Below are 144179 nucleotides of genomic sequence, written 5' to 3'. Positions count from 1 at the left end.
TCTCCAAACTATCCTCCACACTAAAGTCAGAGTTAAAAAATTTTTTTTCTAACAGTTAATTTTTTCAACTCTGTAATATATGCATAAAGTTTAAAACCAAAATGTTACAAAAGAGTACATAGGGAAAAGTCTGCACTTTGCACCTCTCAGTCACCCAGTTTGCCTTCCCAAAGGCACCATAGCTATCAATTCCCTTGGTAAAGATTGTATTTCTATTTAGTTATTTATTTATTTATTTTTGGCTGTGTTGGGTCTTCGCTTCTGTGCGAGGGCTTTCTCTAGTTGTGGCAAGCGGGGGCCACTCTTCATCACGGTGTGCGGGCCTTTCACTATCGCGGCCTCTCTTGTTGCGGAGCACAGGCTCCAGACGCGCAGGCTCAGTAATTGTGGCTCACGGGCCTAGTTGCTCTGCGGCATGTGGGATCTTCCCAGACCAGGGCTTGAACCCGTGTCCCCTGCATTGCCAGGCAGATTCTCAACCACTGCGCCACCAGGGAAGCCCAAGATTGCATTTCTAAAAGGCATCTACTTCACATCTTCCCATGGCTCACCACTGTCTGTAAGAAAATGGTGAAATTGAGAAGCACATATGAGGCTTCTCAGGGTTTTGTCCTGTTTCTCTCTCATTTCTTCTAGTCAGTCCCTCTATCCGTCCAGATTTTGTCTGCTGTAAGCATTTTGCTTTTCCCTAAAAAGTCTAAGGCTTCCTTCCCTCTGTGATTTTGTATATGCTGTTTCTCTCACCTGGGATGCCTTCCCCAAGTTCCTTCATCCCCCATGCCACCCTTTTCTTTGAGTACAAAGTACTCTTAATACTCCTCTAAATATGTTCACTTTTAAAAGACTTTGTGGACCTCTGCAGATAAAGGTTATGCCCTTGTCTCATGAAGCCCTTTTAGGACCATATGTATATATATTTTTATTATAGCACCTACCACATTGCTTGGCCATGTCAAAGGCAGTAGTATGTTCCTTTGTTTTTTGAGTCCTCAGAGTTTAGCAATCTGCCTAATACCTAGTTGTTGTTGAATAAATATTGAATATTAGTTGCAATGTAACTACTACTAAGGATATATTAGGCTGCATTAATAGCAACACAGTACTTAAAATTTTTAGTTCTGGCCACCACATATACAGATAGATGTTGAGGAAGTATAGCATCTCCCTGACAATGTATGGTTTACTAACACTGTGATGGCCTTAACAAGAAAAGACTAAGAGAGTGCACAGCTCCCTTAGAATCTCTGAAGGGCTAAAGAGGAAGCAGCTGACAACAAACTAGTGAGTTTCCCCACGAGACCAGAGGTTCTCCACCACAGTGTTGGGTCATCTTGGTTTGTCTTCATCAGTGCTGAGATGTATTGTAACTTATTTGCGCTAATAAAAGTTAAAGTACTGAAATTTGAAAACAATTTACTTTTCCCCCCTCCTAAACTAGACTGGATTCAAGGTTACTTCTACAAAGTCACTCCTGCCCACTTCTATTCCGATATACTTTGTTGAGATAGGGGTACAACTGATGGGTCCGGAAACTGGGTATAAGTCACAGTTTACCTTATCTTTACTTCCCCCCCGGAAGAATGCTGAACATGTGAATGTTATCTATTGTGGGGTTGGGGGGATACAGAGAACTGCCCTCCTAGATTATGATTTCCTCCAGGGTAGGGACCATGACTTTTCATTTTGTGTCTACCCATAGTGTCTGGGTGGAAGAAAATGTGACAAAAACTTTTAAAAAGGACTGAAGGAAAGAGAAAAAGCAAAGGAATAAAGGAGGTTTATCATTTACTTTCTTAGAAATTGTTAATTGAATTCCATTTTTAACTCAACATAAGAAACAAAAAAAAAAAAACCCCAGCAATAAAAGCTGCTTAGGGACTTCCCTGGTGGTGCAGTGGTTAAGAATCTGCCTGCCAATGCAGGGCACACGGGTTCGAGCCCTGGTCCAGGAAGATCCCACATGCTGCAAAGCAACTAAGCCCATCCGCCACAGCTACTGAGCCTGCGCTCTAGAGCCCGCGAGCCACAACTACTGAGCCCTCCTGCCACGACTGCTGAAGCCCGTGCTCCACAGCAGGAGAAGCCACCGCAATGAGAAGCACGTGCGCCGCGGCGGGGAGTGGCCCCCAGCTCGCCGCAGCTGGAGAGAGCCTGCGCGCAGCAAGGAAGACCCAACACAGCCCCAAAATAAATAAAGAAAAAAAACTGCAGAAACTCACATGACAAACAGTAAAGGTGAAGAAACAACAGAGCAAAAATTACAACAGTAACCACTGCCTGCCCCCCAAATATCTCAGTAATCAAATATTTCTTAACTTTTTGGCTCTTCAAAATATGTGCAGTCCATAATACAGTAGGAACTGATTATCTATCCAAGGCTAGTTGTAAATGTCCTCTGATTATCTGATGTAATTCTAAGCTCAAAGGCTTTTGCCTCTCCTGCAGTACCTTGCTTGGAACAAAGCTGTGCTTAATGCATATTACTTTTATTTCATAAATATAAAGTATATAAAAACCAGAAGAGTTGAGTAACTTTCACTGGGAAGGAAAAAGATAACATTTTTAGTCTTTTTCTCTTTTATATTATTTTCATGAAGAGTCTAACTCTTTGCCCATTGACACCTGTCCAAATGCTATGACACTGCAAAACTGAGATCACATAAACTTTTTTTGGACACTTGATTTTGCCCATGTTAAAAGAATATAATTGAGTAACACACTCACTTAAAATTCTATTACAAATAAGCATACTTTCTTTACTCCCCCTGTGATATGCCATGATCCCATCTGTATAGACTTTTACTCACTGAAAGTACAATAAATATTTGTCGATTGATTTGGTTGATGCAACTGTAAGCCTTGTTTTCAGTTCAAAGTCTACATTTTACTGATAATCTAAAAATATTAATTCCTATACATCCAAATGTCTGGGTAGCATCCTGCTTCCCGAACACACACACATTCACCCTTAACCCCAACCTGCTCCTTCCAACAGAGCTTGTCGTGGGGAGGACATTTCAGGAGGGCATCCAGCAGGAGGAAAGACCAACATCTCTCGCTTCTTGAGCTGTCGAGGTGCCCAATAGCAACTTAGTGGCTCAAAGTAAAAAAGAGCAGCGCGGGTGGCGGGTGGGGTGGAGGAAAAGGAAACTTCATCAAAGATGCAAGGGACAACTCCCAGGGGCTTATAGATTCCATCCGAACAGGAAAAACGAAAAGGTTAGAAAACAGTGGCAGGGTGGTGTCTCCAGCCATGTTTCAATTCACGCTGCACTGATAACAAGCCACATATCTGCCTTACCCAAGCAACTTCCCCAGTGCCCATCTCCCCACCTTGGAACAGGAAGGGCAGCGGTCCCCACGACTCCGGAGTAATAATCAGGGGAGACCGCTGCCTGCAGAGACTCCGCCAGAGGAAAGGAACCGAGGGGCTGCGGCCCTTCTCTGCAATCCAGGAAGCCCCCTCCCGCGCGCAGGTGGGCGGGCGTCCCATGCCGCAAGGATGCAGGGCATGGAGCGGGGTACCGGGGCCCCTCCCAGAGACCCCCGCCAGCCCCGCCAGGGGGAGCGTCTGCGCCCGACGGCCGGCTGCGGGGACACGGCGGACGGCGCAGGGCGGCGGCTCGGCGGCGCGGCTCCCCTCCCGCGTCCCCACCCTCTCCCCGCCCGCCCCCGGCGCGGCCCTGCCCGCCCCCTCCGCCCCCTCCCGCGGCGCCATGCGCAGACTCAGTTCCTGGAGAAAGATGGCGACAGCCGAGAAGCAGAAACACGACGGGCGGGTGAAGATCGGCCACTACATCCTGGGAGACACGCTGGGGGTCGGGACGTTCGGCAAAGTGAAGGGTGAGGACCTCCGGGGCAAGGCTCGGCCCCAGCCCGGGATCCGGGTGACTTCCGCCTTTCGCATCTCTTCATCCTCCCTCGCCCCTTGCGTTCCTCGTCCCCCGGGCTCGGCAGTCCCTGTCCTGGCTCCTGCCGGAGTAGAGCCGGAGGCCACGGCGGGACTGCGGAGCGGCGCCCCCAGGGCGGGCGGGGGTGGGGTGGGGACTGGTCGCCATGGCGACGGCGCGACGGCCAGAGGGGCTCGTCCGTGCGAGGGGCGGGGATGCAGAGGTGCGAACTTTCCCAGGCCGGACGGTCGGGGGCTGCACTACCCGCTCCCTTAGCCGGGTGGGGGCGCCGGGGTCTTGGCCGGGAACCCCGGCGAGGCGGCCCGCCGTTCGTCCTAGCTGTGATCCCTCGGCTCAGGGCCAGCCCATCGGTTCCCTGGCCGTCCTCGGCATTGTCCATATTTCCGTCCTCTTCAGAAGGCTGTTGACTTACCTGCCCTGGCTGATTCTCAAGTGTGAAATGTGCTCCCCCAAAGTAAGGTTGCTTTGGGGAGTAGTTTACAGAGTTTAAAAAAAAAAAAAAAAAAAGGCCATCTCGTCGGAAAGGATCACTAATTTTTTTCGGAGCAGTTAATGAATGTAACTGTTCCTCCATGTATTTGCGATCCTTGGTTTATGGTCTGAATGCAGACGCCGTGCCTTCAGTGTTTCTGAATTACCAAACCTGGTAGGCAGTGCAGATTTTGCTTCCAGATAGTGTTTATTAATTCATTGATGCAGTTAGTTTCCATTTATTTTCACAGGATATATATATTTTAATAAAGAGTTTTATGTACATTACTTGAAAAAAAAAATTTTTTTAAAGAAAAGTGGAATCGCTTACCCTTGTTTCAATACAGTATTCTGGAAATAACAAACTTGCTCTCCAGTCCACCAATGCTGGCACAAAAAGTTTAATTGCAAATTTTGTGAGGCATAAATATTTTTTCTTCAAAATATTTGACGTTGTTATTAGGGATGTAGAGGAAGGAAGTATGGAACTGATAGAAATAATTCATGCATTGGCTTTGGATAAATAGCCTGTGACTTGAATATACTAAGCTCTTGGTAAATATTTGACTTGAAAGGGAAAAAAGTTTGTGAAAGTCTGTACAGTGAATTAACTAACTGAGCCTTGCTCTATCGGAGCTAAATAAACATTTTCTGATTTTATCTAGGGATGGAAGAGGAGAGCCCTTCCTTCTCTTGCTCTTTCTGAGTCATAGAACTGGAAAATTGCTGTATAGCCCACAGGGAAGCAACTGCCTAAACCTTCTTAAGAAAATCAGCAAGGCCAACAATGTAAGAAAGTAAGAAGCAAATGCCAGAATAGGGTAATAACAGCCATTAGGGTGGGTCTGTATTAGGCCAGTAAGATGTTTCTGTGCTTTTGAAGTTATTTATTTTTGGCAATGTTGTCTCTTTACTTGTTAGCGATTACAAACTTCCAGTTTATAAGTATTTGTAAGAAATACTCATTAACGCCACCCAAATAGTAATGACAGTTTTGATGCCTTCACCCCTCCCAGAGTTCTGTTTGGATTAGGATACTCATTGTTTTCCCAATATAGACCTGAGCAGAGTCAGGTCTCACTTTCTTATTGGCTAGGTGGCTTTTGGCCTGGCAGATAGGAAAGCAAGAGGATATTTCTCATTTCCTGGGTTTGATCTGTGATGTGGCTGTGCCTTGAATCCCTCCAGCGACTGCTATTCCTTAACCTTCACTCCTCCACATGTGCTTCTCTTGAAATACCACACACTGTCAAAGTCAACAATCTCTCCAAATATAGAAAGGCCAGTATTAGTCAAAGGATCATAGGTTTTACAGATATGGTTCATTTGTTCATAAATACATTAATTGATGGTGGTCAAAATCTTCAACCAGTGTATTTTTTAAAGTTGTTAAACAGTTGGGATGCTTTCTGCCCCGAATAAGAAAATGCAACTCAGCCTAGCCAAGAACATCTCTTTCTGTGGTTCTCTGTCCAGAGCAAGGAAGCCCCAGCATAGCCCTCATGAGTCTAATTGGCTCAGTCAGTCCCTCTGGCCAGGGATACCATGTGCTAACTGGCTTAGGTTTGTGTTCCTATAAGTAGGCACTAGCAGGGGAGATGGTATTACTCTTAGAGGAATATGGCCCACTCTTGGACGTGTGTTGTGTGTGGGGGACATCTTCTTCTGAAGTACTTGAATAGTATGGGGGGACAGAGTAGATACCTACACAGAAATGGTTTTTTTTTAGAAGAGAGGAAGGGGGACATAGCTGCCCAGTGAGCAAGCAAAAATAGCCACTGTAGTGGTGACGATGGTAACTTACAGTAGCCAAGAATTTGACAAGAATTCTTATAAATTATATGATTAGCTACATATTTCAATGGAGACAATTTGGATTAGATAGAGGTTTTAAAATTAGTCATACACATTGCTAAATTTAACATAGAAAAGGAGTCTAATGGAGGATGTGATACAGATATGCAGAAAAATTCCCGATATGGTATTCCATCTTATAGGAAACTTATTGCGGGGGCAGAGAGGACTTTAAATTCATATGAATTATTTTGTTTCTTGTTACAGGTTTAAAAAAAATCCTTTGGTAATTTAATGGTAACATTTTGAGGGGAAACTTTAAATAGACAACTAGGGTTAGTTTGGGATTATGCTTGAATTATCTTATTATTTCCAAGATACTTCCCCGCCCCCCAGCTCCGGTTGTCAGGGTGTTAGTCTCCACTCCCTTGTGGTGTCTACTCCCCTTTCCTCCCAGGTAGAACAATTATAAAAGCGTGGATGAACAGAGTCATGTTACTATTGCAGTAAATTTAAATGACAGTTTTTGTTAGTTTTCCAAAAGAAGATGCCTCTTTAGTAGGGTGGGTAGCCTTTGGCAAATGAGTTGTTTATACATACAATGGATTTATTAATTTGGTGAGTATTTCTATATAAAACTGCAATTTCAGATAAATAGGTGACTCTTCTAATGAATCAAATAAGTTACTTAAAAGCTTCTTTAAGTAAAAAATCGATATGTGAATTAGAGCTATATATATCAGCATGGGTGAATTTCAAGTGTATAAGGTCAGGCCACAAAAACAAGAAGTTGAAGAATATATACAGTCATGTTATTCATATAAAATTTAAAAACATGCAAAAACACTCATGCATTACTGTTAGAAAAAATAAGGGGATAGTAGAACAAAGTATATAGTATTCCTACCATTTGTGTATAAAGAGCAGGGACAAATTAAAGTAAGTGTAACTACTTGCATATGTATAGAGTGTCTCTTTAAAGATACACACGAAACTTACATTAGTTGTTCAGGGGAGGGGAACTAGGTAGCAGGGGGACATGTCACTGTATATCTTTTTATAGTTTTGAATTGTGTAGTGCAGGTATTATGTATTCAAAAGAATATATAAAATTAAATTTGTAAAATAACCGTATGAAAAACATTGTTACTGTATCATTTATGGCTTCATACCTGTGGGAAAGACAAACACCACATTCAAGGTAGTGGTAACCTCTAGGGAGAGAGAAAGGAGAAAGGAATCTGGGAGGAGTCAGACTGGGCTTCAGTTGCATCTGTAATGTTTTACTGCTTAAGCTGCTGTTGGGTGGAACATGGGTATTTGGTTTGCCTTTTGGGATGCCTGAAATGTTTGGTTAAGAAAAGGTACCTTTCTCACATTTCCACCTATAGCTTTTAAAATTCATCCCTCTCTAGGATTAAGTTGTTTCCCTGATACTTTTAGCAGTGAGATTTTTATTTTTTTCAATTTTAGAGTGAGAATGAAATGGTTGGGTGATTAGAATATCTTTAGTGAATATTTCCATCTTTGTGGCATCTCTTTATCAGTATTTAAAATTCTCTCTTTCAAAGTATGATCTTGTTTTACTTCAGGATTACATATCTGATTAGAAGAGCATCTGTTACACTGTTCTACAGTTAGACAAAGTTCCTTTAGAAAGCGATAACGGGTTGTTAGCTAATATTTAGTTGACTCATCTGCTGCTGTTGTTGTGCGGGAGACATTGTAAGTTCTGGTAACCTTTGCTGTGAATGACTCAAGTCTTCCATGGCAGAAATACCTGTCTTCCATTTCACTCAAAAGCAACATCTTAACATTACTGTAAAACAGTGACAGCTGAAGAGTAACGTTTTGAGCTTTGGAGAAGGGGAGAAATATCTTAGTAACGCATACTCCTGACAAAGTCCATTTACTGCACTGATTGACTTACGGAGCAGCAGTTAATTTGGCTGCAACTGAGTTAAGTCACTGGAGGATCTTTAGCCTAGTTTTGAGAAAACAGTTCAGGTTTTGATATTGTGCCAAGGCTTTTTTTCCCTTCCCACTGCACTTTGATGGTGGGGTAGAGTGGAGAGGTGCAAGACTTGGAATATTCCTAATTAGAAGACCTGTTCCAACTTGATCAGTTAATAGCTTTACTTCAACAAATTAATCTCCCAGAGCCTCATATTACCTGCATCATAGGTTTATTGTGAGGATGGAATGTGATAATGTGTTTCCTAAGCTATAATAAGGTAACTATATTTTCAAAAATATTATGCTACTGAAATTCTAATGCTGAAGTATATTGGCAGTTGGGTTCAAGGCAGATATCTGTGTTCCTACAAGTAAGGAAAACATAACATATTATCTTATGGCCTTAAATTAGTAAGATTTTGCTGGGAAGAAAAAGGGAGAAAAATAATAACAGATACTGCCTACTCTGAAAGAGAAAATACTTAGAGTCATCAGTGTTGGGACATATTTTAAAACTTTGGAGGGAAAAACCTGTATCCAATTAAGACTGGGAAATACCAGGTTAAACGTTTGATAGGTTTCTTTACGGCAGGGCTCTTTAGAGCCATTACTGTGTTAATATGTATAATGAGTTTCCAAAAGGGAGAGCAGACATCCTTTCCCAGACTCCTTGATTATGAACTCTTTTTCTGTGGAGAGTCTCCAGTCCTAGTGTTTTGTAGAGCATACTTTAGAAAGTCGATTCTAATAATTTTAGTTTTATGATTTTTTTCTAGCCCATAGAAACTTAGAATCCTGAAATTAGAACATTGGAGAGGAGGCTGTGAGTTGACTCCTGATAGGCTGTGAAGGATGAGACACAGCTTCAAAAAGCAGAAAACCCTAGGAGCTGGAACATAATAGCCTGGGAGCAAGAAGTAACTCCCATGGATGTCACTGTGTGAGGGCATAGGGAGTAACTGATGCTCATACAAGGTGAACATTTGCTTGGTTCTCCGTCATCACTGTGTTCCATTTAAGAATTCTTGGATGGGACTTCCCTGGTGGCACAGTGGTTAAGAATCCGCCTGCCGAGCAACTAAGCCCATGCTCCACAACTACTGAGCCTGTGCTCTAGAGCCCGTGAGCCACAACTACTGAGCCTGTGTGCTGCAACTACTGAAGCCCATGCGCCTAGAGCCCGTGCTCCGCAACACGTGCACCGCAATGAGAAGCTCGCTCACTGCAATGAAGAGTAGCGCCTGCTCGCCGCAACTAGAGAAAGCCCATGTGCAGCAACAAAGACCCAACACAGCCAAAAATAAATAAATAAAATAAATAAATTTATTAAAAAAAAAAAAAAAGAATCCGCCTGCCAATGCAGGGGACATGGGTTCAATCCCTGGTCCGGGAAGATCCCACATGCCGCGGAGCAACTAAGCCCGTGCGCCACAACTACTGAGCCTGCGCTCTAGAGCCTGTGAGCCACAACTACTGAGCCTGTGAGCCACAACTACTGAAGCCCACGCGCCTAGGGCCCGTACTCTGCAACAAGAGAAGCCACCACAATGAGAAGCCCACGCACCGCAACGAAGAGTAGCCCCCGCTCGCCGCAACTAGAGAAAGCCTGTGCACAGCAATGAAGACCCAACGCAGCCAAAAATAAATAAATAAATAAATTTATTTAAAAAAAAGAATTCTTGGACATGTGTAGTTCAGTTTAGAAAACCTGTTTTCAAAAAAGATTACTTTTGTTAACTTGTTGATTTTAATGGTGAATATCATAAACCTATCAGTTTCCTAGGGCTGCAGTAACAAAGTACCACAAACTGGGTGGCTTAAAACAACAGAAATTGTTTTGGAGTTCTGGAGGCCATAAGTCCGAAATCAAGGGTTTAGTAGGGTTACACTCCCTCTGAAGGCTTTAGGGGAGAATCTGTTTCTTGCCTCTTCCAGCTTCTGGTGGCTCCTGGTGTTCCTTGGCTTGTGGTAGCAAAACTCCATTCTCTGCTCGTCTTCACATGGCCCCATTTGTGTGTGTGTGCCTGTGTTCTCTCCTTTTCTTATAAGGACACCAGTCATTAGACATAGAGCCCACCCTACATCTAGGATGATTTCATCCTGAGATCCTTAACTAAGTACACCCCCAAAGACCCTATTTCCAAATAAGATCCCATTCTGTGGTTATAGTAGACATGAGTTTGTGGGGAGGGGGACACTTTTCAACCCACTGCACTTGCCATTACAGTTTATGTGCTTTTATTTATTTATTTATTTGGCCGTGGTGCACGGCTTGCAGGATCTTAGTTCCCTGACCAGGGCTTGAAGCCAGGGCCTGAACCCAGGGCCTGGCAGTGAAAGCCCTGAGTCCTAACCACTGGACCGCCAGGGAAATCCCTATGTGCTTTTAGTTTTATGTTCTTAATTTCTCCCTTATGATGCAGTCATCCCTCAGTATCTGTGAGGGATTGGTTCCAGGAGTCCCTGAGGATACCAAAATCTGTGGATGCTCAAGTCCCTTATATTAAGGGACATAGTACAGTCGGCCCTCCATACCCTCAGGTTCTGCATACGGGGATAGGGAGGCTGAATGTTTATTTACTGAAAGAAATCCTAGTATAAATGGACTCTTGCAGTTCAAACCCGTGTTGTTCAAGGACCAATTGTACTTTTTGAGTAACTTTTAAACTGGTTTAATAGAATGAATAAAATGTCTTCTTTGGTATCTTGTTTTAAAACATTGAAATCAATAGGAAGCAGGTTTTTATTAGACTGGATTTATTTTTCTTATACAAGAAAAAGGTCATAGTAGCAGTGTCTGGCACATAGTAGGTGCAGGTGCTCAATAATTATTTCTTAAATATATGAATGAATTTTTAGAATAAGTCTTATTAGTATGGGGAATTCAGTCTATTATTCTTTTCAAAACTACAAGACTGTAAATTAAGGGTTCTGCTGATATGTTCAACTTCTACTATTTATGTTTTATTAAAAGGATATTTAGTATTATTATACTATGTAATATTCTTTTGAGGATTATCTTTTTAAAAATATCACATTTCACTTACCCGTTTTGGAAAAAGCACAAGTTTTTGAGACAGATCTGGCTTTGTATTTTTGCTTTGTCAGTCACTAGCTGTGTAACTTTGGGCAAGTTATTTCATCTTCCTGTGCCTCAGTTACTTGTAAAGTGTTGCTAATAATACTAGTCTTCCAGGGTTGGTGAGAGTTAGAGTCAGTATGTTTGGGTACAAAGTGGGTATGTCATGAATATTAACTAGTGAGTTGTATACCTTAATTATGTATTATAAATCAACTAGATTTATATTTTAAAAAGTAGTAGTCATTTAAAAATATCTGATTTCAACTTAAGTCAAATGAACCTGTTTTCACCTCTGTGCTCTTCTATGACAGAATAAGTGTTTCTATAGTTTTTGGGTAGTAGGTGAAATCCCTGTCAAGGACTTGGCACTATGTATATATATGTCTAGCAATATTATGTTGAAAATTAACCAAAGTTAGGAAATGGGTTGAACTTTGGAAGCTAGAAATCTCTGGTATTGATGGGATGGAGGAGGATGGAACAGGTTAGTGAGATTGAAGCTTATGGTGATGGAAACTAGATGCATAGAAATTACAGCTATTATTTATTTAGTACTTATTATGTACCTGGATCTAAGTGGATAAAAGGGACAAATCAAAGAGCTGAGATAAGATTGGCTATATAGGATTAAATCAGAAAATTTAGGACTGATTAGCTAGGAATGGGGGACAGGTTTGGGAGCAATGGAAAATAAATAACCCTAAATAGCAATAGCCATCCTTTCTTTATTGAGCACTGAACTGTGCCGGTCACTATGGAAAGTGCTTTACAAAGCCTACTTCGTGTCACCCTTATGGAGTACGTGGTATTCTGATTTTGAATAGAAGGTTGAAGTAATTTAACTTGTTCAAGTCGAACATTTAGTAAATACCTTCATGCAGCACCAAAGCCCAGGTCTTTGTGACGGCAAAGCCCATGCTCTGCACGCAGATTGCCTTCTCATGTGGAAGTGGAATTGGGTGCTTAGCCCTACTCCTGAAAAAGATGAATCTGTGAATACCTATCATTGCTTTTTCCTTCTCTTTGAAATTTTTCTTAATTGAAAAGAATATTAAAAAGTAAGTAAAATTTGAAAGAAAGATCAGTGTAGAATAACTATTTTAATTATGGCACATTATCATTTTTATGTAAATATTTTTGTAGAGCTGGAAAATGTAGAATACATATACAATTTTTGTTTGTTCTTTTCATGTTTATGAGAGCATTTCATGTAGTTTTTCTATGAGAGTCTGTTATGTTGGAATGACAATATACTAAACTGTTCTCTGAAATTGGTCATTTAGGTTAATTGCAGTATTTGTTCTTACATAAGACACTGTAATAAACATATTTATGCACATTTTTTCATTTACTTAATTCTAAGTTAAATTACAAGTAGAGGAACAACAAATTAAAAAAAAAATGAAATAGCACCCTTAATGCTATTCTAGGACAGTAATTGCCCTTTTATTGCCCTAAAATGTACGGTTGGTTTACACAGCCATGAAAAAGGAATTATTATACTAACATTCCATTAAAAGAACCAAACTGTTGGGACTTCCCTGGTGGCGCAGTGGTTAAGACTCCGCACTCCCAACACAGGGGGCCTGGGTTCTATCCCTAGTCAGGAAACTAGATCCCACATGCATGCAGCAACTGGGAGTTCGCATGCCACAACTAAGGAGCCTGCCTGCCACAACTAAGACCCAGTGCAACCAAATAAGTAAATAAATATTAAAACAAAAACAAAAAAACCCAAACTGATCATGTACTCTGCCTACTGACTTAGTTTGGAATGTCTGTGTATGTGTGAGAATTTGAATGATATCTTTATAGTTGTTGTCATGACACCTTCCCCCTCCCTGACATTGTCTTAATTTTTGTTTGAATATTTATGCAATCACACGTCTGTGATTTCTTCCACTGTTTCAAAAGTGAAGAAGTTATGCCTCTATACTTCTAATTAATTTATAATTTGATGAAATGCTCAAGTTTTAGAAAAAAGTTGAGCTATACCTTGATTATCTTGTGATTGATTTCATTCTGTTTATTCTGCCTTCTTTATTTTTTTGGGGGGGGGTGTCTGTTATTTATAGGTGGAATGATATTCTACTCCTTATTACTCATGAGTTGAATTTTACTTGATTCCCTATGCCTTGTCTATCACCTTCCCTCCTACTCTTGCTAATTTCTTCCTAACTTTTTGGTATGTGCTCCATAAAATTTTCTGTCACATATCTGCTGCAACTTACTGCTTTCTAAATGATTTTAGTTGTTCTGTTGTAAAGTTTGTCTTGCACTCTCTTATTTCATAACTTCTTTATTTTCTTATCACCATGAAATAGTTAATAATTTTCCTAAAACATTCACATATTTCTCAAGTGAGCATTATTAATGTCCATTCTTTTTGTTTGCTTGTTTAATTCTTTTGTACTCGTTTTGGTGTTTCTTACCTTACAGTTACTTTTCGTCCTCTTCAGAGGCCAGGAAGGTCCCAGGGACCCAGACTGCTTTCCATTGGTACTTTCCCTGGCAGCGTTAACTGGCGTATAGAAGATGCTCCATACATAAGGCCAAATGAATGAATTTGAGAGAATGCTTTGAATCTCCTATTCCAGGTCCTTATTTAATGACAGAATGTACATCAAGAGTTTCAGATAAGCCCTAATTGTTTCTTAAAGTTAATTGGGGTTGAAAATAAGTTAAGCAGAGTATGGTATAAGAGGAGAGTGGTCAATGAATTGGAGTTTCATCAACCAGTTGATGAATTGGGTGATGAATTGGAGTTTAGACCCAAATGGATTCTGCCAATATTAACTGGTATTGTTGCTATTTCCCAGTTCTGTTTCAGTTGTGCAGTTAATGGGAAAAGGTTCCTACCAAGCCATGCTTGGAGTTTTGGGGGGTAGTTGGGACAGATGAGATGAGTACTTACTCAGTATCAATAAATTAGGTCTCAGAAAGAAGATACTTCCTGAATTTGGGTTTAACAGTCAAGTTGACTCCTCTTAATCACATCTCATTGGTACTGGAGACTGGAGAAAACCTTATCAGAAATTAGAATGTGCTTGATTTCTACAGTTCATTTCAGCTGTGACTATAGGTTTTTCTTCCTCACTGATTTCATATATATTTTAATGATGTTTTGATGGAAATATATACAGTGCATTCTGTTACCATGCCATCTTTCAGGAAGCTTCTATAATTTCTTAGCTATGAATGGTTCTTTTGTTGTTTTTTTTTTAATTGAGGTATAGTTGATTTACAGTATTATATTCATTTCAGGTATACAACATAGTGATTCAAAATTTTTATAGATTTATACTCCATTTAAAGTTAATATAAAATGTTAGCTATATTCCCTGTGCTGTACAATATATCCTTGTAGATTATTTATTTCATATTGATACACAGTTTGTACCTCTTCATCCCCTACCTCTATCTTGCCCCTCCCCACTTCCCTCTCCCCACTGGTAACCACTAGTTTGTTCTCTATATCTGTGAGTCTGTTTCTGTTTTGTTATATTCACTAGTTTGTTTTATTTTTTAGATTCCATGTATAAGTGATGATATACAGTATTTGTCTTTCTGTCTGACTTATTTCATAGCAGAATACCCTCCAGGTGCATCCATGTTGTTGTAAATGGCAAAATGTCATTCTTTTTTATGGCTGAGTAATATTCCATTGTGTGTATATGGATATATATATATATATATATCTATATCTCTCTATATATATCTATACCACATCTTATTTATTCATTCATCTGTTGATGGACACTTAGGTTGCTTCCATGTCTTGGCTACTGTAAATAGTGCTGCTGTGAACATTGGGGTGCACGTATCTTTTCGAATTAGTGTTTTTGTTTTCTTCAGATATATACCCCAGGAGTGGGATTGCTGGATCATATGGTAGTTCTACTTTTAGTTTTCTGAGGAACCTCCATACTATTTTCCATAGTGGCTGCACCAATTTGCATTCCCACCAGCAGTGTACAAGGGTTCCCCTTTCTCCACATCCTTGCCAACATTTGTTATTTGTAGACTTTTTGATGATAGCCATTCTGACAGATGTGATGTGATATCTCATTGTGGTTTTGATTTGTATTTCTCTGATGATTAGCAGTGTTGAGCATCTTTTCATGTGCCTATTGGCCAGCCATGGATGGTTTTGAGATTAGTTGAACTATATAAATGGTACTTACAAGAAAAGTTAGAGATTCCCTTTACACTGTAGTAGTTTAAAAATGACACTTTTTGGAGATTAATCCTTTGTCAGTTGCTTCGTTTGCAAACATTTTCTCCCATTCTGAGGGTTGTCTTTTCGTCTTGTTTATGGTTTCCTTTGCTGTGCAAAAGCTTTTAAGCTTTTCATTAGGTCCCATTTATTTATTTTTGTTTTTATTTCCCTTTCTCTAGGAGGTGGGTCAAAAAGGATCTTGCTGTGATTTATGTCATAGAGTGTTCTGCTTATGTTTTCCTCTAAGAGATTTATAGTGTCTGGCCTTATATTTAGGATTTTTTTTTTTTACATTTAGGTCTTTAATCCATTTTGAGTTTATTTTTGTGTATGGTGTTAGGGAGTGTTCTAATTTCATTCTTTTACATGTAGCTGTCCAGTTTTCCCAGCACCACTTATTGAAGAGGCTGTCTTTTCTCCACTGTATATTCTTGCCTCCTTTATCAAAGATAAGGTGACCATATGTGTGTGGGTTTATCTCTGGGCTTTCTATCCTGTTCCATTGATCTATATTTCTGTTTTTGTGCCAGTACCATACTGTCTTGATTACTGTAGCTTTGTAGTATAGTCTGAAGTCAGGGAGCCTGATTCCTCCAGCTCCGTTTTTCTTTCTCAAGATTGCTTTGGCAATTCGGGGTCTTTTGTGTTTCACAGATTGCCAACAAACACATGAAAGGATGCTCAACGTCACTAATCATTAGAGAAATGCAAATCAAAACTGCAATGAGGTATCACCTCACACCAGTCAGAATGGCCATCATCAGAAAATCTACAAACAGTAAATGCTGGAGAGGGTGTGGAGAAAAGGGAACTCTCTTGCACTGTTGGTGGCAATGTAAATTGATGCAGCCACTATGGAGAACAGTATGGAGGTTCCTTAAAAAATGAAAAAGAGAACTACCATATGACCCAGCAGTCCCACTACTGGGCATATACCTGGAGAAAACCATAATTCAAAAAGAGTCATGTACCACAATGTTCATTGCAGCACTATTTACAGTAGCCAGGATATGGAAGCAACCTAAGTGTCCATCGACAGATTAATGGATAAAGAAGAAGTGGCACATATATATAATGGAATATTACTCAGCCATAAAAAGAAACGAAATTGAGTTATTTGTAGTGAGGTGGGTGGACCTAGAGTCTGTCATACAGAGTGAATTAAGTCAGAAAGAGAAAAATACTGTATGCTAACACATATATATGGAATTTAAGAAAAAAAATGGTTCTGAAGAACCTAGGGGCAGGACAGGAATAAAGACACAGTCACAGAGAATGGACTTGAGGACATGGGAAGGGGGGAGGGTAAGCTGGGACGAAGTGAGAGAGTGGCATGGCCATATATACACTAACAAATGTAAAATAGATAGCTAGTGGGAAGCAACCGCATAGCACAGGGAGATCAGCTCGGTGCTTTGTGACCACGTAGAGGGGTGGGACAGGGAGGGTGGGAGGGACACGCAAGAGGGAGGAGATATGGGGATATATGTATATACACATAGCTGATTCACTTGTTATACAGCAGAAACTAACACACCATTGTAAAGCATTATACTCCAAAGATGTTTTTTAAAAAATGGCACTTTTACATTATGATTCCCTGATAATCCTTTGGGTTAGACTATGTTGCGGTTCAACATTCGCTCATTTGCTGGGAAGATTTGTATTGTGGGAGTATTGTGAAGGTTAAGAAAGGATCTGGGCGGGTCCCAGCAGCTCGGGCGGCGGGAAGAGCGGCAGCGGCCAGGCAGCCCAGCTTCGCGAAGGCTCTCGGCACGCCGCCGCCACAATGCCCAAGAGGAAGGTCAGCTCCGCCAAGGAGGGGGCAGCGAAGGGGGAGCCCGAGAGGAGATCGGCGAGGTTGTCAGCTAAACCGGCTCCCGCAAAAGTGGAAACGAAGCCAAAAAAAGGCAGCAGGAAAGGATAAATCTTCAGCCAAAAAAGTGCAGACAAAAGGGAAAAGGGGAGCAAAGGGAAAACAGGCTGAAGTGGCTAACCAAGAGACTAAAGAAGACGTACCTGCAGAAAACAGAGAAACTAAAAATGAGAAGAGCCCAGCCTCTGATGAAGCAGGAGAGAAAGAAGCAACTCTGATTAACATCACACATCCGGTCCTATCAGTGGTCCCTGTCTCCCTTCTTGTACAATCCAGAGGAATATTTTTATCAACTATTTTGTAAATGCAAGTGTTTTAGTAGCTCTAGAAACATTTTTAAAAAGGAGGGAATCCCACCTTATCCCATTTTTTAAGTGTAAATGCATTTTTTTTTTAAGAGGTGAAATCATTTGCTGGTTGTTTATTTTTTGGTGCAACCAGAAAATAGTGGGATATTGAATATGGAAGGCTTTGATTATCTTAGGTGTCAGCTTAACATTCCATAGATGAGGGGTAGCTTTTATATCCTATAATACAAAGCATACTAAATGGCAGTTTGGAGTCAGTTGTGCATTTAATGTCTTAAACACTTTAAATTACTTCTTTTCCCATGTTGTTTTTGGTTGAATTGTTTCCTAAAGCAAACCACTCACTCCTTGATCTTGGCTCTCCTGGTCAGAATTTTGTGTACTCTGTAACATCTTTGGTTGTGGTAGTCCAGTTCTTCTCGTAACTTTGTTAATGTGCTGTGAACAACTGACAATTTGAGTATGTAGTGTATACGATATTAAATTGTGAATTATGTGTTACAATGTAACAGCATATCAGTATTTGAAGATATTGGAACTTGATATCCTGTCAAGGAAAATTTGCCTCCAAATTTTAAGCTGGAAAGTCACTGGAATAACTGTTCAGAAAAGAATCACAACTACATGACTTTTTAGATTTTGGGTACGTATGTTAAGAATTGTATACAATTTAGGAACTTCCCTGGTGGCACAGTGGTTAAGTATCTGCCTGCCAATGCAGGGGACACAGGTTCAAGCCCTGGTCCGGGAAGATCCCATGTGCCTCGGAGCAACTAATCCTGTGCACCACAACTACTTAGCCTGCGCTCTAGAGCCCGTGAGCCACAACTGCTGAGCCCATGTGCCACAACTACTGGAGCCCACACACCTAGAGCCTGTGCTCCGCAACAAGAGAAGCCACCGCAGTGAGAAGCCTGTGCACTGCAATGAAGAGTAGCCCCCGCTCGCCGCAACTAGAGAAAGCCCGTGCACAGCAGCAAAGATCCAACACAGCCAAGAAAAAAAAAATAATTGTATACAATTTAAATGTCTGTGCTGATCCTCAAAACAACCAGTAAAATCTCAATTTTTTTTTATGAAAAAAAAAAAGAAAGGATGCGGACAAAATGGAAGGTGAACTTAGGTGGTAAATTACATTCTTGAAAGGGACTGAGTTAGGACTCTGATTTAAACACTTTTCTTTGAGTCTTATTTAACAAAGACTTTTTCTTCCATTGTGAAATATCTGTGTAACCTAACCTTAAATTTAGTATTATTAACTAAAATATTTAAGCAAAGTAGCAAATGCTTAAAAAATTCAAAATAATGAGGAACCACCCCATCCCCTGTTCCACCCCTCTCAATTGCAGGGGGTTTCATGGGGCAGAAGATCCCTTCACTCATTGTCTTGGTTAGCTTGGTGGGGAAAAAAATGTTAAATTGTTGAAAACCATTGGACCTGATGATCTGTAAGGTTCTCTTTAGTTCTAAAATTCTAAACTTCTTATTGTTAAATCATCAAGAGCACATATTAAGTGAGGAGCAAATAATGCGTCTTTTTTTTTCTTTTAGAAAAAATAATAATCTCATTGCTCCCGTGATTAAAAACCTGCAGTGGTTCCTAATCCTTGCGGGTTTTTAAAGGATGGTCAGGCTCGGCTCCATCCCAAGTCCCAGATCAAGCAGGAAAGTCTATTTAGATTGGAATAATGAGAAAAATTCTTTGTTTAAAATAATGTTTTAAATACAAGGAGTTTAAAATATCAATGCTGAGTTTTCAATTTGGAAATAGTAAAAAATATTGTATTAATCTGCCATAACAAAAATATTGCAGACCGAATGGCTTTGACAACAGAAATTCATTTTCTCACAGTCTAGAGGCTAAAAGTCTGAGATCAAGGTTTGGTTTCTTCTGAGGCCTCTCTCCTTAGTGTGCAGATGGCTGCCTTCTCTCACTGTCCTCACGTGGTTTCCTGTGTGTACCTCTGCTCTTTCTCTGTGTATCCATATTTCCTCCTAAAGGCACACTTGTCAGGTTGGATCAGGACCTACCCCAACTGTTTCATTTTAACTTAGTCATCTCTTTAAAGGCCTTATTTCCAAATACTATCACATTCTGAGGTACTAGGGATTAGGACTTCAACATACGAATGTGGGGGGAGACACAATTCAGCCCATAAGGGATTTCTTGTTATCATTACCCTTGATTTTCAGCTGGTAATTATGAAGATTGCCAGGGAAAGCTCTTTGATATTGGTCTTACAAACTGTGTTCTAATTTAGAAGAGAACATTTTCTTCCTGAAAAATTAAAACTCTAAATCACTTATTTAAAAATTGAAAAAAAATTTTTTTTGAAAAGTAATACATGTATATTTTAAAATGTCAAATAGTGCTAAGAGGTCTATTTATAAAACAGAATTTCCTACCCCCACTTTCAACTCTTAGCTGTTTCTTCTTGTATTTATCTTTTAAAAAATTTTTTTAAAATTTTTTATTTATTTTATTTTATTTTTTTTAAATTTATTTTATTTTTGGCTGTATTGGGTCTTCATTGCTGCGCACGACCTTTCTCTAGTTGCGGCAAGCGGGGGCTCCTCTTCATTGCAGTGCGGTGGCTTCTCTTGTTGCAGAGCACGGGCTCTAGGCATGCAGGCTTCAGTAGTTGTAGCACGTGGGCTCAGTAGTTGTGGCTCGCGGGCAGTAGAGCACAGGCTCAGTAGTTGTGGTGCATGGGCTTAGTTGCTCCGCGGCATGTGGGATCTTCCTGGACGAGGTCTTGAACCTGTGTCCTCTGCATTGGCAGGTGGATTCTTAACCACTGTGCCACCAGGGAAGCCCTATCTGTTTTTTTTTTAAACTTCCACATTTCTAATTGATAACGCATGCATAAAAGTTATCTTAATTCTTGTTGACAGACTTTTTGTTAAATTCTTATTATGGTTGATGAGGATTTTAGTTCTTTCTTAAGTTATTTTATTTTTATATTGAGGTATAGTTGATTTACAGTATTATATTAGTTTCCAATGTACAACATAGTGATTCAAAATTTTTATAGATTATACTTCATTGATAGTTATTATAAAATATTGGTCATATTCCCTGTGCTGTACAACATATCCTTATAGCTTATTTATTTTATACATAGTAGTTTGTACCTCTTTATCCCCTATCCCTATCTTGCCCTTACCCAATTCCCTCTCCTCACTGGTAACCACTGGTTTGTTCTCTTTATCTGTGAGTTTGTTTCTTTTTTGTTATATTCACTAGTTTTATTTTATTAAAATTTTTAAAAAAAATTTTATTAAAGTATAGTTGATTTACAATACTGTGTTAGTTTTAGGCATATAGCAAAGTGTTGTGGATATATATACATATTATGTTCTTTTTCAGATTCTTTTCCATTGTTAGTTATTATAAGATATTGAATATAGTTCCCTGTGCTGTACAGTAAATCCTTGTTGTTTATCTATTTTATATATAGTGGTATCTGTTAATCTCATACTCCTAATTTATCCCTTCCCACCCTTTTCCCTTGGGTTTGTTTTCTATGTCTGTGACTCTGTTTCTGTTTTGTAAAAAAGTTCATTTTTATTATTATTTTTTGATTCCACATACAGGTGATATCGTATAATATTTGTCTTTCTCTGTCTGACTTCATTCAATATGATAATCTCTAAGTCCATCCATGTTGCTGCAAATGGCATTATTTCATTCTTTTTTTATGACTGAGTAATATTCCTGTGTGTGTGTGTGTGTGTGTGTGTGTGTGTGTGTGTATCACATCTTCTTTATCCATTCATCTGTTGATGGACACTTAGCTTGCTTCCATGTCTTGGCTATTGTAAATAGTGCTGCTATGAACATTGGGGTGCATGTATCTTTTCTTTTCTTTTTTTAAATTTTTTTCTGGCCTTTTGGGAACAATGTCATCTTAGGAGGAACTTGCCTTTCTCCTCTTATGCTTTTTTTTTAAAAAATAAATTTATTTATTTATTTTTGGCTGCGTTGGGTCTTTGTTGCTGTGTGTGGGCTTTCTCTAGTTGCAGCAAGCGGGGGCTACTCTTCATTGTGGTGCACAGGCTTCTCATTGCGGTGGCTTCTCTTGTCGCGGAGCACGGGCTCTAGGCGTGCGGGCTTCAGTAGTTGTGGCACGTGGGCTTAGCTGCTCTGCAGCATGTGGGATCTTCCCGGACCAGGGCTCGAACCTGTGTCCCCTGCATTGGCAGGCGGATTCTTAACCCCTGTGCCACCAGGGAAGTCTGCATGTATCTTTTTGAATTAGAGTTTTCATCTTCTCTGGATACATGCCTAGGAGTGGGATTGCTGGATCATATGGTAGTTCTATTTTTAGTTGTTTTAGGACCCTCATGTTTTCCATGGTGGCTGCACTGATCTACAGTCCCACCAACAGTGTAGGAGGGTTCCCTTTTCTCCACACCCTCTCCTGCATTTATTATTTGTAGATGTTTTGATGATGGCCATTCTGACCGGTGTGAGGTGATACCTCATTGCAGTTTTGATTTGCATTACTCTAACAATTAGAGATGTTGAACATCTTTTCATGTGCCTATTGGCCATCTGTGTCTTCTTTGGAGAAATTTCTATTTAGGTCTTCTGCCATTGTTTGATTGGCTTGTTTATATTTTTGATATTGAGAGAGCTGTTTGTATATTTTGGAAATTAAGCCCTTATTGGTCTCATCATTTGCAGATATTTTCTCCCAGTGCATAGGTTGTCTTTTTGTTTTGTTTATGGTTTCCTTTGCTGTGCAAAAGTGTATAAGTTTGATTAGGTCCCATTTGTTTATTTTTGCTTTTATTTCTTTTGCTTTGGGCTGATCTAAGAAAATATTGCTATGATTTATGTCAAAGAATATTTTGCCTATGTTCTTTGCTAGGGAGTTTTATGGTATTATGTCTTATATTTAAGTCTTTAAGCCATTTAGAGTTTACTTTTGTGTATGGTGTGAGGGAGTGTTTGAACTTCATTGATTTACATGAGGCTGTCTGGCTTTCCCAACACCACTTGCTGAGGAGACTGTCTGGCTTACTTCACTAAGCATAATAACCTCCATGTCAAAGATTTTAGTTCTTTTGTACCTTTTCCTCTACACCCTCATTCTCCTAATATAATTATGTCATACTTTAAAAAAAATCCATATTTGGTGTTTTCATAATTGTGACTGTGTAAAAACTATCTGCTAAGCCAATACTATGACTATATTTACTTATAGAACTTTTCATTTTTCATGGAGTTATTAATTTACCTCATTTTTTCATTTGCTTAGTTTTCTTCTAACCTAAGGCTAAATTCTTCACATCTTCAAATGCTTTTGTAAGATCTTTCTCAATGTAACATTTCGTACTTTCAAACCTGTAAGATAATTTATCTGTCTATTCTTTTTTCTCCCTAGAAATAACCGTCCTGGATCCTCTGCAACATTTCTGTCTGGATTTGTTGCCTTCCGGCCTTCCACACAGCTGTTACCTAGGACTTTGCTTCATTACCTTATTGGGGATTCTCTTCTTTTTCTCCTATATTGGATCCCTTCTTACTGAATGCCATCTTGGTTTCTTTTTATTTATTTATTATTTAAAGAAAAATTTTTTTTATTTTTAATTTTTTTTGAATTTTTGAATTTTATTTTATTTTTTATACAGCAGGTTCTTATTAGTTATCTATTTTATACATATTAGTGTATCTATGTCAATCCCAATCTCCCAATTCATCACACCACCCCCTCCCCACCACTTTCTCCCCTTGGTGTTCATACATTTGTTCTCAACATCTGTGTCTCAATTTCTGCCCTGCAAACTGGCTCATCTGTACCATTTTTCTAAGTTCCACATATATGCGTTAATATACAATATTTGTTTTTCTCTTTCTGACTTACTTCACTGTGTAAGACTGTCTCTAGATCCATCCACGTCTCTACAAATGACCCAATTTCAGTCCTTTTTATGGCTGAGTAGTATTCCATTGTACATACGTACCACATCTTCTTTATCCATTCATCTGTCGATGGGCATTTAGGTTGCTTCCATGACCTGACTATTGTAAATAGTGCTGCAATGAACATTGGGGTGCATATGTCTTTATGAATTTTGGTTTTCTCTGGGTATATGCCCAGTAGTGGGATTGCTGGGTCATATGGTAATTCTATTTTTAGTTTTTTAAGGAACCTCCATACTGTTCTCCATAGTGGCTGTATCAATTTACATTCCCACCAACAGTGCAAGAGGGTTCCCTTTTCTCCACACCCTCTCCAGCATTTGTTGTTTGTAGATTTTCTGATGATGCCCATTCTAAGTGGTGTGAGGTGATACCTCATTGTAGTTTTGATTTGCATTTCTCTAATAATTAGTGGTGTTGAGCAGCTTTTCATGTGCTTCTTGGCCATCTGTATGTCTTCTTTGGAGAAGTGTCTATTTAGGTCTTCTGCCTATTTATTTATTTATTTATGGCTGTGTTGGGTGTTTGTTGCTGCGCACGAGCTTTCTCTAACTGCGTTGAGTGGGGGCTACTCTTCACTGCAATGTGCGGGCTTCTTATTGCAGTGGCTTTCCTTGTTGTGGAGCATAGGCTCTAGGCACGTGGGCTTCAGTAGTTGTGGCACATGGGCTCAGTAGTTGTGGCATGCGGGCTTCGGTATTTGTGGCTCGCAGGCTCTAGAGCGCAGGCTCAGTAGTTGTGGCGCACGGGCTTAGTTGCTCCGCGGCATGTGGGATCTTCCCGGACCAGGGCTTGAACCTGTGTCCCCTGCATTGACAGGTGGATTCTTAGCCACTGCGCCACCAGGGAAGTCCCTTCTGCCCATTTTTTGATTGGGTTGTTTGTTTTTTTAATATTGAGCTGCATGAGCTGTTTATATATTTTGGAGATTAATCCTTTGTCCCTTGATTCATTTGCAAATATTTTTTTAAGAAGTATTTATTATTTTTTTTTAATTAATTTATTTATTTTTGGCTGTGTTGGGTCTTCGTTTCTGTGTGAGGGCTTTCTCTAGTTGCAGTGAGCGGGGGCCCCTCTTCATCGAGGTGCACGGGCCTCTCACTATTGTGGCCTCTCTTGTTGCAGATCACAGGCTCCAAACACGCAGGCTCAGTAGCTGTGGCACGTGGGCTTAGTTGCTCCGCGGCATGTGGTGTCTTCCCAGACCAGGGCTCAAACCCGTGTCCCCTGCATTGGCAGGCAGATTCTCAACCACTGTGCCACCAGGGAAGCCCCGTTTGCAAATATTTTCTCCCATTCTGAGGGTTGTCTGTTCATCGTTTGTAGTTTCCTTTGCTTTGCAAAAGCTTTTAAGTTTCATTAGGTCCCAATTGTTTATTTTTGTTTTCATTTGCATTAATCTAGGAGGTGGATCAAAAAAGATCTTGCTGTGACTTATGTCAAAGAGTGTTTTTCCTATGTTGTCCTCCAAGAGTTTTATAGTGTCCAGTCTTACATTTAGGTCTCTAATCCATTTTCAGTTTATTTTTGTGTAAGGTGTTAGGGAGTGTTCTAATTTCATTCTTTTACATGTAGCTGTCCAGTTTTCCCAGCACCACTTATTCAAGAGACTGTCTTTTCTCCATTGTATATCCTTTCCTCCTTTGTCATAGATTAGTTGACCATAGGTGCATGGGTTTATCTCTGGGCTTTCTATCCTGTTCCATTGATCTATATTTCTGTTTTTGTGCCAGTACCATATTGTCTTGATTACTGTAGCTTTGTAGTATAGTCTGAAGTCAGGGAGTCTGCTTGTTCCACCTCCATTTTTCTTTCTCAAGATTGCTTTGGCTATTCAGGGCTTTTGTGTCTCCATACAAATTTTAAGATTTCTTGTTCTAGTTCTGTGAAAAATGCCACTGGTAATTTGATAGGATTGCATTGAATCTGTAGATTGCTTTGGGTAGTATAGTCATTTTCACAATGTTGATTCTTCCAGTCCAAAAACATGGTATATCTCTCCATCTGTTTGTGTTGTCTTTGATTTCTTTCATCAGTGTCTTATAGTTTTCTGCATACAGGTCTTTTGTCTCCTAAGGTAGGTTTATTCCTAGGTATTTTATTCTTTTTGTTGAAATGGTGAATGGGAGTGTTTCCTTAATTTCTCTTTCTGATCTTTTTTTGTTAGTGTATAGGAATGCACGAGATTTCTGTGCATTAATTTTGTATCCTGCTACTTTACCAAATTCATTGATTAGCTCTAGTAGTTTTCTGGTAGAGTCTTTAGCATTCTCTATGTATAGTATCATGTCATCTGCAAACAGTGACAGTTTTACTTCTTTTCTAACTTGTATTCCTTTTATTTCTTTTTCTTCTCTGATTGCCATGGCTGGGACTTCCAAAACTATGTTGAATAATAGTGGTGAGAGTGGACATCCTTGTCTTGTTCCTGATCTTAGAGGAAATGCTTTCAGTTTTTCACCATTTAGAATGATGTTTGCTATGGGTTTGTCGTATATGGCCTTTATTATGTTGAGGTAGGTTCCCTCTATGCCCACTTTCTGGAGAGTTTTTATCCTAAATGGTGTTGAATTTTGTCAAAATCTTTTTCTGCATCTATTGAGATGATCATATGGTTTTTCTTCTTCAATTTGTTAATATGGTGTATCACATTGATTGATTTGCATATCTTGAAGAATCCTTGCATCCCTGGGATAAATCCCACTTGATCATGGTGTATGATCCTTTTAATGTACTGTTGGATTCTGTTTGCTAGTATTTTGTTGAGGATTTTTGCATCTATGTTCATCAGTGATATTGGTCTGTAATTTTCTCTTTTTGTAGTATTTTTTTCTGCTTTTGGTATCGTGGTGATGGTGGCCTCATAGAAGGACTTTGGGAGTGTTCCTTCCTCTGAAAATTTTTGGATGAGTTTGAGAAGGACGGGTGTTAGCTCTTCTCTAAATGTTTGATAGAATTCACCTGTGAAGCCATCTGGTCCTGGACTTTTGTTTGTTGGAAGATTTTTAATCACAGTTTCAATTTCATTACTTGTGATTGGTCTGTTCATATTTTCTATTTCTTCCTGGTTCAGTCTTGGAACGTTATACCTTTCTAAGAATTTGTCTATTTCGTCCAGGTTGTCTATTTTATTGGCACAGAGTTATTTGTAGTAGTCTCTTATGATGCTTTGTATTTCTGCAGTGTCTGTTGTAACTTCTCCTTTTTCATTTCTAATTTTATTGATTTGAGTCCTCTCCCTCTTTTTCTTGATGAGTCTGGCTAATGGTTTATCAATTTTGTTTATCTTCTCAAAGAACCAGCTTTTAGTTTTATTGATCTTTGCTATTGTTTTCTTTGTTTCTGTTTCACTTATTTCTGCTCTGATCTTTATGATTTCTTTCCTTCTAAGAACTTTGGGTTTTGTTTGTTCTTCTTTCTCTAGTTCCTCTAAGTGTAAGGTTAGATGGTTTATTTGAGATTTTTCTTGTTTCTTGTGGTAGGCTTGTATTGCTATAAACTTCCCTCTTAGAACTGCTTTTGCTGCATCCCATAGGTTTTGGATCATCGTGTTTTCATTGCAATTTGTCTCTAGGTATTTTCTGATTTCCTCTTTGATTTCTTCAGTGATCTCTTGGTTATTTAATAACGTATTGTTTAGCCTCCATGTGTTTGTGTTTTTTACATTTTTTTCCCTGTAATTGATTTCTAATCTCATAGTGTTGTGGTCAGAAAAGATGCTTGATATGATTTCAGTTTTCTTAAATTTACCAAGGCTTGATTTCTGACCCAAGATGTGATCTATCCTGGAGAATGTTCTGTGTGCACTTGAGAAGAAAGTGTAATCTGCTGTTTTTGGATGGAATGTCCTATAAATATCAATTAAATCTATCTGGTCTCTTGTGTCATTTAAAGCTTGTGTTTCCTTATTAATTTTCTGTCTGGATGATCTGTCCATTGGTGTAAGTGAGGTGTTAAAATCCCCTACTATTACTGTGTTACTGTCAATTTCCTGTTTTATAGCTGTTAGCAGTTGCCTTATGTATTGAGGTGTTCCTATGTTGGGTGCATATATATGTATAATTGTTATATCTTCTTCTTGGATTGATCCCTTGATCATTATGTAGTGTCGTTCCTTATCTCTTGTAACAGTCTTTGTTTAAAAGTCTATTTTCTATCATATGAGTATTGCTACTCCAGCTTTCTTTTCATTTTCATTTGCATGGAATATGTTTTTCCATCCCCTCACTTTCAGTCTCTACGTGTCCCTAGGTTTGAAGTGGGTCTCTTGTAGACAGCATATATATGGGTCTTGTTTTTTTTTGTTGTTTTTAAAATTTATTCATTTTATTTATTTATTTTTGGCTGTGTTGGGTCTTCGTTGCTGCATGTGGGCTTTCTCTAGTTGTGGCGAGCGGGGGCTAGTGTTCGTTGCTGTGCATGGCCTTCTCATTGTGGTGGCTTCTCTTGTTGCAGAGCACGGGCTCTAGGCACACGGGCTTCAGTAGTCATGACACTCGGGCTCTAGAGCGCAGGCTCAGTAGTTGTGGCTCACGGGCTTAGTTGCTCTGTGGCATGTGGGATCTTCCTGGACCAAGGCTCGAACCTGTGTCCCCTGCGTTGACAGGTGGATTCTTAACCACTGCGCCACCAGGGAAGCCATGGGTCTTATTTTTGTATCCATTCAGTGAGCCTGTGTCTTTTGGTTGGAGCATTTATTCCATTCACGTTTAAGGTAATTATCGATATGTATGTTCCCATTACCATTTTCTTAATTGTTATGGGTTTGTTTTTGTAGGTCCTTTTCTTCTCTTGTGTTTCCCACTTAGAGAAGTTCCTTTAGTGTTTGTTGTAGAGCTGGTTTCATGGTGCTAAATTCTCTTAGCTTTTGCTTGTCTGTAAAGCTTTTGATTTCTCCATCAAATCTGAATGAGATCCTTGCGGGGTAGAGTAATGTTGGTTGTAGGTTCTTCCCTTTCATCAGTTTAAATATATCATGCCACTCGCTTCTGGTTTGTAGGGTTTCTGCTGAGAAATCAGCTGTTAACCTTATGGGAGTTCCCTTGTATGTTATTTGTCGTTTTTCCCTTGTTGCTTTCAGTAATTTTTCTTTGTCTTTAATTTTTGTCAATTTGATTACTGTTTGTCTCGGCGTGTTTCTCCTTCAGTTTATCCTACCTGGGACTCTCTGCGCTTCCTGGACTTGGGTGGCTATTTCCTTTTCTATGTTAGGGAAGTTTTCGACTATAATTTCTTCAAATATTTTCTCGGGTCTTTTCTCTGTTTCTTCTCCTTCTGGGACCCCTATAATGCGAATGTTGTTGTGTTTAATGTTGTCCCAGAGGTCTCTTAGGCTGTCTTCTTTTCTTTTCATTCTTTTTTCTGTATTCTGTTCCTTGGCAGTGAATTCCACCATTCTGTCTTCCAGGTCACTTATCTGTTCTTCTGCCTCAGTTATTCTGCTATTGATTCCTTCTAGTGTATTTTTCATTTCAGTTATTGTATTGTTCATCTCTTTTTGTTTGTTCTTTAATTCTTCTAGGTGTTTGTTCTTTAATTCTTCTAGGTCTTTGTTAAACATTTCTTGCATCTTCTCGATCTTTGCCTCCATTCCTTTTCCGAGGTCCTGGATCATCTTCACTATCATTATTCTGAATTCTTTTTCTGGAAAGTTGTCTATCTCCACTTTATTGTTTTTCTGGGGGGTTTTATCTTGTTTTTTCATTTTGTACAAAGTCCTCTGCCTTTTCATTTTGTCTGTCTTTCTGTGAATGTGGTTTTCCTTCCACAGGCTGCAGAATTGTAGTTATTCTTGCTTCTGCTGTCTGCCCTCTTACCATCTTGGTTTCTTTCCTGATTTTGATGGAATATTAATTCTCCACTAGGTCCTTAAGAAAGCGTGAATAGAAGCTAAATTTTTGGAGACTTTGTCTGTTAAAAAATGTCTACATTGTATTATAACCATTGATTATCTGGGTATAGCATTCAAAATTGAAAGGTAATCACTTAAAATTTTTTTCTTATTTTTAAAACAGAAACTACATGCTCATGAACCAAAATTGTAAAGGTTCAAGAGATTATAGAGAAAGTGTGTCTAACATGAGGGTGGTTTTTGGTATGATTCAACTGTTCTGTATATGATTATAATGGTGATTACACCAATTTCTACATGTCTTAAAATCCATAGAACTGCACACCAAAAGAAAAAAGTTCAATTTGTATGATAGTTTAAAAAATGAAAAGTAAATTAAGAGAATATAAAAGTACAAAAAGGTAGAGAGCAAAAAGAACTTTCTTTCTCTCTCCCTTAGCCTTCCAGCTTTAAACATCTAAACGTTCAGGGGTAAATCAGGCAGAATTGAAAGGAACTTGGCATATATTCACTACTATGTATAAAATAGATAACTGATGAGAACCTACTGTATAGCATAGGGAATAGTACTCAGTGTTCTGTGGTGACCTAAATGGGAAGGAAATGCAAAAAACGGGATATATGTATACCTATAGCTGATTCACTTTAATGTACAGCAGAAACTAGCACAACATTGTAAAGCAGCTATACACCAGTAAAAATTAAAAAAGAAAAAAGGAACTTGGAACTGCTCAAGTACTTTTGGAGAATGCTAAGATTACTACTCTTCGAATAGTTCTAAATATGTTATTAATCAAACCTGGCACTAATTTATTAAAATTATTTCTCCTACAGTTGGCAAACATGAATTGACTGGGCATAAAGTTGCTGTGAAGATTCTCAATCGACAGAAGATTCGAAGCCTTGATGTAGTAGGAAAAATCCGCAGAGAAATTCAGAACCTCAAGCTTTTCAGGCATCCTCATATAATTAAACTGTAAGATCTGATTATATTAAATATAGTCATATCATTTTTGCATCATTTTTGTTAACCTTCTTAATCTGACAAGTGAGAAAGATGAGTGACATTGCTTTGGTCTGTTCCTGAGGGTTTTAAAATTTCTTCCTGTTCATGTATTTATCTAACCCCATTCACGGTCACTTAAGCCTAAGTTCACATTTTGCCCTTGTGATGATCAGATGTTATCTTTCTCATTCTCGGGACTGATGCCCTTCTGATAGATAAGTTTCAGTGCCCCTACTGCTGTAGAACCAACAATGATTTGCTAGTAAAAACTCCTGCCCTCCAAATTTCCAGATGATATCAGCTAGCCTCACTAGAGACAATGCAGTAGGGTCTCCACTCCCCCACACTGCTTATATCTGATAAAACAAATAACAAATAATAGATTTTCAGGAATCCAAATCCAAATCCAAATAACAATTTCAGGAATCCAAATTTCAAAAGGCAGTAATATTACTGTTGTTTTACAGCTGACAATTGTAGGATCTACAGTTAACTTATTTACTACTCAGCTTTATTATGCAGGCTATAAATTAAAACCATTTAGGCTTTTGTATTGAACTGGTGACTCAAAATATGTTTCACTCTCACCTCTTCTCATTTGTTGAGGTGCCATGGTTTTAAATACCATCCTTATGCTGACAACCCTTAATATACATCTCCTGCTTTGAAACCTGTTCCCTGAATATGCACACTGCCTATTTTACATCTCCATTTGGGTGACCATGAGGCATGTGAAACTCGACATGGCCCAAACTGAACCCTTTATTACCCTCCTGTGCCTGGTCTTCCTGGTCTTTTCACCATCTCAGTTAATATCAGTTCCTCAGGGCAGAAACTTAGGAACTATCCTTAACTTTCCTATTTCTCTCACTTCCCAACCTCCATTCCATCTCTTCCTTCAAAAATATATCTAAGATCTCATTCTAGTTCCTTCATTATCATCAACCCAGTGTGGGCCCCCTTCATCTTTCTCATGGACTACTGCAGTAGCCACCTGCTTCCACCCTACTGCCCAGTCAGTTCTTCACATTGCTGCCATCAATTAAAGTTACCCTTTTACTTGGCCAGATCATGTGACTGCTTTGCTTAAAACCTTCAATAGCTTTCTTTCTCCCATAGAGTAAAAGCCAAAGCCTCATCATGGCTTTTAAGGTTCTGTGTCCTCTGCTGTCCAGTTACCTCTTTGACCCCACATCCTGTTTCTCGCTCCTAGCTCACTCTGCTCTAGCCTTCCTACCATTGCTCAAATGCGCCAGGCAGGTTTCCCCCTGGGGGCCTTTGCACTTGCTGTTCCCTCTGCCTGGTTCACCTTCTTCCTAGATAATGGCATAGTTTGTTCCCTGATTTCCATTAGGCTCTGCTTAAATGTTACTTTATCAGAGAGGCCTTCCTTGAATACCTTGTATGAAAGATTTCCCTTAGTTTTGCTTTGATTCTCTTCATAGCATGTTCCACCACCTGAGATACTGTTTTTTATTTAGTGTCTGTTTCCTGGCTTCTGGAAAATAAACTCCATGAGAGCAGATAATTTGTTTTGTTCCCTGCAGTTTTCCCAGCGTCTAGCACAGTGCCTGGTGTATTATAGGTGCTTAGTAAACATTTATTGAATGAATGAATATACATGTTTTAATACTGGTAGATAATGTTTTCTCTCACCAGGTACCAGGTCATCAGTACACCATCTGATATTTTCATGGTGATGGAATATGTCTCAGGAGGAGAGCTATTTGATTATATCTGTAAAAATGGAAGGGTAAGCAGTTCTGTTTTAATCCTGTATATGTTTTGTAATTCCCCTGATCCCTTACTAGCATCAGAATATCAGAAAGCAATTCTGTTAAGAGGTCTGTTTAATAACCAGCTCCCTTAGTCATGTATTTGCCTAGAATCATAGACTATTTGGAGCTAAGAAGGATCTTAAAGATTATCTCCTTAGCCTACTTACACAGATATGGAAACCAAGACTCACAGTTAATTTATTTATTTTTAAAAAAATTTATTTCATTTATTTATTTTTGGCTGCATTGGGTCTTCATTGCTGCGCGTGGGCTTTCTCTAGTTGCGGCAGACGGGGGCTACCCTTCATTGCGGTGCGTGGGCTTCTCATTGCGGTGGCTCCTCTTGTTGCGGAGCATGGGTTCTAGGTGCATGGGCTTCTGTAGTTGTGACACACGGGCTCAGTAGTTGTGGCTCGTGGGCTCGAGAGCGCAGGCTCAGTAGTTGTGGTGCACAGGCTTAGTTGCTCCGTGGCATGTGGGATCTTCCTGGACCAGGGCTCGAACCCGTGTCCCCTGCATTGGCAGGCAGATTCTTAACCACTGCTCCACCAGAGAAGTCCCTCACAGTTTATTTATTTTTATTTATTTACTTTTTATATTTTGGTCACACTCTGCAGCATGTGGGATCTTAGTTCCCTGACCAGGGATCGAACCCGTGCCCCCTGCATTGGAAGCGCAGAGTCTTAACCACTGGACCACCAGGGAAGTCCGAGACTTACAGTTTATATATATGCTCAAGGTCACGTAATTTATTAATGACAGAATTCGATTGAGACTCCAGAACTAACGATCTTCAGACTTTGCTTCTGGGGCATACAAATCCTTTTAATATCTTAAATTATGTATGTAATCCTTAAAAAATATATTATTAAATACTTAAAGATCTAGGCCTTGCTAGTCAACCCTAGTCACATTTAAATTGCATTCATTTTTTGGTTTCAGAAATCTGATGTACCTGGAATAGTAAGAACAGGCTCCGTGAAGGAGGTAGGAATTAGACTTAAAGAATTTAGAGTTGGAAGGAACTTTAGAAGACATTTTGAACAGTGTCTTAAGTTACAGATACAAAAACTGAACATTGCCCCCCATGCATACTTTTTCTTACACCCAGGGTATGTGGTATGCAAAAACCTATTTCTGGAAGAGCCACATCAAGCACTGAGAAGCCAATTTTTTTCCCTCCCAATCTAACATTCTTTATATCATTCACTCATTTGTTCTATGTAGCATATCTCTTTACTTCCATCAAAATCAAAATCATTAACCAAATTAATTTTGATTTTACCATTTCTTAACATGGTTCATTTTGATTTCAGGTATTCCACTTGTCTTTTCACTCCCCACTCCCCGCCCCCCACAATCCTGCACAAATATTCTGCCTAGAAAAATGGAAACAGACACAAATTGAATTGGTATCTTGCTTTCTTATCTTTTGTTTTTCATGTCTTGATCATTTTGCTTTGCATTATGGGAATTTTCCTCAGTTTTATCTGTTGCATATTAAAATTCCAGCTGTCATTTTTTATTTCTTTCTTGTTTTCTGAAGTTGTCTTTCTTTAAATAGCCTATTTTTTTTTGTTGTTCCACAGAGATAATAAATGTATCTGTCTGAGGATAGCAATTAGTTTAAAAATATTTTCTTCTTCTCTTCCCTGGATTGCTTCTGTACCTTCTGTGCTCCCTGCTCCCTGTTTTTTTTCTATTCATTTTATTGGTCTTTGTCTTTTGTGCATGACCCTTGCTCAGATACCTGGTGATTCTGGGTTGTCCACTCATATTTGAGAGTGAGATTCTAAATGCCAGGCTCATGAGGATGGAACTTATTAATTGGTGGGGCTTCCCATAGATTGAATAGGTACGGACCTGTTTGTTTTACTAGGAAACACCAAATGTTAACAATTACAAATATTTTTCCTTGGATCAGAAAGTTGCTCCAGAAGAAACCTTCCAGTTTCCTTGAGCGTGTTAGCTTAGCTGCCAGTGCTCTGCGAGCTAAATGGGGAAAGGCCCACAAGCCTCACTGGTTAGTATGTTGACTTTCATTTTATCCCCATGTTTTCCTTCTGGTGCCTCATTCCTACTCTGGTGTCCTTGAGAACAGAGCTGGTTCAGCCTTATTAAAGAGTAAGTCGTGGGTCTTATTCCCCAGTAAGGGTGAGCTTAAAACTTCTTTCTTCCATCAGTTGTTCTGTTTTCAGTCCATTTCTCCCTTCTACCTTCAGAAATTCCCAACACTTCCAATATCTAAGCCCTTCCAGGAGTCTGTGTGCAGATGAGTTTATCATTGATTTCCACCCCTAAAGGCTTATTAGATTTCAGCGTTCTGTGGTTGGCCAAGTCTTTATCACTGTTCATCTACTCTCTAGCTTAGTGACTCCTCTTGATTACTGCTGTCTCTTCTCTTGCTCTTTTGTCTTTATATGATGTCACCTTAGTGATGTTTCAAGGAGTGGAGACAAAAGGTTCCATCTGCCATGCTTAAATGGAAATATGCTTTGACTTTTCTAATCTTTCTTTGTAGACTTCCCCTCCTTGATCCTTTGTACTCTATTTATTATTAATAGAGTATAATTTTCATTTTTGTAGGCTATCCAGTTATTTTATCTCTTGTATTTTGCTTAACCAATTAAATTTTCTTCTCTTTCACATTTAGAACACATTCTTTTTTTCATTTAGTGTATTTGATATGAAGTCATATTAAAAAATGAACCTATATTCTAGAAATAAAGGTATTAGATTGCTAACGCATTATTACTTTCTCTAGAGGAAGGGTATCTCTGAGTACTTCGATAGTTTTAGTTTTGCTTTCAAAAGAAATTACTGGTTCATATTCCAGATTATCCATACCATTTAAGGTGTAGGAACCTGGTTTTAGAATGCTAATTTGTGACCTGTGTTAGAGAACTGCATATTAGAGTCCTTTGCGTAGAGAATTAATAGGTTATTTATTAAATATGACTTCTTGGGAGCAGGCATACCCAAGTAATGGTTTTCATTTATGGAAAAAACATCATAAAATAAGAAAATATGGATAAATGGACAGAGAAGTTTTTAAAGAATATTTTTTAAAATGTAATTACAGCATAAGGTGTAATTTTTTCAGTAAGCAGAGTAAAGATAAATGCTGTTATATTTTATAAAACAAATGAATTCAGGTTTTTCTTTTGTTAAAATTAAAACATCTTTTATTTCAGGAGATATGATAACATGGTTGCTTGCTAATTCATTAACACTGCTTAAATGTTGCTTTCTCATATAGTCCACAACAGTATTCCCCACCCCAGCATAACTCTTTGTGCCCTTATCCTGCTTTGTTTTTCTTCAAAACACTCTTACTCCTTATATTGATATTTATATGTTTATTGTCTATTTTCTTTAACTAGATTAGGGCCTTTTTTAAAATCATTGCTATATCTTGAGTGTCTAAAACAGTGCATGGCACATTGAAGGTATTCAATAAATATTTGTTAAAGGAATCAAGGATTAAATATTTGTAATTTACAGGAGAAAACATGCCTACTTTCAGGTAGAAATTGAAATTATTTGAAATAGTGCAATAGTGCATGAGATTAGGTGAAAGCAAGTTATTAGAGTGTAGTCAAGAGAGCGATAATATTAGGAAGCTGAGTTACTGATTTGGGTTCTAAGATCCTCTTAGCATTTCTGTTTTGTGCTGCCTGTATCTCCTCCCCGTTTCAAAAGTATCTCATGAGTGAGGTTCATTTGGAAGGTTTCTTCCATTTTCACAGTTTTATAGGTTGGAGAATTATAGGTAGAATAATTTCTTTTGAAAGACACACGTTTAAGTTGCCTCTCTACTTTTCTTAGCTGGATGAAAAGGAAAGTCGGCGTCTGTTCCAACAAATCCTTTCTGGTGTGGATTATTGTCACAGGCATATGGTGGTCCACAGAGATTTGAAACCTGAAAATGTCCTGCTTGATGCACACATGAATGCAAAGATTGCTGATTTTGGTAAGGAGATTTTTATAGTTTCATATATTCATTATGTTTAACAAACGTCAGTAGGATTCTTCAGATAACTTTTGCTTTTATATCATAGACTGAGTATCCCAAAGTAGCATATCCTCACCGTTTGTCTGTGAGCTACAAAAAGGAGTAAAAATAAGGAATTCTCTTAGCTTTTATGTCTTTAAAATTGACTTTTATGACATAGGCAAACAATTTAAATTGGCAGCATTAGCGACATCACTTGAAAAGAGACCATTATTTAACTATTTGCTAAATAGTGTTATCAATAGAATACACTATTTCCAGTGTGTTCTTCTGATCAAGTATGGAGCAAGAGGAAAGAGACTGGGCTGGAGTTATTCAAACTTTGAAAGCCAGAAGGCAAACCATATGAACAAAATTATTTTTAAAAAAAGAAAGTAAAATATCTTAAATAGAAAAGCATAGTTTCAGCTTGAGGAAAATTTAATGAATTTATTTTTCCTTTATTTCTTATATAAATTGCCATTGACATTATTAAACCTAAGATAAAAATGAATATCTACAAGTCTCTTTTTTTAGTTTCATTTCAAATCAGAGGAGATACTTATATTTTCTTCAGTTTTGTATATGTTTATATATTTTAATCTATAGAGATTCACTAAATAGTGCCCAACAGCTCTGAGCTACTGGGTTTTTTTGTAACTGACTAAATTATTTGACTTTCTTATTCTTTAGTTGTCATTATTTTTTATACATTGTATTTTTGAGGAGGCAGAGTTTTCTTTTTTTCTTTTTTTTTTTTTGGCCGCACTGCGCAGCTTGCGGGATCTTAGTTCCCCTACCAGGGATTGAACCCGGGCCACAGCAGTGAAAGCACCGAGTCCTAACCACTGGATCACCAGGGAATTCCTGAGTTTTCTTTTTGTAGTAGAACTATGAAGGAACTTTGATATTAAAAATTATTATTATTTTTTTTAAAGAATCAGAATGGAGGTTAATAGAAACTTTGAATTTTAATTCTGTTCTACATTTTTTTCTAGTAATTTCTATATTAATAAAACTTAAACATGCCCAGTTTATTCTATTAAGCAAAATAACCAATAGCTTAATATGTACTCATTAAACTCCAACAATGCACTAACTTTATATGTTGAAACAGATTACAGATTTTATGGCATAAAGGCAAAATATTTGGGAACAATAAAGACTGTAGGCTTCTGTTAAAGCAAAGAACAAAATGATGATTTATCACTTTAATGCAAACTCAATTTTATTGTTTAATGGAGTTTTGTTTTTATTTTTGTTCTTGGGAAATCTTGAGCAGTGGATTTTGTGCATTTTCAGGTCTTTCAAACATGATGTCAGATGGTGAATTTTTAAGAACAAGTTGTGGCTCACCCAACTATGCTGCACCAGAAGTAATTTCAGGAAGGTAGTGTTTGCCACCTCCTCCCCGCCCAATATATTTGTAATTGTCTTTTTTTCCTAGACTTTGTTAGTCTATAGTGTAATATTCAATTCTAGTGAAAGGAATTTAAAGCTTATTCTTTTCTTATCCAGAAAGTATTCTATTTTAAGAATAAAACATTATAAGTGAATAAGGATTAAGGACTCCATTTATCGAGGAGGATGTTGGTTTGCAAGTCAAAATTATATTAGTTAGATGAGAGTACTTTCATTTTTTCCCCTGGTGGAAGAAACTGAAGGTTTAAAACTAGCAAGTTTTAAAGGTGAGACATTAAAAACTTGAATAATACAGAAATGTCTAGTAGTAAGAAATAGTGTACTGTTTGCTTAGATGAAGAATTAAAAGTGTAATGTGTAGCTTTAATTTTTCAAATTAGCTTTAGCTTTTATGATAAGGTACCTTGGGGAATTGGACTGAAGTATTGATAAAGTCCTCAGATTTTATTTAATTTTCATCCTTTAACTCTTCTGGCGACTGAAATATTTTAAGAATTCTAATCTCTCAATTTACTAACCACCAGCATTGAGAACATGAGGATCTTAGTATAGGGCAGCTTTTCGAATAGTTTAGATAACAGGAAAATTTAATTTTTGAAGAGTAACTGTTCTTCACTATACTACTGAAATTGAACACAAAGAAGCTAAAGTTTGTTTACTAGTTTTTATAATTAACTTTTAATAACTTTTCATTCAAACCATGTTTCTTTGTTTGAATGTCTTACATCCTGATTAATTTAGAATGCAGAAATAGAGTAGTATTTTCTTTCTATTTTCATAAGCTTGCTTGCCTAGACTGCTCAGAGAAATTATATTTGTGTTAAGGCATGGTTATGAGTAAGGCAGAAATATCTAATTTTAGATTTGTCAAGGTTCATCATTACCTTTTTATATTAACTTAATGTTTGTTATTTCATGTGGGTTGTCTAATTATTTTGGGAAGAAAACAATTTAGGACCTGGATACTGGGGGCAGTGTTAATTAAATAAACAAAAAGAAACGTAATTGTGCATATATGTAATGGGCCATTACTGAAGTCTAATTTTCCCAGTTTGGATAAGGTCTTTCTGTGAGGTCTAGATGTATGGAAACTTTTACTTTCAAAATAGTATTTATTGATCAGTTCAGTAATTTATTTGACCAATTTAAAGAAATCCTTTCCCTGAAGCCAGACTTTGAATGGGTTATCTAGTTAGTCAGTAGCAGGTAAAGTCAGTAGGTTACAGTGTATTGCAAATAAGAGTTTAAAATCTTCTGTGAATTAGTTAGCTGGGCTTCATTTTACAGCCTCAGGCCCCTTTTACCTTGGTATGAGGTCTTGGGTTATTGCGGAGAGTGGGTTTAGAGTCCATCACTAAACAACATTCTCACTTGATGAAAGATCGCTTAACCTCTCCTCTGTAACCAAAAAACAATGATTTTAAATTCAGTAATGATATGTTTGTTCAAAGTCTGGCCCTATTGATTGGATATCATGAGGACCCTTGTGAGGTAGCACGGAGAGAATTTTAGCTATAGTCTGTAACTTAAAAAAATTCTTTTTTTCTTTTTTTTTAATTTATTTATTTATTAATTTTTTGGCTGCGCTGGGTCTTCGTTGCTGTGTGCGGGCTTTCTCTAGTTGCGGCAAGCGGGCGCTACTCTTCATTGCAGTGTGTGGGCTTCTCATTGTGGTGGCTTCTCTTGTTGCGGAGCACGGGCTCTAGGTGCGCGGGCTTCAGTAGTTGCAGCACACGGGCTCAGTAGTTGTGGCTCACGGGCTCTAGAGCACAGGCTCAGTAGTTGTGGCACACGGGCTTAGTTGCTCCGCGGCATATGGGATCTTCCCGGACCAGGGCTTGAACTCGTGTCCCCTGCATTGGCAGGTGGATTCTTAACCACTGCGCCACCAGGGAAGTCCCTAAAAAAATTCTTAATTTTTGTCTTCAAAGATAATACTGATAGAATTAGTATAGAATCTGTACGTGTAGTACACAGCAGTGACTTACAGAAACCATATTCTGACTAATAATTCTTTATGAAGTATCTATATTTAAAATGATAAATTGATTTACTCTTTAAGTTACTGATGAGTGTTTAATCCAATTGGTCTTTCCTGTTACAGATTGTATGCTGGTCCAGAGGTAGATATATGGAGCAGTGGGGTTATTCTCTATGCTTTATTATGTGGAACACTTCCATTCGATGATGATCATGTGCCAACTCTTTTTAAGAAGATATGTGATGGGATCTTTTATACCCCTCAGTATTTAAACCCTTCTGTGATTAGCCTTTTGAAACATATGCTGCAGGTGGATCCCATGAAGAGAGCCACAATCAAAGATATCAGGTGATAAAGCAACTTGATTATCAGATCTAATAGTATCAGTGATATAAGTGAAAGAAAATTTTGCAGAACAGTATGTACAATGTAATCCTGTTTTTATGTTAAAAATAGTGTATAGACTCATTTATTTTATTTTGATATTTAAGAGCACACACTAACCTGGCTGCTTTAGGGAAGTAAGATTGGTAGGAGGAAGGGCTTTCACTTTTTGCTTTTGTTTCTTTATTTGTTTTGAAATTGTAGCAGTGAACATTATATTACTTTTTTTTTTTTTATTCCATACATCTACAAAGTTGCTTTAATGAAATTCTGAATACAATATTTTTTATTAAAGTAAATGTGTATATTGTAACTAAACTAGAGGGGAATTCACTCTTAGCTAAGTATTGTAATAATATACTTGGGGTTCAGTAAGGAAAATATAATCTCTTCTAGGCATTTCAAACAGGATAATATCTGATCAGAAAAATAGGTGCTTACAAAATAAAGTGGAGGAGTTAAAGTCAGAAGTGGAGGAAGGGTGCTTTGAGCTGTCAGTTTTGTCACTCCTCACTAGTTCTTAGGACACCAGTAAGTACTTTTTTTTTTAACATTTTTTTTAACTTTTTTTTTTTTTAAGTTCAAACAGGAAGTCACAAAAATTATAATCATCGTCATCAGTTCACTCAGTCCCATGTAATTAATATTTTTTTTCATCTTGATCTTTTGTTAGCACTTTTATGAATTCATCAGTTTTCCATTAGAGTTCTGAAAATGCTTATTCATTCAGTTCAGCAGTATAGTCAGTTACCAGAAAGCTGTACTTGTCAGTGTATTACTTTTTAATTTAAAAAAAGAGCTAATAAAAAATTAAAAGGACCCTGTTTGGGTATTAGATTTGGTAGTGATTCTTTAAGATTTTCTATAGTATGCTTCATGTTTGACTTTTACATATTCTCATGGGGACTAATATTTTTTCGTAGTAAATTTGTGTGTTGCTATTTGAGTTCTGATCTTATAAATTATTGTATTTTTTCCTTTTGTTCATCTCAAGGAATGAGAAAATTTTAATTCAGTCAATGACATGTTTGTTTTTGTAGTAATATACATTGAATTACATATGAAATTACTGTATTGTAGGTAAAAAAGTCCATCAATTTTGCCAGTTGCATATGGTTCCACGGAATAGTTTAAATAAGGCAAAAGTGATGATAACAAATCTCCTTCTCAAATTTGGGCAGGTCATTTCTGATGAAGATTTTTTTTTTTAATTTTTATTTATTTATTTATTTATTTATTTATTTATTTATTTATTTATGGCTGTGTTGGGTCTTCGTTTCTGTGCGAGGGCTTTCTCTAGTTGTGGCAAGCGGGGGCCACTCTTCATTGCAGTGCGCGGGCCTCTCACTATCGTGGCCTCTCTTGTTGCGGAGCACAGGCTCCAGATGCGCAGGCTCAGTAATTGTGGCTCACGGGCCCAGTTGCTCCGCGGCATGTGGGATCTTCCCAGACCAGGGCTCGAACCCGTGTCCCCTGCGCTGGCAGGCTGATTCTCAACCACTGCGCCACCAGGGAAGACCTCTGATGAACATTTTTTTAAAAACTGCAAATTTTGTTTTTTCTGCCATCATTTTTCTTTCCTTTTTTTCCCTTATGGAAATTTCTCTTTTGGTCTTCCAATGGCTAGACAGCACACTTCTCTGAGATGGAGGGAGAAGGAAGAAAGAAGTCAGATGTATATCTGGGAATAGTAAAGAAGAAAGCATTAGGGTAATGAAGAAGAAAGAAAGATCATATGTAGAACTTAAAGCTTGATTCCTAAAATAGATAACTAATAAGGACCTACTTTATAGCACAGGGAACTCTATTCAATACTATGTAATGACTTATATGGGAAAAGAATCTAAAAAAGAGTGTATATATGTATATGTATAACTGGATTCACTGTGCTGTACAGCAGAAAGTAACAAAACATTATAAATCAACTATATTCCAATTAAAAAAAAAAAGAAAAAAAAGCTTCATTCCTTTCCATTTACTCCATATATTGCAGACTAGCTAAAAAACAGACTGTGAGTGGCAGGGCATGACTTTACCACTAGAGGAGAAGGACTAGTCATTCTGTAAAATTTATATTTCAGAATATCTTAGTGAGAGATGCTTTTTCTTGTGTTTTACATGTTTTTTCCAATTTAAATGAAATATGTGACAATTGGAAAAGACTTAGAAAACACCAAAAAATTAGAGAAGAGAATTAAAGTGATCTTTAGTTCCATTACCCAGAATATAATCATTGTTCTTTTGGGTGTTTTCCTCTTTTAATGTTTTTAGTTTTAGCATATTTTTTTTTACATAGTTCAAGTCAAAAATATCCTTTTATATGTGAAGTTAGGAAATCCTCAGTTCCTTCATTAAAATAAGGGGTATTATCTTCACAGAGTTGTTTGAAAATGAACTGAGATAATATATAAGAAGTGTTTAGCCTAAAATCTACCACATAGTAAGCACTCAATGAATAATAGTTGTCTATTTTTGTTGTTGTTACATATTTTTTCACTTAACATTATATCCAAAGAGTATTATAATGAATCCACAGACTAATTTTGTTCTCTTTCTGAGCTGGAAATAACATGGTCTTTGCCATTTGTTTGTCATTGCTATTTGTTCCAAAACCTTAAAGTGTAGACACTTTGTTTCTGGTTGCTCCAGCAGTGTTTTCTCCCTCTTAAAATCAGAGGAAGGCTGGAGAATTTCCCTTAACATATACCATGAAATGTGAGCCAGAAGAGGAAAATCTCAGTTTTAAAAAAATGATAATACAGTATGAGTATAAATATAAATGAATTCATATCCTAAATTCCCCCAAACTGTTACTTTCAGTCTCATCTCTCCTCGAAGTCCTTCTGACCCCTGCCGTTTTCTCTCAGGGAACATGAATGGTTTAAACAGGACCTTCCAAAATATCTCTTTCCTGAGGATCCATCATATAGTTCAACCATGATTGATGATGAAGCCTTAAAAGAAGTATGTGAAAAATTTGAATGCTCAGAAGAGGAGGTTCTCAGCTGCCTTTATAACAGAAATCACCAGGACCCTTTGGCAGTTGCCTACCACCTCATAATAGATAACAGGAGAATAATGAATGAGGCCAAAGATTTTTACTTGGCAACAAGCCCACCTGATTCTTTTCTCGATGATCACCACTTGACCCGGCCCCATCCTGAAAGAGTACCATTCTTGGTTGCTGAAACACCAAGGGCACGCCATACCCTCGATGAATTAAATCCACAGAAATCCAAACACCAAGGTGTAAGGAAAGCAAAATGGCATTTGGGAATTAGAAGTCAAAGTCGACCGAATGATATCATGGCAGAAGTTTGTAGAGCCATTAAACAACTGGATTATGAATGGAAGGTAAGAAAGAAAGAGCATTCTGATTATTAGCACATTTGACAAACCTGTAGTCTGTATAATGTTTTATAGAAGAATTCCTTTTGACTTTGTTTTTCTCCATACCATATGCTAGGTTGTAAACCCATATTATTTGCGTGTTCGAAGGAAGAATCCTGTGACAAGTACGTTCTCCAAAATGAGTCTACAGTTATACCAAGTGGACAGTAGAACATACTTATTGGATTTCCGTAGTATTGATGGTATGTACATCACACAGAACAACATAGATGACATATTAGACCTTGTTACCTAATTTGGCATTTTAGTAAATCTTTGATTCTTTTGAAGCTTTTTGAATTGTTCCTAGTAATTCAATAGCAAAAGAACACAGAATATAAGATTTTGTGCCTTTGTTGACGTGAACATTATTTGTGTATCTTGTGAATAGTTTATTGTCCTTTTAAGATTATCTTCTAAAATCCTTAAAGCCTGATACAGCCTGATCCTAAAGTGATAGCTTCTGCTACATTTCTGTTTTTTGTAGTTCATTTTGGTAAGATAAAATGTTTTATTTAGAATAAATGTTGACTTCTAGTAAATGGTGCAAAATCATACCGTGGTTTGAAATGTGCATTAATTCAGATCTCCCATGCATATACACTCTTAAAACTAATTTACCTTATCTATTAAAAAGCCTGATGGAACACATTTGACTCATAATTCAAACAAATATCAATAATAATTCTACCCCAGCATTATGAAAGGCTATAGCTGTGTGTGTGTGTGTGTGTGTGTGTGTGTGTGTGTGTGTGTGTGTGTGTGTATATATATATATATATAAAATGTTCTCTCACAAACAGAACCTTTTTCTAAAAATTAATTAATTAATTAATTAATTTTGGCTGCATTGGGTCTTTGTTGCTGTGCGCGGGCTTTCTCTAGCTGCAGCGAGCAGGGGCTACTCTTCATTGTGGTGCGCGGGCTTCTCACTACGGTGGCTTCTCTTGTTGCAGAGCACAGGCTCTAGGCGTGCGGGCTCAGTAGTTGTGGCACATGGGCTCAGTAGCTGTGGCTCGCGGGCTCTAGAGCACAGGCTCAGTGGTTGTGGCACACGGGCTCAGTAGTTGTGGCTCGCGGGCTCTAGAGCGCAGGCTCCGTAGTCGTGGCTCACGGGCCTAGTTGCTCCGTGGCATGTGGGATCTTCCTGGACCAGGGCTCGAACCCGTGTCCCCTGCATTGGCAGGCGGATTCTCAACCACTGCGTCACCAGGGAAGCCCCCCCAGAACTTTAATTAAGTAGAAGTTTATGGCACTTCTTCATTGGCCAAATCAATTGAATTAAGATATGTTGCCACTTTTGTTCATTTAAGATTATATGGAATTATTAGATGAGATTTACCTGTGAATTTTTTGTCTTCTTGGTAAACTCAAAGATAGTACCCACATAGTATCAGAAAGACACAGTTTTGAGCTATGATATGTTGGCTAAACCTGTCTGTCTATGTCTAGATGGTATTTTCTTCTAACACTTACTAACGCAGTCTGAGATACAGAATGGGTTTTATTTTTTTCCATTGTACTTGGTTTAAATTCATGAACCTTAGGTTTATTAGTACCTGGGTTTACCAATTGAACGGACATTTACTGTTTTTATATTGTGTTCCCAACTTAGGTTTTCCTTGATTTTTGTTCATTGGAATTGTTGTTCTTTTATAAGATCTTAAACCACATATGAAGACAAAGTGGGAGAATGAAGAGCACCAAGATGAGAGTTAGGAGACTTGGGTTCTAGATTTACCTCTCTGTTCATTTGTCACTTAACTCTAAAGGGGATTATGTTCTTATCAATAAAATGAGGAGTTAGATGAGATGATTTCCAGGATTCAAATTTTAAGTGCATTTATTCTATGATTTTAATATAGAAAGATTGACTTTTATTGCTAGGGAATGATGTTTATTAAGCCTCATTATTAGTTTATTGGGCTCTCTTAATCCTAGATTGCAAGACTGATGAGTAGCCAAATATGTACCCAATCTTAGTAAGTCATTAGGGGCATACATTGCTGTGTGTAAAAAAGGCAAGTGGCATAATACAGATTCATTGCCTCTATTTTAGGAGGTATTCAAAATAAACATGCTCTTGATAGCTGGTCAGTGATGTCACTTAAAGAAGCAAATTAAGTACTATTAAAATTTTGGGGAGGGTGTCATGGATTATAATAAATTGAATTTTTTTTTTTACCCAGATGAAATTACTGAAGCCAAATCAGGGACTGCTACTCCACAGAGATCGGGCTCAGTTAGCAACTATCGAGCTTGCCAGAGGAATGATTCAGATGCTGAGGCTCAAGGAAAATCCTCAGAAGCTTCTCTTACCTCATCTGTAACCTCACTTGACTCTTCGCCTGTTGACTTAACTCCAAGACCTGGGAGTCACACAATAGAATTTTTTGAGATGTGTGCAAATCTAATTAAAATTCTTGCACAGTAAACCTAAAACTTTGCTTATTTCTTTGATAGCAATAAGCATGCATAATAAATCATAGCCAAATGCTTCCATTTATAATCAAGTTATACATAATTATAACTGAGGGTTGGCCTTTCGGAATGCAGTTTGCACAGGGACTGGAACATGATTAATCGTTAAAAGCATAATGTGCAGAAATGAATTAAGATAATTTTGTTCATTGTTCAGTAGGCATATAGAATAATATAATATACACAATGAATTATAGTTCTCTCAGGCTCACTTGATTTTTGGCTATTTTATATTTACTGTATACAGGGCTTTGTCAAATATTAATTTACCATAAAGGCCTTCATATATTAATTACGTGTTGATGTGTTATATATTTGCTTTATAAATTTATTCAATAAATATTTGCCTAGAATCCCCAGAGAACTTTATACGTGATTTTGTTTTCTGGGCTCCTTAAATAGCAAGTATCTTCAACAGTAGGGACAGCCTGGATGATTCTTCCATATCCCCTCCTTAATATTCTTAATATTCTGTAGTATATGGTAAGTCACCTTAAAGATATTGGACACATTTAAATTTTTTTCTTTCGTTTGTAAGTCCAGAACTTATATATTCAGATACTCTAAGCACTAAGTTTAATTTTACAATTTGTCCCACTATATTCTGTACATAAATTGCTCTTTTTGTCACAAGAGCTGCGTTGCATATACTGTAAATAAATCATGCTGGTTTTGCCAATATCACAAAGTCCTCTGCTCATCATGTCAGTCAGTATTAAATGTATGCAAAAAGTTCTAGTCATTCAATCATGTATCTTTTAAATTGATTCAGTGCATAGACCATGTCTTACCAACTATTTGAAAAAAGATATGACTTTTTTTTCCTAGGCTTCATTATGGACATTTTTTAAAAGAAAAATTGAAAGGCTGTAAGGTGATCACATGTGTATCTACCACTTAGATTCAACATTTGTTAACATTTTGCCATATATGCTTTATCTATATCTGTATATAGATACAGTTATATATATATGTGTGTGTGTGTATATGCTTTTTTCCCCTGAACCATTTGGATTTCGCAGATATATTCATCACCCCTCAACACTGCAAGCGTCTCCTAAAAAATGATGACATTCTCCTAAAAAACCCATAATACCATTAAAAATTAATAATTCTCTAATGCCATCTAATCATGCATATTTAGATTTCCCCCGTTGTCCTACAAATTTATTTCAAACCAGGCTCCAATTAAAGTTTATACATTGCATTTGGTGTCTCCTTCATCAGCTATTACTTTATTATTGTTTCGATAAAATATGGAACAGATCAGTTCTTCTAAATAGTCACATTTGCTTTGGATTTTAATTACTTTTTAAAAAGTAGCATTATGGAAACTGCCTAAAGTTGCTTAATCTTCCTAAGAGCTCTGATTTATATTTTCTTTTTCTTGCTCTTAGTATAATGCATTACATAATAGGTGTAAGAAAAAAATTTAGGGTCACCTCAGATAAAAGTCGTATCATGTGTATGGTAATAAAAAATTACTGTGTCACCCATAATTGCCTTATACTATATTTTAACTTCAAGAAAAAATTTTTGGTATTAATTATTTTTCCATTGCAATGGAACTATCTTTTTTTCTCTTTTAAGACTCTTTGTATTGTAGTATTGTTTTTGGCACCTCTGTAACCAGATGATAATGTACTCAAATGTCATGATAGCTTGCATAGTTACTGTAGTTGTAGATTTGGCTCCAGTACCCCTAGAAACATGCACTGAATTCAAAAGAAAAACCTTGCTTCCTTTTGTCCAGGGCTTATTCTATTCAACTTAGAATCTGAAAGCTGTATAAAATTATAGGAGTTCCATTTAAATATAAGTTCAAACTGTATTTATAACTTGTATGTGGCCCTCTGTTTTGAGGATACTGACTTCATGTAGGCTCTAAATGCAGCATAATGTTCCTAATGTTAAGAACAGAAGACTGTATTTTTAAAGCTACAGATTTGTATATAGAACTAAGACATCGTTGTAATGTCTGTATAACCTGTTGTGGGGAGCAGGGAACAAAAAGAGGAACCAATTAAATAGGACCTTCTAAAAACTGTTAATTTTGTAAACTGCTTCTTTTAAGTTATTGTGGTTCCTTTTAGTTACTGAGTTTTATTTTGAAGATATTTAAATATTGCACTTGTACAAATAGTATAATAAATGCACAGACTATTGCAGTAAATTCTTTTTTTAAGCTGGGATATTTGAAATGACAACTTTTGGTTGAGTATGTCAAGGTTGCATCAGAATTTTCAGAAATTTACTGTTGTTTGCAAATTCTTACTAATTGAAGATGTAAGGGAGTCAATGCAAATGATTTTTAATCTTTTTTTATTATCTTTTCAGCAATTTATATTTTTTGTGATTTTATGCAACCATATTTTTACTTTGTCTTGACAACTGAAAGATGTATAAGGTTTTTGCCAGAAATGTACTGTATACATAGTTTTAAATATAACAGATTTTACTGATATGTAAAATTTTTGCCATTAAAATAAATGATTTCTCACTGAGAGGAACTTTTCTACCAGGTTGGGGGATATGGGAGCTTAATATATCATATCTAATTTAAAATAATTTCACTGAAATAAACTCCATTGCTTTTACTTTGATTATATTTTTTCTTTGGATGGTTCTGTAGTTTTTCAGAGTTTTAAATGATTTTGTACAAAAAGTCCTGCCCTCTCACCCTGCCCCCCCCCTCCACTTTTTGACCTTGTAGTGATACCATTCACACTGAATTAATGACTGGTGGACTATGGGTGGATATAGAACTCCATGAACCTTTGGAATGAAAGAAAAAAATGTATTTAAATCTTTTCCCCTTAACTCCTTCCATCTCCCCCATCCACAAGAGAAATCATATTTTCATCGTGAGTTCTCTTCACTAGATGAATGAAAGTCCACATAAAACATAACTATAAATTGGTAGTATGGTAGAAATCAATCTTTGTGGTACAATATTTCTGAGACTTGTTCCTGTATGTCTTGACCAGAGTATATTTAAGGATACAATTTCAAATACTTTGATTTGGAAAATGGATAATAAAGAAAAACATCATTTTTCATCGGCTTACAATGTGCTTAACTTTTTTAACTTCTGGGACAACTACATGGAAAAAAAAAGGCACTTGTTATGGCCGACCATCTGTGCACTTTTTAGACAATGTGCCTAAAGTATAGTGCTTGAACAAATTTTAGCACTTGAACATGGTGATTGTTGTCTCATCTAAATTAGTGAGTTTTTGTTTCATCTAAAAATTAACCACCTGAACAAAATATTAAGTTATAAACAATAAAAATCAGAGCAGTTATCTTTGGCTGCTAACATTAGATTTGGTTAGAATTCCACTACTGTTAGAATTCAATCAGTATGAAATCTTATATGGCATTGTTGGCAGGGCTTGTGTTAGATTGCTGACATTCTGAATCCTTAAAATAGCTTGATAATTTTAACAGAACACAGTACTAGACTGTTATGAACAGCACATAGATTGTTCTTTTAGGGAACTTATAAATTAAGTACCCTGACTGAACAAAATTGTACAAGAAATTCTCTTGTCTGAAAAATAGTTATTGAACTGTTTTATTTATTGTAAACAAGTAGGCTGTTCTATTTATTGTGGATGACAATAAACGTTAACTATGACAAATGTAGAGGATTTCTAGCAACTTGGAAGATGATCATGTTGTCTATACAGACAGCATGGGAAATTATATAAATAGATGCATTATGATCATAGACCAAAGTAAGTAGGAAAGTGGTGGGTGAAGTGTGAAAACTTAGTGTTGGAGGTCGCCTTTACTAGGGTAGAGTGGATCAAGATTAAGTTATTTGAGAGATTTAGGAAAGACTCCTTTTAGAAAGGGGTACAGCTTCGAGCACCGTTTAATTATTTTACTCTGCAAACTATATCCCCTCATAAGGTAACTATGAACCAAGCACTACGAATGTGACCATAAGGCATAAATCCTGCTCTGAATGCCTTGTTAGGGAGATACATATACTTTAAACAGTTTTATAGAGGTATAACATATACAGAAAAGTGCACAAATCATAAAATATTTGGCTTGATGTATTTTCAGTGTTTTAGGTTTGCAATGAACATGGCCATGTAAACGTCTAACCCAGATGAAGTAACATTGCCACCACCTTAGTAGTGTCTTTTTTATTAATATCAGAAGTGATATAATATCAGAAGTGGTATACTATCACTTCTGCCCTATCCTACAGGCAACACAGAACAATCCTGGTATGATGTGGGAAGGAACTACACAAGAGTATGAATGCCAGGTAGGGATCATAGGTGGCTATCTTGGAGGTTGGCTACCACAATTGCGTATTGCTCATTTTGAAAAAATTGGTTCACTTCCACAGTTCTTACCAATGGTGAAACATTTAATCCAACAATATATTATAAATAAAAATCGCATCTGATACCACCACTGATCTCATCGGAAAAATCTGAAAGTACTGGGAAGCTGGCAAGATCACTGTGGCAAATATATGTTTTCCAGAATGATGATTTTTGCTTAAATTCTTGAATTTTATCATTGGTAACTCTCGATTGTTTTCCTTGATGTAACAGGCTCCCTTTGTTCATTTTCACGAAAAGGCCTGTCAGACCCAAGCCTGAATAACCAGCAGGGGTGTCAGCCCTTCTAAGTAAAAGTTGTATTCCACAAAAAAAGCATCTACTTCAGTTTATAACGCAATTTCACGAGTGCTTTTATCTTGAGACATCATACTTCAATATACAGCAAAAGTACTTTGTACCTCCCATTTTTAAAATTTAATTAAATTAAATTTATTTATTTATTTATTTATGGCTGTGTTGGGTCTTCGTTTCTGTGCGAGGGCTTTCTCTAGTTGCGGCAAGCGGGGGCCACTCTTCATCGCGGTGCGCGGGCCTCTCATTATCGCAGCCTCTCTTGTTGCGGAGCACAGGCTCCAGACGCGCAGGCTCAGTAGTTGTGGCTCACGGGCCCAGTTGCTCCGCGGCATGTGGGATCTTCCCAGACCAGGGCTCGAACCCGTGTCCCCTGCATTGGCAGGCGGATTCTCAACCACTGCGCCACCAGGGAAGCCCCCCTCCCATTTTTGTCACAATATTAAAAAAAAATGTGTGTACTCAAGGGTCATTTTAATAAAATAATTTTTACTGCTTCTTCAAGGACATTGAGGGACTGCATCTTTTTTTCCTTACAATGAGTGTGTACAGTGGTGGAGAATACAATGACTACTAGTACAGCTTGGTAGCATTGCCCTGATTCGGGCTGAGGTGCCAGTGGTTTTAGCCACCATTGCTTTTGCACTCTCAGCACAAATGTCAACATTGTGAAAAAGGTAAATGATGTCTTCATGTTAGTATGAAAATAAGGATAGTTTTGACTTTGAAAGGATCTTGACGACCCTCAGGGGGTCTGAGGATCACCTTTGGAGAATCCTTGCTCCCCATCAGTGGTTCTCAATGGGGTAGGGGTGGGGGATCCATCTTTTTTGCAGGGACATTTTCTCATGTCTGGAGACATTTTTGCTTGTCACAGCTGGTGGGGTGGGAGTGGATGCTAATGGCATCCAGTGGGTAGAGCCCAGGGGTGCCGCTAAACACCCTGCCTCGCACAGGAGAGGCCCCCTTCTCCCAACAAAGAATCATCCCGTTGGAAATGTTACAGCCTTGAGGTTGAGAAAAACTGGTCTACAAAAATGAGCCAAAACGACATTGAGAAATCAAAACGATCTTAATTTTTCAATTTCTTAAACACTTCCCTGTATTACATGTCCCCACTTTTTTTTTATTTTCAAGACAGCTACTTTCGGGCCATAATTCTTTCTTCTTTAGAGAAATTGAGTCCAACTGTTTTGGGGTTTTTTTTCCCCCGACAGTTGAGCCACGGCCGTACCCTTTTTCAGTCGGGTTTGCCTCTGTCTTCAGCGTCTGGACGACCTCATCAACTAGGTTGTAAACTCCTTTAGGGAGAGTCGTGAGTCGATGCTCTGGATTCCCCCCAAATCGTTTTCCCGCGCCTCTTCTGCTTTACCTGCTGACCGGATGGACCTCGTGCTACCGCCAGGGCTGTCCTCTCCGAGCGCACTCAGCCCGCGCAGCCGCAGTTTCCCGCGCTCCCGAGCTGTGGGCGCCCGCGCGCCGACGTTCTCGTCTGCCGATAGAGGGCGCTCCCGGCCCGGGCGGCCAGGACTACCAGCCTCGGAGGGTAATAATGGGGTGGGGGCGGCCGCAGTGGCTTCTGGGATTTGTGGTCCCGGGGAAAGGATTGCGGAAGAGAAAAGCGCTAAGAGTCGCCTCTTCCCTGCCAGCTTCTCTGGACTGTTCGCACGCCCCAGATCGGGCAACCCCCTATCTTGGGAGACCCTGCACCTACGGCAAGCAGGTAGGAGGTCGGGCGCGGTAATTTCCGTTTCCGGTGGGCAAAGGGCAAGCGGAATGTAAACACGGCACCCGGGGAGTGGTCATCAGGTAAGAGGGGCTACGGGGCTGTGGTGGAAGCTGGAGGAAGTTGAGGGAAGCGAGGCTGGTGGGTCTTGGGGTAACGAGAGACAGGAGCTTCAGAAGTCGGAGTTGAGGCCTACCGCGGGTGTGGCAGAGCCGGGACGCTAAGGTTGGTCTCTAGGGACCAGCAAGTCTGGGGATCGGGCCCTCCCTGGCGCCCGCGCCCGGGGCGGCTTCCGAGGCGGGCGGGTCGGCTTTGACCCGCCCTGAGCGGCGGGAGGAGCGGAAGCGAGCTGGCTTAGCCCCCAGCGTGGCAGGGGCCCGCGGCCGCGGGCGGGGCTGTGAACTCGCGGGTGAAGTCCTGGGCAGCCTTTATGAACTTCGCTCTTCTTTACTGTTGTGCAAAACGAGGGGAAATCGCTAATGCTGGTTTCTCTTTTGCGGTAACATTTTCGGGTAAATCGGTTCTTGAATTCCTCACCTCGGACTACATCCCTATACCCGGAAGGATGCTGTTTTGATTACCTGTTTGTGTTCATCAGGTTTCTCGTCTTGGGTACTGCATTTTACGTCGCAGGGAAGAGAAGCATTCTCTAGCTTGTGGCAGGGTATAATGTCTGTATTATTAGAGTCCCACACTTGGTTGGTCCCTCACATTGCCAACTTGGAAACTTGAAGCCAGAAAACTTAATCATCCTCATCCTTGTCACCTTCAGGGACAGTCATAAATACAAGACTTCTTTCTTATCTTGACTTATTCTGTTCTCTCGTGAGACCTTCCTAACGATCCATTCTCTCATGTTCTCCTTCTGGGCCTCCGGACTTCTGTTCCTTAGTAACCACACTTACGTTTTCAGCCATTTCTTGGTTCTTTCCATAAGTTACTTGCAGTCATCCTCAAACAGAGGAAACTCATTCTCCTCTCTTATAATGGGTCTGGGGAGAGAGTTTGGCGTTGTCCTGATTCCCTAGTATAGCTTATAATCCATTACTCCTACAGGCTTTTCTAGAAATCTCTGCTCCTGTGGAAAGCATGTGGTTTACCCGTATCAACCTGTACATTTCTTGATTGCTGTAATTTATTGGCACTTTGTCATATTCATTAAGAACTTAGGCACATGACCCACAATTTTTTTACCCCTCCAAGATCTGCCATTATCTTGGGCCTTTCCATGTTAGTGACCTCATAGCCAACCTCACTTTTTTTGTCTCCTTCATTCTAGTGGTTGCTTATACTTTACTTCAGCATGTGCATTAGTGATAAAGATCTTGATATCTGCTAGAACTTACTTGCTATTTCATTTCTGTCCCTCCCTTACTCCCACAATGCCCATTCTTTGATAGTTTTATGGAGACCTCTGGTTCATTGCTTTTCCTTATCTCGATAGTTGATCAGTCAGTTGATCATAATCTTCTTGGGGTTATAGGCTCCTTTAAGAATGGAATGAAAGCTTAGAGACTCTTGTGCAGATTGCACACAAGCATATAAAAATTTATATAGAATTCCAAGGGTTTCTCAGTATCTTTAAACCCATCCATGTAACTAGCAAGAGCTCTTGATCCCTCAGCAAATCCCTTCTCTAAATAAATATTTGTTCAGTTCTTCCAGGGTTTCCTTTAACTTTGTTCCATCAGTTATGCTGTCTCGCTTAGCCCTTACATTTGTATATTATTGCAGATTTACAAAGCAGTTTACCATTTCTTATCATTCTGATTAACCTTATAGTTCTGTGAATTAAGTCATTTCCCAAGTTTGAATCTTTCAGAAACTTTTTTTATGAAAAATTTCAAACTTATATGAAGGGAGAGAGGAAAGTACAAAGAATCCTGTGTACTCATCACCTAACTTCATCTCTTATCAACTCAAAGCAATCTTTTTATCTACGTCTCTCTTCTATTGCACTCCCCACTCCCGCTGATTACTTTGAAGCAATTCCTAGATATCGTGTAGTTTCATGTAAAATATTTTAATATGTATTCCTAAAAGATAAGCACTCTTTTTGTCAACATAATCACAGTACTGTTATACCAAAAAAAAAAAAGCAGGAACTTCTTAATATCACCAAATATGAAATCATTGTTCTGATTTCCCCTATTATTTCATAAAGATTTCCTCCCCATTGGCTTGTTTGAACCTGTAGCTAAGCAAGCTCCACACGTTATATTTGATTTGTGTGTGTCTTAAGTCTCACTTTTCTTTTCCTCTTGAAGAAACCTGGCAGTTCATTTCTTGAAGAAGCCAGTTTTTTCTTTAGTTTCTGTTTCTTGCTGTCTGCATCTCTGACATCTTATCTGGCATGCTCATCTGTATCCCATATTTCTTGTAAACTGGTAGAGGTTTGATCTGATTTAGCTTTAATTTTTGGCAGAAGTACTTCCTGGATGCTGTGTCACTTCCGTCAGGAGATACAATTGTGGACTTGTCTTTCTTTATGATGTTAGCAGCCTTCAGTGATTATTGCCTAGATCCACTATTTTAATTAGGGGGTCAAAAAATGGTGACCGTCTAATCCTATTATCCTTTCTTTACCTATTTGTTGGAATACTTCTATAAAAGGCCAAGTTTGAAATTTAAAGCTCTTTCCTTGTAATTTTTCCAGAATGGCTTCCTTTGGATGGAAAAGGAAGATTGGTGAGAAGGTCTCAAAGGTCACTTCCCAGCAGTTTGAAGCTGAAGCTGCTGATGAGAAGGATGCAGTTGAGAACGATGAAGGGAACTGGCTTCATGCCATTAAACGGAGGAAAGAAATTCTCCTTGAAGGCTGTGCTGAGAAAAGTAAACAGCTGAAGGACGAAGGAGCCACTTTGGCTGAAAATAAAAGGTATGTTTTTAGAGTTTTCTTCTCAAGAACAGTTTTGGTCTTTGGTAGGACAGAATACTCCTCAGATCATCCAGAGATCTACAGTCAGGCCTTTGTGCCTTTGACTGGTATCTGCCTTGTGGTGCTGAAGAGTTTGAGAAATTAAAAGTAGTGCTGAACAAGAAGCACTTTTTAAAAATTCTTTTCTTTGTTCTTTATCTTCTTCTTTCTTTTTTTTTTTTTTCTATTGGTAGGGATGGTTCTAAGATTCTTTATCATTTTTGTCATAATTGAGTCAAAGTTGAGGAACCAGCATTTTCGTTTCTAGGCATGTTATTATTTTTGATTCTGGGAGTAATCTTATTAATGCATTTTAATATAAAACATAAAATAATGCTTAAGCTATAATATATTAGCACCTCAAATTGGGAGTGAAGGGTAGACAATAAATCAAGGACAACTAACAGCTTAACGGCCTAATGTTAGATTGTGTATTCTCATTTGCAGTGTTTTAGGCAAAGATTTTTCTCTTGTAGAACTTTGCAAGATTGGCCATTCTGTCTTAGTCAGAAGAAAACCAACTATAAATTTTCCACATTTATGAAATCATTTTCAGAATATCCATAAAACATCTTTAGAAATTCCTGTAAATGCCTGTTAAAAGTTCATTAACTTTGTTGTTTTTATCTTTTTCTCTAGACCACACTAGTGTGTAGAAGGGAAAAGCTATTCAGTTATTGCCATGGGATTCCCTCTGAATTTCCTGTGGTAGATGAGAGATACCAACTTTGTGTATAAACAAAATAACTCATTTTTTTTTTTCCTGCATGTCAAAACACTGAGTCATTTCACTGAAATCAGCTGGATTGGATGCTTTATTTTGAATGGAGAACACTGTGAGATGATTAAGTTTTTTAGCTATTTAGCATTTGTTTTTGGAGTAATGTATACACAGCTTTAAAAGATAACAGAATTAAAGGAATCTGGTAGAAATGAGTCGTTCGGCTACTCTAAGCCAAAAATAAATAGAAATAATGGTTTAAAAATATCTAAGAGAATATTCAACTTGATTGAAAGTAATATAAGGAATAGGAAATAATATAAGGAAGAATAGTGAAGTTAAATTAAGAAAAATAAAACTCAGTCCCTGTCTTCCAAACTTTATTTCAACTTTATCTTAAACCACCATCATTTTCACTACATTTTTAGCCACATTGGCCTTCCCTGTGTTTTTGAACACAGTTCTTAATACAACTTTGTCTTATGACTCCATCTGAAAAGCTCTTATTTCCTGTGTTCTGATGTCTGTCGTCTTGTCCTTCAGATCTCTGCTCACATGTCTTCTTCTCAGCGAACCCCTCCCTGACTACCCAACAACCCCATACTCCCTCTTCCTCCATTATATCAGCCTTTTTTATTGTTTCTTAAATATTTATTTATTTATTTGGCTGCATTGGGTCTTAGTTGTGGCTCGTGGGCTTCCCTAGTTGTGTCGCGTGGGCTTCTCTCTAGTTGTGGCGTGTGGGCTTAGTTGACCCGCGGCATGTGGGATCTTAGTTCCCTGACCAGAGATCGAACATGTGTCCCTTGTATTGGAAGGCAGATTCTTAACCATTGGACCACCAGGGAAGTCATGTTTTTGTTGTTGTTGTTGTTGTTTTTTAAAGATTTTTAAACTTCTAGGGCTTCCCTGGTGGTCCAATAGTTAAGACTCTGCTCTTCCACTGCAGGGGGTACTGGTTCGATCCCTGGTCAGGGAACTAAGATCGCACATGCCGTACGGTGTGGCCAAGAAAAAAAAAAACAAATTTTAAACTTCTATTTTGTGATTAGGTGAAAGGAATACTAGTCAAATAAACCTTACAAATGAATGAAAAATAAAATTCTTTACTCATGACTTACGTGTATGTTTCTAAATCTGTGTCTCAAAGGATATCATTAAGTTGATCTCACCTATGGTGACAGATCAGGAAGTTATTTAGTTGCTAGGGTGGCAGTTATTGGTTCAGGAACAGTATTAGACATTTATTGATGTACCAATTTCTATAAAATTAGTCAACTTTTAAGAAATGTGTAATGTCATCATTAAAATATAACATCAAATATCCATTCATCCATCCATCCTTCTTTAAAAAATACATTCAAAGAGAGGTAAGATATATTATCAGACGTTAAGGAGCTCAGCCTTTGGTAAGATGCACAGAATACAGATAATTATCAATACATTGCAGAGTAGTGTATGCAGTAAGACAGGTTAGTTCATACAGAATATTTTAGAATCACAGGGAATAGAACCACCAGTTCTGTCTGGTATATCAAGGAAATTCTGACAGATAAGTTCAATCTTCAGCTGGGTTTCAAAGAAGGAGTAGTATTTTGCCAAACCAGTAGTGGTGGGAAGCATTTCAAGAAAGTGGGAACAGAATATGGAAATGCAAAGAATTTTCCTAAACATGTAAAAGAAATTGTTTTACATGTTTAGGAAAATTCTACCAACTTGGTATTGCTGGAGCAAAGAAATACAAATAAGTTTGCAGTAAATACTGCTGAAGAAGAAAAACTAGACTGATCTCTTTATATGCAACAGTAAGACCCTTTTCATTATATTCTATTGGCAATGGTGAAAAGTAATTTTATGACTTTAACAAAGTAATGAAAAACCACAGTCACATCAGCATATTAAATTTTCTTATAGTATTTCTCCCTTTTTGAAGTTACCTTATACACTTATTTAGTTGTTTATATTTAGTTGTCTTTCTTCTGTAGAAATGTGAGCTCCAGGAATGTAGGGACTTTGTCTAGACAGACTTTTGTCCTCTACCTTCAGCTCTTGGACCAATTTGTGGCACTTCCCAGGCCCTCAGTAAATATTTATTGAATATTTATAAGGCTGCTGTGTTTTGCTATATTATGGCTAAATAGGTTTTTGTGGATTAACTACCATATATTGCATTGTACTATAGGAATATATATTGTAAACTCCAGATTAGAACACAGTATTCTGAGAACATATTTTATTTCATATCCCAACCACAAAGGACCTTTGGGAATAGAATTTTCCTCTCTGTATGAGAATATGACACTTGAAAATTACTGTTCTTTTCTGAGTCTTATTCCTTTCCCTATAACCTATGATGGTAAGGATTAAGTAATAAAATATGGAACACCTTTGAACTTGGAACGAGTAATAATCCTTAGAATGGTAGAGAAGTAGGGATGCCCCTGGAGGAATTGCTAAAGAATGAGAGAGGGAGGAGGGAGCACCTTCTATTTCCTGGGATACATCCTTTTGCCTCCTTGTGATTTTCTTCGTTTTTGCCCTCAAGATTCTCTTATTTAGTTTTATTTAGCACAGAGAGAGTTTTCTGAACGCACTGAATATGCATGATCCAAGTGTGTTAATGTCAGTCTTCCTCCAAAGGAGGCATAGTTCTTGAGCATCAGAGTCTCCTGTTGTCCAGTTTATTTCGTTAGTAACAAACTATAACTGCTCTTAGAAAAATTCGGTTTGCAGTGGAATGGTTTTTAAGTTCTGAAGTTCTACCTTGTAGTATTCATGATTCTTTGTAACAGAAGACTAGTTTACTTTTCTACGCAAGCCCTAAGTAATGTTGGTGCCTTATAGAGACAGTATAGTAAGTCTAGTGGTTACGAGTGTGGATTTTGAAGTTAGTTTAACTCCGTTCAGATCCTAGTTTTATCATTTCTATCTGTATAAACTTGGGGCACATTCTTAACCTTTCAAGGGTCAATTTCTAGTTTCCTTATATGAAAATGGTGACACTTATCTCATAGACTATTGGGGTATTAAGGAGCAAGTCCATGTAAAAGAGCTTAGCATGCCACCTAGCACCTAGTAAGCACTCAGTAAATATACTTTAGGTAATTTATTTTAAGATTTTATATGTGATTGGTATATTTCATGCAGTATTAAAGTTTTTTTTATAAGTTATTTTGTTCAAACAGCTTTTTCTTGAACTAATTCTAACTAGGATATATCTTCTCAAGAATCACAGTGTGGGTCCCAGCTTTGATATGTTGGCTTTTAAGGTTTCAACCACTAGATGGTGATATTTGATTGTGTAGCTAAATGGTTTCATTTTTTTTCTTTTGAGTATTAGTGTGTATGTGTGTGAAGCTAGCATATAATTAGAATTTACCATGAATTTTGTTCCTTGTCTAGAAAAGCATACTTACCAGAGTGAACTTGAAGGTGACCTGGCTGTGTGAAACGCAGTCTGTTGAGTGCCAACCTGAATATATTTAATTACTGTGATCTTGCCTCTTATTCTTTGGAAGAGAATAGATGCAGTCAGTGTAGAATGCCTTTATTTTCTCACCACCACATCTCCCAATCTGAGTGCGTTTGCATCCAAGCCATCTGCGTTCACTGTGTTGTGATGAAGTGCCCCTTCTTTTATCAAAGGCCCACCCCTCCACTTGTGCACTACACTTCATCTCTCTTGCCTTTTCAGGAATACTGTTCCTAAAACCCCCTTTCATTTTCATGTCATCTGTTGTCTTCTCTCTCTCTCTTTTTTTATCCTATTTTTTTTTTTACTGAATTATAGTTGATGTACAATATTATATAAGTTACAGGTGTACAATATAGTGATTCACAAGTTTTGAAGGTTGTACTCCATTTGTTATTATAAAATAATGGCTGTATTCCCTGTGTGGTATGCATAATAGTTTGTACCTTCTATTCCCCTACCCCTTATTGCCCCTCCCCCCCGCCCCCCGGCTCCCTCTCACTGGTACACAAACATACCCTGATAGCATCCATTTAAAAACCTTCCCTTGACTCCACACACCCCTACCATTTCTTTGCTCCCCCTTCACAACAGACTCCATTTCTTGATGAGTCATCCTCTCAGTCCATTCCAGTCAAGTTGCTGTCCCCACTAATCCACTGAAACCACCCTTCTAAAGGTTGTTGATGACCTCCATGGTCAAATCCGGTCATCATGTCTTGGTTCTCATTTAGTGTGCCTCTTGGTATTCAACGCAGCTGAGCACTCCCTTCTTAAATATACTGCAACACCACACTCTTCATGAGTTTCCTTTTGTCTCAGTGTCCACTGCTTGTTAATCTTCTTTGCTTGCTGTTTTCTTTTGCTCATTTTCATTTTCTAAATATTAGTGGGCCACAGTATTTAGACAATACCTTTTTTCTTTTCCATATACGTTCTTGTCCTTCTTGAACCTATGTAGTCTCTTACTTTCAGTACCATCTCTATGCCAATCGCTACAGCCTGCAGTGCTGTCCTCCCACCTCAATTCCAGACTCTTTGTCTCCCGTGCTTGCTTTATACCCACTTGGATGTCTAATTAGTATCTCAAACTTAACATGTACCGAGCAGAACTCTTGAACTTTCTCCCCAACATCTGGTCCTTTCCAGTCTTGCCCATGTCAGTAATAAAAGGTGCCACCATTTACCCAGTTACTGAAGCCCAAAAGCCAGGAGTCATCTCTGCTGGCTTATGTGCCCTTCCAGAGCTAATCAGCCCCGCTCACCTCCAAAACCCTGCCCTTGAGACAGCTCATGGTATGCTTTTTTTTTAATGTTTTTTTAAAATTGAAGTGTAGTTGATTTACAATGTTGTGTTAGTTTCAGGAATACAGCAAAGTTATTCAGTTTATATATATATATTTTTTTTTTTCAGATGATTTTTCATTATAGGTTCTTACAAATATTCTTATTACCATAAAGTCCTGGCAGCTGCTGCAGTCAGCACAGACCAGAGAGCCCCTATGTACGGTGCTAACTGATAATGAAAGACCATCACACCTTGACACTGGCCAGGTTGGACCTATAGGTGCTTTAGAGGGACTGGGTTACACACCCAGAAGGGTGAGTGGGTTAAAGACTTGTGGGGCTGACTTTGATCTAGGGGAGACAGGATATGGGAGGGAGGCTGCAGATAAATTCTTTTTCCTCCTTTCCCCACTGGACTGTTTCCAATACAAAGAGGTTTCATACTGTCTCTGAAGAAGTTCTACAAGATTAACAATCATCTGCGTTTGTTTTGAAGCTCTTGTCAGCTTAACATATGCCTTATATTTATTCTCCCTCCTTCCTGCCTTACTTTTCTTTCTTTTTTTTTTCCCCTTACTCTTGCTTCCCTTGGATCCTACTCCCAACACAGCGTTAGCCTATAAGCTTAGGCCTCAGGCTTTATTTCCCAGGTAACCCAAGCTAAGATATCATCCTGGATTCCTTTCTTTTCTTCACTCCTCATACCCAATCCAAGTTGAGATGATTTTACTTTTTAATATATTCTAAATCACTTTTATCCTCCCTTCTGTTTTCATGGCTGTCATCCTAGTCTAATCTACTGTCAGCTCTTACCTAGATTACTCTGGTAGTCTCCTAACTAACAGGCCTCCCTGTGCTCATTCTTGTACCCCTACAGTTCATTCTCCTTCCCTGGGCCTGACTGATCTTTTCAAAATGTAAAGCGATTCATGTCTCTGTGTTGCATGGAAACTTTATGGATTCATCACTCATACAGTGAAATCCACACTCACAACTATGGACTACTAGTTTCATGATCATGGCTTTGGACTACCTCTCTGGCCTCGCAATCCCCTTCCTCCTTCTTCTATAGCCATGCTCGTTTTCTTTTCTTGCCTCAAAAAATGGGGTGTTTGATCCTGCCTTGGGCTCTTCCTTTGTCTGGAATGAACTTCTCCAGATTTTCCATTGGCTGGCTGCTTTTTGTCATTCAGCTCTCAGTTCAGATGCCTTCCCAGAGAGACCTTTTCTGACCATGCATTCACCCCTATCACATCCGTCCATGTGTTTTTCATCATGGCACTTAACCATGTTTTAACTTACATTTGTTGTCTTTCTGTGCATTCTTCACACACATATACAGTCTAGAATGTAAGCTCTAGAAGAGTAGTAGGGTCCTTTTATATCTTATGGAATGCTGCACCCTCAGTACCTAGAATACTACCTGACCCAGAGTAGTATTCTGCTCTGGTGCTCAATAAACGTTTATTAAATAAATAAGCTGGTAACTATATAGCTCATTAAACTTGATGCTACAGTAAATTACAAATATAATTGGGAGCAAAGTAGCTAAACACTTTGATATTTCTATCTGGTAATAAGCGTGCTGACTTATTTGGCTTGATCACCAGCTGTTCTTTTTTTTTTTTTAATTTATTAAAAAAAATTTTTTTAACATCTTTGTTGGAGTATAATTGCTTTACAGTGGTGTATTAGTTTCTGCTTTATACCAAATTGAATCAGCTATACATATACATATATCCCCATATCTCCTCCCTCTTGCTTCTCCCTCCAACCCTCCCTATCCCACCCCTCTAGGTGGTCACAAAGTCAGCTCAGTGCTTTGTGACCAGCTGTTCTTTACCTCAGTGTAGGGTATTATCTCACCCCACCCTTGGGCAGTCCCTGGAACTATTCACTCTGCTTCCTTCTTTGTGCTAGTTTGGTTGCATACTGTTAAGGTTGTCCTTAAACTGGCTGAATCAGACTTTGGTCACTTATTAACCAGAGTGACTTTAAACCAAGTTTTTATCTTTTAATGTTTCCTATCCAGCAGCTGCAGTAGGGCTGTGCCTGTTCGGTCTGTTCCAAACCAAAGTTGAATTAAGAGATATGCTGTGGAGCTTACGAGAGACCATTGATTTATTAGGTGCCAAGTTTCCTGTGATCCAGAAGTGGAGGAACTAGATGGTACCACCTTTTATTTGTAGGCCAGAAGTAAGTCAAAGGGGAAATGAGAAATGAGGGAGGGGAGGGAATTCACCAAGCCCACGGTAGCGAAGTAAATGCCCACCAGTTCTTGCTTCTCTTTAGCCAGTGGAGAGCAGCTCGCTTGTTCCTTTAAACCTTTGTATGCCTTGGTGAACAAAGCACGTTTCATTTGGCAGTGCCTCTGCTAACAGCAGCGGCTATGTTTTCAAAACCAAAGCAGTGCAACGGGAAGAGGACATTTTTCTTTTTGCCTCAGGTTTGCATGCCTGCCTAATGAAAAGAGAAAACAGAACTAGGGATGGTCAGTGTCATCTTGAACTTCTTAGTTTATTTTGTACTTTGGGACAACTTAAACTTAGGTGCATAAGCAGCTTTGTGGCAGTGGGTGGGATGAGCCGGCCTGATTCTTAGGAATAATGCTCTTGGCATTTGGGGCAGGACAGTGTCTTGTTGTGCAGGATTGCCTTTTGCCTTGCAGGATGTTAACATCCCTGAACCCCTGCCACTAGTGCCTCCAAGTCTTAGTGACAACCAAAAAGTCCTCTATAAATTGCCATACATGCCCTCCATGGGGTGATAACTGCCCCTGCTTGAGGTAGGCAGAAAATAGGACTGAAAGAAAAAAGGACATTTGACAAATGTGGCAGTTTAACAGTAGTTGGCCCAAGTAGAGTAGGTGTTGGCAAACCTTAGTCTATTTTTATAAATAAAGTTTTACTGGGACACAAACATGTACTTTTGTTTGTGTATTGTTTGTGGCTGATTTTGTGCTACAACAGAATTGAGTAGTTGTGTCAGAGACAATATGGCCCACAAAGCCTAAAATATTCATTGCATGGACCATTACTACGCTGACCTTGGCTTCAGGCCCTTCCTCAAAAGCCACAAAGATGCCTGAAACCTCAGACATCCCAGGGTCTTAAGGTACCTATAATTCTAATCTCTTGATTCTTTCTACCCATATTTCTATTCCCCTAGTCTTGGGAATTTCTTGTAATTTCTGTACATGGAATGGTGAGATGAAACAAAGTAAGAATTAAGGTGTTTGCTACTTTTGTCTTAGGGTAGAGTTTGTTTTTACGTCTTTCCATCTTTTTTTTTTTTTAATGTATTGTAAGCATGCTAGCTTCTGTCCTCTTTTCATGTCTTCCATGCTTCTCTCTGCTGCTTTCCAAGATTTCTCTTGGAGAAGGTAGGACAAATGAGATAGGTAGAATCTGTGATATTAGCACCTTCTGTGTGCCCGGTCATGTTCTGGGTGTTGTAGAGAATACAAGCAAACCCACCCTTTGGTCCCTGAACTCATTAGTAAAGAGAAGATAGAAATACATGGAAGAATTAGAGAAAAATTAAACGAAAACAATATTGGGGTAGTTAGAGAAAGCATTGGTCATGTAGTTATAAGAGCTAGCTTCAAATCCTGGTTTGTGTAGGCTTAGTACCATGTGCCTTTGGAGTAGTCCTGTAGTTGCTCTCTACTTTTGTTTCTTCCATCAGTAAAATGAAAACAAGTAATGCCAATCTTACAGGACTTTTTGTGAGCACTAAGTGAATTAACTTTTTACGAAAATAATTGTGTGTTAAGTAATTGTATGGAAACTGCTTTGTAAAACATAAATTACTTTAGAAATATAAGTGTGACTGTGTGGTCAGTTAAGTGGTACTCATGGTCTTCATGAGAAAAGGGGATTTTCACTTGGTCTTAGAGGAGAGAGAGCCTTTGACTAGGTGAGGAGGGGGAGGAACAGGAACCTAAATGTGCACATGTTTGTACACTGAGGAACCCACACGAACAAAGGAGTGATATGTAGGTAGAGACAGGGCAAAGACACAGCTAAGTGAAGCAGAGGTGTGGTGGGGAGAAAAAAGACTGGACAGATAGGCTAAGACTGGGAGACATAGACTTGCTACTGTTAAATCCTGTGGAATTTACTACTATGCTATTAGTTAGAAAATTATGAGTATAAAGATTATTATGAAGCAACAATTTAATTTTCCAGAGAAAGAAGGTAGAACATAACATACTTCCAAAGTTTTTCATGTTGTGTCTATAATAACATTTGGAAATATTATTTAGAGACAAGTTTATAATCACCTGTAATATGCCTAAGAAGTACAAATGCGTTTTTTTTAGGTGACACAGTAAATGCTTTTAGAGGTAATACCATTAATACTTAGTGGATAGGGCTTCCCTGGTGGCGCAGTGGTTAGGAATCCGCCTGCCAATGCAGGGGACACGGGTTCGAGCCCTGGTCTGGGAAGATCCCACATGCCGCAGAGCAAATGGACCCGTGAGCCACAACTACTGAGCCTGCGCGTCTGGAGCTTGTGCTCCGCAACAAGAGAGGCCGCAACAAGAGAGGCCGCGACGGTGAGAGGCCCGCGCACCGCGATGAAGAGTGGCCCCCGCTCGCCGCAACTAGAGAAAGCCCTCGCACAGAAACGGGGACCCAACACCGCCATAAATAAATAAATAAATAAAAATTAAAAAAAAAAAAAAAAAAAACTTAGTGGATAATAGCACCAGGGAACTAAATTTCTTTAATGTTGTATATACATTTTGTTAAAAACATTATAGGTGATAGCTATGAATAATAAAAAATGGGTATTGAATTATAGTAAGCATTGTTGAGTGTCATATACTTTTTTTTCTCCATTATCTATTACGTATGAAACCTTTTCTAATGTTTTTCTGAGGTGTACCCTACATGGTCATGTAGATTTTGTACTTTAGCAAGTTGCTGGATTTAATTGCTAATCCTTTATTTAGGATTTTTACGTTTATCTTATGGACTAAAAATTCTTCAGTGATCACTAGGATTAATTCTCATTTCTCAAATAATGTATCTTTCTTAGGACAAAAGTGTACTTTATTTTTATTGCTAGATTCTCCAGATGTGCTGAAATGCATTAGGACTCTTAAGACTACATTTCTAATTGTGGAATTTAAAATTTTGGATTAGGCAGTGGCTGCTATTTTCCAGTCAGGGCCCCTCCCATATTGTCCCAGTTCGTCCTGTGTTAGCTGATACAGCTGCATATACTTTGGTGAGCAAAATACCTATTGCACTGTCTACATAGAGCTTTTAGTTTAATAAGCACAGAGATAAATATGAAGTTTCAAATAGTTTTACAAAGATAAATAACCGGGTACCATGAGCCAGAGTGATTTAGATCAGGGGTCACAGAAGGCTTCTCCAAGAAAGCAAGAAGACAAATGATTGAGTTCATCCAGGCGAAGGGAGTTCTACTTATTGTTTTGCCTTTATTGTGATTTTATCATATTTATCATTAAAATAAGGGAACTACTGATTTATTTGTAAATGTTTTCATTTAATCCAAATTATACTAGAATTAATTTCTGGTGAATTTTATTTTGTGACATGTATGTGTATGCTAAACGAATGAGTAATATAGGCGGTAAAATATTTCAAATGATTTTTGTATCTAAAGTAAAAATTGGGATATTAAAATGATGACTTTTTAGAAATTTTTCAGAAAATTCTCATTGCCTAGTGTAGCAAGGAGTAGAACAGGGTAATTGCTTTCAATACAGTAACAACTAAGAAACGTCCTGTACGAGTTAGACGTTGGCATTGTTGTTTCAGTTTGCTTTGGAAAATGACCTTTATTCCGTGTGTGTGCACTTCCATGTAATTTCAGAGGACCTTCCTACTGTTTCCAGGGTGAATTGATCTGCCGTAAATTGTTTGTTCTTGTCTATAATAAATTAGAAACTTTTAAAGACATGTTTGTTCTTTTGTGTAGGTAAATTGTTTAAATTATTAGTGAGAGTAGACTTTATGACTTAACCTAATCCTGTGTCCACATAATTTCATTAATTGATAGTGACTAAAATTCAGAGCAGTTTAGTATTTATTTATTTATTTTTTTAAAGGAATTCCTTTATTTTTATTATTTATTTATTTATTTATTTATTTTTGGCTGTGTTAGGTCTTAGTTTCTGTGCGAGGGCTTTCTCTAGTTGCGGCAAGCGGGGGCCACTCTTCATCGCGGTGCGTGGGCCTCTCACTGTCGCGGCCTCTCCTGTTGCGGAGCACAGGCTCCAGATGCGCAGGCTCAGTAGTTGTGGCTCACGGGCCCAGTTGCTCCGTGGCATGTGGGATCTTCCCAGACCAGGGCTCGAACCCGTGTCCCCTGCATTAGCAGGCAGATTCTCAACCACTGCGCCACCAGGGAAGCCCTATTTTTAAAGTATATTTATATCGTGTCTCTTGCTCTTGCCTCGTAAAACATACCGGGACTCCAGTCTGAGCATCATCTCAATACTTCTTCCTGTTTTAGATCCCCTTTCCTTCAATATGACTGTCTTGAGAGAATATGCAATTAGGCAGTATATTTTTTTCTTTCATTGTTTTTGCTTCTTTTTTTCTTCCTTTCTGAGCCTATCTGAAGTTGCAAGAAGTTAAGTTCCTTACGATGAATGCTCATTGTATGGAACTGCACATTATTTTCTCCTTGCTTTCTTCAGAATGTTATTCTAAATTCTAGACAGAAAAACTCAAAGTAATTTATGGAGGGTTTTTTTATGTGTGTGTTGTTTAATTCAGGGAATTGACCTTTGTCTAAAACTTGGAACCTGATCTACCTACATTGGAAATCGCACGATTTTCAGTCAGATCTCAACATCATTATAATTTCTCTCTGAAAGCTCCCACAAAATCAAGGAAGCAAACTAAACTTTAATTTCAAATATTATATACTGAACTTCCAATAACAAAATCTAAACTAAGCCAGAAAAGTTATTTCTATCGTTAAACATTTTGGGGAAACAATGATTATAAATATTAGAAAACAATATAAAATAAGGTGAAACCTTTAATATTCTTTTTTAAAATTTTTTAAAAGATTTATTTATTATTTATTAATTAATTTATTTATTTTTGGCTTCGTCGGGTCTTAGTTGCAGCACGCAGGATCTTCGTTGAGGCATGCAGCATCTTTCGTTGCGGTGCGGGGGCTCCTCGTTGTGGTGCTCCGGCTTCTCTCTAGTTGTGGTGTGCGGGCTTCAGGGTGCCTGGGCTCTGTAATTGTGGCACGCAGGTTCCAGGGCGTGTGGGCTCTGTAGTTTGCGGCACGCGGGCTCTAATTGAGGGGCGCGAGCTCAGTAGTTGTGGCACGCAGGCTTAGTTGCCCCGCAGCATGTGGAATCCTAGTTCCCTGACCAGGGGTCGAACCTGCGTCCCCTGCATTGTAAGGCGGATTCTTTACCACTGGACCACTAGGGAAGTCCCCTTTAACGTTCTTGATGATATAGTTTTTAGTAAGGAAATAAAATGATGAATCATATATTAGCTGCTGATTTACTGAAATGTAGCTGTATAGGAATAGCTTTTAAATTTGTTTTGGTATTTCCACATGAGCACATAAAGTTGTATGATAGAAGTCTATCATGATATTAGTGGAAAGTGGTGATCAATGTGTTTAGTTACAATTTATTTGACATTGACAAAAATGCTCTAACATTTCTTCTTAAATACAGTTAAACCTCATTCATGGATTTTGGATTTGTGAGTTCACTTACTCAGTACAATGTATTTGCAACACCAAAATCAATACTTATGGTGCTTTCCCATGTGAGTTCCCAGCTGAGTCAAACAAGGCAATGCTCCCTCTGCCTTTGTGTTTTATCTCTCATAGTGAAAACAAGCGTCCTCTCTGTGGTCTATTTAGTGTTATGTTTTGCACTTTTTTTTTTTTTTGCCTTTTCTGGGTGATTTTGCTGTTTAAAAAGGCCCCCAGGTGTAGCGCAGAAGTGCTGTCTAGTGTTGTTAAGCCCAAGAAGGCTGTGATGTGTCATGTGGAGAAAATACGCGTGTTGGGTTAGCTTCATCCAGGCCTGAGCTACAGTGCTGCTGGCCACGAGTTCAGTGTTAATGAACCAGCAATGTGTATTAAAGATGTCTTTAAACAGAAACGGACATAAACAGGGTTATGTGTTAATCAGTTGATAAAAATGTGACCAGAGGCTTGCTGGAACTTAACCTTAGAACCAATGATTCAGTATTCATTAATTCAGTCTTTATGGTGACTTCATAGAACAAAACCACTGGGAATGGGAATCAGTTATATCTAGAATAACGCTTTTAAGTTTAGCAGTGTTTTCATGTATGCATCTTTTCTTTTGTCAAGAATTTAATCAGGACAAGTAATTAAAATTTACTTTAAAGCTGCATAAAATCTAGCAGTGTGATTCAGCAAAGATAAAATTATGTTCAACATCATTTGTCATTTGTTGTTTCATATTCTTCTCCCTTCAGTCAAATTAACTTAGTATATTAATGTCTTGTATCTATTTTTACTCATTTATTTAGTGCTTTTGTTAGGCATTGATGCCACAAAGAAAATATTAGGTAAGCATCTTTTGGGGGGCAACACAAAGAGGGAAGCTGTTTTGATATGGAGTAAAGAGTACTGTTTTAGAGAGTTCCTTGGATGATATAAAAGGGGGGTGTTTAACTAAATGGGGGAATGGAAGAATTAAAGCCTGTTTTACAAGATTTTTGGGAGGAGATAGCATCAGAACAGTCATAAAAGATAAATGGAAATTAGCTGAAGAAGGGGCAGAACAATGATCCAGTCGTAGGAATCTGCACGTGCAAAGCCAAGAAGAGGCCAGAGAAAATCTCTCCCTTTGGAGTATCAACAATAGTTCAGTAGAACTGGAAGGAGCATAATGTACAACGTCAGTGAAAGGAGTGTCTAGAGGAGAATGGGGATTTGGAGCCGAGACATGTCTATTGGACGTCTAGTTAAATGTAAGAGGCCTGAACTTGAGTGTCTTGAAGGTAACCAGGAGCTATTGAAATGTTTTTATCAGTAGGTGAACTCATTAAAACTATGTTTTGGAAATTTTTTTCTGAGATAGAGTAGAAAATGGATTGGAGTCAGGCAAGACTGGTCTCAGGAAGACTGGTTTATTGAATTTTTGACCATCCTGGAAGGCTGAGGACCTACGCTAGTAGCAGTGACAGTGGATTAAAGGAATTGAATTAGAGAACTGAAGACTAATGTGACCTAGAGCAGGGAAAAGTATAGTCAAGAATGGCTTTAGGATTTTCTTAATGACTCGGTGGTGCTGTTCTTTACGTCAGGGATATACGGGTAGAGTAAATTTGGAGTAGGAGATGATGGTGAGTTCAGTTTGAACACATTGTGTTTGAGATATGTCAATCACCTCTTTTTTTAAAAAATAAATAAATAAACTTATTTATTTATTTTTGGCTGTGTTGGGTCTTCGTCGCTGCGTGCGGGCTTTCTCTAGTTGTGGCGAGCGGGGGCTACTCTTCACTGTGGCTCAGGCTTCTCACTGCGGTGGCTTCTCTTGTTGCAGAGCACCGGCTCTAGGTGCACAGGCTTCAGTAGTTGTGGCACGTGGGCTCAGTAGTTGTGGCTTGCGGGCTTTAGAGCACAGGCTCAGTAGTTGTGGCGCACGGGCTTAGTTGCTCCGTGGCATGTGGGATCTTCCCGGACCAGGGCTCGAATCCAGGTCCCCTGCATTGGCAGGTGGATTCTTAACCACTGTTTCACCAGGGAAGTCCCTATAAATCACCTCTTGATCTTATATTCTTATATGCGTAATCTTCTCATTTCTCTCTTTGATATTCACAGGAAAACTTCCCAAGTGAGTCATTCACTGTCCCTACCTTTTTACTTCCACTTCACTATTCAGTCTGGCTTCCATTCCCACCATTCCAACAATACTGTTTTGGTCAGTGTCCCCAATGACCTGCATGATATTAGAGCTTTCTGAAGTATTCAGTACAACTTGTCACTCTCTCCATGACAGACTTCTCTCTTGGTTTCTATAAAATTACACACACTCCTGAATTTTCTCCTTCCTTTCTTTCTCTGCTTCTCAGTCATCTTTGCTGGTCCTTCCTTCTTTGCTTGACCTCCAGATTTTGAAAACTCCAGCCCTGGTATCTTTTCTCTTTCTTATCTACTCTCTTCTGTATGTGATCTTTCCCAGATCCATGGTTTACTTAATTTATTCTTAAAATTTTTAATGAAAAGAAAAAGGCAATGAAACATACTCATGATTCTTAAAAAGCAAATGCAGTAATAACAGAGGATGCACAGTGAGGAGGCTTGCCCTTACTCCTGTCCCCTAGCCTCTTATTTCACTTTCCCAGAGGCAGCCACAGTCACCAGTTTCCTGATATCCTGCCAAGATCATCTTTATATTTATAAGCATGTGGGTCTATAGAGCTTTTAAAACATCATTAATGGTAGCATTCTAAATATAATCTATATACCATTCTCTCCCTTGTCTTTTTAACTTAATGCATCTTAGAGATCTTTTTTTGGGGGGGGCTGTGTTGGGTCTTTGTTGCTGCACAGGGGCTTTCTCTAGTTGTGGCGAGCAGGGCTACTCTTCGTTGCCGTGCGCAAGCTTCTCATTGCGGTGGCTTCTCTTGTTGCAGAGCACGGGCTCTAGGCACGCAGGCTTCAATAGTTGCAGCCCGTGGGCTTCAGTAGTTGTGGCACATGGGCCCTAGAGTGCATGGGCTTCAGTGGTTGCAGTGCGTGGGCTCAGTTGTTGGGGCACGCGGGCTCTAGGGCGTGTGGGCTTCAGTAGTTGTGGCGCACGGGCTGTAGAGTGCAGGCTCAGTAGTTGTGGCGCACGGGCTTAGTTGCTCCGCAGCATGTGGGATCTTCCTGGACCAGGGATCGAACCTGTGTTCCCTGCATTGGCAGGCGGATTCTCAACCACTGTGCCATAGGGAAAGTCCTTTTTTTTTTTTTTTTTAATGGCTGTGTCGTAGGTCTCTTACTATCCAGACTCTTACTATCTGAAATCAGGAACCGGAAAGATTTGGATATGAAGGTATACTTATATTTCATTATATGATGTTCTAAAGTGTATTTAACCTTACCTCTTTTGAAAAAGAACATTTTCATCTTTAATTTTTACAAATGATATAGTGGGTATCCTTTCAAAGATATAAGTGTGCACACATACAGGTCAGTCCAAGAAAGGTTTATAGAAATGGAATTGCTAGATCAAACTGGATGTGCATTTAAAAAAACATAGTTTACTTTTTTTCCCTTTTTGTTTTTGAGTATATTGTTATCAAGCAGCAAACTTGGCTTTTAATGATTGTGTGCATGTGTGTATGTAGAAGGATAGGGGACATGCTTATAACTTTCCATTAAAAGCTGTTTTCTAACTTTTTATTGTAAAAATTTTGAAACATACAAAAAAGTTGAAAATTACAGTGAACATCTGTTTACCCACCACCTAGATTCAGCAGTTGTTATCTTGCCATATTTGCTTTCTCTGTATATGTTTTATGAACCATTTGATAATAAGTTGCAGACATCATGAAAGCTTATCCCTGAAAACTTCTATATGAATTTTCTATCAATAAGGCATTTCCAAAATAACCATAATATAACTAGCATGTAAGACAACAGTAATTTCCTAATATATGTTAGTATCTCATACGTATTTAGTTTTGCAGTTGTCCATAAAATGTTTTTTATAGCTGATTTTTTGGCTGAAGATCCAATCAAGACTCATACATCGTTATCGGTTGTTAGGTGTTTTTAGTCTCTTTCAATTTAGGGCCGGGTTGAAGACTACATACAGTTAGTGGATCAAACTTTGTATGCCATCTGTTTTTCTAAATAAAGTTTTTTTTTAAATTAATTAATTTATTTTATTTATTTATTTTTGGCTGTGTTGGGTCTTCGTTTCTGTGCGAGGGCTTTCTCTAGTTGTGGCGAGTGGGGGCCACTCTTCATCGTGGTGCGCGGGCCTCTCACTATCGCGGCCTCTCTTGTTGCGGAGCACAGGCTCCAGATGCTCAGGCTCAGTAGTTGTGGCTCACGGGCCCAGTTGCTCCGCGGCATGTGGGATCTTCCCAGACCAGGGCTCGAACCCGTGTCCCCTGCATTGGCAGGCAGATTCTCAACCACTGCACCACCAGGGAAGCCCTAAATAAAGTTTTGTTGATACACAGCACCACTCATTTGTGTTGTCTGTGGTTGCTTTCACATTAGAGCAGCAGAGTCAGGTAGTTGGAACAGAGACTGTCTTGTCTCCAAAGCCTAAAGTATTTACAATTTGGCCCTTTACAGAAAAAAGTCTGTGGACCCTGATTTAGAACATTAGAACAATTCTCTGACCTTTAAAAGTTTTTCCCATGGCATTGACTTTTTGAATTAACTAGGCAAATTGCTTAGTAGACTGTCTCACACTCTGGATTTGCCTGATTTTTTCCCTCTGGATCATTTAATTTTTTTTCCCTCCATCTCTTGTATTTTCTGTAAACTGGAAGTTAAGTCAAGCAGCTTCAATTGAAGTTCAGGTTTTTTTTGCTAGAATATTCATGGTGTTGTTTACTTTCTGTTGCATCACATCATGACATATATAATATCTGAGTGTCCCTTTAGTGATGCTAAGGTCAGTTACAGCATTCAGGGGAATATCAGCCTTATCTTCCATCGTACAGTTCTGCATCCATCTTTTCCCTAATGGTTTTAGCATCCACTGATGGTCATCGTTTAGATTCATCTAGATCCATTATTTCATAATTGATGATTTTTAAAATTCTAATATTTCTCCTGCATTTATTAGCTGTTTTTTTCCCGTTAAGAACTTTCCTTCATCAGCATTTGTTTAGAGGTTTATTTTTATGTTTAAGTTGTTGAAGGAAAAAAGTTTTTGTCCCTTACAAAGGTTTTGAAAATAGTGTTCCTGTACATGTCCTCTTATTGTTTACAGTAGTTTAAAAGTAGTTGTTCATTTGAAGTAGAGCTTTTAAGTGTATGTTTGTGTGTGCGTGCATGCACCTGCGTGTATTTTGGATACTAGATTGAGGAGCGAAGATATGAGAGGCTGCTGCTGTATTTGTTTTTCACTATAAGGATTTCCTCTTTTTTCTATAAGACCAAAATTTTAAAATTATAATTCTAATTGTTAAACACCTAGGCTAGTTTCAGAGGATTAAACAACCTGAATATGATTTGTATTTTAGATATAATCTTATTATACTTAAAAAGTACTAGTGTCATTTGAATTTTTGATTAGTTTAGAGATTGCTAATTCTGATAACTAAACCAACCTGGAATTGTCCCTTGTACGTCTGGCATATTAATAGAAAATCTGAAGGGGAGTTGTATAGACGAGTAAATATAATACTTATTTTTCCCTCAGTGGCTTTTTTTCTTAATTAAAAGAAATCAATGTGAGTGATATCTTGAGTTATACAACTTTCCTTCTAAGGTGATCTCATTTCCAGTCAGTTTTACATCAAATATAGTACGTGTATTCTTTTTTTTTTTTTTTTTAAAGATTGATTGATTGATTGATTGCTATGTTGGGTCTTCGTTTCTGTGCTAGGGCTTTCTCTAGTTGTGGCAAGCGGGGGCCACTCTTCATCGCGGTGCGCGGGCCTCTCATTATCGCAGCCTCTCTTGTTGCGGAGCACAGGCTCCAGACGCGCAGGCTCAGTAGTTGTGGCTCACGGGCCCAGCTGCTCGGCGGCATGTGGGATCTTCCCAGACCAGGGCGTGAACCCGTGTCCCCTGCATTAGCAGGCAGACTCTCAACCACTGCGCCACCAGGGAAGCCCTAGTACGTGTATTCTGTTTGACCTCCAAAATACATTTTTTCTTCTTTAATAATTATTATTCGTGGCACACTTTCTTCCAAAAGAGAATTGTAATGGCCAAAGGGTAACTTTTTTCCGGCTTTATTGAGATATAATTGATATATGTGTAAGTTTAAGGTGTACAATGTGATGATTTGAACATGTATATATTTCAAAATGATTCCCACAATAAGGTTAGTTAACACATCCATCACCTCATAAAATTACTTTGTGTGTGGTGAGAACATTTAAGATTTACTCTCTTAGCAACTTTCAAGTATGTGATACAGTACTGTGAACTAGAGTCACCACGCCATGCTGTGCATTATGTCTCTAGAACTTATTCATCTTATAACTGGAAGTTTGTACCAAAGGGTTACTTTTAATATCTAACAAGGGAGGATCCATTTGGAACAGTAGTAATCGGTCTTTAAGTATTATGCTGTAGAGGGAAGCATTTGATGATTTCAGGACCTGAGAAGATGTTTTGTGTGTGTGTTATATACATTATATTAAAATATACTGGAAGGGTATACAATAAAATGTTAACTATATTAACTATGGTTAAGATCTTTGGGTGGTGAAATTGTGTCTTTAATTTCTGTGTGTGTGTGTGTGTGTGTGCGCGTGCGCACGTACCCACGCCCACTTTCCTCTGTTATCTGGTTCTTCTCTATTTGTATACCCAGGGAAAAATTTTTTATATCAAAACAGGTATCATTTACTCAGGTAAAGAATATAAGGAAGACCTGATTTAAGAATATTTTTTGTTTAAAAAAATACTGAATACCCAATATAAGCCACCAGTGCAGTTTATAGTTGCCAGCACAGATTTGCTGTCTTAGCTGCCTTAAAAGATGTACATGTGCAGATCAAGGAAGGAAGAGGTCCATTGGAATCTGCAGGCCCTGTCTTCCTCCTCCTTGCCTTTTCCTCCTCTCTGCAAGCTGTGGTTTTTATCCCTGTTTAAGAGTCTGCCAGTAAAGTTCAGACTTTCTCTTTCCTTTTCTGTGTGTTTCTTTTTTTTTGCTAAGTGCAATACCAGGTGAAGTCCTTGTATCTTTTCTCTCCATCCTTTTTTAGAGGGACTTTTGGCTTAAAGGAAGCTGCTTTATCTGAAGGGGCTGGGAAAGGAAAGACTAAGAATGGGCCCCTTTAGGCATTAGTATATGAATCCAAGCAGTGCGACCTGATAGGTGGTGATGCTACAGAAGGAGCTAGTTAATTAATTCTGTAGAGTTGATAGTATTTTAATAGAATAATTGGAATTCATAAATAAAGAATTTTAATGGTACCTGAAAAGATACTTAACTGTCTTACTTTGAAGTGCATTTGGTGGGTCTAAGCTAACACTGACATGACAATTATTTTAAAATAATTGTGAGCCTCAGGTTCCCATTCAGGGTAACTAGAAAGTAACGGTGGGACACAGTGGTTTAGCCAACGTGTGTATACCACGTGCTAAGCCCGGTTTGTGTGGAGAATTGTGTGCCAGCCACTCAGGCCTGTGCAGGCCAGGCTAGTGGGCATAGCCTGACTCTGCACGGAAGTGCCAGGGCCCGTGGAAAGCAGAGCAATGCATGGAGCACTCCAAAGGATCGCTGAGTGAGACGGAAGGAGGAGCATTGAAGGACAGCGGCCAGTGAGACGGCATGTCTCCACTATTACTTCCCACTTGGGGGACCCTGGCTCTAGACAGGTGCTTGAGTTTGGCAAAATCCTTGATAGAGAAGTAATTTTCACTTAGTGAAGCTCTTAAAGATTTGATTTGTGTCCTAAGAATAGGTCTGTTGCAGGCAGAGACAGGGAAAAACATACAGCATCGTGGTAACACATCATAAAAATGAGGTGAATAATGGTCGCTCTGTCTTCAGGTCATTGGTAGTTCCTAAAATTCGAGTAGTCTTTCACCCAGAGTTTAACAGTCTTCAAACAAATATCTCCTCGGGGCTCAGCAGGGACCCCTGTTAGGGAAGAAGATATTAACAGTGCTTCTGATAATCATTTCTGCATATTCAGATGTGGTTTGTCTAGAATCAAAGACTGCCAGCCATTGTGGGGTGAATCTTCAGCTTATTGTTACATTGATACATTAGCCTGCTGCTACCGAATAACAGTAGCCATTGCTACAACCCATGTGGCAGTTAAGTCAGGCTTTCTCTAGTGCACTTGCGCCCTGCCCACCCTCACCCCTGCTGCTAGCCGTGGAGTTGGCAGTGTGGCAAAATTCTTCTAAGATAGCTGCCGCCCTTTTGCTGTGGCCACGGTGGCACAGGACCCTGGAAATGGTACTGCCATTTGTATTATTTACTAGTAAAGGAGTGCTGTAGCAAGGTGGAAGCAGAGACAGAGAATGTACTTTTTTATGTTTTTCAGCTTTGTATTTTCTACCAAATTCTGCCTTTATTTCTTTAGTTTTCTGCTCCCTGCTTAAGTAATAATCAGTGCAGGTTAGCCCACATTTTGGTTGTTATGTTTGGTTTGGATCTTCACATAGACAGTAGGAAATTATACACTAAAATACATAGAGGAAAGGAAGGGTAGCAAGAAGAGATTTAAGAGAAGACAGTACATGATAGGGCTTAATATCCCAAGAGAGATCTTATCAGTGGTTCTGAACTCTGGTTTTTATTAGCATAACTTGGGGAACTTTAAAAAAATACAGATGCCTGGGCCCTACTCCAAGAATTTGTTTTCATTGATCTGAGACAGGGACCAGCATATGTGTGTGTGGGTGCATGCACGTGTATTTTTTTCCCCTCCAAAACCTCCCTAGATCATCTGTATGTAGCCAGGAATGAAAACTGGTGGATTATATATTTTCTGTTTAGCTCTAGAAAGGAGAATGAGTAGCATTGAGGGGAAGGTACAGGATAGAAAGCTTCAGCTCATTATAGTGAAGAATATTCTAGTAATTTGAACTTTGTCCTCCTAGAAATAATCAGGTACACATGAGTTAACTGCTTGGGAAGGATGCTGTGAAGGTGACTGCTTTGGATAATGTGCAGGACTTAATCATTCCTTAATTTTATTTAAAAAAAAAAAAGAAAGAAAGTGCTACTGTGCTTCTGCAGATTTGGCATGGAGTATGCTAAGATCAGTTTGGGGCATATTCAGTTTGAGGTGTCTATAGGGAATCTAGGTAGAGATGTTAGCTCAGAAGAGAGTTGTGACTGGGAGAACATCAGTGAAAAGGTGATAGTGGAAATCACTGTCTTCATACTGTTTTTCATTCATGTGACCCATATCTTATAAACTTACCATTTATTGATAGTGATAAATAAGACATGGTCCCTGTGCTCTTGGAGCTTATAGACAAAAAATCTTAAAACTGAAGAATCTTTACAGAATGACCTGGCAACATCTTAAATTGTCATCTCTGTCAGCTAGATTGCTGCAGTAGAGCCAAGGGTTGTAATTAGATTATAAGTGCTTGAGAGAAATCCTTTGTAATACCTCTGAAATGAGTGACAACACATGCAGACATTGAGGTTGGTGAAAAAAAGAAATTCTGGTGGTGATTTTTTAGGCCAGAAAATAAAATCTTGAAAAATTTCAAAAGTCTTTTTTATTTAGGTTTTGCTTTTTTCTCTTTTGCTGTCCTTTCCCTTCGTGTCTTAAATTTTCCTGGTTTTGTAACATCACCATTATCAGTTCTTGAGTAGAGATATTTCTTGGTAAACAATTATTCCTTATTTTCTGATTTTTAAATTTGGTCATGTACTCTCAAAGACATACTGAAAATATAATATTAATGTAACTTTAACAACCATAGATACCAAGAGGCGATTCAGAAGTGGGATGAAGCACTGCAGTTAACCCCAAATGATGCTACCCTGTATGAGATGAAATCACAGGTAATAATTATGAAGAATTTCCCTTTTATTATGAAATTGCACTCACTATGTCTGGTGAGCGGTGATGAACCAAAAGAGCATTTCCTCCCATTTTCTTTCTTTTTTTTATAAATTTATTTATTTTTGGCTGCATTGGGTCTTCATTGCTTCGCACGGGCTTTCTCTAGTTGCGGCAAGCGGGGGCTACTCTTCGTTGCGGTGCGCGGGCTTCTCATTGCGGTGGCTTTTCTTGTAGCGGAGCACAGGCTCTAGGCGCGCGGGCTTCAGTAGTTGTGGCTTTCAGGTTCTAGAGCGCAGGCTCAGTAGTTGTGGCACACGGGCTTAGTTGCTCCGCGGCATGTGGGATCTTCCCGGACCAGGACTCGAACCTGTGTCCCTTGCCTTGGCAGGTGGATTCTTAACTACTGCGCCACCAGGGAAGCCCCATTTTCTTTTTTTAAAATACAGTTTATTTGGGAAAAACATATGTCACCATATTATTTATGGCTCTTCCTCATGCATCAAATTAGAAGTTTGTTTAAAACACTTCACAATGGGGCTTCCCTGGTGGCGCAGTGGTTGAGAATCTGCCTGCTAATGCAGGGGACACGGGTTCGAGCCCTGGTCTGGGAAGATCCCACATGCCGCGGAGCGACTGGGCCCGTGAGCCACAACTACTGAGCCTGCGCGTCTGGAGCCTGTGCCCCGCAACGGGAGGGGCCGCGATAGTGAAAAAAAAGCCCGCGCACCGCGATGAAGAGTGGCCCCCGCTTGCCGCAACTAGAGAAAGCCCTCACACGAAAACTAAGAGACCCAACACAGCCATAAATAAATAAATAAATAAATAAAGTATTAAAAAAAAAAAAAACACTTCACAATGAAGCTAACTTTCATTTCAACCTAACTGCTTAAGATATGAGCAGATGGATGTCTTTTAAAAAGTCACTGGTGATCCCTTAAATGAATGAAATGTGTTAGCTTTCCTTGGAAGTTAATTGTAGTGGGCTTAGCAATAACTCAGTCTCTTCAGAATGAGGATGGATTGGATTCTAGATGACGATATTTCTCTAAAAATGGCCTAGTCCATAGCAAAAAGTCAGAATAGACTCAATTTATTAACGTAAAAATAACATTTCTACTTAAAAATACAGTTTTAATATTTTGTGGGAAAGTTCATAAAGAAAACCTCTGAGCACTTGTATTAGATTATCCAAAAGATGTTTAAAACCTCAAAGAGAGAATGAAACGTACTTCGGGCAGGGAATGGTTGCAGCTCAGCCTTGATCCACACACCTAGCACACCTTTCAGATGGTGGTCCCAAACACAGGGCACATCCTTTTTCAGCTTTGATTGTAGTTTATCCAGGAAAAACCCAGATAAATTATTTCCACTGAATGGAGTGCCATGAGGACCTGCATTTGGATAAGTCTTTAATTTTTAATCTTAAACATGTATATATTAAAGATAGGATTTGTGGCAAGCTGTATGAAATGAGTTGTTTTATCTGGAACCTGATAACGATGGTGTCACAAATCTTGTGAAACGCAGATGGTCAAAATATTATAGATCAAAGCCAGCCCTTTCCCATAAATTGAGGTAGAGGGTTCTGGAACTCCCTGATTTTTCTGATGTGTATGATTTGAAGAACCCAGTTGTGGGGAGGCTGGTGGAGTGTTTAAATGATTTTTAGAGCAGAAAGATGTTCACTAGGAACAGGATGGGTGGTTGAACAAATTTAAATTTACCTAGTTTGACAGCAGGACCTGGAGTTCCCTAAAAAAACACATTGTAAGTAGAATAAATAGAAGGGGAATTGGGGTTCAAATAGCTGTGAGCCACCATGGCCAGAATATGCCCACCTGGTGTTGACCAGATGGGCAGTAGGGTTGAGCAGTTGAAAAGGGAATGCTTTGTATTTTTCCTAGTTATTTCAGGAGTAGGAAGAATATAATTTCTCACCCTGAATAGCAGAGAAGGCGGTCAAACCCACTAAAATGTTATATTTTCCAGACTAAAAATATATTTTTAAAAATGAAAAGAGTTGTTTACATACAATTATCCATTTTTTTCTTTTTGGCTAGTGTTTAGTTTGCTAACTTATGAATATTACGGATGGGTTTTGTTTCTTCTTTTTTGGCTATAGGTCCTAATGTCTCTTCATGAAACATTCCCAGCAGTTCATGCTGCGGAAATGGCTGTCCAGAGAAATCCACATTCATGGGAATCTTGGCAAACTTTGGGACGTGCTCAGCTTGGATTAGGAGAGATAGTCTTGGTAAGTACGTCAGATTATTACAGTGATGACATTTTATTTTGACATGCTTTGCATCAGCTGAACCAAAAAGTAAATAGTAAATAGCAAATAACCTTTTAAAGGTATTAACCCATAAACACAGATCAGTTATTACCGAACATCTTTTTCCGTTACAGGTATCAATTATATCAGGATCAGAATATTTTTCAGGTATTTGGCATCATGGGAATTAAAAAAATATTAACGTGAAATGTAGGCATTTGGTAAACCTTATTTAAATATAAAACAACTTTTAGGTTAGTTCCTTGCATCATTAAATTTACCACATTATAAAGTGGTATTAGTATCACCATGGAGACAAAAACCACTAAAAGATTATGTTGAGGAAGGAAGAAAGTGAAATACGGGAGAGTAATGGTGATAAATATTCAGACTGAAAAATTGCTAGGCTTAGTGAGTGGAGAAATAGGGAAGGGTAGAAGCTTATGAAAATGAAATACTCATTGTGTAAAGTTTACTCTAAACTGGTACTTGATGCATTTCTCACCTTGTCTGGACTATACCTTGTAGGTAGCAAAGGCTTGGTAGGTCAGAGTTGGCTGTGAGCATTGTCCTGTTTTTGTTTTTCTTTTGACTGAACTAGATATACCTGACAGCTAATTTCCTAAAAGACTTCTGTAAATCTAATATAGTGGTGCCAGATTTGCTCTTTGTCATCAAAAATTAAGATTTTTCATGCTTTTATTAGCTTTTTACAGTTAAAAAACAAAACAAGCAAAAAATCCCAAAGAAGTTTCTTTAAAGGCTAAAATTATTGGTAAATCCTGAATTTAATATTACTAATAATGGCTTTAGTCAGTTGTAGATAACTTAGATTTTCTGGTACTCTTAAATATATCATTATTTCTAATTACCAAAAAAGGTATTTATCAGATTCTCAAAAATCATAAGGAATATTGATGAGAAAAGGATTGCTTAAAGTACAGTAACTTAAAAATGATAATCTGAAATAAAATTCACAGTGATGGAAACAAGTTAAATCAAAGGTTGTTTTATTTCCTTGCCATTTAACATAGTCATCTTTCCTCTTTTTTATCTGAAGACTTAAATCATATCAGAGTTGGAAAAAGAAATTCAAGGAATTTAGTTTTCTAACAGGTTAACAGCAAAACAAAAGTCTATTCTATGATACTTTTTACCCATTTCTCCTTTATTAAAAACTTACAAATCATTATCTGTTTTGCTTATAAGTACCTATGGTAATGGGAAAAATCTCTAGGACATAATGTTTAGCAAAGATTGTCCTATAAAGAAAGAAAATAAACTGCAGGTGAGACAACAGAGATACTTTGAATAAACCAATAAAAGTAAAATTATTCAATATTTTAAGTTTTCAAAATAGGAGTACCAGTTGTTCAACTGCTATTTTTTCCCCTTGATACACTTCTTTCTATTTATATTGTGAAATTCATGGAATTAAAAGTGTTTTTTCCCCCATTTAATACAGTTTTAGGGCTCTACTTGAAAAAAATCTAAATTTGTAATTTTTATGTAAACTTAAGCCGTTCTTTTGAAATACTAGAATGGTTAAAAAAATAACTTTACTCATTGTCATAATGAAGAGAATACTGTAAAAAATATATTGAAAACAAGCTAAAATTTCTAACATCTCACAATTCTTTCTACATATACATATGGACAAAAACATAAGAAAATACATAGGTAAATAGAACAGGCAGTAAATTAAAAGTCAATAGTTGTATATACATCTATGAGTATTTAGATTTTTATGTGGAGCTGGGTGTGTATGTTGGAAAATGTTCATAGGCTTAGTTTGTTTTTCATTTTCTAATTCTTCGAGGTATAAAGTTAGGTTTTTTTCCTTGAGATCTTTTTTTTTTTTAACATAGGCATTTATCATTATAAACTTCCACTTAGTTTTGCTTTTGCTGTATCCTATAGTATCAGGATGTTACATTTTAATTTTTGTCTCAAGATATGTTTTAATTTCTCTTTTGATTTCTTCTTTGACTCACTGGTTGTTCAAGAGTGTGCTGTTTTATTTCCATGTATTTGTAAGTTTTTCCAGTTTCCTTCTGCTGTTGATTTCTAGTTTTATTCCATTGTAGTCAGAAAAGATACTTGGTATGTCTTCTTAAATTTAAGACTTGTTTTGTGACCTAAGATGTGATCTATCCTGGAAGTGTTCTGTGTGTTCTTGAGAATAATGTGTATTCTGCTGCTGTTGTATGAATCATTCTATATACGTCTGTTAGGTCCCTTTGGTCTATAGTGTTGTTCAAATCTTCTGTTTCCTTATTGATCTTCTGTCTGAATGTTCTATCCATTATTGAAAGTGGGGTGTTGAAGTCTCCTACTAATACTTTATTGCTGTCTATTTCTCCCTTCAGTTCTGTCAGTGTTTACTTTATATACTTAAATGTTCTGCTGTTGGGTGCATATATATTTATAATCATTATATTTTTCTGGTGAACTGACACTTTTATCATTATATAATGTCCTTCTTTGTCTCCTGTGACACTATAGACATGTTATCATTATTATGATCTAAACTCTTGGCTTCAAAGATATGCATTCCTGATACCTTTCTGATCATGGGTTAGCCCAGGAAATCACCAGATTTATATATTTGCTGATCTGCAGAAACTGAACAATGCATTTGCCTTGTTTTGAGCCATAATATCAGTACCTCTGTTTTAATAGACTTTTAGTCCTCATCAACAATTTGTCAGCCACTTTCTTTTACACTCTGACTCTTTTTTTTTTTTTTTTTTTTACCGTAACCATCATCTAGTGGGTAGAGAACAGCTCTAACTTCCATCTTTACATTCTAATACACTGAGGAAAAAAAAGAGAGAGAGAGAGAGAGATGGATATTGTAGATTATATTAAATACACTCCTTTATTAAAACTAAGCAAACAAAAAAGTCTGACCTTTTCTCCTCCCTAGGCAATTCGAAGTTTTCAAGTAGCCCTTCACATCTATCCAATGAACCCTGAAATATGGAAAGAAGACCTTTCTTGGGCAAGAACGCTCCAGGAGCAGCAGAAGGTAGCACAGAGGATTAAAAAAAGTGAAGCACCAGCAGAGGTAACACATTTCTCACCAAAGTCAATTCCTGAGTATGACTTTGAAAGTGAGGAGATTGTAGCTGTTTGTGCAGCTATTGCTGAAAAACAGAAGACAGTTGCAGCAGATAAAACAATGGTTATTGTGTCGGCTTCTGGGACTGTAGAGACTGTGACTGAGAAGGAAGATGGTGCTGCTCCACCAGATGGCTCTGTTTTTATCAAAGCCCGATGAAGCTTAGCAGGAATCATTTGAATCTATCTTTGCCACCTAAATTTTAGCCGTGGGGGCATTTAGAGAAACAGGGCAAAACTCCTGTTTGTAAAATAAGTTTTTCAGATGAGGCATATAAAAACTAAATGGAAGAATTATTGTGTAGTGTTTGGACTCTGCTTTGATAAGCTATGATTTCAGCTTCTTAAGATTAAAATTCTGGGTACAGTGGTTTTTTGATTAATAAGCTTAATTTAATCCAAATACATAAATGAATGCATTTTAAAGATACAACTTGAAAAATAAATTCTCAAAGAGTGAATAACTTGATGGCCAGTGTTATTAAAATATTGACTTGTTGGCTTTTATGATAAAGGAAGTAGGCTTCTTTCCCTGCTAGAAATACACTGCTGTTACTATTCACTCTTCTTTTTCTCTTCTTTCATTAGAGTAAGTCTGTCACAAAGCTTGAATCTTTTTGACATTCATTTTGATTCAAAGTTGTCATTTGGTTATATGTGGGATCCTTGAAAGTTTGACTGAAAATGCATGCAAATGTGTACATTCTGAATACTTTCTGAAGTTTCTCTTAATTCTGATTTGTGCTTTTGTTTTGACTTTATTTATAACAATGGTAGTTGCTAGTTTCAGTATTTGTTAGATGTGTGAAATACTGATAAATGTCAGAATCATGGTTTTATTTTTTAAATTATTAAAGTAGATAGAGTAGTCCTTAGCACCAAGTGAGTCATTTTTAAGATGTGCATTTTTTAAAACGAATGGCTCTTATAGATACATCATAACAAATTGCACTGCTTTTGTCCCAGTCAAAAGCAGTTATTTTCTTTTCCTTACTTTTACAAGATTAAAAACCTTGAAAATAACTTTCTCTTGATATAACTTTCCAGCTGATGGTTTGGAATTCCTTTTCTAGTTAACTTTTCTGAAACTACTCAGTGAAATGGGAAGCAATCACAGTTTTAAATAGCTAAATTATACCTTTCTAAAAATTGGAAAAAAAAAAAAAGTAGAGATTTATTAAAGTGCCAATGAGTGAATACCTTAGGCACAACATACATAGAAACTGAAATGTGATTTATGGTTCAGTCCCATGAGTAGAAAGGATATATTGCAGAATATATTTCATTGAAAGGCCACAGTCACATCCACAAGTCAATACTGTCATTGCTAATGTTAATTGTTATTTTTATGCCACATATATGTTAGTACAGTAGAACTGCTGTGTACTGTTAACTTCTGAAACTCAGGAAGCTATTATTGGTTTAAAATTAATTTTATCCTTGTTAGAGAGGAAGTAAGTTATTTTAAAGAATCTTACCTTACCCTCTGAGGGCATGTACATGTAATAGTGTACATTTTTCTGAGATGATTTAAAAACATTTCTTTTAGTGGAATGCTTACCTCTTTTTTTCAGAGTTGGAGAAGCCAGCACTTGCCTTGAAAAGTATTATATTTTTTCCCCAAAGTTGTATCAGAAAGTTAGCTCTGGTTAAAGAAGTTAGTTTTAGAAAGATCCAAAAAACAAATATTAATTATATTTTATTTTGTTTAATAAGGCATATTCTCAAAAGGCAGATAGTTGGGTATCTAGAGAAGTGAGCACTTACTATTTCGTACGTTGTTTCGAGTAATGGATGTTTATTGTATAATTTGTGAATAAATAGTTTTTTTCTGCATTTAAAGGTTTGCCTATTATTTTATGTTGTTAGCTTTTGAAAAATTAGATTGATTGATTTAATTCATTTCTTATGTGAAAATAAAATATGTAAGGCACCTTGTATGGTGTCTTGGGTATGAAGTATTCAGTAAATGCTAGCTATTTCTATGAAGAACTTGAATTGGTTTTATTTAACCTCACTTTCTTCTGATTTTAAGAAAGGAGGAGAACTACTTTGTAATCTTTTCCTTTTGTGAAAGTGAGAAGTCACTACTTCTGATACTGTAGGACAGATGGCTTTCAGTCGAGGACTCTTCTTGGTGTAAGGTCTATACCTCAGCCCAAAAGAAGCAAGACCCAGGATGGAGTGCATGTAGCCACTAAATTCTGTTTATGAACCTAGCGTTTCCTCTTTATTGACATCAGTAGGCCAGGTTTGTCTCTTCCTTACACAGAGATAAGACGTAAGATGGTTTAGATGCAGGATGGAGGAGAGAAAGAAATAGTGAATTATGCAGAAGGAAGGCAGCTCATTTCTTCAGGCCCCAAAAGATGCTTAGCTAACACTCTTCTGTGTGTGAAGAGAAGAATGCATACATTATTTTATAAGGATGTGAATACCGATAGATCTTTACCAAGCTTGGTAACTATAATAGCAAATGCTTTTGAATCTGAGAGAAAAACAATTGATGTTCATAATAAAGATATAATTAAAGATATTTAATATACTTTCTGAAACAGCACTAAACACTAATATTATATTGAACATAATTTGTAGTATTCTTGTTTGAAAATTGTATTGGCATAGACACTCATTAGTCGGAACAGTACACATCCAGACCATGCCTGATGATTTGAGAATCATATATTATTCTCTAGACAACAGGTTCTTTTTGTTGTTGTTGTTGTTGTTTTTTGGCTGCACCAGTGGCATGCGGGATCTTAGTTCCCCGACGAGGGATCGAACCTGCACCCCCTGCAGTGGGAGCACAGAGTCTTAACCACTGGACCGCCAGGGAAGTCCCGACAACAGGTTCTTAGATTATAGAGTATTTATCTTAAATGTGCTAACACTACATAAACGTTGAAAAGTCATGCAAGGTATAGATCACAGAACCTGGATCTACTTTTTTTTTTTGAATTTTATTTTATTTATTTTTTTATACAGCAGGTTCTTATTAGTCATCAATTTTATACACATCAGTGTATACATGTCAATCCCAATCTCCCAATTCATCACACCACCACCCCCACCCCCCGCCATTTTCCCCCCTTGGTGTCCATACGTTTGTTCTCTACATCTGTGTCTCAATTTCTGCCCTGCAAACCGGTTCATCTGTACCATTTTTCTAGGTTCCACATATATGCGTTAATATATGATTTTTGTTTTTCTCTTTCTGACTTACTTCACTCTGTATGACAGTCTCTAGATCCATCCACGTCTCTACAAATGACCCAGTTTCATTCCTTTTTATGGCTGAATAATATTCCATTGTATATATGTACCACATCTTCTTTATCTATTCTTCTGTCGATGGGCATTTAGGTTGCTTCCGTGACCTGCCTATTGTAAATAGTGCTGCGGTGAACATTGGGGTGCATGTGTCTTTTTGAATTATGGTTTTCTCTGGGTATATGCCCAGTAGTGGGATTGCTGGATCATATGGTAATTCAAGTTTTAGCTTTTTGAGGAACCTCTATACTGTTCTCCATAGTGGCTGTATCAATTTACATTCCCACCAACAGTGCAAGAGGGTTCGCTTTTCTCCACACCCTCTCCAGCATTTATTGTTTGTAGATTTTCTGATGATGCCCATTCTAACTGGTGTGAGGTGATACCTCATTGTAGTTTTGATTTGCATTTCTCTAATAATTAGTTGGATCTACTTTAATTGGAGCCTATGTACAAAATTTTATGGTACTCAAGTACGAAATCAGCTTTTAAATTGATGTTGTATGTCAAAACTATAATGAAGACTTTAAATTAAAAAAAGCTTTGTCTCAGAAAACTAGAGTTTCCAGGATTATAACTGACCAGTTTGAAAATTATACTTTATGTAATGATGTCAGAAGCTTGTTTCCCTTCCTTTCCCCAGCAGTAGGAAATTCTCAGTCATTTCTTTAATTTCAGGTTTCTTGAGTCAGAAGCCCTTCTAAATTGACTCTGGACTTTGATTTCATGACATACATGTATCTAAATGAGCTGTGAGTTGACACAAAAACCATAGTTCTATAATTATCTTCAAATCAATAGGTATATTAAGTGTGTTTTTCCTCAGAGGTTATTATGAAACTGATGGTGTATTTTGTAATTGATGACATTTTAGGATTGAGAAAGTAAGGTTTTTCTTTTTTTAACCAATAATAAAATACACAAATTTGTAAATGATTTACTCATTACCAAAGTAAAGTGAAATGTGTCACTTCTGCCACATGCAATTAAATATGTCCACTTGAATGGAAGAGAAGGGATGGCCCTTATAGCCAGTGTACCATGAATTGTGCCTTAATATGTGTTGTGTGTGAACCTCACTTGCTGTGTGTGCAGGGTGAAAGAAAGGGTGAGAAATGCTGGTCTACACTTTGTTGGGAAGGCAGAGGGTGGGGATGGTGCTGCTTTGGACATTCATTAACCAAGGAATTCCAGTCTCTCCCTTCCCTCCCCTCTCCACCTCACCAGTAAAGGGAGTTTAAGATAAAGAACTGGACCTACAAGCCCCATTCTGCCTTTTTTTTTTTTTTTTTTGGACGTGTCATGCCTGCAGAGAGCCTATGTTGTGGTCTCTTGCCAGAAATGTTGTAGGTTTTGCAGTGAAGATTCTCTGTCCCTGTGAGGGGAGACCTGTAGTTGTGTAGGACTGCCCATGCCTTGGTGAGCAGGTCTGTCTAATTCTGGGTTTGATATTAGGTGGCCATTGTTGTCACAAACCTAAATCACATCCTCTGACCTAGACTTTTTCAGCATTAAATCTGACATATTAAATCTCTACATGACTTTTTGTCTCTCAAGCGGCTCAAAAAGTCAGGAGGAGAAAAGGGTGTTATTTTATGACTCCCTCAAACCCTAACAAAGATTAATGCAGATTATATTTCAGGGTAAGCATGAGACAAAAACCAAATTTTTTCTAATGTTAGATTTTTTTTTAATCATGGAAGTTCTATTGAAAATGTTAATTACATTAACTTTTTTTAATCATGGAAGTTCTATTGTAATGTTAATTACAAGGCAACATGTAAACATTTGTTCAGGGTATTTAAAAGGTCTGCTGACTTAGCATTGTGCTAGACCACAATATCAACTCTAGATTTAATTTGAAGGGAAGAATATGAAACAATATCTCTGCCTGCCCTGTCAACTTTAAGAGTGTAATTTACGTGTAATAAAATGCATTCATTGTAAGAGCTTTGACACCATTACCGTCAAGGTGTAGAGTATTTCCATCACCCAGAAAATTCTCTAATGCTCATTTATAGCCAGTTCCCCTCCACCCCAGCAACCAGCACTAGTCAGCTACTAATTTGCTTTCTGTGACTATAAATTGATTTGACTTTTCTAGAATTTCAAATAGATCATACAATATATACTCTTTCTGACCTTTTTCGCTTAGCATAATACTTTTGAAATCCATCCATGTTGAGATCCATCCACGCTATTGTGTATATCAGTAATGTGTTCCTTTTTATTGCTCTTACTCTGTTGTATGGATATCACGATTTGCAATTATTCATATCTGTTGATGGACATCTAAGTTGTTGATGAACATCTAAGTTTTGATCTATTATGAATAGAGCTGCTATATACATATGTCACAAGTTTGTGTGTGGATATATGTTTAAGTACCTGGGGGTGGAGTTACTGAGTTTTATGATAAGTATATGTGGAGCTTTAGAGGAAACTGAATCTTCCGAAGTATCCGTACCATTATGCGTTCTGACCAGCAATGGATTAAAAAAGTTTCAGTTGTGCCGTATCCTTGTCAATGCTTGGTACTGCTGTTGGTTTTCACTTTAGTGACTTCCGTGGATATGTATTGGTATCTCATTGTGGTTTTAATATGCATTTCCCTGATGATGTTGAGCATCTTTATATGCTTATTTGACATTTGTATATCTTCTTTTGGGAAGTACCTTTTTAAACATTTTGCCCATTTTTTAGTTTGGGTTATCTTATTATTGAGTTGTAAAAACTTCTATATTCTGGATAAAAATCCTGAGATATATGTATTGTGAATATTTTGTCCCCATCTGTGGCTTGCTTTTTTGTTTTCTTAATGATACCTTTTGAAGAGCAGAAGTTTCTAATTTTGATGAAGTCCAGCATATTTCTTTTATGGTTGTATTTTTTTGTGTGCTGAGAAGTCTGTGCTCACTCCAAGATCAGAAAGATTTTATGTTTTCTAGTAGAAGTTTTACAGTTTTAGCTTTTATATCAAGGTCTGATTCATTTCACGGTAATTTTTATGTAATGTATGAGGTGAAGGGCTAGGTTCGTTTTTTGATTTTCAGTTATTCAAGTACTATGTATTTAAAAAAAATGCTCTTTCCCATTGAAATACCTTCACCATATATCTGAGGGTCTGTCTGAGTTCTGTATTCTGTTACACTGATCCATGTGTCTATTCTTATACCTATATCACACTGTCCTACAGTCTTAAAAATCAGTGTGATTTTTCTAACTTTGTTCTTTTTTTCTCAAAGAAAGAATCGTTTAACTATTCTAGTTTCTTTTATATACATTTTAGAATCATTTGTCTCTATCTACCTGCAGGTCTGCTGGAATTTTGATTGGAATTGTATTGAATCTGTAAATCAGTTTGGGAAGAATTCCCATCTTAACAATGTCACATCTTTGAATCCATGATCACAGCATAATTGTCATTGTTTTAGATCTTTAATTTCTTAGTAACGTTTTTTAGTTTTCTGTGAACAAGTCTTGCCTATATTTTTGTTAAGTTTATCCCTAAGTACTTCATATTTTTTTTGATGCTTTTAAGAGGTGTTTTTAAATTTTCATTTTCCAGTTTGATACTATTACATAGAAATATAATCGATTTTTGAATAATGACCTGGTAGCCTACAACCTTGATAATTCATTTCTTAGTTGCATTGACTTTTTTGTAGATTGTTTAGGCTGTTCTACATATATTATCGTGTTGTGAATGAAGACAGTTTTCCATCTTCTTTTCCAAACTGAATGCCTCTTATTTCCATCTCTTGCCTTATTACACCAGCTAGAACCTCCAGCACAATGTTAAACAGAAGCTGTGAGAATGGACATTCTTGCCTTGTTTATAATCTTTTGGTCTTTCACCATTAAGTATGATGGTAGCTGTAGTTTTTATATATGTCCTTTATTAAATTGAGGAAATTCCTTCTCTAGTCTGCTAAACACCTTTTATAACAAGTGGGGATTGAATTTTGATAAATGTATTTCCTGCATCCATCAGAAGATCATATGATTTTTCTCTTTTATTCTGTTAATATGATGAATTACATGTATTTTTCAAACGTCAAATCAACTGCATTTCTGGGATAAAATAAACCCTATTTAGTTATGATGGATTATCCTTTTTAGATTCTTTTGATTCAATGTGGTAATACTTTATTAAGGATTTTTATGTCTATGTTCATGAAAAATATTGGTCTGTAACTTTCTTGTAATACTCTTTTAGCTCTTGAATCAGAGTGATGCTGACCTCGTTAAAAATAGAGGTTGAAAAGCATTTCCACCTACTCTTTTCTCAAAGAATTTCTACAGATCTGGTATTTTGTTCAATAGTGTTTAATAGAACTAACAAGCATTGTCAACTAGACCTAACATTTCCTTTTTGGGAAAGTTTAAAATTACAAATTAAGTGTCAAAAATAGCTACAACATAGACCTTGTCAGTTGTGTCACATTGAGTGATAGTATGATTTGATTAAATTAAGATCCCAAAAAAGTCCATTTGTTGCATTGTTGATATGTCTCTTAGTCTTTTATAATCTATAGGTTCCCTTTCATTTTTTCCTTGCAGTTTATTTTTTTTAAAACTGACTTGTTTGTCCTTTAGAATTTTCTGCTTTTTGTATTTTGTCTCTTGCAGCCCACCTAACATCATTAATATTACTCTGTACCTACATTTCCTATAAAATGTTTAGAATTCTTCAATTTTCTGGTAAGAATACATCATGGGTGGTTTTGGATATTTAGACCAGAAGTTAAATATTTCTGGCTATTTCTTTCTCTTTGTAATGTCAGCAGCTGTTGACTATCATTGCCTAGATTCATTGTTTCATTAGAGGCTACAAATGGTGATAATTGTTAGAATTCTGGTGCTAGAAAACATCTTTGAAGAAAAACTTCCGCTCATTAACTATTTTGTTACCTTGGAAACAATTTATGTAGTACAGGCAGTTTATGTAGTGGAGGCTTTGTTCTTCCCCTTTATTTAGCACTTTTCAAAATAATACGTTGGTTCTCTAGCACCCTCCAAAGGAGATGAGTGAGGTGTTCTGTTTCGTTTTTGTATCATTATGAAGTCATGCATTGAGACATATATGTTTCAGTCCTTGCAGTTATTATTCGTATTGATGTTGTGTACATCCTCAATTTCAGTAGATCACGCCAAGTTCATTTTTTCAAAATGGTTCTAATTTGATACCCCACCAACAATGTATTAGAGTTTCTAAAGCATACTTGGTATTTTCATACTATAAAATTTTTACAAATATGATTGGTGTATAAGGGTGTGAATATATATATATATATATACACACACATACACACATGTGATTTCACTGCATAGATACGTATGTGTGTGTATATATAATTACGATTTCACTGCTTATTTTTTTTTTTTTAGAAGTTTACGACATGAACTATTTGGAATATGATTTGGCTCTCTTACATTTCCTCAATATATTTACTTACTACTTCTGCATCTATTTCCAATACAGTTGATTATAATTTTGGCCTCAATCTATATTCATTGTTTAATATGACTATGTAATTATTACACATAGTTAGTCTCACCTAGTCTATTATTTTTATTTTACCTTTCTTATACTTCTCTTTGTTTTTCATGGAGTCAATAATTGCCTTTTTTTTTTGTTCTTTAGTTTTCCATGTATATATTACAAATATCCCCTCTAATAGAAATATAATACTCCCCTCAATATTCCAAATATAAAATAATCCATTGATTTTCTTTTTCTTTCTTTCTTTTTTTTAACCTAGAGACATCCAGAACCCCCTCTCCTGCCTTAGGCTAGTTTCACTGTGTTCTACTGCAGAGCTGTTGCCTTGAGTCTCTTTCATCACTGTTCTTGGAATTCTCTTTGTTTCTTCCTTGTATTGAACTCAAGAAAGAGAAATATTTACCCAGTTGTTCAGATTTTAGTGTATGGACTTGCTGTGGTAGAAAGTTGTTAGGACACAGCTATGTCTGGTGTGCTCCTCTGTCCTCCTCTTCTGTGGTGTGGAATGGGGTGGATGACCTGGGAGGGTAAATATAAGGTTGTGAATGAATGGTAGAGATGCTGATATTGATACAAAGACAAGAAGCCCAACTATCTTTCTCTCTTCTTTTCTTCCAAAGCACTTCCAACCTAGGGCTACAGCCCCATGTGTGGCCTAGAGCAGCTCAGGCTAAACAATAGGGTCGAATGTTCTCTCGAGCTGAGTCTATTTTTCTCTGGTTCCACTTCTGGTGTACTTTGAGAGCAATCATAAGATCACACTTGCAGCATCTTAGACTCAGGTTCGGTGGTGGTAGGAAGGGCATGAGGTGGGGAAGCAGTGAAAAGAGAGCAAACTTCATGGCTTGTTTTGTTCTGAAACTATGACAAGTAGTTTAGGAAAAATGACTGTTTCATGAAGTGCGGATATTTCTGCATTAAAGTCTAAGGCCAAAGGTATAGCTAACAGTGAATACTACTATGCCTTGATTTTTCCATGGCCCTTTGTGTTTGTGGCTCCAATAAGAAACTTGTGCAGAGGGGTGGCTGTACTTTGGGAAAAGATTCTTGCATTCCATGGTCTTCTAGTCAAAGTACCACTTTAATAGCTGTACCAATATCACAATCTTTTCTAATACACTTGACCTGGTTGGTTAGATTATGAGATTGTCTTAAAGATTATGAGATGGTGTTAAAATTATCTTCCTGTCTGCTGTATCCTACTGGGACCAGGTAGGGTTTAATACTAGCCAGTTAGATAATCAGAACTGTCCTGCATAGAAAGTTTGACACTCTAAATGATCAGAAACAAGTTTCCCACAACAAAAAAACTGTCTTTGCATAACATAGTTGGTAAGTTTTATAAGTAAATGTGGAATAGATGGTGAACAATGCTGAAGTTTTTCTTCCTTTGGTTGTTCTTTTTAGAATAAGCCAGACTCAACAATAAAAAGACAGTGTTATGGGCTGAATTGTATCCCCCTGAAATTCACATGGTGAAGCCCTAAAACCCCCAGTGTGACTGTATTTGGAGATAGGGCCTTTAAGGAGGTAATTAAGGTTAAATGAAGTCATAAGGGTGGGCCTTAATCCAATGTGACCGGTGTCCTCTTTTTTTTTTTTTTAATATATTTATTTATTTATTTATTTATTTATTTATGGCTGCATTGGGTCTTCATTGCTGTGCACGGACTTTCTCTAGTTGCGGTGAGCGGGGGCTGCTCTTCGTTGAGGTGTGCGGGCTTCTCATTGCGGTGGCTTCTCTTGTTGAGGAGCACAGGCTCTATACGTGTGGGCTTCAGTAGTTGTGGCTCGCGGGTTCTAGAGTGCAGGCTCAGTAGTTGTGGCACATGGGCTTAGTTGCTCCGTGGCATGTGGGATCTTCCCGGCCCAGGGCTCAAACCCGTGTCCCCTGCATTGGCAGGTGGATTCTTAACCACTGCGCCACCAGGGAAGCTCCTAACTGGTGTCCTCTTAAAGAGACACCAGGGATGCATGTGTACACGTGGCAAGACAGCAAGAAGGCAACCATCACAAGCCAAGGAGAGAGGCCTTGGGAGAAACCAAATCTGCCAGTGCCTTTATCTTGGACCTTCAACCTCCAGAACTGTGAGAAAATAAATTTCTGTTGTTGAAGACAGCCAGTCTATGGTATTTTGTTATGGCAGCCCTAGCAAACTAATACAGACATAATATCCAATTTAAAAATGCACAAATGATTTGAGTGGGCATTTCTCCAGAGAAGATATACAAATGGCCAGTATGCATACGAAAAGATTCTCAACATTGGGACTTCCCTGGTGGTGCAGTGGTTAAGAATCTGCCTGCCAATGCAGGGGACACAGGTTTGAGCCCTGGTCTGGGAAGATCCCACATGCCACAGAGCAACTAAACCCATGCACCACAACTAGTGAGCCTGTGCTCCAGAGCCCATGAGCCACAACTACTGAGCCCATGTGCCACAACTTCTGAAGCCCGTGCACCTAGAGCCCGTGCTCCGCAACAAGAGAAGCCACCACAATGAGAAGCCTGAGTGCAGCAACGGAGACCCAACACAGCCAAAAATTAATAAATTAAAAAAATATATAAAATTACCATTTAAAAAAATTATAAAAAAAAGATTCTCAACATCATTTGTCACTAGGGAAATGCAAATCGAAACCACAGTGAGACACCACTTCATACCCATTAGGATGACCGTAATAATTTAAAAAGACAATAACACGTATTGATGAGGATGTGGAGAACTTGAAACGCTTGTACATTGCTGGTGGGAATGTAAAATGGTGCAGTCACTTGGGAAAACATTTGGCAGTTCCTCAAAAAGTTAAATATATACTTAATAAATGACCCAGCAGTTTCACTCCCAGGTATATAGGGAATTGAAAACAATATGTTCCCACAAATACTTGTACACAACTGTGGCTATCAGCAGTATTAATAAGCCAAATAATGGAATCAACCCAAGTGCTCATCAACTGATGCATGGATGAACAAAATGTGGTATATTCACACAATGAAATATTATTCAGCCATAAATCAGGAATGAAGTACTGATTCATGCTGCAACATGGATGAATTTTGAAAATATTATGCAGACAGTAAAGGCCACATATCGTATGATTACATTTCTGTCCAGAATAGGCAAATCCATAGAGATACAGTGGTTGCCAGGGTCTAGGGGGAAAGGTGAATTGGGAGTGACTGCAAATGGGTATGTGGTTTCTTTTGGGGGTGATGAACATGTTCCGGAATTAGGAGTCATGGTTGCACTCTGTGAATATGCTACAGTACTTTACAAGGCAAATTTTATTATATGTGAGTTTTATTCCAATTAAAAAAAAAAAAAGAATAAGCCAGAATCAGCATTCTGGGTGGTGAACCCGAAGTAAAGGATGAGTGAGATCATGCCTTGACTATTAGTAATGCTAACTTCTGAATGAGGCTTTGTTTTTCCTCCATGAACATGGGTGATGAATATATATATTCATTTATACATAAATTTAGATGTTGTCTCATTGTCCATATACATGGAAGAAAAACAAAAGCTTCTCTCACAAGTAAAATATTCTCTGAAAACATTGTTTCGTATTCATTGGTTAGCACGGTAAAATACAACATTTCAGAAGTTTGAGCCAGATCTCCTTTTCTGAGGTAGCCCTCCCTCAGCCGAAAATCACTAAGCCATCAGGACTGTGAAGATGACAGTCTTGTTTTTCTGATATCATACAAAAATCTCTCTAAAAAAAAAAATCGCAAAAAAAAAAAAAAGTCATAACCTCACTCCTGGGGATTGTTGCTACTCAGTGTGTTTTAATACTGGCAGCATCAGCATCACCTAGGATATACCCCAGACCTACTGAATCAGCAACTTCGTGTTTTCACAAGACTTGCAGATGACTGTGATGCATGCTAAAGTTTGAAAAGCACTGATCTAGAGAATTAACAAGTAGGAAGGGGCACAAGTTTATGCTAATTTTTTAATATTAAATATTTGGATCCTTTACATGTAGCAAGTAAAGCATAATACTGTCTCCCCTACTATCCATAGAGACTGGTAATTTTGAGTACACTTCGCACCCAGATCTTGGTTTCTAAATGCCCGTCTTCATTAAGTGGATCCAAGGCTCTGTGCTATTCTTGTAACTTTACCTTCGACATTATTTTAAAATAAAAAATTTTTAATATTTCAATTTAAAAAGATGAAAGGTGACCTGAAACAAACACACAAAAATCACACGAGTTTTCCAAAACTGATGATATGGAACTCAGACTGACTGTATTTATTTATTTTAATCTCCAAAATAATTTCAGTTGGTACAACTGCTTAAAACCACATCACTATCAGGCTCAATTTAATTACAACCAAGCAATTCACAAAAACAAACACTTTAAGCAACAAAACATGCTTAATATTTCTTTGAGAAGGTCCTTCAAATATGTGTACAGCATTACTGGGCATTAACACAAAACTTTTAGAAGATGACCCTTACATGCCCAATTTCTGTACCCCTTCTGTTGTGACATCTGTGAAAGGCTAATTTAACCAATCCTTCCACGCCTCCAAGTAAAGCCCTTCATGGTGCAATCTGCCTTTCTCTTAAATTTTAAAGAATATTCTAGATCATTCCTTAGGAAAGTAAAACTATGCACACTTCTGGGGGGGAAAACAAGCTGCTTAGACTTTTTATTTTTATATTATACACTTCAATTATGGGTTACTTATTAAACACTTTTTAAAATTTATGTTACATTTTAAAAAGTACCAGCTAGAGAGGACAGAAGTACAAAATATTTATCAGCATGTTAGCTTCTCCTGAAATCAGTTTTCTGGATAAATGCATGCAGCATCACTAAACGTTTTTCACTATGTATTACACATAGCTTAGAACTTTAATATTTTGGCCTGTAATTTTCATGTCTTAAATAGTATTTTGCTTTATTCCTTTAATAGTGCTAAACTCTTTCTTTTAAAAATTTATATCTTTTTTATAGATATGACTCTCACTGTGAATTTTCAACACCATAGCCTGAACCTTGGTTATGAAAAATATCTAACAAACATCTGCAACTTCAGCTGGTTATACTAGGGGGAGGGGTTACCATAATTTTATTATACCTTGTATTAACAATAAACCTTCTCACAGAGAAGACAATACTTTAAATACCTTAAATCATATTTACAACAATAAAATTCACATTTCATGCTTTAGTGAGACACTTAAATCATCCGTAAGATAGTCCTCCTAGTTTATTGGAATAGAGCCCTTCTGTACCTGGCCTTCCGCTGTGTGCCAGATATAAAGCTCTTGATGTTATGAAAATAACAAACTTATGCCATCCTCCTATCAAGTAGAAAAACTGAGGGTACATCTTCCCAGCCTTCAGGTTGTAACCGAAATCCTATATCATAGCGAGGTGGCAACCAATGTGCTTCAGACCTCGGGACCCATAGGAATCAACTTGATTGTTTGAAAAGTGCTCAAAAGCCAGGATATTCTCTAATGTGCATTGTAGAATGAAGAGGGCCCTTCTGAGCACGGCTAAACAGTTCATTTATGTGTCTATTGCACAGGATCTTAGAAGCTTCCAGAAATAGTGCTGTATTTCTTTCCTTCACTACTATATACATTTTTCTGATAAGTTCAGTGTTTCATTGGGAAATGTGACTTGCAGGGAGCTCCCCTTCGGGGCAGGTCCAGCCCTGCCACTCCCACCAACCTCGTCCACCAGTAAGACCCTCTCTGAGTCCTGCCCCTGTGAGGAGTCTGAGGTTTCTGATATTCGCAGAGTCCTAAGTGATGTGCTGTCTGTTTGGGTCAGGCCCATGCCAGGCACGCCTGGAAGCAAATTCCTGCCTCCAAGGCCATTTTCACTGAGGTCTGGCATGTAAAGGAGGGTCTGAGACGTGCTGCTGACCTCCTTCAGCTCCCGGGAGAGGAAGGAGCGAGAGTGGCCGGACACGGCGGAGGATGTCCTTCTACTGTCTGAGCAGTGCTGCCCCGAACGCTCTCTGCGCGAACCCCCAATGCGGCAGAAGAGGCATTTGATCTTCTCTATCGCTTTACTGAGCACTGTCTTCCGCAGGAGGATGTATATCCAGGGATCCAGGATGGGGTTCACAGCAGCAATTCGGATGGCCTGCAAATCTGGGTTTTTGCTGATTACTCGCTCCAAATTTGGCTGATATAACTGGTTGATGAACACCCGCACCTGTGTAAATGAGATGCCCACATTTAGTGTTTATCATTAAGCAACTGGGAGAAACATTTTTATGCAACGTCTAACTTAGTAACATTAGGTAGCTGCCCTCTTTTCTGTTAATAAGTGCCAGGAAAAGAGCAGCATACACAATTAGCTTCAGAAAAACCACCGATTAACATTTATGTTTCAAGTTAGTGTAACTTTAATATATTTGTAACTACCTTATGAATATCTTCCCAAGATCAAAGATGGTATAAAAGAATGCAATGTGTGTACAGGTAACATATGCATGAAGTTCCCTGGAGAAGAATTTTATTAACTTCATTTCTGTGAGTGCTTTCAAGTTTTTGTAATTCTAATGAAGTATCCTTTTTTCCCCAATAGGCACTGATTTCCTTTATGCCAGTTGGCTTTGTATATATTTAAATGAAACTTATTTTGGAAGTCAACTAATCATCTAATCACAGAAAAGCCCAGAAATTTATTTTAGGATCTAGAAAGAATAGCCTGGAAACTTTTAAACCAATATCTGAATCTATTATCATCTAGCATGACCAGAGAACAGTTTTTATTTTCTCTATATGAATCTGTTCCCCAGTTATAATAATCATCTAGTGTTATCAACTCTTCCTTCAAAAATCTTTTCTATAAGCTAACTATATGTCAATAAATAAATAAATACAATAAATGAAAAGAAGAAAAAAAGAAAACCTTTCCCCTTTTTTCCCCTCTAACTGCATTCCTCACCTGGATAACTGCATCAACCACCAAACTAGCTTTCCCACCTCCGATTTCTGTTCTTTCCAATCCATCCTCCAAACTACCACCAGGAGATTATTTCTAAAATGCAGATCTGATCATGCTACTTGGCTGCTAAACCTTCACTGGCTCCCTGCTGCCTGGGAACTATAGTTTTGCTCAACAACTGCCACTCAGGGAATCCATCCCTCCTTTGTGTCTGTGGAGCATTTGAGCCAGTAAACAGCCAAGAGCACTCTGGACAGCCCAACAGGGATGACAACTCATTCGAGTGCAGTTTGAGCTATTCAAGGGAAGGGGCACGTCTGCCAGCCCAGCACAGGCCGGGATGGCATAAATGAAGTAAACACAAGGAGACCCTAACGGCCTTTTTGCTGTTGTGGAGTCTTATTTTTGACAGTTAAACGTTTTTGCTCTTACTGTAATCACTTATTTACTCATATTCTTTCATGCATTTAATCATTTAACAGTAAGCCTTTATTGTGTGTTAGGCATTGTGATAGGTTCTGGGCACAAAAAGCTGCATTAAAGACCAAACAACACTTGAAGGCAGAGAGTAACCTACAGCATGCAAAACAGGAAGGTAGATCAACTATTGCAGGGGGTAAATGATGAGAGGCATTTACAGGGGGCACAGCTAACCCAGACCTGGAGGGGAGGGCATCAGAAGATGCTTCCTGTGGGAGAGGAGCTTGGACTGAGTTTTGATGGATGAGTGGGAGTTTGCTGAATTTAGAAGGAAGGACATAGCATTTTATTTTATTTATTTTTGGCTGCGTTGGGTCTTTGTTGCTGCGCACGGGCTTTCTCTAGTTGCAGCGAGCAGGGGCTACTCTTCTGTTGCAGTGCGCAGGCTTCTCATTGCGGTGGCTTCTCTTGTTGCGGAGCACAGGCTCTAGGCGCGCGCGCTTCAGTAGTTGTGGCAAGTGGGCTCGGTAGTTGTGGCTCGCGGGCTCTAGAGCGCAGGCTCAGTAGTTATGGCGCACGGTTTTAGTTGCTCTGCGGCATGTGGGATCTTCCTGGACCAGGGCTCGAACCCGTGTCCCCTGCATTGGCAGGCGGATTCTCAACCACTGCGCCACCAGGGAAGCCCAGACATCGCATTTTAAGTAGAGTAATTCTATGTGCAAAGTCATGGAAGAATGAAATGATATGCCAACTTCTGGGAACTTCAAATGACTCAATGAAAAGTGTATGAACTTGTGTAAACTTAAGGAAGACTATCATTTTATTCCTTAGAGGTAGAAGCACTTATTATTTTTTTCTCTTTTTAAAAAATTGAAGTATAGTTGATGCACAATATTATGTAAATTACAGGTGTACAATACAGTGATTCACAATTTTTAAAGGTTATACTCCATTTATAGTTCTTATACAATATTGGCTGTATTCCCTGTGTTGTAGAATATATTCTTGTACCTTATTTAATACCTAATAGCTTGTACCTCTTAATCCCCTACCCCTTTGTTGCCCCTCCCCCTTCCCTCTCCCCACTAGTAACCACTAGTTTGTTCTCTATACCTGTGAGTCTGCTTCATAAAAGTACTTGTTAAATGTACACTTTCACATTTACTCCTGAAGAGCAGATCTTAGAAGCTCTCATCATAAGAAAAACATCTTGTAATTATGTGTGGGGATAGATGTTAATTAGACTTATTGTGGTGATTATTTTGCAATATATAAAAATATTGAATCCTTATGCTGTGCACCTGAAACAAATATATTATATAACAATTATATCTCAATAAATAAATATATGTGTGTGTATATATATATATAAATGCAAAAAAAACCCCAGAATTTTTCTCTTAAAGGAGGAGGATGATGATGATGATGTCTGGGTCTTACTTCTGATTCCACCAGGATCTTTTATATAAAAATCTCACTGCAGGGGGCTTCCCTGGTGGTGCAGTGGTTGAGAGTCTGCCTGCCAATGCGGGGGACACGGGTTCGAGCCCTGGTCTGGGAGGATCCCACGTGCCGCGGAGCAACTAGGCCCGTGAGCCACAACTACTGAGCCTGCGCGTCTGGAGCCTGTGCTCTGCAACAAGAGAGGCCGCGATAGTGAGAGGCCCGCGCACCGCGATGAAGAGTGGCCCCCACTTGCCGCAACTAGAGAAAGCCCTCACAGAAGCGAAGACCCAACACAGCCAAAAATTTAAAAATTAATTAATTAATTAATTTAAAAAATAATCTCACTGTAATTCATATAAAAATAGTGGTTTTAAGATAACTGCCATCTGTCTTTAGTAATTATTTGATAATTATTATTGCCTTCAGTAATTATTTAAGGTTAGGGAGAAGTAAGAAGTGAGTCTCACAGCCAAGGAGGATGCATTAAAAACCATAAAAAGAAGAAAGAACTCATAAAAGCATAGCTGGAGCCATTTAATTAGGGACAAATATCTCTAACTTTAATAAAAGTTGATGACATTGCCACTTTGCCATACAGTATAATAATTAATATTCATGGTGTATGAGTCACTAAGAAAGAATAGGGATATTTTAGAAAGATTTATAACAAATTGGATAAAAAAGTCTAAAATGTGTAAATAAATTTCATTAATCTGCAAAACTCAACTTATATGAAACTTATTTCTAGATGATGCTATAGATCAGTGAGGTGTAACTGCATTTCTGTTTCTTCCTACACTGGAGTTCAGACCTCAATCAACCACAGGCTTATAATCCTTTATCAAGAAGTTGTTATTGTTTTGTTATTCATTTGCTTTGTTTTGTTTTTGGTTGTAAAACCTGAACTGACTAGACCATGAGGTGATTTATAATTTTATTTATTCCACTTAATGTGAATATTCCTATGTTTTGCTCCAGAGGTCCTGTTCCAGTTCTGATGGGGATATTACATTTTATACATTTTATACATTTATACATTTAGTGTATTACTAAATAACTCTTCTAAAAGCCAAGAAGTTCTGAATTGAAAACACATCTGGTGCTAAGTGTTTTGAATAAGCAATTACAGTCCTGCAAATCTCATAGAATAACGCGGTCAAATGGCTCTAAGATGAAATTACCTTGATCTCTGGAAGACAGCTAAATAAAAACTGAACTAGAATGAACAGCAGTTTATGATGACTACTCTTAAAATACTATTAGAAACCATGTTTGGATAAATGATACTATCAAGACAAAGGATGACTGATTTTCTATCCTTTCAAAAACCAGTGAAACAAAGCATCTTGGTTTCCTTCCACCATACTCTTTACTGAGGTTCTCAGCTGCGCCTGGGCACTGAGACTCCCTCAGGTCTACGGACCTTTTCTCAGATGAAGTGTTACAGAAACCTGGACGTTTTGAGAACCTTATTTAGATTCCCCACCCTGTTGGTGGGCGATTTTGGTCTGGGCCCCAGGTCTCCAGATGACTTCCATGTTGCTTTTTCTGTTTTAAGGCCGGCTGGCTTTCTGTTTAAGAATTATTTCCTGACAAGGGAATTATTGGTAAAAAGCGTGAGATCTATATTTTACTCACATCACACAGTAGTTTCCTAAGGGTGAAAGAAAGGATAGATTTAAATCTGTTAGTATCAGGCCCTCCCTGGTGTGTAGTAGCCTCTAGTGAAAAACTAAGGCAGGATTTGTGCGAATTTGAGACTTCCAGCCTCTAGGTGGCAGTGTTGCTCCACTTGGGAGTTTTTGGTCCCACAGGCCGCTTAAGAAGCGTTGTGCGGACTTCCCTGGTGGCGCAGTGGTTGAGAATCTGCCTGCCAACGCAGGGGACACGGGTTCTTCTGGGAAGATCCCACATGCCGCGGAGCAACTAGGCCCGTGAGCCACAACTACTGAGCCTGCGCGTCTGGAGCCTGTGCTCCGCAGCAAGAGAGGCCGTGATCGTGGGAGGCCCGCGCACCGCGATGAAGAGCGGCCCCCGCTCGCCGCAACTAGAGAAAGCCCTCGCACAGAAATGAAGACCCAACACAGCCATAAATTAATTAATTAATTAATTAATTAAAAAAATAAAAAGGAAGCGTTTTGCCCAGCCACCTCCAAGACCCTCTTTCAGAACAGAATCTTGGTTAATTCTAAACTTTGCATTTCTCAGATTTTTAACAGAAATGTTTTGTTGCTAGTTGTTTCTCCCACCGCTTCCTCTAGGGAAACATGGTTACTACTGAAAGGAGGAAGAATTTTGAACAGCTGAAATGGATATAGAAGGAATGAAATTTGTAGCTATTTAAGGGAATGTAATATTAGGAGTTACCATTCAATTTTTAAATTCCCATGACCTTTCAGAAAAGTCAGAGTGTTGTAAAAAAATTAATAATGGACTTTCATAATCAAAGGTGACGAGAGGCAAGGGAAGAATCATCTTTGTGGCTCACTTCATGTTCAGCAGTAATTAATTCTGACTACTGTTAAGGGAATGAAAGAGAACCTTATTTCAGAGTTCCATGGTCAGGGGGTGCTTACAATTAATACAAGCTACTGAACCTGGTCATTTAATGTCTTCTCAGGAAAGGAGAGCTCACAGGGTACATGAGTTTGAAAAGCAACATTCCAAATTCAGGTAAAAACATTCTCAAAAGTTGGTCAAATCATTTGAAAAAAATCAAGATGAAAGAGTTTTCCTTTGCAGCATGTTCTCAATGGAGACTGACTTGAAGTAGAGAAAAAGAAGGCAAAAAAGAACAAAATGCCCACGCACTTCATAAGGTTTGAAAAAAATATAGCCATCTCTGCCTCACTTTAAAGGCTACTTGATTTGCTCTGCCGAAAGGGGGGAAACCCCAGATTAAGATGGGACCATCCACAGCAGGACTTCAGTGTCATGTAGGGAGGGGAAAGCACTTTTCTGCAATTCCTGTCCAATGGGCTCTTGTTACACAAATAAACACGTTCAGGCAGTTTTCAGTTTTGGAAGAGTGTGCTGCTGAGAAAACTGAACCTCTGAGTCAGAGGCAGGCGGGGGAACACCTTAAAAGAATTCACTGAATACAAACAACACAAACAGTCTCTTGCAATTTTAAAAGTTAGTCTACTTTTCAGTAGCTGCAGATTTGCGCCTGTGGCTTATTGTTAAAATTGGCATACACGACAATATTCTAAACTTCTCAAAGATGACTAGACATTAGGATTCAGGAGCATTGGAACATAACTTGGAGAAAAGATGATAAATTCAAAATTAGATGTGATGACAGGAAAGCTATAAGGGAGGCTACATGTTGTAAAGATGAATGCCCACGTTCTGTTCAAATCCTGGCTCTGCTCCGTAAAGAATTTATGAGCAAATTATGAAAGGGCTTAGTACAAATATGTGGAGGCTTGGCCACTGTGGAATATACCAATATATTTAAACCACAGCTTAGAGGTAGCTTTGGGGTATATAGTTAATGACACAGTATCAAAAACACATACTTCCTGTTTAAGAATTAACTTGTTGGCGGGGAATGTCTAATTGAAAAAGAATGTTGAAATTTTGATTAGACTGATTTGGTAGTTGACTGTCGAGGTAGAAATGTTTTCCAACAAATGACAAGAACCTGTAACTGGATTTGTGTGTGTGTGCTCCTTGTTCTGTTCTGAGCACATAAAAGGAGTGATCTGTGTGTGCTCGGTTATCTAACTGCCCTGTGAAGAGTCCAAAATTGACACAGCTGGTACTAGAAATGCTTACCTTTTTTTTTTTTAATTTAGTGACAAAAAAATCTCTAAGTAAAGGAGAGCGGAGAGAGTGCTTGGCTGTGTGGTGGAGTGACAGCTCTGTTCTCCTTCCCTCTGCCTCACTAACTGGCCATTTAACTGCAGGCGAAGTGCCTCGTCTCTGTAGGTCAGGTCTGTACATTGAAAATTTATTTATGAAGTGTTTGTTTTTTTTTTGTTTTTTTTTTTATAAATTAATTTAATTTAATTTATTTATTTTTGGCTGCGTTGGGTCTTCGTTGCTGTGCACGGGCTTTCTATAGTTACGGCGAGAGTAGGCGCGTGGGCTTCAGTAGTTGTGGCACGTGGGCTCAGCAGTTGTGGCTTGTGGGCTCCAGAGCGCAGGCTCAGTAGTTGTGGCGCACGGGCTTAGTTGCTCCGTGGCATGTGGGATCTTCCCGGCCCAAGTGTTTGTTTTTTTAAACTCTAACTTTCAACATTCTAATAGGAGCCTGCAAGAATCACTTCAGCTCTGGGGGAAAAATATCTTATTAGCAAATGTTCCATAACCAAGCCTTGACAGGTCAGCACAGCATGGCGAAAGGAACATTAGACTAGAACTCACCCACAGCCACCCAGGAAGTAGCATGATATAGTCTTCATCTGCAGTTGAGGAATCCGAGGTGCAGAAGGAGCGAAGATATTGGCCAGCCCTCCTTTCTGCCTAGAGCTTTTCTAAGACTCAGATGAGATGCAGGGAAAACACCTTACTTTTATGTGCTGCTTTGCAGTCTTCAAGGTACTTACTGCTGGGTCTGCAATTTTATGTTATGGCTAAAAATCTGCTTTGGGGCATTGCTATTTTTTAATTTAGCCAAATATATTTGAAAAAAATAATCAGATCCTTCAGGTTCTGCTGTAATAGTGCCTGGATTTATAGTATTCCTCATGTACCTCTAGATGTGATTTTTACTCATCTGAAACCCCATCAGTTGTTTTAAGATTCCACTTCCAGTCTGCCTACAGTAAACAAAAGTCTACACAGCTTTCCTCTGCTCTAATAAACCTTTGCTGATCAGATGCTGATGAAGTCTTTATGCAGACAACTAGTTTATAGTAAGGAAACAAATAAACACTTACAGGAAGCTATTTTCCTGAAGACCTAAGTTTCACCCGTCCCAGGCAGAAGATGAATCAAATTGGCCATTCTGCCCTTAACAGAGATGAATGATTGCTACTTCAGAGTAAGAAGAAAGAAAATAAAGAAACGAGTAAGGCGTAAATACTGCCATGGCTTGCCTGTGCATGGGGGGAAAATGCCTCTTCAAATCCTACAGTGTAACTGCTTAGCCCTGAGGCAAAAGATTGGATTATAATCATTATCGTAACATTAGTAACTGCAAAATTAGGCACCAGACGTTGATCCCGCTGCAGCACTTAACACCAGGACCTTAGGAGGCTGTCTCACATATTTCTAAAGAATTCAATCCCTTTTATTTATCTTAAGCATAGATTCTTTCATTTCTTTAGCTTCTCTTGTATTTTAAAAACCAGAGCCTGGTTATAAATAGAATAGACAAAATGACAACCACCGCCTTCCCACTAAACCTTGTCATGTAATGTTCCCTGTCCATTGTATTTACATCTTTTCTGTTCATTGTTTATGACTCGCTTTAGAAAATTTTGCAACTTCAGCGCAGTTCCTTATATATCCACAACTAATTTTCCAACCTTTCTCAAATTTCCATTCCAAGGTCTGTTTATGCGACATACATATTTTGGATAACAAATTAAAATTTACTTTTGATCCTAAATTCAATATCAACTGCCCTCTAAGAGCCACTGTAGTTTCTCCTTCCCTGGTGTCCAAAAGATAAAAAAATGTGGGTCCTTTGCAGTGACTGCTTGTTTTCCTTACATGTTGTGAGTCAAGCTTTGCTAAACTGCACATAAACTGTATTTGCTCTATTATTTCCAAAACATTTTAAATGTTTCGAAGGGTTTGATTTGCCCAAATGGGATTAATGACCAACTTTATTTGATAAAGTTAAAAGAGATGCTTCATTCGTTTCCTTGGAACTGAAGATAGATCTGACTGTTTTAAATGTCAAAGTTCAGAAACTTTCAACTTAAATTACAATATGAATAAGAGAAACATGAAAAAACAAGAAAGTTGTAAAAGTAACCCAAGGAAGGCTACAGTTGTGGATGTTTCCCTTTTAATTCTTTCAGTAATTGCTAAACTGTGGCTGGGTGAGTAGTACGATGACACCATTCTTATCATTAATTTACAATTAAATTGATTCTGAAATTAGATGTTAGTGGCCAAAACTAAAGGCTAAAAACTGAAGCTGCCATTACTTGTATGATTCCTTATTACTTACACAGGTATGTCCATGTGATTACTTCTCAGCTGAGCCATTGTCAATTTTCAGGGTAAAATGACTTAATATCTACTACAAGATACTGACTTTCTATAGCGTATAGTCCCTGTTAGTTAAAATGTGGTTAATTTGCAAACCACAAATATAGCTCCTATAATTTCTTGCCTCTTGCTTCTCAAATAATGTCAAAGGCTTTGTGATAAATGGCCCTGCACCATCGGGTCAGATCTGCTATCTCAGCCCATAAGAGGCTTGAAGAAAACAATTCATCTGTGACTGTGTGCGGTAATCAACAGCTTCACATGCTTATCTCCAACCAAAACACATTTTAAAAGTATGTGCATGTTGCTAAGCTTCTAGCTCTAATTCCTCAGTTCCTTAAAGTGCGTGTTCTGCAAACAACAGCAACTCACTTTGGCATTTACTGTTCTGTAAAACATAAGGCAGAGGCCACAGAAGGAAGCCCCAGCAGGAGCAGAGTTGTTTCTTCCAAAATCTCACTTTATTCTGAGTTGCCATTACAGACAGTAAAATATATTTATGTGGCTCAATCAACTCTGTAAATTATACTGGGTCCTGCAATGGTTTAAAGGCCCTTCTGGCCAATTACATTTACTTCTGTTTATACAAATTGGCAAGAAGCTACTGTATGCTGGCTCTCAGCCACCTTGAAGTTCCTTCCATGTACAGTCAATGTTACCAGAGATATAATATTTTTATATTAAAGATCCCTGAACAGCATTAATAAGGGAAAAGAAGGAATAATAACCTGTTACATTTTCTCTTGCTCCCAGTCAGCATAAAAAAAACCCAAACTTTTTTGAGTTGATAATTTAGGATTTCCAGGAATGCGGTGTTCTGAGAGATGGAAAAACTCAGAACTAGTTGCTTTCAAGAGAAACTCTAGATACAGTAGTATGTGCATCTGCCCATGGGTTTCTAGTGCAAATAGAGGAGAACTAGGTAGGCTTTCAACCTTTCTGCTTATGACATTTTAAAACATTTTGAAAGTTAATCCAAAGGCAACTTTAAAGAAGGTGGTGTCCTGAAAATAAAGTGTACCAAAACTCAAATACACACACTGCTGCGAAGGCCAAAATTAGAAGCGTTCTAGGAGGGAGACATGACATAATATAACAGAAGCAGGGTTTGGAGTCAGAAGGGTCTGAGGTTCATTTCAAGCTGCAAGGCTTTGGCTTGGCAATAAATAAGATGACCATCTCTAAAACCCCATTTCTCTAGAAAGGCACTGTACCTCTCACAGATGAGGATTCGAATTCAATACCCCATGTCCATGAGCCTGCCCTTAATATGCCCCCTGAGAAACCTTGCTTTCCTGGCCCCTAGAGAGAATGAAGGAACCGGAGTCTGGACCATGCCTGTGTAGGGCCACATGTGCACTGCGATGTGCTTCCCAGCATGGTAAAGAGCAGGGAGTTCAGCTTGATAGATTAGCTCTGCTGGATTATTTTAAGCAAGTCACACTCCCTGTGTAAAGTGAAGGAGTTAGACTAGACCAAAATGCATCCAATATCCATTCTAGCTCTAAAATTTTACATAAGCTACCAAAAAACCCGACATAAGTCAAAACACTAAAAACCCCACTATTGTAAGGAGTGTACACCAAAGAGATCACCACCCCTGACGTTTCGGATTCTGCCCTAGACAGTGCAGAGGACGGGGCTAAGTCACACTACAACGGTTTCCCCTCCACATCTGACAGTGCGGCGGGTGTTCCCGGAAGGCTCAAGACCAGTGTCAGGCAGCAAGGGGTAGGGGCTGTCCCGAGAGAGAGAGACAGAGAGACAGAGAGACAGAGACAGAGAGAGAGAGAGAACCCGGCTTTCAGGGAAGGAAACGGCGATGTAGGGGAAAAGCACCTGCTGCATCTCTTTAGCGACGGGGCGTAAAAAGAGGTTGGGCCTGCTCTGAGAAGCAGAGCGTGGAGACCCAGCCCCGACCTGGAGGAGACGCGTTGGCGGCCGAGGAATGAGAGGGAGAGGAGGGAGCGGGAGATGGAGGAGGGAGGTGGATGCAGGAAAAGGGCCGAGTGGGGCCCTGGCCCCAGCCACTCACCACAAGCGGGATGGAGCAGATCAGCACCACCAGAGAGGTGGCGATGAGTAAGATGACCATCTGGATCTCGGCGCCCGCGATGCGGCGGAAGCTCCGGCGGCGGCGAAAGTCGCTGAGGCGCGGCAGGGCGGGGGAGGCGGCGGCCGAGGAGCCCCGGCAGGCGGCCTGGGCCACGGCGACGGCGGTTGCGGCCGCGTGGTGCTGCTCGGTGCCCAGCGAGGTGCGGCGCATGAACTGACGGTGCATGCGGAGCAGCGCCGCGCACACGAGCACGTTGCAGAGCACAGTGGCGAGAATGAGGAAGGAACTGAAGCCCGCGTACATGTAGGAGAAGGCGGCGTGCGCCGTCACATTGGTGGTCCAGTCGATGAAGCACCAGGTGTCCGGGTACTGCAGCCGCGAGCTGCCGAGGCCCATGTTGGGCAGCGCGCAGAAGAGCACGTTGGACGCGTAGACCGCGAAGAGCGTGAGGCCCGCCAGCCGCTTGTCCACGTAGTGGCTGTAGAAGTAGGCGTGGTTGATGGCCAGGTAGCGCTCGATACTCATGGCACAGATGATGCTGAGCCCCGACAGGCCGAAGAAGAGCAGGATGAAGGTGCTGTACTCGCACAGCGCGGGGCCCCCGGGCCACTGGCCCTTCATGTACGTGGCGATGGTCACCGGGCTCACCAGCAACGTGCCCAGCAGGTCGGTGACCGCCAGCCCGCATACCAGTGTGTAGAAAGTCGTCTCCTTCTGCTCTTTGCGCGACTTGCACAGCACCACGATGGCCACCAGGTTGCCCACCACCCCGAAGATGAACATCACCGCCGGGATGGTCACTGGGCTATTCAGTCGGTCGGAGGCCAGGGCGGATGCATTGCTTCCAGGGGTGGCCATGGTGGTGGCTGGCGGTACACTGCCTTGGAGTGCGAGGCTGGGTCTGCGGTTGGTAGGGGAGAGACAAAGACGCGGTGAGCGGAAATTACCACTTGCAAAAAGGTGTCAGACCCGCGCCCAAGAGACAATATGCTGAGGAGACCAGGGGAGCAACTCGACCCTACCTTGCGGATTGTAGCCACTTACCAACTGCGGCTACCGAAATCTCCAGGCTCCGGATACGTCCTGCCAGCAGCACCACTCTACTGGCATTAATATTTATACGTTGGTACTGCCATTCTCTCCTCCTCCCCCCAAGCCAACTCATCCACTGCCAAGATGAACAAGACTTATCTCAAGGGAAAAGTGTTTTGCTCGTTTTCCCGACAGATTCTGAGTCAATAAAAGTCTCACTGAAACCAGGTTACGGAAGATAATTTGGAGAGCGCGCTCCTCCCTCCCTGGCTCGGCTCAAGGGGCGCTCGCCCACCGCTCTCTGCCCAGTGCCTCCAAACCTATCTCACCTGTGGTAGCCGCGGAGGTGGCAGCCACGTAAGCCCCCAGGGTCAAGCCTCGGATATCCTGGACACGCCTTCAACCTGCCCTCAGCCTTGCCCCGCTCAGTGTGGAGCTTACCAAGCCTTTGCCTTCTCAGAGCCTGTTCTCTCGGTGGCTGCTAATTTTCCGGAACAGGGGTCAGAGTGGTCAGCTTTCAAAAACTTGGAGAACCAGAAGGACAGCGAAATGGGTCAGTGAAGCCTGATCTTGGATTTTTTTTTCTTTCTCTTTTCCTTCGTTTCTTCAAAGACGATCCAAGCTTTGCGAAGCCCGCGGGTCTCGTCCGCGGGCGGACGGCGCTCAGGTGTACTGCCGCGCGCGCAGGTGGCACCGAGCCTCGATCCCCGGCTCGGGCCGCCTTCCTTCCCTGCCCAAGGCAGCGCGGGCGGCTACCGGGGCTGGCGGCTGCAGCTGAGGCCGCTTTTGGCGCCCTGGGGGCGGCTTGAGGTCCACTCGGCCTGAGGCTCTGACCTGGGGCCGTTCATCTTCCTCTCGCGCTGCCTGTTCGGAGCTCCGCTCTTGCCCTTCCAGCCTCTGTACAAACTTTTCTCCTGCTTCAAGTTTCCCTGGCGGAGGCGGGGCCACACAGTGCGCGGCCCGGGCGCCCATTGGCCAGACCGGGAGGGGGCGGGGCGCGTGCTCGCTCCTCTGCGCGGCGAGGAAGCTCCGCGGGCTGGAGGGAGGGGCTCCGCGCTGCGCGGATCCCACCGCGCCTCGGGGGGCGGCTCCCTGCGGCTTTCCCGCCCTCCAACGAGGTGGTGGTGGGGGGGGTGTTGGAGACTTGGTTCCCTCGCCTCAGGCAGGTGGTGCGGAGAAGCAGTGGTCCGCGGGAACCCCGGGGAAGCCCCAGTGCTCTTCTGTGCTCCCTCTTAGGTACTCTGAAGTCGGCACCCAGGGGGGCCAGCTCTGAAACCGGCATCTCTTCTTCCTCACTGCCTCCCGCTCCAAGTGGGCTGTTTCTCGCACCTACTTAACGCGGGTCGCAACATCTGGGTGCTGGGAAGGGAGGTCAGCGGCTTATGACTCAACTTTGGAACGGCCGAGGTGTGTGTGTGCGCGCGCGCGCGCGTGGTCCGGGGAGGAGAAATAGGGTGTGTGCGCGCGTGGCCCCGGGTCAGAAGTAGGGTGCGCGCGACGGTTGTGGTGGGTGGATGGGCGGGTGGGCACCCGGCATGGGCGGGGAAACAACGAAGAATCCATCTTCTCACCATGAAAGGAGTTAGTTGGCAGCGCCCAGGCTGTGGGCTGCGCTCGGTAGGGCAGCCCCAGGCAGAAAAAAGGAGCCGGGACAGCAACCTCTCCCGGCGCAGGTGGCAGAGCCCTGCGGCTGCGGAGAGGTGGCGCGCGGTCCCCCAGGGCAGGGGTAGTGAGGGGGGAGGGCTGCCTGTCTAACCGCGGAGGCCTTTCTCCTCCTCCGGGGAACTTCTCCGCCTGGTGAGAATGGTTAGACTGAGCTTCGTGTCTTGGCCGTGTTACGTTCGTGTTTAAATACCTTCACCACGAATCCTTGGAAAGGCTGATGCAGAGTGAGACTGGGATTTAAAAGTCTTTCGAGTAAAGGAATTAACCCGAACCCTGGTCAACTCTTGGAAAAGCCTAATTGCTCTACCTTTTTACTTTGAATTACACTATAATTTCTTCTGTGATGGGAACAGTTTTTTTGACTACTCGTTATTCCCTTCTTTCTATTCTACTTCCTGAAGTAAGAACTGAAAACTAAAAAAAGTGATTGTAAAACTTTATGGCATAATTATAACTGCTTCACCATTTTTTTTTTTTTTAACCATGAAGTGAGATTGTGTGAGCCTTCACAATTTCGGTTCCTAAGAAAACCTCTTTCCAGGGATTGTATACGTGCATTTTAACATATTGCATCTCCTCACAGGGTAGGTAAATAACTTGATTCTTCTTATGATAAAGCAGGCACTCATGCCTTAAATATTATTTCATGAATGAACAAACCTAAGAATTTATCTGGTTCTCCAGTTATTCTCAAATGACACAGTAACAAATAAGTAATAGGAGAAACAAAAGAGGGCATTCCGGATTTCAACTAATTACAGGACATATTAGAATTGTATTTACATATTTTGCGTAAGGCACCATGTGGATATATTGATACAACATCATTCTGTTGTTTGTATTGTTTCCTCATGAATATCAGGGATTCAGAAAGAAAAACACACATTTGTTAGCCAATATAAAATAATTGATGGCGATTTGTCAGTTTCTCGGAGTCTTAATCATCACTATAACCACTCCTGTTGTCTGTACTTCCCATGAGTAGTAAGCTCTAGGATTGTGTCAGCACTGAAAACAAATCAACACTAGAAAAAGGAAACTGCACCTTCTACCCCCCAGTCTTCCCTGACTACATTGTATCACTATTACCCTGTCATGTGGTTGTCAGTCACAATATGAAGACGAAGTGGGAAGTTCCACTTATAATCAATCACTTTCTGCTAATAAAATTTTTTTTCCAGTTCTCTTTCCACTTGAAGTTCCTAAAATGGAGAACAATTAGGATTAGTACTTGTCAACTTTTCACGATGAAGAGTATATTAAATATAAAAATTGAGGCACACTGTTGAGAGAATTAATATTACAGGTTTTAGCGTGTTGTTGATAAACTGGGCTTGTTATCAATAGAGCTGTTTTTCTTACTAGTCCTTTACATTTTCTTTCCACAGTAGCTTTAGGAAAATGAAAATAAGAATCCAGAATACAAGACTGAAAAAATGTAGGTTTACCTGTAACTTCTTTTGGTGCATGATTCTTAAAACTTAAGTTTAGCCTTCAGAAGTAGAAGTTGAAGATTTGGGAAACAAATAATTATTTTATGTTCTTAACTTGAAAAGCTGAAACAGTGTAGTTCAGTTTCCCTCACACTCTGCCAGGAATCTACATTGAACAAGGAAATGAAGAATCGCCATGATTATGTGGACAATTCTTGTCGTTGTTTGTATATTTTAATGAAAAGATTTTTTTTTCTAAGCATTGTTTGCTATCCTCCCTTGCAGTTGCTGCCTCAGTCCCTATTTCTCTGCACTGGAAGCCCCTAGTTCAGTTCTTTAGAACTGTCATTAAATCCTCTCTGAAGGTTTGCACTAGTCTAAGAATGGCCTGACTGATCAGTTTGATTGCTCTCTGCTAGCTAATTACTGGACTACTCTTTTAAGTAAATACCATAAGCGGGGAACTCGTTTAAAACCACAGTCTGCTTGCAGGGTACCAACCACGTTGCCTTTGACTAGGTTGAATCTTCCTTGGGTCAAAGGAATGGGTAACAAAGGGGCTAATTCCTGGAGGGAAGGTAGCAGGATGAATCAGATCTAGCCTGGACCCCCTACTAAGCCGAAGTTGGCCACATCTTAGAGCGTTTCTAAAGCGCTAACATTCATGTAGCAAAGCCTGTGCAAACTGTGTTTGCTCTCTGTCATTCTGGACAGGCCATACGGATATTCAAAACCGTGAAAAAGGCATCTGTCTGGTACAAATAACACAGTGCCTTTGGATACATCTGCCTTCTACACCCTCACCCAGTTGGTTCAGTAAATTAGAAGCATGATGTTAACCTGACCTTGGGCATGAAAAGAGGTCCACGGTTGTGGTTGTGGTCCTAAGAACTGCCCTCCCGTTTTAGTGGTGCATTTCAAATATGCACCTAATTATTTTCATTTTGTAAGCATAAATTTTGTGCTGAGTCTAGTGCTTGGAGCTGTTACACGTGTCAGTACTGTGATTAACTCCCCAGCGTCTTCATGTGGGGATAAATTACTGCTGTGGAGGCTGGTGGCCACCAAGTGACGGTTTCAGGCTGCCTTCTTCTCCGACAGTTACACTCGTCAACGGCATGGCTTTCTACCCTTTTATTCTTCCCCTCTTTTTTCTCCAAACAAATATTTCCGCTGCACTCCCATTGTGAACTGGACTAATGGACAAAGAAAGGACATTACTTACTTAGTGTTGCTCATTTTTGAAGATACAGGTGGAGAGATAAAGCCTTACGAGTCCAGGCGTCTCTTCTACAGGAAGATGGACATTCTGATTATATTTTAGTTTCTTCTCACACCCCCGGAATCGCTGTATTTTTTAGCACTTCAGAAAATAACACAGAGACTCCCTGGTTTAATCATCAACACCAGCATCATCTGTAGCTTGTTGGCTGCTTTCCACAGAGCTTTCACAATTGCACTCGCATGTGTTCTTATTAGCAACCCCTGAGGATGTTAGGTAGGTGTGATGGAGACTCGTGTTTCATCAAATGCTGTTTCCATTTCTGCTTTAACACATAGCTGGATGGTGTTTCCCAGACTTCTTGTGGTCAGGTAAAGCCCGTGTGACTGTATTCTGGCCAGTGGAAAACGGGAGGATGTGATATGTGCCACTTCCAAGCCTGGTGCCTAAAAGACCCTGATCCTCTGTGCTCTCTGTCTTCCCTTTTCTGCCAACAAGATGCAAGGCCCTGGTGTATGGCAGAACCACTAGATAGAAGTTGACTGGGTCCCTGAATGCCTGCATGGAGTAGGGACCTCATTCCAATCCCAGTGACCGTCACTGGACAATGAAGTGCAAGAGAAATAATCCACTGAGATTTGAGGGGCTGATTGTTTGGGCAGTTAACTTATACTGACTAATACAATATAATTGGAATCATCTGTCTTCAGTAATGAGCTTGTGGGCACAGAAAAACCATGTGACTTGCTCAAAGGCACAAAAATTAGTGAGGCCAGCTGAAATTTATCCAGTGCTTAGTCAGTGAGGCACTGTGCTGAATGATTTATGCATATGTCATATAATGCTCACAAGAAACCTATGAGGAGGGTACTACACTTAGTAGGCCCAGTTTACAGGTGAGCAAATTGATATTTGGTTAAGGAATGTGGAAGAGGACATAGTCATTTCTTTTTTAAAGTGTTTTTTTTTAAATTTATTGATTTATTGATTTATTTTTTATTTTTGGCTGTGTTGGGTCTTCGTTTCTGTGCGAGGGCTTTCTCTAGTTGCGGCAAGAGGGGGCCACTCTTCATTGTGGTGCGCGGGCCTCTCACTTTCGCGGTCTCTCTTGTTGCAGAGCACAGGCTCCAGACGTGCAGGCTCAGTCGTTGTGGCTCACGGGCCTAGTTGCTCCGCGGCATGTGGGATCTTCCCAGACCAGGGCTCGAACCCATGTTCCCTGCATTGGCAGGCAGATTCTCAACCACTGCGCCACCAGGGAAGCCCTCATTTCTTAAAAGACTACACAGCATCTGGGGATGGTGGTGTGAAGGGTCCCACAGTGTAAGTGGCTGCTGGTTGAGGCATCCTTACCATCTTGGTCAAGAGTGACCTTGGCTGAGTTTGCTGCTGCCAGCCTTCCTGTTGACTCCTTGTGTGATTGATTGTTTTCCAATAAATTATTTTCCTGCCTAAATTGACCATACTCAGTTTCTGTTGCTTGCGAATAATAACCCCACATAGCACAGAGAGATTGAGTAAATTACAGATCACAGTATTGATAAATGGCAGAGCAAAGATTTTAATCTAGGTCTGTCTGATCCCCAAACCTCTATCCCTAACCTCTATATTTCTTAGCGCAAACTGGAACTCCAGCCATATGACTCTATGTCTTCTTTTTTTTCCCCTCAATATCATTGGCCTTGGGATAAAGAAAATCTGGATTCAAGGTCATAGGAGGTAAGTTAAGTTGCCTATGCCTTAGCAAAAAGGAATTTTTACTAAGTTGGGTCCTTTGCAGTTTAAGTAATATAGTAATCCATATAAACAAAATATCTGGCACATGTTAAAAACAGTAGTTATTATTATTACATACAGTTATGTTTCCCAGGTTTATTTCTAATGATTATATGATTAGTTGTTGTGCATAAAATGTTTAGAGGGCATAATAATAAGTTGAGTATATATTACTTTGATAGAACTTATTTTTGCCTGGGCCTAGCCCCAAATATCCAAAGACTGGTTGTGTATATAATCACAAAAAGAGAATTAAGGTACTTTTTCAGATAATTTAGGCAATCTCCCTCCCTTCCCTTGATGAAAAGGAAAGAATTACTTTCAAAGAGATGATTTCTGTTGCCTACTTATATTGATATAAAGGTATACCTAATATTGACTGTAATCACAGTCTAGCTATTGAGGTGATATTAGTGAATTTTACCCAGACACAGAATTCATCTGGTATTCTTCCAAAATGTTTCCAATTTTTAAATTTTGAGATGTTTATAAGAAGAATTGAAGCACATTTATTTGGGAGAAATGAATGCAAACCCGCCTGGAAGCAGGGAGCCAATGTGGGGACCTTGCAGAGGGAAGGAGGACCAGGAGGGGAACATTTCCAGTCAAAAATGGAAAGAAAAAGAACAAGCATCTTTGTGAGGAAAGATGTGTTGAGGAAAGAAGCTGTTCTTCGACAGGCATAAGGACTCAGCTTGTCCTACCAGATACTATCTATAGCTATGGGGTCCCTTGACCTGGCATCAGCTTATCCAGGGTACCACTGGGACCCTGTCCTGCAGAAACTGCTAGTGCCCTAGCACAATGCGTGGTACATCCAGAGTAGAGTGAGTGTTCAGAACTTACCCTCTTGACCTTTGTCATCCATACACATTCCACTTTGCATCTGGTCTCACAGCAGTCTCTTCACTCTCAATACCTATATGCATATAGATACGCATCCAACCTAAAGAGACATATACACAAGTTGCTGCCCTCATCCCACCAATGAACACATCCTCAGACACAGATCTCTCCAGTTGACCCAGAACATGGAAAAACATGATGTTTTCATTCTTCCATGAGCAAGGTACTTTACCTGGTGTACTCATTGTGCTTGAATTGACCAGCCACAGACATTTCTTCCTTTCAATCTGCCATTCATTCATCCATTCAACAGGTACTTGTGTAAAAGGCTGGGATAACCTCTGAGTGCATCCTTTGAACAAAATAAACAGTTCCTGCCCTCACGCAGCTTAACTGTGTAATGGAGAAAGCTTACTGTCCAGAAAGGAAAACAGACATTCAAATAAGCACACACACTTAGATATTTACAACTTGGGATCAATGCTATGAAAGACAAGAAAGGACAGCCTTCATTTAGATTTAAAGCAGGAATGGCCATTCTGAAGAGGTTGTATTTTCTAACCAGGGTATTGTTTGTTTCCCTCCAAATTGGCTCTCTAGTTAACAGGTTATCTTTCATTCCAAGTACAGGAAGCTTTAAGCATATTCTGGCTCAGAGCTTCACATCCACTCTGATGCCTCAGAGAAGACAGGTGCACATCCTACAGGCCAATATCTAGAACAGAGAAGGTTTCTGAGAATTCAGAGAACAGATCTTGAAGAAATTAGGAGCTGAATAACCCGAGTGAGGTGCATTGAAGTCAAGGAAATCATCAAAGTTTGAAAAGAGGAAGCTATGACCGGAGAGAATCTGCCACTTGACTGTGAACTCCTGAAACAGAGGTTCAAAGCTCTTAACTGGGGAGGGCGAGGTGGGAGGAGAAATGAAGCAGGATTGCTTTCTGAGGATAATACCAACTTCACCGTCTGTTGAAATTCAAGCCAAAATTAGTCTCAGGCCTGGCCTGCTCCTTGCATTTCAGGTTAGTAAGTATTGGTCACAAAGGAAACTAAAAGTATAATTAAAACTTTGCTGTAGTTTAAGAAGGCCTAAAAGTATGAAAGTCAAAGTCAATGAATAAGGCTGTTTGTTTTATAGGAAAACAAAAAGCTACAGTGCTTGATCGAACAAGAAATGAGATTTGATTGTATAAACAGCAATTTTAAAAATAAATTTATTTTTTTACTTATTTTTGGCTGCGTTGGGTCTTCGTTGCTGTGCGCAGGCTTTCTCTAGTTGCGGCGAGTTGGGGCTACTCTTCGTTGTGGTGCGTGGGCTTCTCATTGTGGTGACTTGTCTTGTGGAGCACGGGCTCTAGGTGCGCGGGCTTCAGTAGTTGTGGCACTCAGGCTCAGTAGTTGTGGCTCGCGGGCTCTAGAGCACAGGCTCAGTAGTTGTGGCACACTGGCTTAGTTGCTCCACAGCATGTGGGATCTTCCCGGACCAGGGCTCGAACCCGTTTCCTCTGCATTGGCAGGCAGATTCTTAACCCCTGCACCACCAGGCAAGCCCAGCAGCAATTTTTTAATATGACTTTCTGATGTCAAGTTGTTTTGTGTATTTTCCTATGAAATAATAGATTATATATTAAAAGAACTATAAAATTTGCCTAAGACATTTCTGCAGTAAGATTCATTCATTTAATGTAACAGAAGAAAAGCAAGTACATTTTTGAAAATTGAAGTATAGTTGACATACAATTTTATGTTAGTTTCAGGTATACAACAGTGATTTGACATTTGCATACATTATGAAGTGATGACAGAGCTATTAACCATCTGTCACCATACAGAGTTATTACAATATTATTGACCATATTCCTTATGCTGTATATTACATCCTGTGGCTTATTTATTTTCTAACTGGAGGGTTGTGTTTCTTAATCCTCTTCACATATTTCTCCCCACCATTCCCCTCCCCTCTGGCAACCATCCATTTGTTCTCTCTCTCTGAGTCTATGTTTGTTTTGTTTGTTTGTTTGTTTTGCTTTTTAGGTTCCACATATAAACGAGATCATACTTTGTCTTTCTATTTCTTTCTTTATGATTTATTTCATTTGGCGTAATACCCTCTAGATCCATTTTTATTGTCACAAATGGCAATATTTCATTTTTGTTATTGCTGAGTAATATTCCATTTTGTGTGTGTGTGTGTGTATATATATACATATATATATCGTACATCTTTTATCTGTTCATCTATCGATGGACACTTAAGTTGAAAAAGCAAGTACATTTTGAAGATATTGAATGTGAGGACTGAGAATTGAATATGAATTCTTTTTCTCTCAATCACGAATTAGTGTAAAAGTGTCAGTTGCTAAGAAGTAAAAATTTTGTGAAATTTTACTAGCTGAAAGAACAACATACACTTCTCAAAACTGTCCTGTTGTGTTAATGATTTGTCTTCATCTCTGATCCTATTACACTAATGCTGCAGGGATTTGAAAAGATCCGCTGACAGTCTAAATTGTCTGAAGTGTAATTCACTCTAAACTATATATGTTGAATTTAAGCTTTGATAGCAGTCACTTCTTACTGAGTGTTCTACCTATGGATTAAATTTTTTTTTTTATAGCCAAACAAACTGTAAGAAGAAAAAGTATTATTTAGTTTTGTTTTCCTTTTCCTGGCTTGCATCTCATTTAAAATTTTGTTTTCCAAATTGAACATTAAAAAAAAATGCCACAAAGGAATAGAAATAAAATATATCTTCCTCTTGAGAAAGAGGCCATCCTCTAGGTGAGGTTTTTTTTTTTTTTTTTTTTTTTTGTTCTTATTAGGCATCAGTTTTATACACATCAGTGTATACATGTCAATCCCAATCGCCCAATTCAGCACACCACCATCCCCACCCCACCGCAGTTTTCCCCCCTTGGTGTCCATATGTCCATTCTCTACATCTGTGTCTCAACTTCTGCCCTGTAAACTGGCTCATCTGTACCATTTTTCTAGGTTCCACATACATGCATTAATATACGGTATTTGTTTTTCTCTTTCTGACTTACTTCACTCTGTATGACAGTCTCTAGATCCATCCACGTCTCAACAAATGACTCAATTTCGTTCCTTTTTATGGCTGAGTAATATTCCATTGTATATATGTACCACATCTTCTTTATCCATTCGTCTGTTGATGGGCATTTAGGTTGCTTCCATGACCTGGCTATTGTAAATAGTGCTGCAATCAACATTCGGGTGCATGTGTCTTTTTGAATTACGGTTTTCTCTGGGTATATGCCCAGTAGTGGGATTGCTGGGTCATATGGTAATTCTATTTTTAGTTTTTTAAGGAACCTCCATATTGTTCTCCATAGTGGCTGTATCAATTTACATTCCCACCAACAGTGCAAGAGGGTTCCTTTTTCTCCACACCCTCTCCAGCATTTGTTGTTTGTAGATTTTCTGATGATGCCCATTCTAACAGGAGTGAGGTGATACCTCATTGTAGTTTTGATTTGCATTTCTCTAATAATTAGTGATGTTGAGCATCTTTTCATGTGCTTCGTGGCCGTCTGTATGTCTTCTTTGGAGAAATGTCTATTTAGGTCTTCTGCCCATTTTTGGATTGGGATGTTTGTTTCTTTGATACTGAGCTGAATGAGCTGTTTATATATTTTGGAGATTAATCCTTTGTCCGTTGATTCATTTGCAAATATTTTCTCCCATTCTGAGGGTTGTCTTTTGGTCTTGTTTATGGTTTCCTTTGCTGTGCAAAAGCTTTGAAGTTTCATTAGGTCCCACTTGTTTATTTTTGTTTTTATTTCCATTACTCTAGGAGGTGGATCAAAAAAGATCTTGCTGTGATGTATGTCATAGAGTGTTCTGCCTGTTTTCCTCTAAGAGTTTTATAGTGTCCAGTCTTATATTTAGGTCTCTAATCCATTTTGAGTTTATTTTTGTGTATGGTGTTAGGGAGTATTCTAATTTCATTCTTTTACATGTAGCTGTCCAGTTTTCCCAGCACCACTTATTGAAGAGACTGTCTTTTCTCCATTGTATATCTTTGCCTCCTTTGTCATAGATTAGTTGACCATAGGTGCGTGGGTTAATCTCTGGGCTTTCTTTTTTTTTTTTTTTTTTTTCCACACACACACACTGTATTTTATTTTTACAAGAGATAAATAGACTGACACCAAGCATTGTACATGGATGACCACAACAAAAGCAACAATGATTGCAATTACCAAACATGAAACACACTCATACTATGTCATAATATTGACATTCAGTCCAGTAATCCTCCACTGTAACAGCTCCTTTACTTTGCAGTGAAAATTGATTTGTATATTCTTTGCCTCTGAGTCCTTGTGGGATTTTTTTTTTAATTCAGACAGAAAGTCACAAAAATTATACTCATCCTCATCAGTTCACTCAGTCCCATGTAATTAATTTTTTTTTCATCTTGATCTTTTGTTAGCACTTTTATGAGTTCATCAGTTTTTCATTAGAGTTCTGAAAATGCTTATTCATTCAGTTCAGCAGTACAGTCAGTTACCAGAAACCTGTACTTGTCAGAGTCTTTTCCATGAATTTCTTGAAGATGAAACCCTTTTATAGGAACATACTTGCAAAATCATCAGAGTACACCCAGAACTGTCTGTAAATGACAGAAGACTTAAAAATGACCATGGTTAAAGATTTGATGAAAGTTCATAATAATGCAGTTGACAAGAAAATTAGTTATTTCTGAGATATACATTTTAAAGTAATAACTAGGATTATTACTTATAACCTTATACCAGAACATATAAGATTTTTAGAAGTTTCCTGTAATGTCTGAAACATTTATATTAACATATTTCCATACATATTTCCATACAAATACAAATATAAGATTTTTAGAAATTTCATGTAATGTCTGAAACATTTATATTAACATATTTCCATACATATTTCCATACAAATACAAATATAACATTTTTAGAAATTTCATGTAATGTCTGAAACATTTATATTAACATATTTCCATACAAATAACCCAATGAAAGTTTAGTATTAGTTGTTTTGTTTGTTTTTTTATACTGCAGGTTCTTATTAGGCATCAGTTTTATACACATCAGTGTATACATGTCAATCCCAATCGCCCAATTCAGCACACCACCATCCCCACCTCACCGCAGTTTTCCCCCCTTGGTGTCCATATGTCCATTCTCTACATCTGTGTCTCAACTTCTGCCCTGCAAACTGGCTCATCTGTACCATTTTTCTAGGTTCCACATACATGCATTAATATACGATATTTGTTTTTCTCTTTCTGACTTACTTCACTCTGTATGACAGTCTCTAGATCCATCCACGTCTCAACAAATGACTCAATTTCGTTCCTTTTTATGGCTGAGTAATATTCCATTGTATATATGTACCACAACTTCTTTATCCATTCGTCTGTTGATGGGCATTTAGGTTGCTTCCATGACCTGGCTATTGTAAATAGTGCTGCAATGAACATTCGGGTGCATGTGTCCTTTTGAATTACGGTTTTCTCTGGGTATATGCCCAGTAGTGGGATTGCTGGGTCATATGGTAATTCTATTTTTAGTTTTTTAAGGAACCTCCATATTGTTCTCCATAGTGGCTGTATCAATTTACATTCCCACCAACAGTGCAAGAGGGTTCCCTTTTCTCCACACCCTCTCCAGCATTTGTTGTTTGTAGATTTTCTGATGATGCCCATTCTAACAGGAGTGAGGTGATACCTCATTGTAGTTTTGATTTGCATTTCTCTAATAATTAGTGATGTTGAGCATCTTTTCATGTGCTTCGTGGCCGTCTGTATGTCTTCTTTGGAGAAATGTCTATTTAGGTCTTCTGCCCATTTTTGGATTGGGGTGTTTGTTTCTTTGATATTGAGCTGAATGAGCTGTTTATATATTTTGGAGATTAATCCTTTGTCAGTTGATTCATTTGCAAATATTTTCTCCCATTCTGAGGGTTGTCTTTTTGTCTTGTTTATGGTTTCCTTTGCTGTGCAAAAGCTTTGAAGTTTCATTAGGTCCCACTTGTTTATTTTTGTTTTTATTTCCATTACTCTAGGAGGTGGATCAAAAAAGATCTTGCTGTGATTTATGTCAAAGAGTGTTCTTCCTATGTTTTCCTCTAAGAGTTTTATAGTGTCCAGTCTTATATTTAGGTCTCTAATCCATTTTGAGTTTATTTTTGTGTATGGTGTTAGGGAGTATTCTAATTTCATTCTTTTACATGTAGCTGTCCAGTTTTCCCAGCACCACTTATTGAAGAGACTGTCTTTTCTCCATTGTATATCTTTGCCTCCTTTGTCATAGATTAGTTGACCATAGGTGCGTGGGTTAATCTCTGGGCTTCCTATCTTGTTCCATTGATCTATGTTTCTGTTTTTGTGCCAGTACCATATTGTCTTGATTACTGTAGCTTTGTAGTATAGTCTGAAGTCAGGGAGTCTGATTCCTCCAGCTCCATTTTTTTGCCTCAAGACTGCTTTGGCTATTCGGGGTCTTTTGTGTCTCCATACAAATTTTAAGATGATTTGTTCTAGCTCTGTAAAAAATGCCATTGGTAATTTGATAGGGATTGCATTGAATCTGTAGATTGCTTTGGGTAGTATACTCATTTTCACAATGTTGATTCTTCCAATCCAAGAACATGGTATATCTCTCCATCTCTTGGTATCATCTTTAATTTCTTTCATCAGTGTCTTATAGTTTTCTGCATACAGGTCTTTTGTCTCCCTAGGTAGGTTTATTCCTAGGTATTTTATTCTTTTTGTTGCAATGGTAAATGGGAGTGTTTCCATAATTTCTCTTTCAGATTTTTCATCATTAGTGTATAGGAATGCAAGAGATTTCTGTGCATTAATTTTGTAACCTGCAACTTTACCATATTCATTAATTAGCTCTAGCAGTTTTCTGGTGGCAGTTTTAGGATTCTCTATGTATAGTATCATGTCATCCGCAAACAGTGACAGTTTTACTTCTTCTTTTCCAATTTGTATTCCTTTTATTTCTTTTTCTTCTCTGATTGCCGTGGCTAGGACTTCCAGAACTATGTTGAATAATAGTGGTGAGAGTGGACATCCTTGTCTCGTTCCTGATCTTAGAGGAAATGCTTTCAGTTTTTCACCATTGAGAATGATGTTTGCTGTGGGTTTGTCATATATGGCCTTTATTATGTTGAGGTAGGTTCCCTCTATGCCCACTTTCTGGAGAGTTTTTATCATAAATGGGTGTTGAATTTTGTCAAAAGCTTTTTCTGCATCTATTGAGATGATCATATGGTTTTTCTTCTTCAATTTGTTAATATGGTGTATCACATTGATTGATTTGCGTATATTGAAGAATCCTTGCATCCCTGGGATAAATCCCACTTGATCGTGGTGTATGATCCTTTTAATGTGTTGTTGGATTCTGTTTGCTAGTATTTTGTTGAGGATTTTTGCATCTATATTCATCAGTGTTATTGGTGTGTAATTTTCTTTTTTTGTAGTGTCTTTGTCTGGTTTTGGTATCAGGGTGATGGTGGCCTCATAGAATGAGTTTGGGAGAGTTCCTTCCTCTGCAATTTTTTGGAAGAGTTTGAGAAGGATGGGTGTTAGCTCTTCTCTAAATGTTTGATAGAATTCACCTGTGAAGCCATCTGGTCCTGGACTTTTGTTTGTTGGAAGATTTTTAATCACAGTTTCAATTTCATTACTTGTGATTGGTCTGTTGATATTTTCTGTTTCTTCCTGATTCAGTCTTGGAAGGTTATACCTTTCTAAGAATTTGTCCATTTCTTCCAGGTTGTCCATTTTATTGGCATAAAGTTGCTTGTAGTAGTCTCTTAGGATGTTTTGTATTTCTGCGGTGTCTGTTGTAACTTCTCCTTTTTCATTTCTGATTTTCTTGATTTGAGTCCTCTCCCTCTTTTTCTTGATGAGTCTGGCTAATGGCTTATCAATTTTGTTTATCTTCTCAAAGAACCAACTTTTAGTTTTATTGATCTTTGCTATTGTTTTCTTTGTTTCTATTTCATTTATTTCTGCTCTGATCTTTATGATTTCTTTCCTTCTGCTAACTTTGGGTTTTGTTTGTTCTTCTTTCTCTAGTTTCTTTAGGTGTAAGGTTAGATTGTTTACTTGAGATTTTTCTTGTTTCTTTAGGTAGGCCTGTATAGCTATAAACTTCCCTCTTAGAACCGCTTTTGCTGCATCCCATAGGTTTTGGGTCGTCGTGTTTTCATTGTCATTTGTCTCTAGGTATTTTTTTATTTCCTGTTTGATTTCTTCAGTGATCTCTTGGTTATTTAGTAACGTATTGTTTAGCCTCCATGTGTTTGTCTTTTTTACGTTTTTTTCCCTGTAATTCATTTCTAATCTCATAGCGTTGTGGTCAGAAAAGATGCTTGATATGATTTCAATTTTCTTAAATTTACTGAGGCTTGATTTGTGACCCAAGATGTGATCTATCCTGGAGAATGTTCCGTGCGCACTTGAGAAGAACGTGTAATCTGCCGTTTTTGGATGGAATGTCCTATATATATCAATTAAATCTATCTGGTCTATTGTGTCATTTAAAGCTTCTGTTTCCTTATTTATTTTCATTTTGGATGATCTGTCCATTGGTGTAAGTGAGGTGTTAAAGTCCCCCACTATTATTGTGTTACTGTCGATTTCCTCTTTCATAGCTGTTAGCAGTTGCCTTATGTATTGAGGTGCTCCTATGTTGGGTGCATATATATTTATAATTGTTATATCTTCTTCTTGGATTGATCCCTGGATCATTATGTACTGTCCTTCCTTGTCTCTTGTAACAGTCTTTATTTTAAAGTCTATTTTATCTGATATGAGTATAGCTACTCCAGCTTTCTTTTGATTTCCATTTGCATGGAATATCTTTTTTCATCCCCTCACTTTCAGTCTGTATGTGTCCCTAGGTCTGAAGTGGGTCTCTTGTAGACAGCATACATATGGGTCTTGTTTTTGTATCCATTCAGCCAGTCTATGTCTTTTGGTTGGGGCATTTAATCCATTCACGTTTAAGGTAATTATCGATATGTATGTTCCTATGACCATTTTCTTAATTGTTTTGGGTTTGTTTTTGTAGGTCCTTTTCTTCTCTTGTGTTTCCCACTTAGAGAAGTTCCTTTAGCATTTGTTGTAGAGCTGGTTTGGTGGTGCTGAATTCTCTTAGCTTTTGCTTGTCTGTAAAGCTTTTGATTTCTCCATCAAATCTAAATGAGATCCTTGCTGGGTAGAGTAATCTTGGTTGTAGGTTCTTCCCTTTCATCACTTTAAGTATATCATGCCACTCCCTTCTGGCTTGCAGAGTTTCTGCTGAGAAATCAGCTGTTAACCTTATGGGAGTTCCCTTGTATGTTATTTGTCGTTTTTCCCTTGCTGCTTTCAGTAATTTTTCTTTGTCTTTAATTTTTGCCACTTTGATAACTATGTGTCTCGGCGTGTTTCTCCTTGGGTTTATTCTGTATGGGACTCTCTGCGCTTCCTGGACTTGGGTGGCTATTTCCTTTCCCATGTTAGGGAAGTTTTCGACTATAATCTCTTCAAATATTTTCTCTGGTCCTTTCTCTCTCTCTTCTCCTTCTGGGACCCCTATAATGCGAATGTTGTTGCGTTTAATGTTGTCCCAGAGGTCTCTTAGGCTGTCTTCATTTCTTTTCATTCTTTTTTCTTTAGTCTGTTCCGCAGCAGTGAATTCCACCATTCTGTCTTCCAGGTCACTTATCCGTTCTTCTGCCTCAGTTATTCTGCTATTGATTCCTTCTAGTGTAGTTTTCATTTCAGTTATTGTATTGGTCATCTCTGTTTGTTTGTTCTTTAATTCTTCTAGGTCTTTGTTAATCATTTCTTGCATCTTCTCAATCTTTGCCTCCATTCTTATTCCGAGGTCCTGGATCATCTTCACTATCATTATTCTGAATTCTTTTTCTGGAAGGTTGCCTATCTCCACTTCATTTAGTTGCTTTTCTGGGGTTTTTTCTTGTTCCTTCATCTGGTACATAGCCCTCTGCCTTTTCATCTTCTCTGTCTTTCTGTAACTCTCTAGGTGAGGTTTTCCCTGGACTCACATAATTTTGGAGATCTTGTTTACAGACTCCTTTAGGTTCTTATATGTTGCACAGTCACTTGGACTTGAAGGTGTGGCGCTAGAAATGCCCATTTTATGAAGTGTTCATAAGTCCTTGATTGTCAAAGAAAGTACAAAGGTCTCTCTTTTTGGCCCAGATGACATACCAGTCAGCTTTAAACCCCAAATCAAATCTTTTAACCCTTGCCAAGGACTGGCCTTGAGAAAGATTAAAAAACACATTTAAAAAAATTCAGTACATTCTATTTTTTAAAGATTTTCCCTGGCAGTTTTTTTTTTTTTAACATCTTTATTGGAGTATAATTGATGTACAACGTTGTGTTAGTTTCTGCTGTATAACAAAGTGAATCAGCTATATGTATACATATATCCCCATATCCCCTCCCTCTTGCGTCTCCCTCCCACCCTCCCTATCCCACCCCTCTAGGTGGTCACAAAGCACTGAGCTGCTCTCCCTGTGCCATGCAGCTGCTTCCCACTAGCCATCTGTTTTACATTTGGTTGTGTATATATGTCAATGCTACTCTCTCACTTCGTCCCAGCTTACCCTTCCCCCTTCCCGTGTCCGCAAGTCCATTCTCTATGTCTGTGTCTTTATTCCTGTCCTGTCCCTAGGTTCATCAGAACCTTTTTTTTTTTTTAGATTCCATAAATATGTGTTAGCATATGGTATTTGTTTTTCTCTTTCTGACTTACTTCACTCTGTATGACAGACTCTATGTCCACCCACCTACAAATAGTTCAAATTCGTTTCTTTTTATGGCTGAATAATATTCCTTGTATATATGTGCCACATCTTCTTTATCCATTCATCTGTCAGTGGACACTTAGATTGCTTCCATGTCCTGGCTATTGTAAATAGTGCTGCAATGAACATTGGGGTGCATGTCTCTTTTTGAATTATGGTTTTCTCAGGGTATATGCCCAGTAGTAGGATTGCTGGGTCATATGGTAGTTCTATTTTTAGTTTTTTAAGGAACCTCCATACTGTTCTCCATAGTGGCTGTATCAATTTACATTCCCACCAACAGTGCAAGACAGTTCCCTTTTCTCCACACCCTCTCCAGCACTTACAGTTTGTAGATTTTTTGATGATGGCCATTCTGACCAGCGTGAGGTGATACCTCATTGTAGTTTTGATTTGCATTTCTCTAATGATTAGTGACGTTGAGCATCCTTTCATGTGTTTGTTGGCAATCTGTATATCTCCTTTGGAGAAATGTCTGTTTAGGTCTTCTGCCCATTTTTGGAATGGGTTGTTTGTTTTTTTGATACTGAGCTGCATGAGCTGCTTATATATTTTGGAGATTAATCCTTTGTCAGTTGCTTCATTTGCAAATATTTTCTCCCATTCTGAGGGTTGTCTTTTCATCTTATCTATGGTTACCTTTGCTGTGCAAAAGCTTTTAAGTTTCATTAGGTCCCATTTGTTTATATTTGTTTCTATTTCCCTTTCTCTAGGAGGTGGGTCAAATAGGATGTTGCTGTGATTTATGTCATAGAGTGTTCTGCCTGTTTTCCTCTAAAGGTTTTACAGTGTCTGGTCTTACATTTAGGTCTTTAATCCATTTTGAGTTTATTTTTGTGTATGGTGTTAGGGAGGGTTCTAATTTCATTCTTTTACGTGTAGCTGTCCAGTTTTCCCAGCACCACTTATTGAAGAGACTGTCTTTTCTCCATTGTATATTCTTGCCTCCTTTCTCAAAGGTAAGGTGACCATATGTACATGGGTTTATCTCAGGGCTTTCTATCCTGTTCCATTGATCTATATTTCTGTTTTTGTGCCATTACCATACTGTCTTGATTACTGTAGCTTTGTAATATAGTCTGAAGTCCAGGAGCCTGATTCCTCCAGCTCCATTTTTCTTTCTCAAGATTGCTTTGGCTATTCGGGGTCTTTTGTGCTTCCATACAAATTGTGAAATTTATTGTTCTAGATCTGTGAAAAATGCTGTTGGTAGTTTGATAAGGATTGCATTGAATCTGTAGCTTGCTTTGGTTAGTATAGTCATTTTCACAATGTTGATTCTTCCAATCCAGGAACATGGTATATCTCTCCATCTGTTTGTATCATCTTTAATTTCTTTCATCAGTGTCTTATAGTTTTCTGCATACAGGTCTTTTGTCTCCTTAGGTAGGTTTATTCCTAGGTATTTTATTCTTTTTGTTGCAGTGGTAAATGGGAGTGTTTCCTTAATTTATCTTTCAGATTTTTCATCATTAGTGTATAGGAATGCGAGAGATTTCTGTGCATTAATTTTGTATCCTTGTACTTTACCAAATTCATTGATTAGCTCTAGTAGTTTTCTGGTAGCATCTTTAGGATTCTCTATGTATAGTATCATGTCATCTGCAAACAGTGACAGTTTTACTTCTTCTTTTCCAATATGGATTCCTTTTATTTCTTTTTCTTCTCTGATTGCTGTGGCTAAATCTTCCAAAACTATCTAGAATAATAGTGGTGAGAGTGGGCAACCTTGTCTTTTTCCTGATCTTAGAGGAATTGGTTTCAGTTTTTCACCACTGAGAACAATGTTGGTTGTGGGTTTATCATATATGAACTTTATTATGTTGAGGTAGGTTCCCTCTATGCCTACTTTCTGGAGAGTTTTTATCATAAATGGGTGTTGAATTTTGTCAAAAGCTTTTTCTGCATCTCTTGAGATGATCATATGTTTTTTCTTCTTCAGTTTTTTAATATGGTTTATCACATTGATTGATTTGTGTATATTGAAGAATCCTTGCATTCCTAGGATAAACCCCACTTGATCGTGGTGTTTGATCCTTTTAATGTGCTGTTGGATTCTGTTTGCTAGTATTTTGTTGAGGATTTTTACATGTATGTTCATCAGTGATATTGGCCTGTAGTTTTCTTTTTTTTGACATCTGTGGTTTTGGTATCAGGGTGATAGTGGCCTCGTAGAATGAGTTTGGGAGTGTTCCTTCCTCTGCAATTTTTTGGAAGCGTTTGAGAAGGGTAAGTGTTAGCTCTTCTCTAAATGGTTGATAGAAATCACCTGTGAATCCATCTGATCCTGGGCTTTTGTTTGCTGGAAGATTTTTAATCACAGTTTCAATTTAAGTGCTTGTGATTGGTCTGTTTATATTTTCTATTTCTTCCTGGTGCAGTCTCGGAAGGTCATGCTTTTCTAAGAATTTGTCCATTTCTTCCAGGTTGTCCATTTTTTTGGCATATAGTTGCTTGTAGTAATCTCTCATGATCCTTTGTATTTCTGCAGTGTCAGTTGTTACTTCTCCTTTTTCATTTCCCATTCTGTTGATTTGAGTCTTCTCCCTTTTCTTCTTGATGAGTCTGGCTAATGGTTTATCAATTTTGTTTATCTTCTCAAAGGACCAGATTTTACTTTTATTGATCTTTGCTATTGTTTCCTTCATTTCTTTTTCATTTATTTCTGATCTGATCTTTATGATTTCTTTCCTTCTGCTAACTTTGAGGTTTTTTTGTTCTTCTTTCTCTAATTGCTTTAGGTGTAAGGTTAGGTTGTTTATTTGAGATTTTTCTTGTTTCTTGAGGTAAGATTGTATTGCTATAAATTTCCCTCTTAGAACTGCTTTTGCTGCATCCCATAGGTTTTGGGTTGCTGTGTTTTCATTGTCATTTGTTTCTAGGTATTTTTTGATTTCCTCTTTGATTTCCTCAGTAATCTCTTGGTTATTTAGTAGTGTATTGTTTAGTCTCCATGTGTTTGTAATTTTTACAGATTTTTTTCCTGTAATTGATATCTAGTCTCATAGCTTTGTGGTCGGAAAAGATACTTGATACGATTTCAATCTTCTTAAATTTACCAAGGCTTGATTTATGACCCAAGATATGATCTACCCTGAAGAATGTTCCATGAGCACTTGAAAAGATAGTGTATTCTGTTGTTTTTGGATGGAATGTCCTGTAAATATCAGTTAAATCCGTCTTGTCTAATGTGTCGTTTAAAGCTTGTGTTTCCTTATTTATTTTCATTTTGGATGATCTTTCTATTGGTGAAAGTGGGGTGTTAAAGTCCCCTACTATGATTGTGTTACTGTCGATTTCCCCTTTTATGGCTATTAGCATTTGCCTTATGTACTGAAGTGCTTGTATGTTGGGTGCATAAGTATTTACCCTTGATATAAATTGTTATATCTTCCGCTTGGATTGATCCCTTGATCATTATATAGTGTCCTTCTTTGTCTCTTGTAATAGTCTTTATTTTAAAGACTATCTTGTCTGATATGAGAATTGCTACTCCAGCTTTCTATTGATTTCCATTTGCATGGAATATCTCTTTCCATCCCCTCACTTTCAGTCTGTATGTGTCCCTAGGTCTGAAATGGGTCTGTTGTAGACAGCATTTGTATGTGTCTTGTTTTGGTATCCATTCAGCCAGTCTGTGTCTTTTTGTTGGAGCATTTAATCCATTTACATTTAAAGTAATTGTTGATATGTATGTTCCTATTACCATTTTCTTAATTGTTTTGGGTTTGTTATTGTCTGTCTTTTCCTTGTCTTGTATTTCCTGCCTAGAGAAGTTCCTTTAGCATTTGTTTTAAAGCTCTTTTTTTGGTGCTGAATTCTCTTAACTTCTGATTGTCTGTAAAGGTTTTAATTTCTCCATCGAATCGGAATGAGATACTTGCTGGGTAGAGTAATCTTGGTTGTAGGTTTTTCCCTTTCATCACTCTAAATATGTCCTGCCATTCCCTTCTGGCTTTCAGAGTTTCTACTGAAAGATCAGCTGTTAATCTTATGGGGATCCCCTTGTATGTTATTTGTTGCTTTTCCCTTGCTGCCTTTAATATTTTTTCTTTGTATTTAATTTTTGATAGTTTGTTAATATGTATCTTGGTGTGTTCTCCTTGGATTTGTCCTGTATGGGACTCTCTTTGCTTCCTGGACTTGATTGACTATTTCCTTTCCCATGTTAGGGAAGTTTTCAACTATAATCTCTTCAAATATTTTCTCAGACCCTTTTTTTTTCTCTTCTTCTTCTGGGGCACGTATAATTTGAATGTTGGTGTGTTTAATGTTGTCCCAGAGGTCTTTGAGACTGTCCTCAAGTCTTTTCATTCTTTTTTCTTTATTCTGCTCTGTGGTAGTTATTTCCACTATTTAATCTTCCAGGTCATTTATCCGGTCTTCTGCCTCAGTTATTCTGCTATTGATTCCTTCTAGAATATTTTTAATTTCATTTATTGTGTTCATCATTGTTTGCTCTTTAGTTCTTCTAGATCCTTGTTAAACGTTTCTTGTATTGTTTCCATTCTATTTCCAAGATTTTGGATCATCTTTAATATTATTAGTCTGAATTCTTTTTCAGGTAGACTGCCTATTTCCTCTTTATTTGTTTGGTCTGTTGGGTTTTTACCTTGCTTCTTCATCTGCTGCATATTTCTCTATCTTCTCATTTTGTTTAACTTACTGTTTTTGGGGTCTCCTTTTCTCAGGCTGCAGGTTTGTAGTTCCCATTGTTTTTTGTGTCTTCCCCCAGTGTGTGAGGTTGGTTCAGTGGGTAGTGTAGGCTTTCTGGTGGAGGGGACTGGTGCCTGTGTTCTGGTGGTTGGGGCTGGATCTTGTCTTTCTAGTGGGCAGGGCCGCGTCCGGCAGTGTGTTTTAGGGTGTCTGTGAACTTTTAGGATGATTTTAGGCAGCCTCTCTGCTAATGGGTGGGGTTGTGTTCCTGTCTTGTTAGCTGTTTGGCATAAGGTGTCCAGCACTGGAGCTTGCTGGCTGTTGGGTGGAGCTGGGTCTTAGCGTTGAGACGGAGATCTCTGGGAAAGCTCTCGCTGATTGATATTACATGGTGCCAGGAGGTGTCTGGTGGTCCAGTGTTCTGAACTCGGCTCTCCCACCTCAGAGGCTCAGGCCTGACACCAAGCTGGAGCACCAAGACCCTGTCAGCCACACAGCCAGGTACGTGGGGATTTTCTTGCCTTTTGGGAAGTCTGAGGTCTTCTGCCAGCGTTCAGTAGGTGTTCTGTAGGAGTTTTTCCAGATGTAGATGTATGTTTGATGTATCTGTGGGGAAGAAGGTGATCTCTACGTGTTACTCCTCCGGCATCTTGAAGGTCCCCCTGCAATAGGAGACTCCACTAAAGACGGCAACCTCTGCAAGAGCTAGAGATGCAGAGGCGTTTTTTTCAAAGGGTTTGCAGCTTGCCTTTTTATTTTTCTTTTTCTTTGTGCTTCATCTAGTTTCACTTGTCCACAGGGTGCTTCATGCAGAGGCCTCATACCCGGCACTTTGGATCAGAGTGCCTAGTGAGAAATAGCTGTGCTGACACCTCAGCTCGCGGGCTGGACTGTGTGCCTCCATTGCTGTTTTTAAAGGGTTACTTTTATCTCTTTGGATATTGACAAAATGTGCTTTTGCAGTTGACATTTTTTCCTGTATTTTTCTGAGATGAGATTTGTGCAGGAGGGTTGGAGGATTGGGTCTGCTGTTTTACAGATCTGCCCAAGCATTCACTTTTACAGAAAGATGCCTGAGATCTCTGCTGCTTTATAAAAGCTCTATTTATTAGGAAGTGTTCAGTTCTGTCCAGGTGATCCCTACATTGCTCTGTAGTGATTAGTGGGACACTTTTTTTTTTTTTTTTAGGAGTTTGAGGAAATCATTTGTCTTGCAAAGCCAGTATCAATCCTGTGATCCCTGAACTAATGTGTTAATTGTAGTGGCATTTTAAGCTTGGGTAAATGCTAATGTCTTTTTCCCCACTTCCATCCATAATAATGATAAAAGCTTTCCTATAATTCAAATTAAGGCCCTGTCTTGGGAGCTTCCTTCTTATACGACTTCTCTCTGCTCTGCAAAACTGCCTCCCACCCTTCTTAGGATAGCTGTCCCTGAGCCCTGAATCAACAAACCCAGGAATCCAGAAGGCCACTGTTCTAAAAGGATGGACAGAGCAATGCCAAGCAGAGCTTCCCTTCTTCTCTTTCCCCCTTTCTTTCCACTTCTCAGTAAATCAACAACCTCAATAACTAACATTTAGTAAGCACTAACCATGGTGCCAGGCAATGTGCAAAGTGCTTTTAGTGAATTATTTTCCCTATGCTACAAATAAGGACACTGAGAGAAGTTATGTAATTTTTCCAAGGTCCCAGAGCTCACAAGTGCTGTGGCAGAGAGTGTGTGCTGCTGACCACTGAATTACAGCATCTCCTCCTCCCCAGCGCTGATCAGGGGCCCACTCCTTAACACTTCACCCCATCCCTTAAAGCACAAAAGGACAAAGCCGCCACATTTCAATAAAGGATAAAGGTAAAACTTCTCTGAGCAATAATGGTGTACTTAGTTTAGCTACCCACCACCCATCTCTGGGTGCCCAGGAAGCGGGTACAAAAAGCAGGAAGTACAAAATTCTTCACAGTATTTCTGATTGGAGCTTATAGGCACTTATTTTAATTTTCTATTTTATGTGGAGTAGTTTACCACTTCTGCACCTACCAAGGGTATCTATAATAGCTTCTGTGAAGTTTAAATGATCAAATACTTCCTTATACTCTGTCTTATTCTGTTCACAAGCACCCAACCAAAGTCAGTTTTCCTGCTTAAGCTGAACGTATGCATGGATAAAGTGGAGAGTAGAGTGAATAACATGAAAAAAACATCGATGGAGTATAAACTATGTGCCAGGGATTATGCTAAACCCTTTGTATTTATCTTAGATAAGCCTATGGTAAACCAACAAGGGAGGTGGCATTATTGCCCCTGCTGCCCTATTGGGATGTAAAGTCAGTCAGAAAATCTGCAGTCCTTTGGTACATCTCTTTTAAGGGAGATGGGGTAAGAATGGGCATAGGCAAGAAAGATTAGCATAAACTCAGATGCAAATGGAGGTAATGGGAGATACATCACCTACCCCTTTTTGTCTTTCTATTCTCATTATAGATGTTGCTAATCCACAGCACCATTCCTTCCTTCAAGGGCTCACCACCATCTACTAGTGACGGCACAAGAGATTTTGCCATGCTTGACCTAGCATATACTGTGTGTAGAATTGATTCCAAGAGACCCTAATGCAAGGTGGTTTTGTAAACTTTGAAGGTATATTGATGAGGTCCTCCTTGCCTAGGTGATTATGGAAGGGCTCTGAAGATCTTTCATCAGGGTTTTTTGCTTTGGAGGGCGAACTTTTTGCAAACAGAATATGAAAGGGATGTAGCAGGAGAGAGATCATGATCATTAAATACGTAACTAGAAAAAAATCTCACCTAGGATAGAGGGTCCTGCAAGGCATATTCACCTACAAAAAAAGTACCTCAAGAATGTCTGGAATGTATCTAACATTATCATACATGCCTTTCTGCAAAATACCGACATTTGCAATTCAGAGAGCAGCAGGACACAAACTGAAGAGGCAGGAACAGATTGTATCTGGGTCCAACTGTGACATTTAAGTTTTCAACTCTATGAACCAGCTAAATCTTCCAATACTTTAAATAGAATTTTGGGAGCCAAGTAGGGAGTAAATGATTTTAAAAAATAGATGAATTGCAATACTTAAAACCTAACTTTATTTAGTAGATACTTTGTGATGTTAAACATACACGAAAATGAATATTTGGACAATTGAAGCATTTGAAACCTATGGCATAGAAGTTTGCTATAATAACACAGCCCTTTGGGGAATATTTCCCTAAAGGATCAAACAATTATTCATTATCTCTATTTTACCTTTTGTTCTTGATGCTTGTGTATTTTAATAATTCTCACTCATATAAGGTAGGAGACACATTTTAAATTATATTTATGCAAGTTGAACTCTTGTTTATCTCCCTTACTGAAAGAGTGAAACACTATTTCTTTATTATGAATGCAGTGCAGTGCACAATTGACTCTAGAACCAGAGAGAGGAGAAAACTCCATCTTTAGTCTGTTTGTAGCTGCCTTAAATATTTGAGAGAATTCAGCTTATTCAGGATGATTCTGTTGCAATGCATTAGCGTTTAATGTGGACACTCGCAAGAACTGACTCATTTTTCTGAATGTTTTCCTGGCCTCCAGTGTTTGGTGAGGAACCTCAGAAGAACACAACTTTCTAGTTAATAAATATTTTTGAATGAGAACATAAAAAGCATTCTACAGAATAAAAATTTACTTGATAACTTGATAACCTCTGTAAGGTGTAGAGGAAGAATATATTGAGATTTTGGTCGTTGGGAAAAAAGTAAGTATTTAAGAGTAATATACTCAACATGGTCTGTGACTTGGTGTATGGTTGGATGAAGGACTATCTTGTTCTTAACACATTAGCATTCTTCCTTACTAATGGACTGCTTAATTTCATTAACAGGACTACTGAAGATAAGGTATTGCAGCATTTTCTTTGTCTTGAGTCCTAGTTCTTAATTTTATTTGAAAATGCAACAAAAGAAATATTTGTACACTTTGGCTTTAAAGCACTAGTTTAGTAGCTATGGGATGTTTTCCCCATGATAACAAAAATACTTAAAAATGCCTAAAGATGAAAAATACTTTTTAGTTTTTTATATCAAAGCATTTGAAAAGGGGAAGGGTGGGAAAGAGAGAAAGGAAGAAGGAAGGGAGGGAAGGACCAGGAGAGAGAGAGAGAAAAAAAAAAATGCCTAGGTGGTAAATCTGTTACACGTTTTCCCATGGTCAAACCCACAGACCAGTGTGATGTTATGGACCTGTCACTCTTGAAGTTCCACTTAGAAGTCCCCAAGGCAACAAAAACAAGCCTTCATAAAAAGCTTGTGTGTCATCAACTACAATCAATAATGTAGGAGATTTAGATGACTTATTAGAAGTGATATATACGTTTTTATTTATTTATTTATTTATGGCTGTGTTGGGTCTTCGTTTCTGTGCGAGGGCTTTCTCTAGTTGTGGCAAGTGGGGGCCACTCTTCATCGCGGTGCGCGGGCCTCTCACTGTCGCGGCCTCTCGTTGTGGAGCACAGGCTCCAGACGCGCGGGCTCAGTAGTTGTGGCTCACGGGCCTAGTTGCTCCGCGGCATGTGGGATCCTCCCAGACCAGGGCTCGAACCCGTGTCCCCTGCATTGGCAGGCAGATTCTCAACCACTGCGCCACCAGGGAAGCCCGATATATACGTTTTTAGAATGCCAATATTATTACACGGTTTCATTATAAACAAGGTGAGTTACCTTTACCCAAGAGCCTGACCTTTTGAAAATGACAGGAGGAAATATCGATTTTCTACCCATTCTTTTTTCCAACCATAAAAATATGCTAAGTGTTCTAATAGGGATACAGGGTAAATTATTATATACAGTATCTATTTTTGTAATTTATGGGCTCAAAAAGAAAAACTGTTGCCTTTTGAAAATTAATACAGCTTAGAACATGTTTTCAATACTGATTCTGCCTAGAAAGAAGGATTTCATGGTCAGATAAATTTTGGAAATATTGTACTATGTTACCTCCTTAGGCCCTGAGGTGTCTAACCATTAAAAAAATTCAAAGCTCTTTAACTTCATTTCAGTTAGCATCCCCTAGGTTTATTGATCATGCACTCTTTCCTCACTAACACCTATTAACATGATAAAGATTAGAATTCCTTGGAACACATGTGGGAGATCTTTCCAAATATGGCAAAGGATGGTTTACTTTTCTGAGGAATAGTTCAGAGACAAACATTGTAATTTCAGTAGATACATATTTATTTTGATGTGTTAGGAAAAAATGCACATCTCATTCATGACTGAATGGATATTGTTGCTTAGAATGAAGCTAAGTTAATGTATGAGAAAGGAGTATATTCAAAGAAAATATAAAGTGAATAATAGTAGAGATAATATATAGTGTGGCAAAATCATTCAGGTGAATGTCTGAAGATTGGGAAATGCTGGTTTTATCTATAAGTACAGCGGTCCCCAACCTTTTTGTCACCAGGGACCGGTTTCTTGGCAGACAGTTTTTCCATGGACTGGGGAGGTGGGGGATTGTTTTGGGATGATTCAGGCACATTACATTTATTGTGCACTTTATTTCTATTATTATTACACTGTAATATATAATGAAATAATTATACAACTCACCATAATGCTGACAGGAGGTGGGGCTCAGGCGGTAATGTGAGTGATGGGGAGCGGCTGTAAATACAGATGAAGCTTCACTCGCTCACCCCGCTGCTCACCTCCTGCTGTGCGGTCTGGTTCCTAACAGGCCACAGACCAGTACCGGTCCATGGCCCAGGGGTTGGGGACCCCTGTATAAAATAGGTTGCAGTATTTTGGATGTGCCTATTCAAAACTTGGGGGGAGGGGGGAGTTAACGCTCTGGTTCTGGCTTAAAATAATTTTGTGACCTGGGAGGAGAAGCCCGTTCTAGACCTCAGTTTCTTTGTAAATAGGGAGAGCTGGATTGGAGATCTATGGTTGACTTCAGCTCAACATTGCTGGTGTGACAGAAGGTTATCGTGGTGGTCTGATCTGCTAGCCCCTTTATTCACTCTGAGACTCAGGGAGGACTCTTTTATTTCTGCATAGCTGGAGAATTACAACTTGCATTGCTATCTTTACCAGGAAAATAGTGGCCAAATGTTGCCCTGACCACACCTTAGTGAATGAATGTTGACCGGGCTGTCATGCTGATGCCTTGGTTCCGGGGTAGCAGTGGAGCAGAACGCTTCATTCTATGGCCTGCCACTGTTTGAGACCTACTTTTGTCTTTTTCTCAAAGTAGCCAAACCAGATTGCTGGATTTGAGCTACCTTTGTGTGAATGGAGCACCTTGCAGTTCAAGCTCCAGGGACTTCCCTATGTGACTGGCTGGAGGACTGGACTATCTGGAAGACAGAGCTTACTCACTTTTTTTTCATGCCCCCTCACCCCCCAATTTTTTTGTTATTTTGGAGAATTGACATCCATTTAATTTATTGAGTCTTCCAATCTGGTCTTGTTTTAAATTTTTTAAAATGTGACTTTTGGGTTACATTTATTGCTAGGGTTTTGTTTGTTTTGATTTTTGTTTGTGTTTTTAATGATCCTGTATTGTTTTGTGAATGAGATCCTGTGACCTATAACATTTCCTAACTGCTTATTGTTAGGGCAATATAATGTATTGGCTATGTGCACAAACTCTGCCAGGCTCTGTCACTTACTAGCTGTGTGACCTCACAGAGTTACTTAACCTCTCTATTCCTTAGGATTTTTTTAATCCTTAAAATCAGGATAATAATACTATCCTCCCTCAGGATTAAATGAGTTAATACATTAAAAAGCATTTAGTACAGTGCTTGGTACATAGCCCTCAAAAATTGTTAGCTGTTACTATTATAGCTGGTGTCCAGGACAGCCTTGTCCCCTCTGACATCAATCCTGTGCTAATGGAACACTAATCAACCAGAGTCAGGTGACTAAAATTGCTGTTATAGATATCATCATTAACGTACAAACTCAGGTTGTTTCTCTAGGGCAAGATGAGCTAACGCATCCCCAAGTTGTGGACCACTGTAAACCATAGACATCCTGACTCCTGAAACTACAATTAAGAAATGTCAGAGGGGCTTCCCTGGTGGCGCAGTGGTTGAGAGTCTGCCTGCCAATGCAGGGGACACGGGTTCGAGCCCCGGTCTGGGAAGATCCCACATGCCACGGAGCAACTGGGCCCGTGAGCCACAATTACTGAGCCTGCGCGTCTGGAGCCTGTGCTCCGCAACAAGAGAGGCCGCGACAGTGAGAGGCCCGCGCACCGCGATGAAGAGTGGTCCCCACTCGCCGCAACTGGAGATAAGCCCTCGCACAGAAACGAAGACTCAACACAGTCATAAATAAATAAATAAAAGAACGTGAATTTCTTAAAAGAAAAAAAAGAAATGTCAGAAATGTCACAAGCTGATGTTTAATCCCAGCCTGTTTGTTCATCCCCTTTAAAAACCCCCTAATTCAAAGACCAGGTTGGAGTGAATCTGAGGCTTGTCTCCTACTCCCTTGCTTAGCTCCCTGCAATAAAGGCTCTACTTTCCTTCACTACAACCTGGTATCAGTAGATTGGCTTTGCTGGGTGTTGGGCAAGTAGACCCCAGTTTGTTTCTGTAACACTGTCAGTTGATTGTCTTGAAAGTTCTAGGTGTATAATTATATCACATGAAAAGAATATCAGTTAGGTGCATTCTTCCTTTCTTTTGTTTTGAGATGATTTCTGTGTCTTTGTAGTGATGATCCCAACCTTCTTTTACATAATCTATATACCATAATTTATAATTAATTTTATGTCCTTTTTTTTAAAAAAAACTCACCATTATACATGAGCATGTTTCATGTTGATAAACTTTTGGTAAATATGATTTGTTATGAATTTTATAAAAATTTGTGTATTATAAAATATAATGTATTTGTATATATTAGTATATAAAATTTATGTACAGTTTAAATAATGATGATAATCAGACTATCTGTATATGCAACAAACTTAAATAGAATATTAGCAGGCACTTAGGAGACCCTTGTGCCTTTTCCCAGTTGCAGCAAGAGTTTTGTATCAGATGCAAACTATTATATATAGGATTAACAACAGGGTCCTACTGTATAGCAAAGGGAACTATATTCAATATCCTGTGATAAACCATAATGGAAAAGAATATGAGAAGAATATATATGTATAACTGAGTCACTTTGCTGTACAGCAGAAATTAAACACAGCATTGTAAATCAACTATACTTCAATAAAATTTAAAAAAAAGAATTTTGTATCAATTATTTCCGTGCTTTTCTTTATACGTTTATCACCAGTGTATACTTATCACCATATAGATATATTAAGATTTCAGTGAGAGTTCCCCTATTGTGATTATTTAGTTGGGTTTATATTTTGGATGTTGGGAATAGAGCTTTTCTCATACTGAAGATTACTTCCTTGGGATAGATTCAAGAAGTAGAATTACTAGGTCAATGGGTATGACTGTTTTAAAAAGCTTTGGACAAATATTGATTGTCAAAATGCTTTCCAAAAGGCTTACATCCGTTTATATTTCCAAAAAACAATGTATAGGAGGATGACCATTTCAGTTCAACAGCCATCAGTACTAAGCGTTATTAGTTTGAAAGACAAGAATATCTTGTTAAAGTAGTTTCATATAGTTCCTAATGAGGTTGAATTTTTTTTAAAGACCAATTAAATTTTTTTTGAAGGATACTTTGTATAGAGAAGTGTTTCCATATCACAAGTGTTTGGCTTGAAGATTTTTTTTTTTTTTTTTTTTTTTTTTTGGCCTTGCCATGCAGCATATGGGATCTTAGTTCCCCTGACCTGGGATTGAACCCATGCCCCCTGCAGTGGAAGCGCAGAGTCTTAACCACTGAACCGCCAGGGAATTCTCTTGAAGAATTTTTATAAAGAGAACATGGCTTTTGTAACTAACACCTAGATCAAAAAACAGAACCTTATCTGGAGATAAAAACAGAACATTAACTGTCCTTGTGCTCACTTTCAGTTTGAAGACCATTTTGTATGCAAAAACCTCTGAAGAAAGAAAATTGACGTTGCTTTGACCAATTTAGTTTTGACAGCCAACAGCAAGTTTTCAAATTATGAAGAATGGAAGATTTTGAAAGATTTATATGAGTTTAATACTGTCACTCTCCTCAAAGTAAACTAATGGATTTATAATTCTGCCTGAAAATCTCTCTTTCTTTGGAAACGGTTTGATGTCCTTTGGCTATCAAACCAGATAACTTTGCATATACTTAGAGTTTTTATCAAGCCATGATAGTGTATCCTATAGTACAGATACTTAAATTCTAGTGTATATAAATTGGGTTTCCCTCAATGCTCTTTAAGACACAGGTTCAAGGGGCCCAGCTAGGACTTACTGAATCAGCACTTGTATTTTCATGAGCATCTCGGGTAATGCCGATGCATGCAAATGGCTCCTGAACCACACTTTGAGGAATGTTGCTTTAGAGGATAAATGTCTCTAATTGAAGAAAGGAGGTCTGAAGCAGTTACCGTCCAAGAACACCCTTCTACATAGCATGACCTCAGTTTTTTAAATGTGCAGTCAAGTATGTTTCGTCCTTTCTTCCTTTCTAGTCTCTCCTAGACCTAGACACATGGTATTTAACACAGGAGTGGTGCAGTTTAGGTAACCAGAACAGGAAACATCCAACTCAAAACACACCCCTTGATTGCAACATCTTTGGAACTGACCTGGTAGAATAGGTCTAGCTTTTCAAAGGATCACCTTTAGCTTATTTACCTTGGCAATCTTATGGGCATATTATCTGTATAATTGTGGTAGCCAGGTAAAACACTGTAACTTAAGATTTTACGTGACTATACAAGCAGCAATAAAATGGAAACAGACAAACAACGGACTCCCTCCCAAATAGTATTCTATTTAACCTAACTTCACCTCTTTGGTGCTGCAGCTATGTAATTGGATAATTTTATAAAAGTCTTGATAATTCACATTTTTAGTCAAAAGAAAAGTTCAGAAAATTATCCCTCTGTTTCCTTTCTCTAGACACTAACATTAGAGTTCATATGCTTTTGGAGAGTCATTTTAGAAAAAGCGGAATGACTATTAAGCAGTAAAATATTAGGTAATAACTCACAGAAAAATTTATATGGGATTTGACTTTGACTTTTTGACCAGGGATCGAACCCATGCCCCCTGCATTGGAAGCGCGACATCTTAACCACTGGTCTGCCAGGGAAGTCCCCTAAATTTTCTTAATTAGAAGTTTTGCTTTTTCTGCTAGACTTGATGGATTAAAGTCTTAGTGATTCTGAGCCCTTGGTATTGCTTGAATCCATTTACTTCTCTCCATATCCACTACCAAGGCTGATCCACTTTCTTTCCCCTCCTGGTCTACATTCAGAGGCTCCTAACGGTTCCCCATTCTATTTGTGTCCCTTTCTAATCAATTCTCCATGTGAACTTCAGAGTGGTCATTTAATAAAATACACTGGATCATGTTATTCTTCAGCCTTCAGAGCCTTTCCTCAGCTAAAAAGTCCTCATCATGGCCCACAAGTTTCTGCACGATCTGCTTCTGGCCTCCGTTTCCAACCTTAACTCAATCCCATCTCCCTCCTGCTCATGACACTCGAGTCACATTGCCTCCCTCATCCCCTTGGTTCTTTGATCCATCCATGCCTTCGCCTAACTCAAGGCCTTGGTGCAAGCCGTTTGCTCTGCCTGAAAGTCTCTTCCTACAATTTCAGCTGGCTAAAGCCTGCCCCTCTTTTAGATCTGTGCTTAAATGCCACGTCCTTATAGAGATCCTCCAAATCTAAATTACATCTCTCCCATTTTTCTCCTCATTGCATACTCTTTTCTCTCAGTACTTACCACGATCTGTACATATAAATGCATGTGTTTGTTAATATCTGCCTTTCCCATTAGTCTATCTTGAGAGAAAAATTATGCTCACGTTGTTCATTACTATATGCAAGTGCCTACGAGCGCACCTGGCCCTGAATGAATAAAAGTAAAGATTTGTAATTACCCAGTGTATTAGTTATCTACTGCTGTGTAACAAATTAATGCACAAACTTAGATATTAACTTAAAATGGATGGCTGTGGTTCAGAGAATCTCATGGGTTGTAGTCAAGGTGTCAGCCAAGAGTGTACGCATCTGAGGGCCTGGGTGGGGCTGGAGGATCTTTTCCAAGAGGGCTCACTAATTTTT

The 144179-nt window shown here is 38.7% G+C and overlaps 3 protein-coding genes, 1 long non-coding RNA gene and 1 pseudogene across 9 annotated transcripts; 4 read left to right on the top strand and 1 right to left on the bottom strand.

Moving 5' to 3' along the window:
• The first annotated feature begins 3699 nt into the window (after window positions 1-3699).
• Window positions 3700-48444, top strand: PRKAA1 (protein kinase AMP-activated catalytic subunit alpha 1). 3 transcript variants are annotated; one of them, XM_057541067.1, is made up of 10 exons: window positions 3736-3843; window positions 5048-5171; window positions 30235-30376; window positions 32066-32159; window positions 36013-36157; window positions 37481-37568; window positions 39705-39929; window positions 42833-43319; window positions 43432-43558; window positions 45545-48444. In XM_057541067.1, exons 4-10 carry the CDS (start codon window positions 32100-32102, stop codon window positions 45787-45789), a joined length of 1377 nt encoding a protein of 458 aa, XP_057397050.1. In that variant the 5' UTR covers window positions 3736-3843; window positions 5048-5171; window positions 30235-30376; window positions 32066-32099; the 3' UTR covers window positions 45790-48444. The 3 variants fall into 3 exon arrangements, with proteins under 3 accessions (XP_057397049.1, XP_057397050.1, XP_057397051.1); XM_057541066.1 differs by lacking the exon at window positions 5048-5171 and having other exon boundaries at window positions 3700-3843; XM_057541068.1 differs by lacking the exon at window positions 32066-32159.
• LOC102999967 (non-histone chromosomal protein HMG-14-like) lies at window positions 17223-17913 on the top strand (annotated as a pseudogene).
• A 3613-nt stretch (window positions 48445-52057) lies between the features above and the next one.
• TTC33 (tetratricopeptide repeat domain 33) lies at window positions 52058-85523 on the top strand. 3 transcript variants are annotated; one of them, XM_007192159.2, is made up of 5 exons: window positions 52058-52220; window positions 54880-55101; window positions 78207-78288; window positions 80412-80543; window positions 83494-85523. In XM_007192159.2, the coding sequence occupies exons 2-5, from the start codon at window positions 54881-54883 to the stop codon at window positions 83845-83847; spliced, it is 789 nt and encodes a 262-aa protein (XP_007192221.1). In that variant the 5' UTR covers window positions 52058-52220; window position 54880; the 3' UTR covers window positions 83848-85523. The 3 variants fall into 3 exon arrangements, with proteins under 3 accessions (XP_007192221.1, XP_007192220.1, XP_007192222.1); XM_007192158.2 differs by having other exon boundaries at window positions 52058-52306; XM_007192160.2 differs by lacking the exon at window positions 52058-52220 and adding an exon at window positions 52314-52448.
• Window positions 85524-96702: 11179 nt separating this feature from the next.
• Window positions 96703-111424, bottom strand: PTGER4 (prostaglandin E receptor 4). Of its 2 annotated transcripts, none has more exons than XM_007192162.2 (3): window positions 110848-111424; window positions 109466-110387; window positions 96703-98655 (listed from the first exon to the last, which is right to left on the bottom strand). In XM_007192162.2, exons 2-3 carry the CDS (start codon window positions 110342-110344, stop codon window positions 98065-98067), a joined length of 1470 nt encoding a protein of 489 aa, XP_007192224.1. In that variant the 5' UTR covers window positions 110345-110387; window positions 110848-111424; the 3' UTR covers window positions 96703-98064. The 2 variants fall into 2 exon arrangements, with proteins under 2 accessions (XP_007192224.1, XP_007192223.1); XM_007192161.2 differs by having other exon boundaries at window positions 110960-111424.
• A 236-nt stretch (window positions 111425-111660) lies between these two features.
• Window positions 111661-137084, top strand: LOC103021030 (uncharacterized). Its single transcript, XR_451946.2, has 4 exons — window positions 111661-111925; window positions 133764-133883; window positions 134653-134816; window positions 135447-137084. It is a non-coding gene; the product is annotated as an uncharacterized LOC103021030 (long non-coding RNA).
• Window positions 137085-144179: the final 7095 nt, after the last annotated feature.

Source organism: Balaenoptera acutorostrata, chromosome 2 (assembly GCF_949987535.1).
Source record: "Balaenoptera acutorostrata chromosome 2, mBalAcu1.1, whole genome shotgun sequence".
NCBI classification, from domain to species: domain Eukaryota; kingdom Metazoa; phylum Chordata; class Mammalia; order Artiodactyla; family Balaenopteridae; genus Balaenoptera; species Balaenoptera acutorostrata.
This window is presented reverse-complemented; position numbering and strand designations above follow the sequence as displayed.

Bases quoted from the DNA above. Each gene is read 5' to 3' on its own strand.
- PRKAA1 (XM_057541066.1), top strand. From the start codon at position 3,717: ATGCGCAGACTCAGTTCCTGGAGAAAGATGGCGACAGCCGAGAAGCAG. The intron at 43,320-43,431 runs GTAAGAAAGAAA...ACCATATGCTAG, and splicing joins AACTGGATTATGAATGGAAG to GTTGTAAACCCATATTATTT. The intron at 43,559-45,544 runs GTATGTACATCA...TTTTTTACCCAG, and splicing joins GGATTTCCGTAGTATTGATG to ATGAAATTACTGAAGCCAAA.
- TTC33 (XM_007192159.2), top strand. From the start codon at position 54,881: ATGGCTTCCTTTGGATGGAAAAGGAAGATTGGTGAGAAGGTCTCAAAG. The intron at 55,102-78,206 runs GTATGTTTTTAG...TAACAACCATAG, and splicing joins ACTTTGGCTGAAAATAAAAG to ATACCAAGAGGCGATTCAGA. The intron at 80,544-83,493 runs GTAAGTACGTCA...TCTCCTCCCTAG, and splicing joins GATTAGGAGAGATAGTCTTG to GCAATTCGAAGTTTTCAAGT.
- PTGER4 (XM_007192162.2), bottom strand. From the start codon at position 110,344: ATGGCCACCCCTGGAAGCAATGCATCCGCCCTGGCCTCCGACCGACTG. The intron at 98,656-109,465 runs GTGAGTGGCTGG...TCATTTACACAG, and splicing joins TCTGCTCCATCCCGCTTGTG to GTGCGGGTGTTCATCAACCA.